This window comes from Canis lupus, chromosome 7, assembly GCF_003254725.2.
Source record: "Canis lupus dingo isolate Sandy chromosome 7, ASM325472v2, whole genome shotgun sequence".
Classification (NCBI taxonomy): domain Eukaryota; kingdom Metazoa; phylum Chordata; class Mammalia; order Carnivora; family Canidae; genus Canis; species Canis lupus.
In genome coordinates, this window is record NC_064249.1 from 80,803,171 (window position 1) to 80,947,349 (window position 144,179).

At 43.2% G+C, this 144,179-nt stretch overlaps 3 long non-coding RNA genes and 1 pseudogene across 8 annotated transcripts; 2 read left to right on the top strand and 2 right to left on the bottom strand.

Annotated features, from left to right (window-relative positions):
- Window positions 1–25,029: 25,029 nt before the first annotated feature.
- LOC112648664 (olfactory receptor 6C74-like) lies at window positions 25,030–26,573 on the bottom strand (annotated as a pseudogene).
- Window positions 26,574–27,481: 908 nt separating this feature from the next.
- LOC125755361 (uncharacterized) lies at window positions 27,482–34,390 on the bottom strand. The gene is made up of 3 exons (XR_007411699.1): window positions 34,026–34,390; window positions 28,667–28,818; window positions 27,482–27,539 (listed from the first exon to the last, which is right to left on the bottom strand). It is a non-coding gene; the product is annotated as an uncharacterized LOC125755361 (long non-coding RNA).
- Window positions 34,380–38,058, top strand: LOC112648149 (uncharacterized). Of its 2 annotated transcripts, XR_003128809.3 has the most exons (5): window positions 34,390–34,980; window positions 35,179–35,302; window positions 35,602–35,675; window positions 36,031–36,292; window positions 36,403–38,058. It is a non-coding gene; the product is annotated as an uncharacterized LOC112648149 (long non-coding RNA). The 2 variants fall into 2 exon arrangements; XR_007411698.1 differs by having other exon boundaries at window positions 34,380–34,980; window positions 35,179–35,675.
- Window positions 38,059–54,977: 16,919 nt separating this feature from the next.
- LOC125755491 (uncharacterized) lies at window positions 54,978–81,415 on the top strand. 5 transcript variants are annotated; one of them, XR_007412211.1, is made up of 6 exons: window positions 54,978–55,797; window positions 64,728–64,895; window positions 65,492–65,712; window positions 69,288–69,395; window positions 70,503–70,995; window positions 81,301–81,415. It is a non-coding gene; the product is annotated as an uncharacterized LOC125755491 (long non-coding RNA). The 5 variants fall into 5 exon arrangements; XR_007412209.1 differs by lacking the exon at window positions 54,978–55,797 and adding an exon at window positions 55,859–56,407; XR_007412208.1 differs by lacking the exon at window positions 54,978–55,797 and having other exon boundaries at window positions 61,395–64,895.
- Window positions 81,416–144,179: the final 62,764 nt, after the last annotated feature.

Consider the following 144,179-nt stretch of genomic DNA (forward strand, 5'->3'; position numbering starts at 1 on the left):
CCTAACCCCTAATCCTGAAGCTTCACCCTAACCCTAACCCTCAGGCCAAACCCTAATCCTAACCCTGGGCCCCTGCCCTAACCCTAACCCTGAAGCCTAAGTCTTACCCTAATCCTAACCCTAACCCTAACCCAGAACCTGATCCTAACCCAGACCTGACCCTAACACTGACCCTAACCCTAAGCCTGACCCTCACCATGACCATGACCCTAACCCTGACCCTGACTCTAACCTTTACCCTGACACTAACCCTATACCTAATCCAACCTGAACCCTAATTCTGACCCTGACCCTAACCCTAACCCTAACCCAAAGCTCACCCTAACCCTAGCCCTGAGGCCTAACCCTGAGGCCTAAACCTAACCCCTAACCCTGAGGCCTAACCCTAACCTTAACCCCTAACACTGAGGCCTAAACACTAGGCCTAAGCCTGAGGCCTAAACCTAAGCCCTCACCCAGAAGCCTAAACCTAACCCTAACACTGAGGCCTAACCCTAACCCTAAGGCCTAAACCTAAAGCCTAACCCTGAGGCCTAACCCTTACCCTAACCCTGAGTCTTAAACCTAACCCTAACCCTTCACACTGAGACCTAACTTCTAGGCCTAACCCTCAGGCCTAAACCGAAGCCCTAACACTGAAGCCTAACCCTAACCCTAACCCTGAGGCCTAAACCTAACCCTAAGGCCTAACCCTGTGGCCTAACCATGAGGACTTACCCTGAGGCCTAACCCTAACCCTAACCCTGTGGCTTAAACCTGAGGCCTAACCCTGAGGCCTAATCCAAAACCCTAACCCTTAGGCTTAACCCTAACACTGACCCCAGGCCTAACCATCACTCTAAACCTAAAACCTAACCCTAACCCTCACCCCTAAGCTTAACCTCTAACCCTAATCCCTTAGCCTAACCCCTAACCGTAACCCTGAGGCCTAAACCTCACCCCTAACCCTAAGGCCTAACGCTAACGCTAACCCTGAGAACTAACCCTAACCCTAACCCTAAGCCTAACCCCTTACCCTAACCCTAACCCTGAAGCCTAACGATAACCCTCACCCTAACCTGAACCCTACCTCTAACCCTGACCCCTAACCCTAACTATAACCCTGAAGCCTAACCCTAACCCTGATCCTGAGGCCTAACCCTAACCTGAAACATAGATCAGTTTGGAAATTAGATGTGACATGCCATTGAGTTGGATGTATTGTGTTGGTCAGGAACCAGTCATGAGGCACCTCGAGGTGACACAGGGATATTTATGCCACAAGTCATTGTCGCTGGGAGCCATGGTGAAGGCTGCGACCCCCAGAGCCCAGAAGGAGGCACCTCTGTCTCATTCAAAATAGAACTGGAAAAATTGGACGGTTTGACTACAGAAGATCACCATGTCTGCACCTTAGAGCATTCCCACCCCATCATGGTGCCCCCATTGAAATGAGGCCGGAGGTCAAGTGAAAACTGTGGAACCTAGTGCACATTCAACTGGTAATCAGTTGGTACCACTCAACCGGTACTCCACTCCATCTTACCTCTTCATGTCAAACCACCATCCTTAAAATTTGCATCTCAGATACACAGAGCACCAGCTCACGTGCATTGCAGATATCATTCATACACCACTGATGATGTCCCTAGGAAGAAGATTCTGACTCTTCTGTCACTGTGCAGGTTGGTAACCTGTGGACTATATGAGAGACACGGTGGGTTAGATAGGTCACAGATCTGGGAAGGCAAGCACAGAAAGAAAGGTCTGAAATCAGCTCCGTCTCAAGAAAAGTAGTACCTTCCTTGCATTTTCAGAGAGTTCTGGCTATGGCATTTTTGACTCCTGATGTACAGTTAAGGAGATGGCATGCGGTAAGCAGTCATCTGCCAAGAAGGGGGTCTGGATAGGTCTGACTGAAGGGAGGGGCCCAAGGGCTGGAATCTTGAAAAAGTGATGTCACTTCCTTGGAGACAAGAGTGTAGTGGATTTAGAACTCTGGTAACCAGGAAGCTGCGTTGAACAATGTCCCTCTTTCCAACTCACTTAACTGGAGCCGGTCAAGAGAACAAGATGTTCTTTTGCGGTTGACCTAATTTCAGTGGCTCTGAGCTTAAGAGAGTCCAGACAGAGAGATGTTCATGTCGCTATGGACGTCAACTCGGTCCCCTTCGCTGAAGCTTCTGGTTATGTGCAGGAGACCTCAACAGGTACCACAAGGCACCTGGGGGAAGCCACTGGAGAGCAGGCCACACTGTAATCTCAGCTGAGGGGGCTCGAACCTCTTTCACCCCACTGGGTGTGTGTCCGTTTGTGTATGTGTAAGAGGGTGTGTTAGTGTGAGACTGTGTGTGTGAGTGTGTGTGTGTGTGTGTGTGTGTGTGTGTAGAGGGGACAGAGGAGAGGAACATGCCCTTCCTGGGCAGAAACCAGCTGCCACGGTTTGGAAGCCTGTCACATCTTTGGTGTTCAGACTCCAGGTCATAGTAGGCAAGATGAGAAGGTGAGTGCTGAGGGCCAAGTTCAACTTCAAGTATGTAAGTCATGAGCGCAAGAGTGTCTTTCGTGTGGCTTCTCATTTCCAGATGTCCCTTCAGCTGCCCCTGTGATGTGAAGCAGAGAACGCGGTTTCTAAAGGGGATGTCTCCTTGTTGTGTTGTGCAGGGAGTACCCTAATGTCTCTAGGCCCTGTTACATACGGGGCACTGTATTTGCAGAGCTGCACCCAGGAGATCTTGGAGGAGATGTTCTGGGGCTTCAACTCTTCTAACTCCCTAGACAATGATCGGGTGCTTCAGGCAAACAAGGAGCAGTGCTGTTCTGAGGTGAGAATGGGAAGAGGGTTCTCCACAGAGAGATGGCCCCCACGCAAACATGGAGAGAAACCTGGGGCCCTCCCTTAGTGTTTCCACACGAGTGCCGCACAGGCCCAAACACAAAGAGAACATGAACCTCCCCTCCTAACCTTCGGCTATGTCTTAGGTGATCAGACACTGTTCCCCTAGGTTGGAATGGTGCAGAATAGATTTCCTGTTTTTGAAGAGTGGGGGTGGTTGGTTTTTTTCACTCAGAGCAATGAGTGTCTTTCCGTTTCACTACCATTTTCCTGATTTCACCCACGTGCCCCAGGGATCCTGTGTAGAACGCAGCTCTACTGTCCTAGCACAACTTCTGCAGGCCTCACAAAAGATCACAATGAAGACGGTGATTTAAGACAAAAGGAAGGGTGGGATGAAGCCATTGTCTATGTTTATCTCTAAGGTGTCATGTGCCAGAACACATCAGATCTTTGTTGGTCCAACGGGTCATGAGCTGTGTCCGTAGAGGTCCTCATAGTACTCTATCAATGGGGCCGTCTGCCACAGTGATTCAGCCATTCAACGCCATTGGCACTTGACATGATGCCATTCTCTTACCAGGACTGCCATGCTGCAAGCAGCACCTTGTGTGTCTCCACAGACTGTTTACGTTGCTTGATCTGCCATAACCTAGAAGCCCAATTTGGGTGAAAGTCCTCTGATGCCTCCTGACCCAAGTAGCTGGCTCTGCCTTTTGTGTAGAGATCCACACAGGAAATCTTGGATGAGTTGTTCCAAGGGTTCAATTACTCCATCTCCCCCTGTGAAGCACAGGTGCATCAGCCCACTGACCACAAGCATGGCCGGTCTGGACTGAGAACAAGTCCCATTCATGGGGAAAGTCAGGACCCACAGATGATCAGGGCAAGCCAAGAAAACAGACTAGGAAGAACAGGCCCTAGGTTCCCTGGGGCCTGCCGAAGAAGGTGCTCTCCCTGATCCTTCCTCCCTAGGTCAGGAACAGACCAAGGTACATCAGCTTAGGGGAAATGCCACGGAGTCCATGCTTTGGTCTCTTCTCAGGCCCAATCTGTGGGATCTTGAGCAGCATTTGAGGTGCTAACCCTCTGTGTTCTATCTGCAGTGGGATGTTTACGGATGACTCCATGGAATACTGGTCTTCATAAAAGCTCTGAGTTGAGAGAAATGCGGGTGATGCTCAGCTACTGGAATGTGTTGAAGTTGCCAATGCTCTGTCCTGCGTCCCAACCAACTAATGGTATTTTGAAGCATAGAACCCTTTTCTGTGTGGGCCCTAAAGTCCTTTTTTCCTGCACAACTTCCCGAGGGGATGGGTGTCTCTGGGCTGAGCGCCAGACCCTGTTCTTCCCAGTGGCCCGTGGTTTGGAAGCTGACTACAGTGCTCCTCCTTGTGTCTCTGGGGTGGAAAGGAACCATCCACCCTGACTCCGGGTGAGGCCTGGACCATGCGGACACTCCGCGAAGGCAGAATGGATACTTTTGTACAGTCCCTTCTGCGATCCGGCAGGAAAGGAGTCTCTCAGAAAATGAAGTCATTTTCCGTGTCTACCAGGTGTTCAGCACAGCCCAAAGGGTCCTGGGCCAGCAACTCTACAGGTGACTGACCACCCCATACACAGCACAGGGCCTGAGGCTCGCCTCTACTACCGGCATGTTTTGGGAATGTCACTGCACCTCTCTGAGCTTCCTTTTCCTCCTCTGAGAAGGGCTGTGAAGAGGATGAACATCATGGGGCTACTGTGGGCAATCCTGACAGAAAACATGGCCTAGACTTCTCTGCTGTGTGGCCCTGTTCAAAGGGCTGCTGGGCATCTTCCTGTGGAGCAGCTGTCTCTCGCCAGCGAAGAAGCTCTCCACATCAAGCCTGTGGCAACCTCGGTGTACAGAAGCACGTGGAAAGCAGGCCGTTTTCCTCTTTGCAAAAGACTTCTGGGATTCCATCTAACTGGCCCTGCTCCTTGTCCTTCATGTGTCCAGAGCAGCGGTCAGTGGGGAAGACAGAGCAGTTCATGGTCCACTCAGTAGATGGAAAGTGCTGGTTGGGATTCCTTTCTCCAAGAATAGAGAGAAAGCGCCTAGGATTGCAGCCACATTTCGAAGCACTAACATCATTGAAAGAATACAGTAGATACACTGTCTCGGTCTCAAGTCTAGTCAGAGAGTCAGACAGTCAATCACTCGACCTGTCGTAGGCACGCATGTCCACAGTTGGTTAGATGTGACATCTTCATGGCCGCCGCATGGGATGAATGGATCCACCCACATTTTGACCACGCGGACGGATGATAAGATCAAGGAAGGGCACTGGGTGGCTCAGTCAGTGAGGCCCCTGCTCTCAGGTCAGGCCATGATCCCAGGGACCTGGTTTTTTTGCCCTCTCCCCCTGCAGCTCACCCTGCTTATTCTCTTTCCCTCTCTCCAAGAATTTAAAAAACTTCCTTAAAAGTGTTTGTAAAATATCAAGTAAACCTCGGATGGTCTGAATCCAGTGCGAGAAATTTGATGCATCAAAGGGTTTCCACCCATTCTGGGTTTCCAGGTGATGGCAGATCAAGCAACTTAAATAGTCTCTGGGGTCACACAAGTTGCTCCTTGCAGCTCGGCAGACATGCAAGAGAATGGCATCATGTCAAGTGCCCAGGGCCTTGAAAATCTGAATCACTGTGACAACGGCCCCATTGATGGAGTACTGCAAGGCCCTCTAAGGACACAGCTCATGACCTATTTGGCCTACAACGATCTGATGTATTCTGGCACATGACACCTTAGAGATAAGCATGGAGAATGGCTTCATCTCACCCTTCCTTTTGTCTAAGTCACCGTCTTCAGTGTGATGTTTTGTGTGGTCTGCAGACCTTGTTTAACGACAGAGGTGCTGGGTTCTACACAGGATATTTGGGGCGCGTGGGTGAAATAAGGAAAATGGTAGTGAAACGCAAAGACACTCATTGCTCTGAGTGAAACAAGCAAACTGCCCCCGCTCCTCAAAAACATTAAATCTATTCTGCACCATTCCAACCTAGGGGAACAGTGTCTTATCACCTCAGACATCGCTGGAGGTTAGGAGTGGAGGTTCAGGGATCCCTGGGTGGCGCAGCGGTTTGGCGCCTGCCTTTGGCCCAGGGCGCGATCCTGGAGATCCGGGATCGAATCCCACGTCGGGCTCCCAGTGCATGGAGCCTGCTTCTCCCTCTGCCTGTGTCTCTGCCTCTCTCTCTCTCTCTCTGTGTGACTATCATAAATAATAAATAGAAAAATTAAAAAAAAAAAAAAAGGAGTGGAGGTTCAGGTCTCTTTGCGGTTTGGCCTATGAGGCAGTCATGTGGAAACACTAAGGGAGGGCCCCAGGTTTCTCTCCATGTTTGTGTGGGGACCATCTCTCTGTGGAGAACCCTCTTCCCATTCTCACCTCAGAACAGCACTGCTCCTTGTTTGCCTTGTGCACCCGATCATTGTCTAGGGAGTTTGATATGCTGAAGCCCCAGAACATCTCCCCCAAGATATTCTGGGTGCAGCTCTGCAAATACAGTGCCCCGTATGTGCAGGGCCAGGAGACATTAGGGTACCTCCTGCACAACACCCAATGGGACATCCCCTTTTTAAATCATGTTCTCCGCTTCACATCACAGGGGCACCTGAAGAGACATCTGCCAAGGAGAAGTCAGATGAAAGAGACTCTTGCGCTCATGACTTACATACTCGTAGTTGAGCTTGGCCCTCAGCGCTCACCTTCTCATCTTGCCTGCTATGGCCTGGGGTCTGAACACCAAAGATGTGACAGGCTTCCAAACCATGGCAGCTGGTTTCTGCCCAGGAAGGGCATGTTCCTTTCTGCTGTCCCATCTCCACACAGACAAGCACACAAACACACACACACACACACACACATAGTCTCACACAAACACACTCTTACATACACAAACAGGCACACACACAATGAGCCTGAAGGAGGTTCGAGCCCCCTCAGCTGAGATTACAGTGTGACCTGCTCTCCAGTGTCTTCCCCAGGTGCCTTGTAGTACCTGTTGAGGTTTCCCGCATATAACCAGAAGCTTCGGTGAAGAGGGCCGAGCTGACGTCCATAGCGACATGAACATCTCTCTGTCTGGACTCTCTTTTGCCCAGAGCCACTGAAAGTAGGGCAACAGCAACAGAACATCTTGTTCTCTAGTTAAGTGCGCTGGAAAGAAGGACATTCTTCAATGCAGCATCCTGGTTACCAGAGTTCTAAATCCACTACACTCTTGTCTCCAAGGAAGTGACATCACTTTTTCAAGATTCCAGCCCTTGGGCCCCTCCCTTCAGTCAGACCTATCCAGACCCCCTTCTTGGCAGATGACTGCTTACCCCATGCCATCTCCTTAACTGTACATCAGGAGTCAAAAATGCCATAGCCACAACTCTCTGAAAATGTAAGGAAGGTCTTACTTTTCTGGAGACGGAGCTGAATTCAGACCTTTCTTTCTGTGCTTGCTTTCCCAGATCTGTGACCTATCTAACCCACCATGTCTCTCACATAGTCCCCAGGTTCCCACCCTGCACGGTGATAGAAGAGGCAGAATCTCCTACCTTGGGACATCATCAGGGGTCTATTGATGATCTTTGTAATGCACGTGAGCTGGTGCCCTGTGTATCTGAGGCGCAATTTTAAGGATGGTGCATTGACATGTGGAGGTGAGTTTTGGGGTGGAGTACCACTTGAAAGTGGTCTCGGTTCCAGCAACAGAATATTACAATGATCACTTTACCTCCGGCCTCATTTCAATGGGGGCACCATGATGGGGTGGGAATGCTCCAAAATGCATACATGGTCATCTTCTGTTGTCAAACCCTCCAAATGTGTCCTGTTCTATTTTGAATGAGTCTGAGGTGCCTCCTTCTGGGCTCTGGGGGTCATAGCCTTCACCATGGCTCCCAGCAATAATGACCTGTGGCATAAATATTCCTGTGTCACCCCGAGGTGTTTTGTGACTGGGATCTGAACAACAGGATACATCCAACACAATGGCATGTCACATCTAAGTTCCAAATTGAACTATGCTTAGGGTTAGGGCTAGCATTTGGATTGGGGTTAGGGTTAGTTTTACGGTGTAGGGTTAGGTTTATGTTTAGGGTTAGGGTTAGTGTTTAGGGTGAGTGTAAGAGTTACTGTTTAGCTTAGAGATTAGGGTTATGGTTTTTGGGTAGAGTTAGGTTTCAATTTTGGCTTCAGGTCCAAGTTCTGGAAGGTTAGCGTTGGGTGAGTGTTCGTGTTCTGGTTGGGGTTAGAATTCCGATTAGCATTCGGGTTAGGGTTAGCGTTAGGTTTAGGGTTAGGGTTCTTGTCCTAGATCGGGTTAGCATTTGGTTTCGATATCAGGATAAGGTTTGTTTAAGGTTAGGGTTCGGGTCTAGGTAACGTAACCCACAAGTGGCTCCCTTTGACTCATTTGTCTCTTCACAGGAACACTCCGACATGAAGCCCTCCTAATGGAATTCAAGAGATCTATGTGATCCTGGGCTGAGAGTCGCTCTCCAGCGACAACTCTTGTAGTCTCCCAACCTGCTCTGTGGAGGCATCAAGGTTCTCCTTGTGGATCCAAAGACCAATCCGAGGTTTACTTGATATTTTACAAACACTTTTAAGGAAGTTTTTAAATTCTTGGAGAGAGGTAAAGAGAATAAGCAGGGTGAGCTGCAGGGGGAGAGGGCGAAGCAGGCTCCCCAGTGTGCTGGGAGTCCAATGGAGGTCTCAAAGCAAGGTCCAAGGAATCATGGCCTAACCAGAAAGCAGGAGCCTCACTGACTGAGCCACCCAGTGCCCTTCCTTGATCTTATCTTCCATCCGAGTGGTCGAAATGTGGGTGGATCCATTCATCCCATGCGGCGGCCATGAGTTCCTTCAATAATTTGGCTTTTGTGGACATTGCTGCTATAAACATCGGAGTGCATGTGTCCTAGCATTTCCCTGCATCTGTATCTTGGGAAAATCCCCAGCAGTGCAATTGCTGGGTCATAGGGCAGATCTACTTTTACTCTTTGTGGAACCTTCATACTGTTTTCCAGAGTGGCTACACCAATTCACATTCCCACCAACAGTGCAGGAGGGTTCCCCTTTCTCCACATCCTCTCCAAAATTTGTATTTTCCTGCTTTGTTAATTTTCCCAATTCTCACTGGTGTGAGGTGGGATCTCATTGTGGTTTTGATTTGTAGTTCCCTGATGGCAAGTGATCGGGAGCATTTCCTCATGTGCTTGTTGGCCATGTCTATGTCTCCCTCTGTGAGACTTCTGTTCATGTCTTTGGGCTGTTTCATGATTGGATTGTTTGTTTCTTTGGTTTTTTTTTTTAATTTAATTTTATTTTTTAAAAGATTTATTTATTTATTTATTTATTTATTTATTTATTTATTTATTTATTATAGACAGAGAGAGAGAGAGAGAGAGAGGCAGAGACACAGGCAGAGGGAGAAGCAGGCTCCATGCCGGGAGCCCGATGCGGGACTTGATCCCGGGACTCCAGGATCATGGCCTGGGCCAAAGGCAGGCGCTAAACCGCTGAGCCACCCAGGGATCCCCTGTTTGTTTCTTTGCTGCTGAGTTTAATAATTTCTTTGTAGATCTTGGAAATTAGCCCTTTATCTGATACATCATCTGCAAATATTTTCTCCCATAATGTCCGTTGTCTTTTAGTTTTGTTGACTCTTTCTTCTCCTGTGCAAAACCTTCTTTTTTTATGATGTCCCAATAGTTCTTTTTGCTTTTGTTTCTCTTGCCTCCATGGATGAATCTTGCAAGAAATTACTGGGGCCAAGTTCAAAAACTGTTTTGCCTGTGTTCTCCTCTAGGATTTTGATGGAATCTTGTCCCACATTAAGAGCTTTCATCCATTTTGATTTTAACTTTTTTATGGTACAAGTGAGTTGTCTAGTTTCATGCTTCAGCATGTGGAAGTCCAATTTTCCCAACAACATTTATTAAGTAGACTGTCTTTTTTCCACTGGATAGTCTTTCCTCCTTTGTTGAATACTAGTTGACCATAAAGTTGAGGGTCCACTTCTGGATTCTCTCTTATGTTCCATTGATCTATGTGTCTATTTTTGTGCCAGTACCACACTGTCTTGTTGACCATAGCTTTGTGGTACAACGTGAAATCTGGCATTGTGATGCCCCCAGCTATGGTTTTGTTTTTTAAAATTCCCCTGGCTATTCGGGGTCTTTTCTGATTCCACACAAATCTTAAGATGATTTGTTCCAACTCTCTGAAGAAAGTCTATGGTATTTTATAAGGATTGCTTTAAATGTGTAAATTGCTCTGGGTTACATTGACATTTTCCAATATTATTTCTTCCAATCCATGAGCCTGGAATATTTTTTTCACCTCTTTGTGTCTTTTTCAATTTCTTTCAGAAGTGTTCTGTAGTTTTTAGGGTATAGATCCTTTACCTCTTTGGTTAGGTTTATTCCGAGGTATGTTATGTTTTGGGGTGCAATTGTAAATGGGATTGACTCCTTAATTTCTCTTTCTTCAGTCTCATTGTTAGTGTATAGAAATGCCACTGACTTCTCGGCATTGATTTTGTATCCTGCCATGCTGCCCAATTGCTGTATGAGTTCTAGCAACCTTGGGGTTGAGTCTTTTGGGTTTTCTATGTAGAGTATCATGTCATCAGTGAAGAGGGAGAGTTTGACTTCTTTGCCAATTTGAATGCCTTTTATGTCTTTTTGTTGTCTGATTGCTGAGGCTAGGACTTCGAGTACTATATTGAATAGCAGTGGTGAGAGTGGACATCCCTGTCTCTCTCTCTCTTTTTTTTTTTTTTTTTGACATCCCTGTCTTGTTCCTGATCTTAGGGGAAAGGCTCCCAGTGCTTCCCCATTGAGAATATTGGCTGTGGACTTTTCATAGATGGCTTTTAAGATGTTGAGGAATATTCCGCCTATCCTTACACTCTGCAGAGTTTTGATCAGAAACGAATGCTGTATTTTGTCAAATGCTTTCTCTGCATAGATTGAAAGGATCATATTTTCTTGTTTTTTTTCTATTCTTGATATGATCAATCACATTGATTGCTTTATGAGTGTTGAACCAGCCTTGCATCCTGGGGATAAATCCTACTTGGTCATGGTGAATAATCTTCTTAAGGTATTGTTGGATCCGATTGGCTAGTATCTTGTTGAGAATTTTTGCATCCATGTTCATCAGGGATATTGGTCTGTAATTCTCCTTTTTGGTGAGGTCCTTGTCTGGTTTTGGAATTAAGGTGATGCTGGCCTCATAGAATGAATTTGGAAGTACTCCATCTTTTTCTATCTTTCCAAACAGCTTTAGTAGAATAGGTATGGTTTCTTCTTTAAACGTTTGATAGAATTCCCCTGGGAAGCCATCTGGCCCTGGACTTTTGAGTCTTGGGAGGTGTTTGATGACTGCTTCAATATCCTCCCTGGATATTGTCCTGTTCAAGTTTTCTATTTCTTCCTGTTCCAGTTTTGGAAATTTGTGGCTTTCTAGGAATGCGTACATTTCTTCTAGATTGCCTAATTTATTGGCGTATAGCTGTTCAAATATGTTTTTAAAATCGTTTGTATTGGGGATCCCTGGGTGGCGCAGCGGTTTAGCGCCTGCCTTTGGCCCAAGGCGCAATCCTGGAGACCCGGGATCGAATCCCACGTCGGGCTCCCAGTGCATGGAGCCTGCTTCTCCCTCTGCCTGTGTCTCTGCCTCTCTCTCTCTCTGTGTGACTGTCAAAAATAAATAAAAATAAAAAAAATCGTTTGTATTTCCTTGGTGTTGGTAGTGATCTCTCCTTTCTCATTCATGATTTTATTAATTTGAGTCTTCTCTCTCTTCTTTTTAATAAGGCTGGCTAATGGTTTATCTGTCTTATTGATTCTTTCAAAGAACCAACTCCTGGTTTTGTTGATCTGTTCCACAGTTCTTCTGGTCTCGATTTCATTGAGTTCTGCTCGAATCTTTATTAACTTTCTTTTTCTTCTGGGCGTAGGATCTATTTGCTGTTTTTTTTCTCTAGCTCCTTTAGGTCTAAGGTTAGCTTTTGTATTTGAGTTCTTTCCAATTTTTGGATGGATGTTTGTATTGCAATGCATTTTCTCCCTCGGGACTGCTTTTGCTGCATCCCAATGATTTTGAACGGTTGTATCTTCATTCTCATTAGTTTTCATGAAACTTTTTAATTCTTCCTTAATATCCTGGTTGACCCTTTCATCTTTTAGCACGATGGTCCTTAACCTCCACGTGTTTGAAGTCCTTCCAAGCTTCTTGTTGTGATTTACTTCTAATTTCAAGGCATTGTGGTCTGAGAATATGCAGGGGACAATCCCAATCTTTTGTTATCAGTTCAGACCCAATTTGTGACCCTGTATGTCTTCTATTCTGGAGAAAGTTCCATATGCACTTGAGAAGAATGTGTATTCGGTTGAGTTCGGATGTAAAGTTCTGTAGATATCTGTGAAATCCATCTGGTCCAGTGTATCATTTAAAGCTCTCATTTCTTTGGAGATGTTGGTTTAGAAGACCTATCGAGTGTAGAAAGCGCTAGATTGAAGTCACCAAGTATAACTATATTATTATCTAAGTATGTCTTAATTTTGGTTATTAATTGATATATTTGGGAGCTCCCACATTCGGGGCATATATATTGATGAATGTTAAGTCCACTTGTTGGATAGATCCTTTAAGTATGATATAGTGTCCCTCTTCATCTCTCACTACAGTCTTCAGGGTAAATTTTAGTTTATCTGATATAAGGATGGCTACCCCTGCTTTCTTTTGAGAACCATTTGAATGGTAAATGGTTCTCCAACCATTTTTTTTTCAGGCTGTAGGTGTCCTTCTGTCTAAAATGAGTCTCTTGTAGACAGCAAATACATGGGTCCTGCTTTTTTATCCAGTCTGACACCCTGCGCCTTTTGATGGGGTCATTAAGCCCGTTCACGTTCAGAGTTACGATCGAAAGATATGAGTTTACTATCATCATGATACCTATTCAGTCCCTGTTTATGTGGATTGTTCCATTGGACTTCCTCTTAAAGAGGAATTTAAAGAGTCCCCCTTAAAATTTCTTGCAGAGATCGTTTGGAGGTCACATATTCTTTCAGTTCCTGCCTATCTTGGAAGCTCTTTATCTCTCCTTCTATTCTGAATGAAAGCCTTGCTGGATAAACTATTCTTTGCTGCATGTTCTTCTCATTTAGGACTCTGAATATATCCTGCCATCCCCTTCTGGCCTGCCAGATCTCTCTGGAAAGGTCAGCTGTTAATCTAATATTTCTCCCCATAAAATTTAGAGATGTCTCTTGCTGTTTTAAGGATCTTCTCTTTATCTTTGGAATTTGCAAGTTTCACTATTAAATGCAGAAGATTTAACCGGTTTTTATTGATTTTGGGGTGTGTGTGTGTGTGTGTGAATCTATTTCCTGGATGTGAATGCCTGTTTCCCTTCCCATGTTAGGAAAGTTTTCAGCTATGATTTGTTCAAATACATATTCTGGACTTCTGTCTCTTTCGGCGCCCTCAGGAACCCCATTTAAATGTACATTTTTCTTCCTCAGGCTGTCATTTATTTCCCTTAATCTATCCTCGTGATTTTTTAGTTGTTTGTCTCTTTTTTCCTCCGTTTCCCTCTTTGTCATCAACTTGTCTTCTATGTCACTCACTCATTCTTCCACTTCGTTAACCCTCATCGTTAGGACTTCTAGTTTGGAATGCATCTCATGTATTGATTTTTAAATTCTGTCTGATTAGATCTAAATTCTGCAGTCATGAAGTTTTTTAAGTCCTTTATGCTTTCTTCTAGAGCCACGAGTAGCTTTAAAATAGTGCTTCTGAATTGGCTTTCTGACATTGAATTTTAATCCAAATTTTGTAACTCTGTGAGTGATGACTGTTTCTGGTTCTTTTTTTGAGGTGAGGTTTTCCTTCTCGTCATTTTGCTCAGTGCAGAGTGGCCAAAAACAAGTTGTATTGGGAAAAGCAGAAAAAGAGAGAAGAGAAAGAAGAAAAGAAAAAGAAAAAAACAAAAGAGAAGGAAAGAAGAAAGGGGGAAGCAAACAGAAAACAAAAAACAAGGGAGAGTGTCCTCTGATTTTATATACTGTAAATCCCTTGACTTCCCCCAGAACTTTCTAGTGCCTCTTGGTCAATAACTTGCTTTTCCTCTGACCTTCTAGCTGGTTTTCTGGGGGAGGGGCCTGCTGTGACGATTCTTAGGTGTTAGCACTTGGGGGAGCTGCTCAGCCTCGTGCCTTGTGCAGGGCTCAGTGAAAGTTGTTTACCTGTTTATCCCGTGAGGCCACCGTGAAGCTCAGTGGGGGTTGTTTATCCTGTGAAGCCTCAGGAGGTAAAACAACAGTAGCAGCGACCAGCTTTCCAGCCCCAGAGTCACCCCCTAAAGGAAATATGGAGCTCTCAGTCCACTGGGGCCTAGATGCTCCGGGGGCGGGGCCGCTGATCTGCTCAGCTTGGGACAGAAGCGTCCTTGCTGTCTTGTACCCTCCCGATCTCTGCCTATCCCGTGGGGTGTGCCGGATCTTGGGTTGTGTCCCCAGCCCCCTGTGCTTCCGGGCCTGTGCTGTTGGAATCGCGGTCCTGGCTGCACAGCTCCCTCTGCCCAGAGCCTCTGCCCAAGCTGCCCCCGAGCTGCTCCCGGGTCCAGCCGTGCACGCACTACAGCTCTTTCGGGAGCTCGGCTGCGGGGTTTGGCGTGCTCTCCCTGGGACACAGGTCCTCTGTTAGTGTCCCAGGGAGCCTGAGGGCATCCCCGCCCCTCCTGGGATCCTGCTCCAACTCCCTGCGAGCGCACCTTTCCATCCAGGAGGATTGTTTGAAGCTCCTGCTTCTCCGGGACAGGGCTTTCCTGTCCTGGGTGCACTCGCTGCGGCCTTACCCTGGCTCCTCGCAGGGCCCCTCCCCCTTGGATGCCTTTTGTTTCTTTATTTCTTTTTTCCCATCTTCCTACCTTGATAGAAGCGTGAACTCTTTTCACTGTAGCATTCCAGCTGTTCTCTCTTTAAATCTCAGGCCGAATTCATAGGTTTTCAGGATGATTTGAAGGCTATCTAGGTAATTTGGTGGGGACAGGTGACTTGGGGACCCTACTCTTCTGCCATCTTTCCGCCTCTATAATGTCTTCCTGACCTTTCTTTTGGGGCAAATTCCTCCATCGTGTCAACTTGGCTAAGTTTTTATCTTTCATATGTTATTAAGGGTTGTTCTGTTTCTTGCACCTCGGAATAGTACTAAATTTAAAAAAGTCATACAGTGTCCAGAGCCTGGCACTTAAGGAAGTGTTTTTGGTGTATGCTGTGTGAATTCTGCTGTTGTGTTTTGACAGCTCTTTCCCACACGTCCATCCTCTGTAGAGTTCCTCCTTCCTGGCAGTGTGGAGTTTTGGGGACTTTATTGAGGTGTGGTTTGATTTGTTCATTAAAAAATGCCTGAAATAAAAGGAAAGAAAGAAGAAGAAAAAAAGGGAGTGGGTGGGAGAAGCCTACTCCAAAAAGAAAGGGAAAGGGAACCAACACAACACAAAAACAATAAAAAAACTATAGTCTGATTTCAAAGAAAAAGAAAAAAAGATTCCTGAGTCAAAAAATAAAAATAATAAAAGAGAAGAGAGAAAAGGAAATGTAAAAACAAAGAGAAAACCGTAAGCCCCATTCCAAAGGAAAAAGAATAAAAAGAATAAGACAAATGAAAAAAAAAATGCCACCAGGTCCTATTTCTTTCAGAACTGAAGGGGAGAATATGGGGCACTGTATTCTCAGTAAACTTGTTTCAGGTAGAGTCCTGTCTGTGTGCTCTTCTGGGAGAAAGGATAGCTGAGTTGGCTCTGAGTCACCTGTCCCAGTAAAGAAAAACAGTTGCCTAGCACCAGGGTGCAGGATGTGATGTCAATGGCTTCCACCCCTATTGGGGGGCACTGTGTTGCCCTCTGATGTCCAACAGTGTTTTCAGCCTGGGTAAAATGGTGACACCCCTCTCTGTTCAGGAAGTCCTCAATGAAGCCAAGGCCATCAGGGAGCCAGTGCCAGGTATCTTGCATTTATCTCTGGTGAGGCTGGGATTCAAAGCTCCAATTCATAAAGGAGCCACCACCACATGGATGTGCTTCCTCCTCTGCATTAGAGGCTCCATACACTCTGACTATGTTCTTTGTCACAGAAAACCAGTCTTCTGCCCTTGAAGTGGGCACGTTCTATGCTGTGGCACCTCAAATAGTAGTAACCAGGCTATCCCCTCTCTGCACAGGCCTCTGTCCCTTGCAGATTAAAGCCCATTTGTTGATGCCTACAGTGTCTTTTGTCCTTGGAGACAGTATATATCCTCTTCCCTATGTAATCCAGAAAGGGGAACAATCTCTCCCAGTGTGACCCATGAGAACCCTACACCACTTTGTGCCTGCTCCCCATCCAAAGTCTTCCTTCTCACCAGTAGCACTCACTACAGCTCCATTCTGGAGAAAGTATCACACTTCCCAAAGCTCAGAGTTTGAGCTATGATCACTGTAAAAAACCTGTGCCACTCAGCTCCCCCAACTCCCCAGTCTGTGGTCCAATAGGTTTTCTTCTTTTTTTTTTTTGTGAACCTACATCTCCTCTCTCAACCTCTCTTTCTCTTAACTTTCCCTATACAAAGAGTTCCCTCCCCTGTGCAGCAGGGTAGCTCTCTCCCTTAACTCACTTCCACAGACCTCCACCTGCCACATTGTCTCCCAATAACTATGGAAATCCTTCTTCCAATACTCAGATCCATTTCCTGGGTATTTCAAGTGATCAATACAGCTGTGTTCCAGGGATGAGGAAAGCCCAGGTCCCCCTCCTTCTCTGCTCCAAACCACCCCAGGTGTTTTTCAAACCGCTGCTTCTCTGCAGGGCTGATTGTTGTGCTTTTTTTAAGGACAGGGGTTCAGCTTTCTATTGCCTTCCAGGTCCACCAATGAGCCACTGATTTTTAAAATTCCAGGCTTTGAGTCCCTCTGTTTGTAAGAAATCATGCAATTCAGCCTCTCTGGTTTTCTGACATCTTTTTTTAAATAAAAAAAATCCCAGAGAAAGCTTTTGTTTGTTTTGTTTTGTTTTGTTTTTCTTGCACTCATTTTCAATCAAGAAGGCAAGTGTCCACATTTATCTTTCTTTTGTGAAGATTTATATTTCTTATTCAAGTTTTGAGAGAGATGGTTTATCCTGGTTTAGGCTCAATATATCTACAAGCAACACAAATTATCCACTGTGTATGAACACTGAACTGCTTTGTTACTTAATTGTATAACGTCCAGAAAAATCCAAAACATGGGCCGACACTTCCACTTACCTATGATGATCTGTTTCAGAATTTGTTCACTATTTTTGCCTTTGTAGACATTGTAGATTTTACTTACTTTTCCACCAGTTCAACCACTCATCCTTTCATTTTCTTTTAAAAAATTTTTCAGAACTTTTAGAATTCTTTTACCAGAAGGATCTTTGAAGGATCTGAGTGCCATCTATTAGGAAATGAAGGCTCTTCTTTATGTTCCCAAGGCTTGATTTTTATTACTGTTTTTTTTTACTATAACTGTATATATTGCCATTTATTTTACTGGACAATGTATTAATTTCCTGTGGATACTGTAATAAATTATGACAAAATAAATTTTTGTTTCTTTCTTCTTCATTCACTTTTTCTTCTATATTTTTCTTTTTTTCTTTTTTCTTTTTCTCTTTCTTTCCTTCTTTCTCACCTCTTTTTCCCCTTTTCCCAATACAACTTATTTTTCACCACTCTGCACTGAGCAAAATGACTAGAAGGAAACCTCACCTCAAAAGAAAGAATCAGAAACAGTCCTCTCTCCCACAGAGTTACAAAATTTGATTACACTTCAATGTTAGAAAGCCAGTTCAGAAACACTATTATAAAGCGACTGGTGGCTCTAGAAAAAAGCACAAAGGACTCAATAGACATCATGACTGCAGAATTTAGATCTAATCAGGCAGATATTAAAAATCAATTGAATGAGATGCAATCCAAACTTGTTAGAAGTCCTAACGATGAGGGTTAACGAGGTGGAAGAACGAGGGAGTGACATAGAAGACAAGTTGATGGCAAAGAGGGAATATGAGGAAAAAAGAGACAAACAATTAAAAGACCATGAGGATAGGTTAAGGGAAATAAGTGATAGTCTGAGGAAGAAAAATCTACGTTTATTTGGGGTTCTTGAGGACGTCAAAAGGGACAGAGGTCCAGAATATGTATTTGAACAAATCATAGCTGAAAACTTTCCTTTTTTATTTATTTTTATTTTTTTATTTTTGAAAACTTTCCTAATCTGGGAAGGGAAACAGGCATTCAGATCCAAGAAATAGAGATATCTCCCCCTAAAATCAATAAAAACCATTCAACACCTCGATATTTAATACTTAAACTTGCAAATTCGAAAGATAAAGAGAAGATCCTTAAAGCAGCAAGAGACAAGAAATCCCTGACTTTTATCGGAAGGAGTATTAGGTTAACAGCAGACCTCTCCACAGACCTGGCAGGCCAGAAAGGGCTGGCAGGATATATTCAGGGTCCTAAATGAGAAGAACATGCAACCAAGAATACTGTATGCAGCAAGGCTCTCATTCAGAATGGAAGGAGAGATAAAGAGCTTCCAAGACAGGCAGGAACTGAAAGAATATGTGACCTCCAAAGCAGCTCTGCAAGAAATTTTAGGGGGGACTCTTAAAATTCCCCTTTAAGAAGAAGTCCAGTGGAGGGATCCCTGGGTGGCGCAGCGGTTTGGCGCCTGCCTTTGGCCCAGGGCGCGATCCTGGAGACCCGGGATCGAATCCCACATCAGGCTCCCGGTGCATGGAGCCTGCTTCTCCCTCTGCCTGTGTCTCTGCCTCTCTCTCTCTCTCTCTCTCTATCATAAATAAATAAAAAAAAATTAAAAAAATAAAATCTTAAAAAAAAAGAAGAAGTCCAGTGGAACAATCCACAAAAACAAAGACTGAATAGATATCATGATGACACTAAACTCATATCTTTCAATAGTAACTCTGAACGTGAACGGGCTGAATGACCCCATCAAAAGGCGCAGGGTTTCAGACTGGATAAAAAAGCATGACCCATCTATTTGGTGTCTACAAGAGACTCATTTTAGACAGAAGGACACCTACAGCCTGAAAATAAAAGGTTGGAGAACCATTTACCATTCAAAGGGTCCTCAAAAGAAAGCCGGGGTAGCCATCCTTATATCAGATAAACTAAAATTTACCCCGAAGACTGTAGTGAGAGATGAAGAGGGACACTATATCATACTTAAAGGATCTATCCAACAAGAGGACTTAACAAACCTCAATACATATATGCCCCAAATGTGGGAGCTGCCAAATATATCAATGAATTAATAACCAAAGTTAATATACTTAGAAAATAATACACTTATACTTGGTGACTTCAATCTAGCGCTTCCTACCCTCGATAGGTCTTCTAAACACAACATCTCAAAAGAAACGAGAGCTTTAAATGATACACCGGACCAGATGGATTTCACAGATATCTACGGAACTTTACATCCAAACTCAAATGAATATACATTCTTCTCAAGTGCACATGGAACTTTCTCCAGAATAGACCACAAACGGGGTCACAAATCAGGTCTGAACCGATACCAAAAGTTTGGGATCGTCCCCTGCATATTCTCCGAAAATAATGCCTTGAAATTAGAACTAAATCATAGCAAGAAGTTTGGATGGACTTCAAACACGTGGAGGTTAAGGACCTTCCTGCTAAAAGATGAAAGGGTCAACCAGGAAATTAAGGAAGAATTAAAAAGATTCATGGAAACTAATGAGAATGAAGATACAACCGTTCAAAATCTTTGGGATGCAGCAAAAGCAGTCCTAAGTGGGAAATACGTCACAATACAAGCATCCATTCAAAAACTGGAAAGAACTCAAATACAAAAGCTAACCTTACACCTAAAGGAGCTAGAGATAAAACAGCAGATAGGCCTACACCCAGCAGAAGAAGAGAGTTAATAAAGATTCGAGCAGAACTCAACGAAATCGAGACCAGAAGAACAGTGGAACAGATCAACAAAACCAGGAGTTGGTTCTTTGAAAGAATTAATAAGATAGATAAACCATTAGCCAGCCTTATTAAAAAGAAGAGAAAGAAGACTCAAATTAATAAAATCATGAATGAGAAAGGAGAGATCACTACCAACACCAAGGAAATACAAACGATTTTTAAAACATACTATGAACAGCTATAGGCCAATAAATTAGGCAATCTAGAAGAAATGGACGTATTCCTGGAAAGCCACAAACTACCAAACTGGAACAGGAAGAAATAGAAAACCTGAACAGGCCAATAACCAGGGAGGAAATTGAAGCAGTCATCAAAAACCTCCCAAGACACAAAAGTCCAGGGCCAGATGGCTTCCCAGGGGAATTCTATCAAACGTTTAAAGAAGAAACCATACCTATTCTACTAAAGCTGTTTGGAAAGATAGAAAGAGATGGAATACTTCCAAATTCGTTCTGAGGCCAGCATCCCCTTATTTCCAAAACCAGACAAAGACCCCAGCAAAAAGGAGAATTACAGACCAATATCCCTGATGAACATGGATGCAAAAATTCTCAACAAGATACTAGGCAATAGGATCCAACAGTACATTAAGAAAATTATTCACTATGTATGACCAAGTAAGATTTATTCCCGGGACACAAGGCTGGTTCAATACTCGTCAAACAATGTGATTCCTCATATCAGCAAGAGAAAAACCGAGAACCATATGATGCTCTCATTAGATACAGAGAAAGCATTTGACAAAATACAGCATCCATTCCTGATCAAAACTCTTCAGAGTGTAGGGATAGAGGGAACATTCCTCAACATCTTAAAAGCCATCTATGAAAAGCCCACAGCAAATATAATTCTCAATGGGTAAGCACTGGGAGCCTTTCCCCTAAGATCAGGAACAAGACAGGGATGTCCACTCTCACCACTGCTATTCAACTTAGTACTGGAAGTCCTAGCCTCAGCAATAAGACAACAAAAAGACATTAAAGGCATTCAAATTGGCAAAGAAGTAGTCAAATTCTCCCTCTTCGCCGATGACATGGTACTCTAATTTTTTTTTAATTTTTTTTTTAATTTTTATTTATTTATGATAGTCACAGAGAGAGAGAGAGAGGCAGAGACATAGGCAGAGGGAGAAGCAGGCTCCATGCACCGGGAGCCTGATGTGGGACTCGATCCTGGGTCTCCAGGATCGCGCCCTGGGCCAAAGGCAGGCGCCAAACCGCTGCGCCACCCAGGGATCCCGACATGGTACTCTACATAGAAAACCCAAAAGCCTCCACCCCAAGATTGCTAGAACTCATACAGCACTTTGGTAGTGTGGCAGGATACAAAATCAATGCCCAGAAATCAGTGGCATTTCTATACACTAACTGAGACTGAAGAAAGAGAAATTAAGGAGTCAATCCTATTTACAATTGCACCCAAAAGCATAAGATACCTAGGAATAAACCTAACCAAAGAGGTAAAGTTTCTATACCCTAAAAACTATTGAACACTTCTGAAAGAAATTGAGGAAGACACTAAGAGTTGGAAAAATATTCCATGCTCATGGATTGGCAGAATTAATATTGTGAAAATGTCAATGTTACCCAGGGCTATTTACAGGTTTAATGCAACCCCTAGCAAAATACCATGGACTTTCTTCAGAGAGTTAGAACAAATTATTTTAAGATTTGTGTGGAATCAGAAAAGACCCCAAATAGCCAGGGGAATTTTAAAAAAGAAAATCATATCTGGGGGCATCACAATGCCAGATTTCAGGTTGGACTACAAAGCTGTGGTCATCAAGACAGTGTGGTTCTGGCAGAAAAACCGACACATAGATCAATGGAACAGAATAGGGAACCCAGAAGTGGACCCTCAACACTATGGTCAACTAATATTTGATAAAGGAGGAAAGACTATCCATTGGAAGAAAGACAGTCTCTTCAATACATGGTGCTGGGAAAATTGGAATCTGCATGCAGAAGAATGAAAATAGACCACTCTCTTGCACGAGACACAAAGATAAACTCAAAATGGATGGAAGATCTTAATGTGAGAAAAGATTCCATCAAAATCCTAGAGGAGAACACAGGCAACACTCTTTTCAACACAGCCACACTAACTTCTTGCAGGATACATCCACGAAGGCCAAAGAAACAAACAAACAAAAAATGAACTATTGGGACTTCATCAAGATAAGAAGCTTTTGCACAGCAAAGGATACAGTCAACAAAACTCAAAGACAACCTACAGAATGGGTGAAGATATTTGCAAATGATGTATCAGATAAAGGGCTAGTTTCCAAGATCTATAAAGAACTTATTAAACTCAACACCAAAGAAACAAACCATCCAATCATGAAATGGGCAAAAGACATGAACAGAAATCTCACAGATGAAGACATAGACATGGCCAACATGCACATGAGAAAATGCTCTGCATCACTTGCCATCAGGGAAATACAAATCAAAACCACAATGAGATCCCACCTCACACCAGTGAGAATGGGGAAAATTAATAAGGCAGGAAACCACAAATGTTGGAGAGCATGCAGAGAAAATGGAACCCTCTTACACTGTTGGTGGCAATGTGAACTGGTGTTGCCACTCTGGAAAACTGTGTGGAGATTCCTCAAAGAGTTAAAAATAGACCTGCCCTAGGACCCAGCAATTGCACTGCTGGGGATTTACCCCAACGATAAAGATGGAGTGAAATGCCGGGACACCTGCACCCTGATGTTTATAGCAGCAATGTCCACAATAGCCAAACTGTTGAAGGAGCCTCGGTGTCCATCGAAAGATGAATGGATAATGAAGATGTGGTTTATGTATTCAATGGAATATTACTGAGCCATTAGAAATGACAAATACCCACCATTTGCTTCAACGTGGATGGAACTGGAGGGTATAATGCTGAGTGAAATAAGTCAATCGGAGAATGACAAACAGTATATGGTCTCATTCATTTGGGGAATATAAATAATAGTGATGGGAATAGAAGGGAAGGGAGAAGAAATGCGTAGGAAACATCAGAAAGGGAGACAGAACATGAAGACTCCTAAGTGTGGGAAACGAACTAGGGGTGGTGGAAGGGGAGGAGGGCGGGGGGTGGGGGTGAATTTGTGATGGGCACTGAGGGGGGCAGTTGATGGAATGAGCACTGGGTGTTATTCTGTATGTTGGCAAGTTGAACACCAATAAAAAACAAATTTACTATTAAAAATAATATATTATCTGTAGCTATTACTAACATTACATAGTGTAATATGAAAATATGTCAGTTGTTAAAATGAAAATAATTTTATGGTTTTTTTAAGTAGAGAAAAGCAAGATAAAAAGATATCCTTAATATCTCTGTGTCTGATGATGAAAAATATTAAAAGAAAAATTTAAGGGGCTTATGCATAGCTTATTTGGAAATTTTATTTGCATAAAAACCACAGCATTTATTAAAATAGAGGTATCAATCTAAAAAATGTCAAAAAAATTTCACATTAAATTTTTACCAAATCTGTACAATTTTCTGGCCTCTGTATAAAATATATAGAGAAATAAGACCTTATTCTAAGGGATAACTCATTTATGTGAAATTGGACAGATAAAATGTACATACTTGATATAACTGGAAAACAGTTTGACTTTATTAAGAAGTGTTATGCTGTGGTCAAGTTTAATAAAGAAGAAGAGACAAAATTATTGGTGATTGTGATTATTAGATACAATTTATGAAAAGCTGAGCTTGAGCTGACATTGAAGGAACTATAATTTGTTGATGGGACCTGCGTTCAGCCAGAAAGACCATCAATTATATTTTGAATTTTGCCAAGTACTGACCAATCCACTCATGTATCTATATTAAATGGCGATAGTGTTTATTGAGCCCTTGCCATGAGCCAGGAAAGGTAAGTAGTATGATTCCTAACATTTTATTAACAATTTCGGGGCTGAAGGGCGGGGGCTGGGGGGCTGTAGTGAACACCACAGCCCATGTAGTCCCCAGGCCGGAGGTCTGGCCGCAGGTTTAGTCCCCAGCCCGGGGCCCGGCCGCAGGTGCAGCCCCCAGCCCGAGGCACAGACACAAGTGCAGCCCCCAGCCCGAGGCCCGGCCATAGGTGGAGTCCACAGCCCACACCACCTCCTCCACGACCATGCTGCTATTTTTCAACCTCATCCTCTGGGAGCAGCTGGTATTTATGCTGTGTGGGCGCCTATGTCCGTGTCACTTGAGATGCCTGTGGCCATTTCCTTGAGGACGTGCCTGCCGTCTGCACACTGAGCTCAGCTATGAGGAGGCTGCTTTCGCCCTCAGCCTGGCTGGCGCTGCCCCCCTGTCTCAGAGAGCTGCCTGCATCTGCACACCTGCCGCCCCCCTCCCCGGGGTGTCTGTACTGCAGCTGCAGTGGCTTTGGGACTGGCTTCCCAGCTCGGCCGGGGGGTGGGGTAGCCGTGCAGCCACTCTCAGGTGAACAGATGGCAGCACCTGCCCCCCACCCCGCCGAGGGCTGCAGGGATGGGGGCCGAGGGCCCGGGCCCTTTCAGCCCCGCCTGGGTGGAGAACTCGGCCCAAAGGCTCTCGCAGGAGGAGGAAAGGAGCTGCAGTTGAAGTGGACATCAGATGGTGCCCTCCTCAGCATCATATCTATCTATGTGATAGATGTAGAATTTAAGGAACACAGTTAGTTCCAAGATGAATAAGGAATAGCTGATAAAGCATCAAATGTGATCTCTCTCTCCAGGATGCATTTTATTCTTAATCAAAGTTACTTGATTTAGTACACATACATGAGTCAGTATTTATTTACTTATTTACTTATATGGCATAAAATGTAAAATAAAAATAATATACCATATAATATTTTATTACACTAGCATAGTGGGGTTTTTTCAATTCTCAAGACAAAGGATGATATTGATATTTTTTTTAAAGATTTTATTTATTTATTCATGATAGACACAGAGAGAGAGAGGCAGAGACACAGGCAGAGAGAGAAGCAGGCTCCATGCACCGGGAGCCTGACGTGGGATTCGATCCCGGGTCTCCAGGATCGCGCCCTGGGTCAAAGGCAGGCGCCAAACCGCTGCGCCACCCAGGGATCCCTGATATTGATATTTTAATCTCAACTTCCAACTTTTAAAGATATTTATTTAAAACAGTAGAGAATGTGTATCAGGACATAAAAGCCAAGGAAAAGTAAAATCCCAAGGAAGATATATAATTGTTTCGAACTTATCAAGATTTTGCAGAAAATCAAATATAAGAATAAAATATACCACACAGATATAAAAATAATTAAGTCTCCATGAACTAATATATAAAGTTGACTAAAATAATCTTTCAAGTATTTGCTACATTTAAATGGAAGAAGCAGAGAAGAAATTAGTCAAATTTGAGAATGTTGGGATGCCTGGGTGTCTCAGTGGTTGGGCGTCCGCTTTCAGCTCAGGGCATGATCCCGGGGTCCTGGGATCTAGTCCCAAATCAGACTCCCAAAGGGGAGCCTGCTTCTCTCTCTTCCTGTGTCTCTGCCCCTCTCTCTGTGTCTCTCATGAATAAATAAGAAAAATATTTTTTAAAATGTTTTTAAAAATTGAGAATGCTTACAATGGAACAGAAAAATAAAATGCTTGCTTCACCTGCTGTTTCCTTAAAGTATAAATAAAGGGATTCAAAAGTGGAGCAACAGAAGTATTGAGAACTGCCACTCCCTTCATCAAGGATATCCTCTGTTTGACTGAGGGTTTAAGGTACATAAAGATGCAGCTGCCATATGAGAGGGAGATGACAATCATGTGAGAAGAACAGGTGGAGAAAGATTTTTTCTCTGGTTGGCAGAAGGAATTTTTAAAATTGTCAGGGCAATATATGTGTATGATAGAATTACGAATGCCAAAGTGACCAGCAGAGTCACCAAAGCTAAGATGAAACTCATCATTTCCAGCACGTGTCTGTCCGTGCAGGAGATCTGCAGGAGGGGAGCAGTGTCACAGTAGAAATGATCAATGACACTGGAATCACAGAAGTCCAGGCTTAAGCCTAAAATGAGTCCTGGAAAGATGATGAGGAAGCCAGTGATCCAAGAGCTAAGGACTAGCTGGATACAGATTTTGCTGCTCATAATGGTTGTGTAATGCAGGGGCTTGCAGATGGCGACATAACGATCGTAGGACATGACAGCCAGGAGGTAACATTCAGATGCTCCAAGAAGGAAGGCAAAGCAACTGAGTTGCACAACAGTTATAGGAAATGGTTTTGGGGAACCCTGGGTGGCGCAGCGGTTTGGCGCCTGCCTTTGGCCCAGTGCATGATCCTGCAGACCCGGGATCGAATCCCACATCCGGCATGGAGCCTGCTTCTCCCTCTGCCTGTGTCTCTGCCTCTCTCTCTCTCTCTGTGTGACTATCATAAATAAATAAAAATTAAAAAAAAAGGAAATGGTTTTGTCACCAGTTGCCTTGCTTACAAGCAATTTGAGGATGCAGACTGTCGTATAAGAAATTTCTAAGAAAGAAAAATTTCGAAGAAAGAAATACATAGGGGTCTTGAGATGTGAGTCCAGCAAAGTGAGGGTAATAACTAAGTTGCCTGAGATGCTTAGCAAGTAGGTGAGGAGCAGGAAGACAAATAGCACAATCTTCAGTTTTGGGTCCTCCGTCAATGCTGCTAAGATAAATACTGTCACAGTTGTATGGTTTTCCATCTTGACCTCTTTATATGCTTCTGCTCTGGTAAAAATATTGAGAAAACAATATGCACAGGAACCAATAGTAAATTATGAAGATAATTATGTCAGAATATTAGTAGTTGCTATTGATTATACATACTAATAGGGCACATTTTTGAAATGACTAATGTAAGATAAAGTAACAAAAACTAGTACTTATATTTTTTATTATTTTTATTACTTTATTTTTGAGGAAAGACAAATATTTTCTACAAATCTGATGAATAAAACACTATCTTATAAATCATCTTTGTAGTCTGGCTTAGATTTATGGTAATGAGGTAAAGAAATTAACAAGCATGTGAAAAAATTATTTCTACTTTTCTCAGTATGTAAGCGCTAAGATGTCACAGTACTACTCAGCCTGATGACTGTATAAATATCATTGCCTCATGGAACTGACCATGAGTGCAACAGAGAAACAAGGTGATATATAAATACTTGTGATGGTTGAAAATAGAAATCAAGCTTAGATTTAAGTTTAATTCTGGAAGTAATTCCGGGTAACAACTGTAACTCTTCCCTGGTTTGGCCTGCGCTGCCTCTACTTAGATAATGAATACTCTATCTTGGTCCTGATTTTTTTATTCCTATAAATCAGTGTTTTGTCCCTATTCCATCTCTTCATTTCTTCACTTTTACTGCCTCCTATGCCAATATTAAACTTATCTGATTGCATACTAAAACTGACTTGAACAGAATTAAACAAATTCAGTGTTTCTTCTGGTTATAGTTCTGAAAACGGGAAGAGAATAAGAATAATGAAGTGAAATGCAAAATAAAGTAAATAAGTGTTCAAAGAGAAGGGAAATAGAGAAGAAAAAGTAAAAAAGAAGGAAGACAAAAGAAGTAGAAAAGCGGTAAGACAGTAAGGGAAGACGATAAAGAGAAAAACTTACCATTAAGATTGGATTTTTCTTCAGATGTGACAGTGACTGGTATTTAGCTCTGGGCCTCTTACCTGATAGATAGAAATGAGTTACATCAAAGCTGTAATTTACCTCCACCAAGGGGAATACAGAGAAAAAACTCTGGCAAATTTTACTCAGATGATCAGTCACTTGGCAAGTGTTTTTAGACACTTGCAAGTAATGCTGACTGCCCCCAAATAATGTGGTAAGTCCACAGATAAGCCCGTGCAAATGGAGTTGACTATGTGGTTGAATATTACATAAGCTCTCAATAAGCTAAATGTCATGAAAACTCCTAGCTATAAACATTTCATCCCTTGGCAATTTTCTTGTTTGATGACTTCATTATCAGTTACCCTTCTCGAAGGAGTTCATCATCAATATGAATCACTTATTAAACAATTTTTTTAGTTTCATTGGTAGAATTTAGTGTATTAATGTGCTGCATACAGCACCTGATGCTCATTAACATCAAGGGCTGTCCTTAGTGCCCATCCCTGCACCCATCTTCCCTCCAGAAATCCTCAGTTTGCTCCCTGTAGTTAAGTTTCTTATAGTTTGCCCCTCTCTAATTTTTTATCTTATTTTATTTTTCCCTCTACTCCCCTATGTTCATTTGTTTTGTTTCTTAAATTCCACATGAGTGAAATCATATGATAATTGTCTTTCTCTGACAGATTTATTTCGCTTAGCATAATACCCTCTAGTTCCATCCACATCATTGCAAATGGCAAGATTTCATTATTACTGTTATTGTTTTTAATAAATTTATTTTTTATTGGTCTTCAATTTGCAACACCAACCCAAAGCCTAACACTAACATTAAGCATAGTTCCATTTGGAACTTAGGTGTGACATGCCATCGTGTTGGATGTATCGTGTTGTTCAAAACCCATCACGAAACACCTCGCGGTGACACAGGGATATTTAAGCCACAGGTCATTATCGCTGGGAGCCATTGTGAAGGCTGCGACCCCCAGGCCCAGAAGGAGGCACCTCTGTCTCATTCAAAATAGAACAGGACACAATTGGACGGTTTGACTACAGAAGATCACCATGTCTGCATCTTAGAGCATTCCCACCCCATCATGGTGTCCCCATTGAAATGAGGCCGGAGGTCAAGTGAAAACTGTCGAATCCAGGCCACTTTCACCTGGTACTCCATGCCACATCTCACCTCTTCATGTCAGTCCACCATCCTTAAAATTTGCGCCTCAGACACACAGGACACCAGCTCACGTGCATTGCAGATATTCATAGACCCCTGATGATGTCCCTAGGAAGAGGATTCTGACTGTTCGATCACTGTGCAGGTTGGGAACCTGTGGACTATATGAGAGACATGGTGGGTTAGATAGGTCACAGATCTGCGAAGCCAAGCACAGAAAGAAAGGTCTGAATTCAGCTCCATCTCCAGAAATGTAGGACCTTCCTTGCATTTTCAGAGAGTTGTGGCTATGGCATTTTTGGCTGCGGATGTAAAGTTAACGAGATAACGTGGGGCAAGCAGTCATATGTCAAGAAGGGGCTCTGGATAGGTCTGACTGAAGGGAGGGGCCCAAGGGCTGGAATCTTGAAAAAGTGACGTCACTACCTTGGGGACAAGCGTGTAACGGATTTAGAACTCTGGTAACCAGGAAGCTGCATTGAACAATGTCCCTTTTTCCAGTGCACTTAACTGGAGCTGGTCAGGAGAACAAGACCTTCTGTTGCTGTTGCCCTACTTTCAGTGGCTCTGGGCTTAGGAGAGTCCAGAAAGAGAGATGTTCATGCCACTATGGACGTCAGTTCGGCCCTCTTTCCGAAGCTTCTGGTGATGTGCGGGAGTCTTCAACAGGTACCACAAGGCACCTTGTGGGAGGCTAATGGAGAGCAGACCACACTGTAATCTCAGCTGAGGGGGATCGCACCTCTTTCACCCTCATTGGTGTGTGTCCGTTTGCGTATGTGTAAAAGGGTGTGTTAGTGTGAGATTGTGTGTGTGTGTGTGTGTGTGTGTGTGTAGAGGGGACAGAAGAGAGGAACATGCCCTTCCTGGGCAGAATTCAGCTGCCATGGTTTGGAAGTCTGACACATCTTTGGTGTTCAGACTCCAGGTCATAGCAGGCAAGATGAGAAGGTGAGTGCTGAGGGCCAAGCTCAACTTCAAGTATGTTAAGTCATGAGCGCAAGAGTCTCTTTCATCTGGCTTCTCCTTGCCAGATGTCCCTTCAGCTGCCTCTGTGCTGTGAAGCAGAGAACACGATTTCTAAAGGGGTGTTCCCTTGTTGTGATGTGGAGGGAGTACCCTAATGTCTCTAGGCCCTGTACATACGGGGCACTGTATTTGCAGAGCTGCACCCAGGAGATCTTGGAGGAGATGTTCTGTGGCTTCAACTCTTCTAACTCCCTAGACAATGATCGGGTGCACCAGGCAAACAAGGAGCAGTGCTGTTCTGAAGTGAGAATGGGAAGAGGGTTCTCCACAGAGAGATGGCCACCACGCACACATGGAGAGAAACCTGGGACCCTCCCATAGTGGTTACACACCAGTGCCGCACAGGCCCAAATGCAAAGAGACCTGAACCTCCACCCCTAACCTCCGGCTACATCTGAGGTGATAAGACTCTATTCCGCTAGGTTGGAGAGGTGCAGAATAGATTTCATGCTTTTGAGGAGTGGGGGTGGTTTGTTTTTTTTCACTCAGAGCACTGAGTGTCTTTGCGTTCAGTATCATTTTCCTTATTGCACCCATGCGCCCCAGGTATCCTGTGTAGAACGCAGCTTCACTGTCGTTGCACAACGTCTGCTGGCCTCAGAAAAGATCACACTGAAGACGGTGATTTAAGACAAAAGGAAGGGTGGGATGAAGCCATTCTCTTTCTTTATCTCTAAGGTGTCATGTGCCAGAACACATCTGATCATTGTAGGCCAAATGGGTCATGAGCTGTGTCCTTAGAGGTCCTCGTAGTACTCTATCAATGATACCGTCTGCCACAGTGATTCAGCCATTCAAGGCCCTTGGCATTGACATGATGCCTTTCTCTTGCCATTTCTCCTGTGCTGCAAGGAGCACCTTGTGTGTCCCCACAAATTGTTTCAGTTGCTTGATCTGCGATAACCTGGAAGCCCAGTTTGGGTGGAAGCCCTCTGATGCCTCCTGACCCAAGTCTTTTTTGTAGAGATCCACACAGGAAATCTAGGATGAGGCTTAACCCTGACCCTGACCCTAATCCTGACCCCTAAAACTGAGGCCTTACCTGACCCTTTCACTGAGGCCTAACCCTGAGGCCTAACCCTGACACTGACACTAACCCTAACCCTGACCCTATACCTGAGGCCGAACCCTGACCCTATCCCTGAGGTCTAACCCTGAGGCTTAAACCTGACCATAACACTGACCATAACCCTAATCCTGAGGCCTAACCCTGAGGCCTAACGCTCACCTTAACCCTGAGGCCTAACCCCTAACCCTGATGCTAAACCTGAGGCCTAACACTAACCCTATCCCTGAGGCCTAACCCTGACCCTAACCCTAACCCCAAACCTGATGCTAACCCTGAGGCCTAACCCTGAGGCCTAACCCTGACCCTATCCCTGACTCTAACTCTTTCCCTTAGGCCTAACTCTGAAGCCTCACCTTAACCCTAACCCTGAGGCCTAACCCCTAACCTTGAGGCCTAACTTGGATGCCTACCGCTTACCGTAACACTGAGCACTAACCCCTAAACCTGTGGCCTAACCCTGTCCCTAACCCATAACCCTAACCCTGGGGCCTAAATCCTAACCCTAACCCTGAGGCCTAAACCCTAAACCTAACCCTAATGCCTACCCTAACCCTAACTCTGAGGCATAACCCCTAACCCTAACCCTGAGGCCTAAACCTAACCCGTAACCCAGAGGCCTAATCTTAACCACTAACCCTGAGGCCTAACACTAACCCCTAACTCTGAGACCTAACCCTAACCCTAACCCTGACCCTAAACCTAACCCTAAACCTAACCCTAACCCTGACCCTGACACTAACCCTATCCCTAACCCTAATCCTGAAGCCTAACACTGAGGCCGCACCCTGAGGCCTAACACTGAAGCCTAACCATGATCGTAACCCTAACTCCTAACCCTGAGGCCTAACACCTAGACCTAACCCTGAGGCCTAAACCTAAATCCTAACCTTGAAGCCTAACCCTAACCCTAACCCTGAGGCCTAAACTTAAACCTGAGGCCAAACCCCGAGGCTTAACCTAAACCCTAACCCTTAGGGCTAACCTTAACACTGACCACAGGCCTAACCCTAACCCCTAGGCCTAACATCTAAACCTAAACCTAAACCTAACCCTAACCCTAACAATAACCCTGAAGCCTAACACTAAGCCCTAACTATGAGGCCTAACACTGACCTCAAACCCTGAGGCCTAACCCTAACCCTAACCCTGATGCCTAATGCTAACCTAAGCCTAACTCTAACCCTGGCCCTATCCCTGAGGCCTAACACTGAGGCCGAACCCTAACCCTAACCCTGACCCTAACCCTAACCCTAACCTTAACCCTGACCCTGACCCTAACGCTGACCCTGACCCTGACCCTAACCCTAAACCTAACCCTGACCCTGACCCTGATGCTAACTTTAAACCTAACCCTAACCCTAACCCTGAGGCCTAACCCCTAGTCCTAACCCTGAGGCCTAAACCTAAACACTAAACCTGATGCCTTACCCTAACTGCTAACCCTGAGGCCTAAACCTAACCCTAGGGCCTTACCCTGAGGCCTAACTCTGAGGCCTAACCTTGAGGCCTAAACCTAAGCCAAACCCTGAGGCCTAACCATGAGGCCTAACCGTGAGGCCTAAACCTAACCCTAACCCTTAGGCCTAACCCTAAAACTGACCCCAGGCCTAACCTTAAACCTAACCCCTAAACCCTAACCCTAACTCTAACCCCTAGGCCTAAACCCTCAACATAACCCCTCGGCCTAAACCCTAACAATAATGCTGAGGCCTAACCCTAACCCCTAACCCTGAGGCCTAACCGTAACCACTAACTCTGAGGCTTCGCCCTAACTCTAACTCTGACCCTAACCCTAACCCTCACCTTAACCCTGACCCTGACCCTAAATTTAACCCTGTCCCTATACCTAATCCTAACTCAAACCCTGACCCTAACCCTAACCCTGACCCTGACCCTAACCCTAACCTTAACATTAACCCTAACCCTAACCTTGAGAACTAACACTGAGGCCTAACCCTGAGGCCTATACTTAATCTTAACCCTAACTCCTAACCCTGAGACCTAACCTGTAGACCTAACACTGAGGCCTAAACCTAAACACTAACCCTGCGGCCTAACCCTAACCCTAACCCTGAGGCCTAAACCTAACCCCTACCCCTAAGGCCTAACCCTAACCCCTTACACTAACCCTAACCCTGAAGCCTAACTCTAACCCTAACCCTAATGCTAAATGTGACCCTGACCCTAACCCTAACCTTAACCCTTACCCTAATCCTAACCCTAACACACTGAGGCCTAACCCTGAGGCCGAACCCTAACGCTAACCCTAACCTCTAACCCTAAGGCCAAACCTCTAGGCTTAACCCTGAGGCCTAAACCTAAACCCTAAACCTGAAGCCTAACCCTGAGGCCTAACCGTGAGGCCGAAACCTAAACCTGAACCCTTAGGCCTAACCCTAACAATGAACCCAGGTCTAACCCTAACCCTCAGCATAAACCCTAACTCTAACCCTATTCCTTAGGCCTAACCCCTAACCCTAACCACTCAGCATAACTCATAACACTAACCCTGAGGATTAACCCAAACCCCTAACCCTGTGGCCTAACCCTCACCCCTAACCTTGAGGCCAAATTCTAACCCTAACCCTGAGGCCTAAACATAATCCTAACCCTAACCCCTTACCTTAAACCTAACCCTGACCCTAAGGCCTAACCCATAACCCTAACCCCTCGGCCTAACCGCTAAGCCTAATGCAGAGGTCTAACACTAACCCCTAACCCTGAGGCCTAAACCTCACCCCTAAACCTGAGGCCTAACCCTAACCCTAAACCTGAGGACTAACCCTAACCTTAACCCTGAAGCCTAACTTTAAATATAACTCTAACCCCTAACCCTAACCCTCACCCTGAAGCCTAACCCTAACCCTAATCCTGAAGCCTAACCCTAACCCTAACCCTGAGGCCTAACCCTAACCTGAAACATAGATCAATTTGGAAATTAGATGTGACATGCCATTGAGTTGGATGTATTGTGTTGCTCAGGAACCGTCACCAAGCACCTCGGGTGACACAGGGATATTTATGCCACAGGTCATTATCGCTAGGAGCCATGGTGAAGGCTGTGACCCCCAGAGCACAGAAGGAGGCACCTCTGTCTCATTCAAAATAGAACAGGATACAATTGGACGGTTTGACTACAGAAGATCACCATGTCTGCATCTTAGAGCATTCCCACCTCATCATGGTGCCCCCATTGAAATGAGGCCGGAGGTCAAGTGAAAACTGTGGAACCCAGGCCACTTTCAACTGGTACTCCATGCCACATCTCACCTCTTCATGTCAATCCACCATCCTGAAAATTTGTGCCTCAGATACACAGGGCACCAGCTCGCGTGCGTTGCAGATATCATTCATAGACCCCCGATGATGTCCCTAGGAAGAAGATTCTGACTCTTCTATCACTGTGCAGGTTGGGAACCTGTGGACTATATGAGAGACACGGTGGGATAGATAGGTCACAGATCTGGGAAGCCAAGCACAGAAAGAAAGTTCTGAATTCAGCTCCGTGTCTAGAAAAGTAGGATCTTCCTTGCATTTTCAGAGAGTTGTGGCTATGGCATTTTTGGCTGCGGATGTAAAGTTAACGAGATAACATGGGGCAAGCAGTCATCTGCCAAGAAGGGGCTCTGGATAGATGTGACTGAGGGGAGGGGCCCACAGGCTGGAATCTTGAGAAAGTGACGTCACTTCCTTGGGGACAAGCGTGTAATGGATTTAGAACTCTGGTAACCAGGAAGCTGCGTTGAACAATGTCCCTCTTTCCAGCACACTTAACTGGAGCCGGTCAGGAGAACAAGACCTTCTGTTGCTGTTGCCCTACTTTCAGTGGCTCTTGGCTTAGGAGAGTCCAGAAAGAGAGATGTTCATGCCGCTATGGACGTCAGTTTGGCCCTCTTTCCGAAGCTTCTGGTTGTGTGGGGGAGAACTCAACAGGTACCTCAAGGAAGGTACCTTGGGGGAGGCCAATGGAGAGCAGGCCACACTGTAATCTCAGCTGAACGGGGTCGCACCTGTTTCACTGTCATTGAGTGTGTGTACATTTGTGTATGTGCAAGAGGATGTGTGTTTGAGACTACTGTGTTTGTGTGTGTGTGTGTGTGTGTGTGTGTATAGGAGACAGAGGAGAGGAACATGCCCTTCCTGGGTATAAACCAGCTGCTACGGATTGGAAGCCTGACACATCTTTGCTGTTCAGACGCCAGGTCATAGCAGGCAAGATGAGAAGGTGAGTGCTGAGGGCCAAGCTCAACTTCAAGTATGTTAAGTCATGAGCGCAAGAGTGTCTTTCATCTGGGTTCTCGTTTCCAGATGTCCCTTCAGCTGCCCCTGTGCTGTGAAGCAGAGAACACGATTTCTAAAGGGGATGTCCCCTTGTTGTGATGTGGAGGGAGTACTCTAATGTCTCTTGGCCCTGTACATACAGGGCACTGTATTTGCAGAGCTGCACCCAGGAGATCTTGGAGGAGATGTTCTGTGGCTTCAACTCTTCTAACTCCCTTGACAATGATTGGGTGCTCCAGGCAAACAAGGAGCAGTGCTGTTCTGAGGTGAGAATGGGAAGAGGGTACTCCACAGAGAGATGGCTCCCAACAAATATAGAGAGAAACCTGGAGCCCTCCCGTAGTGGTTACACACGAGTGCTGCACAGGCCCAACCGCAAAGAGACCTGGACCTCCACCCCTAACCTCCGGCTACATCTGAGGTATAAAACACTGTTCTCCTAGGTTAGAATGGTGCAGAATAGATTTCATGCTTTTGAGGAGGGGGTGTGGTTTTTTTTTTCACTCAGAACAATGAGTATTTTGAGATTCACTACCATTTTCCTTATTTCACCCATGCGCCCCAGGGATCCTGTGTAGAACGCAGCTCCACTGTCATTGCACAACGTCTGCAGGCTCACGAGAGATCATACTAAAGAAGGTGATTTAAGACAAAAGCAAGGGTGGGATGAAGCCATTCTCTATGTTTATCTCTAAGCTGTCATGTGTCAGTACACATCGGCCCATTGCCTGCCCAATGGGTCATGATCTGTGTCCTTAGAGGTCCTCGTAATACACCATCAATGGGACCTTCTGCCACAGTGATTCAGGCATTCAAGGCCTTTGGAACTTGACATGATGCCATTCTCTTGCCATGTCTGTCATGCTGTAAAGAGCACCTTGGGTGTCCCCACAGACTGTTTAATTTGCTAGATCTGCCATTACCTCGAATCCCAGTTTGGCTGGAAGCCCTCAATGCCTCCTGACCTAAGATACTGACTTTGCCTTTTTTTTAGAGATCCACACAGGAAATCTTGCATGAGTTGCTCCAAGGGTTCAATTCTCCATCTACCCCCAAGAAGCACAGGTGCATCAGGCCACCGACTACAAGCATGGCCGGTCTGGGCTGAGAACCAGTCCCATTCATGGGGAAAGTCAGGACCCACAGATGATCAAGGCAATCCAAGGAACGGGACTAATAACAACTGGCTCCCCTGGGGCCTGCTGGAGAAAGTGCTCTCCCCTGATCCTTCCTCCATAGGTCAGGAACAGACCAAGGTACATCAGCTTAGGGGACATGCCAGGGAGCCCATGCTTTGGTCTCTTCTCAGGCCCAATCTGTGGGATTTTGAGCAGCATTTGAGGTGCTCTCTGTGTTCTATGTGCAGTGGGATGCTTACAGATGACTCCATGGAATACTGGTCTTCGTAAAAGCTCTGAGTTGAGAGAAATGTGAGTGTTGCGCAGCTATTCGTGTGTGTTGAAGTTTCCAATGCTGTGCCCTACGTCTGAACCAACCAATGGTACTTTGAAGCCTAAAACCTTTTTCTGTGTGGGCCCTGAACTCCTTTGTCCTGTACAACTTCCTGAGGGGATTGGTGTCTCTGGGCTGAGTGCCAGACCCTGATCTTCCCAGTGGCTTGTGGTTTGGAAGCTGACAACAGTGCCCCTCCTTGTGTCTCTGGTGTGGAAAGGAATCATCCACCCTGACAACAGATGAGTCCTGGGCCATGGGGACGCTCTGGGAGGCCAGAATGGATACTTTTGTACAGTCCCTGCCACGATCCATCCAGGAGAGAAGCCTCTCAGAAAACGCAGTCGTTTCCCACCTCTATCACGTGTTCAGCACAGCTCAAAGGGTCCTGGGCCAGCAGCTCCTCAAGTGAGTGACCACCCCATACACAGCACAGGGCCTGAGGCTCGCCTCTACTACTGGCATGTTTTGGGAATGTCACTGCACCTCTCTGAGCTTCTTTTTCTTCCTCTGAGAAGGGTTGTGGAAGAGGATGAACCTCATGGGGCTACTGTGGGCAATCCTGGCAGAACACATGGCCTAGAATTCTCTGCTGCCTGCCTCTGTTGAAAGGGCTGCTGGGCATCTTCCTGTGGAGCAGCTGTCTCTCGCCAGCGAAGAAGCTCTCCACATCAAGCGTCATGGGCCTGTGGCACCCTGGGTGTACAGAACACTGGAAAGCAGACCGTTTTCCTGTTTGCAAAAGACTTCTGGGATTCCATCTAACTGGCACTGCTCCTTGTCCTTCATGTGTCCAGAGCAGCGGTCAGTGGGGAAGACAGAGCAGCTCATGGTCCACTCAGTAGACGGAAAGTGCTGGCTGGGATTCCTTTCTCCAAGAATAGAGATAAAGCGCCTAGGATTGCAGCCACATTTCGAAGCACTAACATCATTGGAAGAATACAGTAGATACACGGTCTCAGTCTCAAGTCTAATCAGAGTGTCAGACAGTCAATCTACCTGTTGTAGGCACGCATGTCCACAGTTGGTTAGATGTGAAATCTTCACGGCCGCCGCATGGGATGAATGATCCCGCCACATTTAGACCACTGGGATGGATGATTAGATCAGGTAAGGGCACTGGGTGACTCAGTCAGTGAGGCCCCTGATTTCAGATCAGGCCATGATCCCAGGGACCTGGCTTTGAGACCTCCATTGGGCTCCCTGCTCAGTGGGGAGCCTGCATTGCCCTCTCCCACTGCAGCTCACCCTGCTTATTCTCTCTTTTTATTAATTTTAATTTTAATTTTTATTATTTTTCACATTACACATACATAATTTAGTTATTTATTTTGTTTTATTTTATTATTATTTTTAATAATAAATTTATTTTTTATTTGCCAAGATACAGAATAACACCGAGTTCTCATGTCTTCAAGTGCCCCCCTCAGTGCCCGTCACCCATTCACCCCCACACCCCCTCCCCTTCCACCACCCCTAGTTCTTTTCCAGAGTTAGTACTCTCATGTTCTGTCACCCTTTCTGATATTTCCTACCCATTTCTTCTCCCTTCCCTTCTATTCCCTTTCATAATTATATTCCCCAAATGAATGAGAACATATAATGTTTGTCCTTCTCCAATTGACTTACACCACTCAGCATAATACCCTCCAGTTCCATTCACGTTGAAGAAAATGGTGGGTATTTGTCATTTCTAATGGCTGAGTAATATTCCATTGTATACATAAGCCACATCTTCTTTATCCATTCAATTTTCGATGGACACCGAGGTTCCTTCCACAGTTTGGTTATTGTGGACATCGCTGCTATAAACATTGGGGTGCAGGTGTCCCGGTGTTTCATTGCATCTGCATCTTTGGGGTAAATCCCCCTCAGTGCAATTGCTGGGTCGTAGGGCACGTCTATTTTTAACTCTTTGAGGAACCTCAACACAGTTATCCAGAGTGGCTGCACCAGTTCACATTCCCACCAACAGTGTAAGAGGGTTCCCTTTTCTCCGCATGCTCTCCAACATTTGTGGTTTCCTGCCTTGTTAATTCTCCCCATTCTCACTGGCGTGAGGTGGGATCTCATTGTGGTTTTGATTTGTATTTCCCTGATGGCAAGTGATGCAGAGCATTTTCTCATGTGCATGTTGGTCATGTTTATGTCTTCCTCTGTGAGATTTCTGTTCATGTCTTTTGTCCATTTCATGATTGGATTGTTTGTTTCTTTGCTGTTGAGTTTAATAAGTTCTTTATAGATCTTGGACTAGCCCTTTATCTGATACGTCATTTGCAAATATCTTCTCCCATTCTGTAGGTTGTCTTTGAGTTTTGTTGACTGTGTCTTTTGCTGTGCAAAAGCTTCTTATCTTGATGAAGTCCCAATAGTTCATTTTTGCTTTTGTTTATTTTGTCTTGTGGATGTATCTTGCAAGAAATTACTGTGGCTGAGTTCAAAAAGGGTGTTGCCTGTGTTCTCCTCTAGGATTTTGATGGAATCTTGTCTCACATTTAGCCATTTTGAGTTTGTCTTTGTGTATGGTGAGAGGGGTCTAGTTTCATTCTTCTGCATGTGGATGTCCACTTTTCCCAGCACCATGTATTGAAGAGACTGTCTTTCTTCCAATGGATAGTCTTTCCTCCTTTATCAAATATTAGTTGACCATAGTGTTGAGGGTCCACTTCTGGGTTCCCTATTCTGTTCCATTGATCTATGTGTCGGTTTTTCTGCCAGAACCACACTGTCTTGATGACCACAGCTTTGTAGTCCAACCTGAAATCTGGCATTGTGATGCCCCCAGATATGGTTTTCTTTTTTAAAATTCCCCTGGCTATTTGGGGTCTTTTCTGATTCCACACAAATCTTAAAATAATTTGTTCTCTCTGAAGAAAGTCCATGATATTTTGATAGGGATTGCATTAAATGTGTAATTTCCCTGGGTAACATTGATATTTTCACAATATTAATTCTGCCAATCCATGAGCATGGAATATTTTTCCATCTCTTTGTGTCTTCCTCAATTTCCTTCAGAAGTGCTCAATAGTTTTTAGGGTGGAGAACCTTTACCTCTTTGGTTAGGTTTATTCCTAGGTATCTTATGGTTTTGGGTGCAATTGTAAATGAGATTGACTCCTTAATTTCTTTTTCTTCATTCTCATTGTTAGTGTATAGAAATGCCACTGATTTCTGGGCATTGATTTTGTATCCTGCCACGCTACAAAATTGCTGTATGAGTTCTAGCAATCTTGGGGTGGAGGCTTTTGGGTTTTCTATGTAGAGTGTTATGTCATCGAAGAAGAGGGAGAGTTTGACTTCTTCTTTGCCAATTCGAATGCTTTAATGTCTTTTGGTTGTCTTATTGCTGAGGCTAGGACTTCCAGTACTATGTTGAATAGCAGTGGTGAGAGTGGACATCCCTGTCTTGTTCCTGATCTTAGGGGAAAGGCTCCCAGTGCTTCCCCATTGAGAATGATATTTGTTCTGGGCTTTTCATTGATGGCTTTAAAGATGTCGAGGAATGTTCCCTCTATCCCTACGCTCTGAAGAATTTTGATCAGGAATGGATGCTGTATTTTGTCAAATGCTTTCTCCGCATCTAATGAGAGGATCATATATTTCTTGGTTGTTCTCTGGCTGATATGATGAATCACATTGATTGTTTTACGAGTGTTCAACCAGCCTTGTGTCCCAGAAATAAATCTTAGTTGGTCATGGTGAATAATATTCTTAATGTACTGCTGGATCATATTGGCTAGTATCTTCTTGAGAATATTTGCATCCATGTTTATCAAGGATATTGGTCTGTAATTCTCCTTTTTGGTGGGGTCTTTGTCTGTTTTTTTTTTAATTTTTTAAAATTTATTTATGATACTCACACAGAGAAAGAGAGAGAGAGAGAGGCAGAGACACAGGCAGAGGGAGAAGCAGGCTCCATGCACCGGGAGCCCGACGTGGGACTCGATCCCGGGTCTCCAGGATCGCGCCCTGGGCCAAAGGTAGGCGCCAAACCACTGCGCCACCCAGGGATCCCTGGTTTTGGATATAAGGTGATGCTGGCCTCATAGAACGAATTTGGAAGTATTCCATCTCTTTCTATCTTTCCCAACAGCTTTAGTAGAATAGGTATGGTTTCTTCTTTAAACTTTTGATAGAATTATCCTGGGAAGCCATCTGGCCCTGGTCTTTTGTGTCTTGGGAGGTTTTGGATGACTGCTTCGATTTCCTCCCTGGTTATTGGCCTGTTCAGGTTTTCTATTTCTTCCTGTTCCAGTTTGGTAGTTTGTGGCTTTCCAGAAATGCGTACATTTCTTCTAGATTGCCTAATTTATTGGTGTATAGCTGTTCATAATATGTTTTAAAATCCTTTGTATTTCCTTGGTGTTGGTAGTGATCTCTCCTTTCTCATTCATGATTTTATTAATTTGAGTCTTCTCTCTCTTCTTTTTAATAAGGCTGGCTAATGGTTTATCTATCTTATTAATTCTTTCAAAGAACCAACTCCAGGTTTTGTTGATCTGTTCCACAGTTCTGGTTTCTGAGTTCTGCTCGAATCTTTATTAACTCTCTTCTTCTGCTGGGTGTAGGATCTATTTGCTCTATTTTCTCTAGCTCCTTTAGGTATAAGGTTAGCTTTTGTATTTGAGTTCTTTCCAGTTTTTGAATGGATGCTTGTATTGTGACGTATTTCCCCCTCAGGACTGCTTTTGCTGCATCCCAAAAATTTTGAACGGTTGTATCTTCATTCTCATTAGTTTCCATGAATCTTTTTAATTCTTCCTTAATTTTCTGGTTGACCCTTTCATCTTTTAGCAGGATGGTCCTTAACCTCCACGTGTTTGAAGTCCATCCAAACTTCTTGCTATGATTTAGTTCTAATTTCAAGGCATTATGGTCTGAGAATATGCAGGGGACGATCCCAAACTTTTGGTGTCAGTTCAGACACGATTTGGGACCCAGTATGTGGTCTATTCTGGAGAAAGTTCCATGTGCACTTGAGAAGAATGTGTATTCAGGTGAGTTTGGAAGTAAAGTTCTGTAGATATCTGTGAAATCCATCTGGTCCAGTGTATCATTTAAAGCTCTCGTTTCTTTGGAGATGTTTTATTTAGAAGACCTGTCGAGTATAGGAAGATCTAGATTGAAGTCACCAAGGATAAGTGTATTATTATTATTTTTTTTTAATTTTTTTTATTTATTTATGATAGTCACAGAGAGAGAGAGAGAGGCAGAGATACAGGCAGAGGGAGAAGCAGGCTCCATGCCCCGGGAGCCCGACGTGGGACTCGATCCCGGGTCTCCAGGATTGCGCCCTGGGCCAAAGGCAGGCGCTAAACCGCTGCGCCACCCAGGGATCCCCGGATAAGTGCATTATTATCTAAGTATTTCTTCACTTTGGTTATTAATTGATTGATATATTTGGCAGCTCCCACATTCGGGGCATATATATTGAGGATTGTTAAGTCCTCTTGTTGGATAGATCCTTTAAGTATGATATAGTGTCCCTCTTCATCTCTCACTACAGTCTTTGGGTTAAATTTTAGTTGATCTGATATTCGGATGGCTACACCTGCTTTCTTTTGAAGAGCATTTGAAAGGTAAATGGTTCTCCAACCTTTTATTTTCAGGCTGAAAATACAGAAGGCTGTATTTTCCTTCTGTCTAAAATGAGTCTCTTGTAGACAGCAAATAGATGGGTCCTGCTTTTTTATCCAGTCTGACTCCCTGCACCTTTGATGGGGTCATTAAGGCTGTTCACGTTCAGAGTTACTATTGAAACATGAGTTTAGTATCATCATGATATCTATTCAGTCCTTGTTTTTGTGGATTGTTCCACTGGACTTCTTCTTAAAGGGGAATTTTGAGAGTCCCCCTTAAAATTTCTTGCAGTGCTCGTTTTCAGGTCACATATTCCTTCAGTTCCTGTCTGCCTTGGAAGCTCTGTATCTCTCCTTCCATTCTGAATGAGAGCCTTGTTGGATAAAGTATTCTTGGTTGCATGTTCTTCTCATTTAGGACCCTGAATATATCCTGCCAGCCCTTTTTGGCTTGTCTGGTCTCTGTGGAGATGTCTGCTGTTACCCTCATACTCCTCCTCATAAAAGTCAGGGATTTCTTGTCTCTTGCTGCTTTAAGGATCTTCTCTTTATCTTTGGAATTTGCAAGCTTAACTATTAGATGTCTCGTGTAGAACGGTTTTTATTGATTTTTTTTGGGGGGGGATCTCTCTATTTCCTGGATCTGAATGCCTGTTTCCCTTCCCAGATTAGGAACGTTTTCAGGTATGATTTGTTCAAATACATATTTTGGACCTCTGTCTCTTTCAGGGCCCTCAGGAAACCCAATTAAATGTAGGTTTTTCTTCATCAGGCTGTTGTTTATTTCCCTTAATCTAGCCTCATGGTCTTTTAATTGTTTGTCTCTTTTTTCCTCAGTTTCCCTCTTTGCCATCTACTTGTCTTCTATGTCACTCACTGATTCTTCCACCTCGTTAACCCTTGTCGTTAGGACTTCCTGTTTGGATTGCATCTCATTCAATTGATTTTTAATTTCTGCCTGATTAGATCTAAATTCTCCTTTATGCTTTTTCTAGAGCCACCAGTAGCTGTATAATAGTGCTTCTGAATTGGCTTTCTGACATTGAATTGTAATCCCGATTTTGTAACTCTGTGGGAGAGAGGACTGTTTCTGATTCTTTCTTTTGAGGTGATTTTTTTCTTCTAGTTATTTTGCTAAGTGCAGAGTGGCCAAAAACTAGTTGTATTGGGAGAAGGAGAAAAAGAGAGGAGAGAAAGAAGGAAACTAAAGAGAAAAAGAAAAAAGAAGAAGAAAAATAGAGAATAAAAAGAGAAAGAAAAAGAAAGAAAGGAAAAAAAGGGTGGGGGAAAGCAAACAGAAATCAAAAAGCAAACCAAACCAAACAAAACAAAACATGGGGAAGTATCTTTTGATTCTGTATACTTTAAGTCCCTTCACTTCCCCTGAACTTCTCCGTCTAGTTGGTCTTCTGGGGAAGGGGACTGTTGTGCTGATTCTCAGGTGTTACCACTTGGGGGGGCTGCTCAGCCCCCTGCCTGGTGCAGGGCTCAGTGGGCGTTGTTTACCCCGTGAGGCCCCAGGAGGAACAACCACAGTGGCGCTGGCCAGCTCTGGAGCCCTGGATTCAGCTCCCGCAGTAACTACGGAGCTCTCTGTCTGCAGGGGCCTGGATGCTCCAGGGGCGCGGCCGCTGATCTGCTCAGCTCGGGGCAGGAGCGTCTTTGCTGTCCTGGGCCCTCCTGGCTTCTGCCTGTCCCGGGGGGAGACTGGATCCTGGGCTGTGTCCCCAGTGCCCTGTGCTCCAGGGCCTGCGCTGTTGGATTCACACTCTCGGTCACGCAGCCCCCTCTCCGCGTAGCTGCCGACGAGCCCCTCTGAGCTGCTCCCAGAGCCGCGCAGCCCCCTCTCTGAAGAGCCGCCCCCCGAGGCCCTCCGAGCTGCTCCCAGGTCATTGGGTGCATGCGCTGCAGTCCTTTGGGAGCTCGGTGCACTCTCCCTGGTGCGCAGGTGCTCTGTTAGTGTCCCAGGGAGCCTGAGGGCATTCCCGCCCTTCCTGGGGTCATGCTCTAACTCCCTGCAAGTGCCTTTCCACCCGGGAAGATTGGTGTAGCTCCTGCTTCTCTGGGACGGAACTTTCTTGTCCTAGGGGCACTCGCCCTGGCCTTAGCTCCTCGAAGGGCGCCTCCCCCTCGGATGCCTTTTGTTTCTTTAATTCTTTTTTCCCCTCTCTTCCTACCTTGATAGAAGCGTGAACTCTTCTCACTGTAGCATTCCAGCTGTTCTCTCTTTAAATCTCAGGCTGAATTCGTAGATTTTCAGGATGATTTGAAGGTTACCTAGGTAACTTGGTGGGGACAGGTGATTTGGGGACCCTACTCTTCTGCCATCTTGTTCCTCCCCCTCTCCCTTAATTTGCAATTTTAAAGCTAAGGCATTTTTCATGTAATCACTACATTAGAAATTTATACGTCATCTAATTTATAAAATTCAAATCAAACTGCCATATTATGATGCAAGCATAAGATGTTTGTTATATAAGACAGAATTATTAATTTCTATGATAGCTTCACATCTAAGTTAATCACTTCAACCTATCCTATTCAAGGTTGAACCTAGTTAAAATCCAAAAATCTCATCCTAGTTCTAGGTCTCAAAATTCAACCCTCTAAAAAATTATTATAATACCACTAGCTTGTGTGCCTTCTTAAAAGACTGTAGCATGAAGGAATAAAAACATTTGCATCTACAGGAGTCTCAAAAAAAAAAAACCTCTTTGTATAGTTTTTTTTTTTCTGAATGATCAAAATAACTTCTCCAAATGGAATATCTAGCAATTTATACTGCCAATCTAGTTCAACGAGGCTGTGTAAAAGCACAGTAGCAATAATTATATTTGTCAATTTTTTTGGTCAACTATCTCCTCAACAACAGTTGATTAGCACGTATCTGTCAAAATATACTTTGAATCAACATCTTTCCTTTACTTAAAAACCTGAATCTATACTGGAATAATCAGAATGACAGATTGTTTTTTTTAAACATTAATATAAAAGTTGTATCTGCTATTTTCCTAGAGTTGCCCAATGCCCTGTCCTTTATTTTGAAATCCTATTAGTGGGACAGCAGCCAAATATTACCTCAATTCTTATGTTGAAGGTAAAGACAGGGGAAAGACAACTAATGCCTTGTTATAATCAAAAACAACCAAAACTGTCAGGTGACATGAGGATAAAGGGAAAACAGTTCAAACATTTGGAGAGCTGACCTCCTAAATATTTTTAACACTTCCTGTCTATGCATGCTAAAAGGAAGATAAAATCCTCAAAAGATCTGGGTTAAAATGACATAAGATTGGGTCAGGTAGGGAGGGGATGGATTTAGCTTTTCTGACATACTCTTTTCAACTGAGCACAATGCCACAAACTTTAATAAAAGAAGGAATATATAAAACTACTCAATGTATCAGTGAATAAGGAACAACTGACTGATTACTTCAGCTTTAAAACTCTCTTTTACCAGCATTCTCTAGAGCCAGGTAAATACCTGGAAAATACAGTTAGTACAGTTGTTAAAATCTGTGACTGAACTTAGGTACAGAAAACAATTAAGTTACTGTTTAAATCACCATAATTTGCTACTCAATTGGCCTGTGAAATACGTGCGTTTATAGATAGACTATATTGAGAACGATTTGGCAAAGAAAAGTTGAGGATAAAATCCATCTACTACTTATTCTCAATAAGAACTCCAGTTTCCAGTTTGGAACTGTTATTTGTAGTTATTCCACTTTCTTTATCTTTTGGGCGTTTTTGAGACAAAGTGTCTTACCCAATGAGATGCTTTGAAAATTTCAACTGATAAAAATCTGTACAAGGAAACGATTTAAAAATCACCAAAAAGCCAAAGGACAAGATGTTCAAGACTTTAGACAGTATCTAAGAGAGAATATAGTCAGAGAATGGTTACAATCAGGTGGGCAGAGGTCAGAATGGCAGAATTCCTTCCCTGTTGTAATGAATATATGAAAACCATCAACGGTTTGGTGACTATCACTTTCCACTACTGTTTTACATTTTACATTTACAGTAGTAAAACAGAAGGGGAAAGCCTGGTACAGAAAGCTGACTGGCTCAGAGAAAACCTAAGTGGTGATAAGAGCCTAAAGGTACATACAGGTACGCATCTTTTATACTGGATGTGATCCATTTACATGGCCCCTGTTGAATCTCTTGGGGACCAACAGTAAAGTAAGTTTAGAACTTCATATCTTGAGACATCTCTAGCAAGATGCTGATCCAATGTGGTTCCAAATATCTTGTGTTTTCCTGGCTCACCTGAAGAGGAAAAAACACTACTGAGGATGTGGGAACTGAATTTCTTGATGTAGTTTCTTCTAGAGAAACTGTCTGAAAGTTTTGGCCCAATCCTTTATGAAGACTGGAGATGAGGCACTTGAGTGACTATTGGAAAACAAAATTCAAATGAAAAGGCGGAGTGAGGCATCTAAATGGGGAATACAAGAGCAAAAGATAACCGACTGCCGTAGGTAAATCAGCATTTCTAATCTGTAAGTGGGAGGAGGCAGAGAAAGGAGAGAAAAAATAAGCACAGATGTTTCTCCCTCCACTCCCTCACCCCAATTGCTACTAAAAATTCCCAAAGTACCTAAACTTTTGGACCACAACTAGGGAGTGAATAAGCAAGGTTAATTGGAAAGGTAAACATTTTGTCAAGTCTCCCTCCCCTGGCTATGTGACATTATTAAGCTGCAGGGAGGCCTCTCAGATAATAATTTTTTTCTAAGAACAGATTCTGGTGTAATACAGCTTGAAGCAATAAGAAAGAGAAATATAAACTCAATTTATGCAAAAAGAAGTCACAGGACAATATACCATATTGACAAAGTTTATTTAATTCTGTTTTTCAAAAGGGGAGGGACAGCTTTCATATAATAAGAAATCAGAACAAAAGTAGTTTTTATGTAATAGAAAATATTTTTAAACTAAGCAAAACAAACTGCATGCTTCATCCCCTTAGGAAATATTATCCTCTGGAAAGATAATCTTAAAAAAAAACTAATATTAGCAAAAGCAAATCTGATGTACATTACCACACAAAAGCATAAAAATGTAGTCCATAATATTTAGATTCAATCTAGTAACTTTTTTCTTAAAATATTTTACCTAAATATTATATTACAGTTATTCTCCAGCGTTCATGTAATAGCCTAGAACATAAAACAATTTTCTTTCCAAATATCTTCCATTTTAACCAGTTTACTTGAACTATATCTGGTAAAAAATGGCAGAATTTTCTGACAAATAGGATTGGAGAACCAATTAGATCTTTACCTGACGTGGCTGCTCATTCATTTGTTGTGGGTCTGATTTCACTTTATTACTAGGGTGAGTTGTGACTTTGGTTACTGGTTGTTTGAAAATTGATATGGTTTGTCTGATTGACAATGTTGTATTCAAGTCTGGTTTACCCGGTGGATCTAAGCATGTTTTCATTAATAAATAATATGTATAAATATAATTTGGTCCATTTTTTATTAATTCATTATCCATTACTTTTAAGTTTTTATTTAAATTCCAGTTAGTTTACATACAGTGTAGTATTAGTTTCAGGTGTGCAACACAGTGATTCAACACTTCCATAAATTACCCACTGCTCATCACTAGTGCACTGCTTCATCCCCATCATGTATTTAACCCACGCCCGAACCCCCTCCCCTCTGGTGTCCATTAGTTCTCTATAACTAAAGAGTCTGTTTCTTGGTTTGCCTCGTTTTTCCCCTTTGATTTTTAAGTTTACCTATTTAAATAATTTCTACATCCAATGTGGGGCTCGAACTCACGACCATGAGATCAAGAGTCACATGCTCCTCTGAGCCAGGCAAGCACCTCTGTTTTGTTTCTTAAATTCCACGTATGAGCAAAATCACATAGATGGAGCTAGAGATTATTGTGCTAAGTGAAATAAGTCAGAGAAATACCATTATCCATTACTTTAAATCATATTATACCAAACTTCTCAATCTCAAGCATTATAAATACTTGAAAGGACACTTTTAGCACTTCATTATACAAGACATACATGAAGTTTTCCTATCATAAAAAGCTTTACTTTTTATAAAAAGTTTTCTGTGTATTTTAAAATGTAAGGAAATTATTTATATGTAATGCATGATTAATTTGATTAGCCAGATATTCAGGATTTTTAAATGAATAAATTGTGCTTATGGGTAACACAAAAAGGAGCATTTTCAGAACAATCATCAGGATAGCAATCATCTCAACACTTGAGAATGGAGGAAAATATTGGTATACTTGGCCTTTAAAATGTGAACAACCTGGTCAGCTATTAGGAGGCCAGGTTTACATAAAACCATGTAAGTTAAACTTCACTCTCAAATTAAAAGATAACTAGAGATGGAAGTTCTAACAAATAGAACTCAATTTAGCAACAAACATATCTTTTAATCACCAGTAAATAAAATCTAAGATGTGTTCTAGTAAAGTCAAAATGTGGCAGAGTTACCATTAAATTCATTTGTGATGGAGATGCAGAGGGGCAAGGAAGGAGAAGAAGGACAAAAAGAACAAAATGTGATTTAATCATTGTATATTCTGATGCTGGCAAAAATCTATATATACATAAACAGTCATCTGTATCTGCAACAATATACATCTGGTATTTTTGATACACGCACTTGATAAATCTACAGGAGGGTATTCAATGAACTTTTGTCTTTATAACTATCCCCAGATAAAAATAGTGCTATCAACTTCCAGGCTCCAGAATAATGGTTCTCAACTTCAGCACACATCAGTACCACCCAGGGGATTTATTAAACATGATTCTTGGGCCTCAGCCCTAGAGATTCAGATTCAGGAGAGATGAAGTGAGGCCTGGGAACTTGCATTTCTATTAAGGATGCACGTGATGCTGATGCTACTGATCCAGGGACAACCTGGAGAACCACTGCTCTATAACAAAGATTGCAAACTTGTTGCAGAAGAACCAAGTTTAACCCATAGGTGTAATTTGTTCAGTTTTTAGTGTATTAAAATGAGCAAACATCTACAAGATCTGGAGATTTCACATAAAATCCATATTCTAGCTTAAAAATTCAAATATCTAGAAACACTGGACTTGATATGGCCACAACAGGCCATAATTAATTAGTAACGGCTGCTCACAAGGGTTTCACCCACCCGACCCTAACTTTCCCGAACCTGAACCCTAAACTGAACCCTAACCAACCCCTAAACCATAACCCTAATCCGTAAGCTTAAGAGTAACCCTTACACTCACACTAAACCCAAACCCTAACCCTAACCCTAACCTTAACCCTAACCCTAACCCTAACCCTAACGCTACACCGCAAATGTAACCCTACCCCAACCCGAAGCCTAACACTAACATTAAGCATAGTTCCATTTGGAACTTAGGTGTGACATAACATTGTGTTGGATGTATCGTGTTGGTCAAAACCCATGACGAAACACCTCGCAGTGACACAGGGATATTTATGCCACAGGTCATTATTGCTGGGAGTCATTGTGAAGGCTGCAACCCCCAGAGCCCAGAAGGAGGCATCTCTGTCTCATTCAAAATAGAACAGGTCACAATTGGACGGTTTGACTACAGAAGATGACCATGGCTGCATCTTGTAGCATTCTCACCCCATCATGCTGCCCCCATTGAAATGAGGCCAGAGGTAAAGTGACCATTGTGATATTACATTGCTGGTACCCAGGCCAATTTCAAGTAGTACCCCATGCCACATCTTACCCATTCATGTCAATGCACCATCCTTAAAATTGCGCCTCAGATACACAGGGCACCAGCTCACGTGCATTACACATATCATCCAGAGACCCCTGATGATATCCCTAGGAAGGAGATTCTGCCTCTTCTATCACCATGTAAGGTGGGAATCTGCGGACTATGTGAGAGACACGGTGGGTTAGGTAGGTCACAAATCTGGGAAAGCAAGCACAGAAAGAAAGTCTGAAATCAGCTCCGTCTCCAGAAAAGTAGACCTTCCTTGCATTTTCAGAGATTTGTGGCTATGGCATTTTTGGCTCCTGATGTACAGTTAAGGAGATGGCATGGGGTCAGCAGTCATCTGCCAAGAAGGGGTTCTGGATAGGTCTGACTGAAGGCAGGGGCCCAAGGGCTGGAATCTTGAAAAAGTGACGTCACTTCCTTGGGGACAAGCATGTAACGGATTTAGAACTCTGGTAACCAGGAAGCTGCGTTGAACAATGTCCCTCTTCCAGCTCACTTAACTGGAGCCGGTCAAGAGAACAAGACCTTTTGTTGCTGTTGCCCTACTTTCAGTGGCTCTGGGCTTAAGAGAATCCAGACAGAGAGATGTTCATGTTGCCATGGACGTCAACTCGGCCCTCTTTGCCGAAGTCTGGTTATGTGCGGGAGACCTCAACAGGTACCGCAAGGCACCTGGGGGAAGCCACTGGAGAGGAGGCCACACTGTAATCTCAGCTGTGGGGGCTCGCACCTCTTTCACCCTCATTGAGTGTGTGTCCACATGTGTATGTGTAAGAGGGTGTGTTAGTGGGAGACTGTGTGTGTGTGTGTGTGTGTGTGTGTGTGTGTAGAGGGGACAGAGGAGAGGAACATGCCTTTCCTGGGCAGAAACCACCAGCCCCTAACCCTGACCCTAACCCTCACGCTAACCCTGACACTGACTGTAAACCTATACCTGACTCTAACCCTAACCCTAACCCTGACCCAAAACCTAAATCTGACCCTGACCCTAACCCTAAGCCAAACTCTAACCCTAACCCTGAGGCCTAACTCTAACCCTAACCCCACTCCCTGAGGCCTAACCCTAACCTTAAACCCTAACCCAGAGACTTAACCCCTAGTCATAACCCTGAGGCCTAAACCTAAACCCTAAACCTGATGCCTTCCCTAACCCTAAAATGAGGCCTGAACTATAAACCTAACCCTAAACCTAACCCCTTACCCTAACACTAACCCCGAAGCCACTCAAACTCTAACTCTAACCCTAACCCTAACTCTGACCATGACCCTAACCCTGACCGTGACCCTAACCCTAACCCTCACCCTGATGCTACCCCTAACCCTGACCCTGACCCTCACCCTAACCCTGACCCTGACTCTAACCCTAACCATGACTCTAACCCTAACCCTAAACCTAACCCTGACCCTAATCCTAAATCTGACCATGCCCTAAACCTAACCCTCACTCTAATCCTAACACTAAGGCCTAACCCTAACCCTAACCCACTCCCTGAGGCCTAACCCTAACCCTTAACCCTAACCCAGAGGCTTAACCCCTAGTCATAACCCTGAGGCCTAAACCTAAACCCTAAACCTGAGGCCTTCCCTAACCCTAACCCTGAGGCCTAACCCTAAACCCTAACCCTGGGGCCTAACCCTAACCCTTAACCTGGAGGGCCTAACCCAGAGTCCTCACCCTGAGGCCAAGACCTAAACCCTAATGCTTAGACCTAATACTAACACTGACCCCAGGCCTAACTCTAACCCTAACACTAAATCCTTATCCTAACCCTAACCCCTAGGCCTCACCCCTAACCCTAACTGATGGGCTAACCACTAACCCTAAACATGAGGCCTAACCCTAACCCCTAAACCCTCAGCCCAACCCTAACCCATAACCCCGAGTCCTAATCCTAACTCTAACCTAGAGGCCTAACCCTAACCCTAACCCTAAACCTGACCCTGACCCTAACCCTGACCATGAGCCTAACCCTAACCCTAACACTGAGGCCTGAACCTAACCCTAACCCTAACCCTGAGGCGGAACACTGAGTCCTAATCCTGAGGCCTAATCCTGAGGCCTAACCCTGAGACCTAAACCTAACCCTAAACCTGAGGTCTACCCTAACCCTAACCCTGAGGCCTAACTCGTAACCCTAACCCTGAGTCTTAAACCTGAGGCCTAACCCTGAGGTCTAACCCATAAGACAAACCATGAGGACTAACCCCTAACCCTAACCCTGAGGCCTGAACCATAAAGCTAACCCTAATCCTAACCCCTAACCCTAACACTAACCCCAAAGCCACTCAAAATCTAACTCTAACCCTAACCCTAACTCAGACCATGACCCTAACCCTGACCGTGACCCTAACCCTAACCCTCACCCTGACGCTACACCTGACCCTGACCCTAACCCTCACCCTAACCCTGACCCTGACTCTAACCCTAACCATGACTCTAACCCTAACCCTAAACATAACCCTGACCCTAATCCTAAATCTGACCATACCCTAAACCTAACCCTAACTCTAATCCTAACCCTAAGGCCTAACCCTAACCCTAACCCCAAACCCTGAGGCCTAACCCTAACCCTAACCCTAATCCTAACGCTAAACCTAAACCCTATCGTTGAGGACTAACCCTAACCCTAGCCCTGAGGCCTAAAGCTAACCCTGAGGCCTAACCTTGAGGACTAACCCTGAGGCCTAACCCTGAGGCCTAACCCTAAGCCTGAAGCCTAACACTGAGGCCCTACCCTGAGGCCTAACCCTAATCCCTAACCCTGAGGCCTAACCCTAACCCTAACCCTAACCCTGACCCTAAACCTAAATCTGACCCTGACCCTACACCTAACCCAAACTCTTACCCAAACCTTGAGGCCTAACCATAACCCTAACCCTGAGGCCTAAACCTAACCCTGAGACCTCATCCTCAGGCCTAACCCTGAGACCTCAGCGTAACCCTAACCAGAAGGCCTAACCGTGACCCTAACCCTGAGGCCTGACCGTGACACTGACCCTAACCCTCAACCCTAACCCTGAAGCCTAACCCTACCCTAACCCTAACCATAACCCTAAAGCTGACCCTGACCCTAAACCTAACCGTGACCCAAACCCTAACCCTGACGCTAACCCTGACACTGACCCTAACCCTGACCCTGAAACTAACCATAACCCTGACCCTAACCCTAACCCTGACCTTAAACCTAAATCTGACCCTGACCCTAAACCGAACCCTACTCTTACCTGAACCCTGAGGACTAACTGTAACCCTAACCCTAAAACCTGAGGCCTAAACCTAAACCCTATCCTTGAGGCCTAACCCTAACCCTAACCCTGAGGCCTAACCCTGAAGCCTAAGCCTAACCTTAACCAAAAGGCCTAACCGTGACCCTAAACCTGAGGCCTGACCATGACAATGACCCTAACCCTAACCCCTAACCTTGAAGTCTAAACCTAACCTAACCCTAACCCTAACGTTGACCCTGACCGTAAACCTGACCCTGACCCTAAACCTAACCGTGACCCAAACCCTAACCCTGATGCTAACCCTGACACTGACCCTAACCCTGACCCTGACCCTAACCATAACCCTGAACCTAACCCTAACCCTAAACCAACCACTGACCCTAACTCTGACCTGAACCTAATCCTAATGTTAACCCTAACCCTAACCCTGAGTCCTAACCCTGAGTCCTAACCCTGAGGCCTATCTCCTAGTCCTAACCCTGAGGCCTAAACCAAAACCTTAACCCTGATGCCTTACTGCAACCCCTAACCCTGAGGCCTAAAACTAACCCTGAGGCCTAAACCTGAGGCCTAAACCTAAAACCTAACCCTGAGGCCTAACCCTTTCCCTAACCCAGAGTCGGAAACTTAACCCTGAGACCTAAACCTGAGGCCTCACCCTGAGGCCTAACCCTGCGGCCTAAGCCTGAGGCCTAACTCTAACATAACCGTGAGGCCTAAACCTAACCCCTAACTTTGAGGCCTAACACTATGGCCTAAGCTTGAGGCCTAACCCTAGACCTAACCCTGAGGCCTAACGCTAAACTCTAACCCTTAGTTCGAATTCTAATACTGACCCCAGGGCTGATCCTAACCCTAACACTAAACCCAAATCCTAACCCTAACCCCTAGGCCTAACCCCTAACCCTAACGCCTCGAGCTAATGGCTAACCCTAACCATGACGCCTAACCCTAACCCTTAACCCTGAGGCATAACCCTAACCCCTAACCCTGAGGCCTAACCCTAATCCTAACTGTAACCCCTTACCCTAACTTTAAAACTGAAGCCTAACTCTAACCCTAACCCTAACCCTAACCCTAACCCTGACCCTGATCCTAACCCTGACTCTGACCCTAACCCAAAACCTGACCCTAATCCTGACACTGACCCTAACCTTGAACGTGACCCTAACCCTGACCCTGAGCCTAACCCTAACCCTGACCCTGACCCTAACCCTGACCCTGACCCTGAACCTAAACCTAACCCTAAACCTACCCGAACCCAAACCCTAACCCCTACGCTGAACCCTGAGGCCTAACCCTAACCCGTAACCCTGAGGCCTAACCCTAACACTAAACCTAACCCCTAACCCTGAAGCCTAACCCCTAGGCCTAACCCTGAGGCCTAAACCTGAAGCCTAACCCTGAGCCTAACCCTAACCCTAACCCCTTGGTCTAAACCTAACCCTAAGGCCTAACCCTGAGGCCAAACACTGAGGCCTAATCCTGAGGCCTAATGCTGAGGCCTAACTCTAACACTAACCCTGAGGCCTAACCCTGAGGCTTACCTCTGAGGCCTAAACCTAAACCCTAACCCTTAGGCTTAACCTTAACACTGACCTCAGGCCTAACCCTCACCCTAACCCTAAAGCCTAACCCTAACCCTAACCCTGAAGCCTAATCTAACCTTCACCTAAATCCCTAACCCTAACCCTAACCCTGAAGCCTAACCCTAACCGTAACCGTGAGGCCTAACCCTAACCTTAAACAATTGGAAATTAGATGTGATATGCCATTGAGTTGGATGTATTGTGTTGGTCAGGAACCGTCACCAAGCACCTCGGGGTGACACAGGGATATTTATGCCACAGGTGATTATCGCTGGGAGCCATGGTAAAGGCTGTGACCCCCAGAGCCCAGAAAGAGGCACCTCTGTCTCATTCAAAATAGAACAGGACACAATTGGACGGTTTGACTACAGAAGATAACCATGTCTGATCTTAGAGCATTCCCACCCCATCATGGTGCCCCCATTGAAATGAGGCCGGAGGTCAAGTGAAAACTGTGGAACCCAGGCCACTTTCAACTGGTACTCCATGCCACATCTCACCTCTTCATGTCAATCCACCATCCTGAAAATTTGCGCCTCAGATACACAGGGCACCAGCTCACGTGCGTTGCAGATATCATTCATAGACCCCCGATGATGTCCCTAAGAAGAAGATTCTGATTCTTCTATCATTGTGCAAGTTGGGAACCTGTGGACTATATGAGACACGGTGGGTTAGATAGGTCACAGATCTGAGAGGCAAGCACAGAAAGAAAGTTCTGAATTCAGCTCCGTGTCCAGAAAAGTAGGACCTTCCTTGCATTTTCAGAGAGTTGTGGCTATGGCATTTTTGGCTGCGGATGTAAAGTTAACGAGATAACGTGGGGCAAGCAGTCATATGTCAAGAAGGGGCTCTGGATAGGTCTGACTGAAGGGAGGGGCCCAAGGGCTGGAATCTTGAAAAAGATTGACGTCACGAGACGTCACTTCCTTGGGGACAAGCGTGTAACAGATTTAGAACTCTGGTAACCAGGAAGCTGCGTTGAACAATGTCCCTCTTTCCAGCGCACTTAACTGGAGTCGGTCAGGAGAACAAGACCTTCTGTTGCTGTTGCCCTACTTTCAGTGGCTCTTGGCTTAGGAGAGTCCAGAAAGAGAGATGTTTATGCCGCTATGGACGTCAGTTCGGCCCTCTTTCCAAAGCTTCTGGTTATGTGTGGGAGTCTTCAACAGGTACCACAAGGCACCTTGTGGGAGGCTAATGGAGTGCAGACCACACTGTAATCTCAGCTGAGCGGGCTCGCACCTCTTTCACCCTCATTGGGTGTGTGTCCATTTGTGTATGTGTAAAAGGGTGTGTTAATGTGAGATTGTGCATGTGTGTGTGTGTGTGTGTGTGTGTGTGTAGAGGGGATAGAGGAGAGGAACATGCCCTTCCTGGGTATAAACCAGCTGCCACGGTTTGGAAGCCTGACACATCTTTGGTGTTCAGACTCCAGGTCATAGCAGGCAAGATGAGAAGATGAGTGCTGAGGGCCAAGCTCAACTACAAGTATGTTAAGTCATGAGCGCAAGAGTGTCTTTCAACTGGCTTCTCCTTGCCAGATGTCCCTCAGCTGCCCTTGTGATGTGAAGCCGAGAACACGATTTCTAAAGGGGATGTTCCCTTGTTGTGTTGTGGAAGGAGTACCTTAATATCTCTTGGCCCTGTACATATGGGGCACTGTATTTGCAGAGCTGCACCCAGGAGATCTTGGAGGAGATGTTCTGTGGCTTCAACTCTTCTAACTCCCTAGACAATGATAGGGTGCTCCAGGCAAACAAGGAGCAGTGCTGTTCTGAGGTGAGAATGGGAAGAGGGTTCTCCACAGAGAGATGGCCACCAACGAACATGGAGATAAACCTGGGGCCCTCCCGTAGTGTTTCCACACGAGTGCCACACAGGCCCAAACGCAAAGAGACCTGAGCATCCACCCCTAACCTCCGGCTGTGTCTGAGGTGATAAGACACTGTTCCCCTAGATTGGAAAGGTGCAGAATAGATTTCATGCTTTTGAGGAGTGCGAGTGGTTTGTTTTTTTTTCACTCAGAGCACTGAGTGTCTTTGCGTTTCACTACCATTTTCCTTATTTCACACACGTGCCCCAGGTGTCCTGTGTAGAATGCAGCACCACTGTCGTTGCACAATGTCTGCAGGCCTCACAAAAGATCACACTGAAGACGGTGATTTAAGACAAAAGGAAAAGTGGGATGAAGCCATTCTCTATGTTTATCTGTAAGGTGTCATGTGCCTGAATACATCAGATCATTATAGGTCCAACGGGTCATGAGCTATGTCCTTAGTGGTCCTCGTAGTACTCCATCAATGGGGCCGTCTGCCACAGTGATTCAGCCATTCAAGGCCCTTGGCACTTGACATGATGCCATTCTCTTGCCATGTCTCCTGTGCTGCAAGGAGAACCTTGTGTGTCCCCACAGGCTGTTTAAGTTGCTTGATCTGTCATACCTGGAAGCCCAGTTTGGGTGGGAGCCCTCTGAATCCTGACCCAAGTAGCTGGCTCTGTCTTTTTTTGTAGAGATCCGCACAGAAAATCTAGGATGAGGCTAACTACGACCCTGACCCTAACCCTGACACCTAACCCTTAGGCCTAACCATAACACAAACCCCAGGCCTAACCCTAACACTGACGCTAAACCCTAACCCTTACCCCAACCCCTAGGCCTACTCCCTAACCCTAAACCCTTGGCCTAACCCCTAACCCTAACCCTGAGACCTAACCCTAACCCCTAACCCTGAGGCCTAAACCTAACCCCTAACCCTGAGGCCTAACCCTAACTGCTAACACTGAGGCATAACCCTAACCCTAACCTTGAGGCCTGAAACCTAACCCTAATCCTAACCCCTTACCCTAACAGTAACCCTAACCCTAAGCCTAAACATAACCCTCACCCTAACCCTAACTCTGACTTTGACCCTAACCCTAACCTTAACTCTAACCCTAACACTGAGGCCTAACCCTAACCCTAACCCCAAACCCTGAGGCCTAACCCTAACACTAATCACTAACCCTGAGGCCTAACCCCAAAGCCTAACACTGAGGCCTAAACTTAAAACCTATCCCTGAGCCCTAACACTAACCCTAACCCTGAGGCCTGAACCCTATCCCTGAGGCCTAGCCCTAAGCCAACCCTGAGGCTTAAACCTAACCCTGAGGCCTAACCCTACCTTAACCCCAGACCCTGAGGCCTACCCTAACCCTAACCCCTAACCCTGAGTCTGAACACCTAGGCCTAACACTGAGGCCTAAACCTAAACCCTATCCCTGAGGCCTAACACTAACCCTAACCCTGAGGCCTAAACCTAACCGTGAGACCTAACCCTGAGGCCTTACCCTGAGGCCTAACCCTGACCCTGACACTAACACTAACCCCTAACCCTGAAGCCTAAGCCTAACCCTAACCTTAACCTTAACCCTATCGCTGACCCCGACCCTAACCCAGACCCTTATACTAAACCTAACCATGACCCTAACACTAACCTTGACCCTAACCCTGACCCTGACCCTAACCCTGACCCTGACCCTAACCCTAACCATGACCCTAACCCTAACCCTGACGCTACCCTGACCCTGACCCTTATCTCGACCCTGACCCAAACCCTGACCCTGACCCGGACCCTAACCCTTTGGCCTTACCGTGAGCCCTAACCCTGAGGCCTAACCCTAATCGCTAACCTGAGGCCTACCCTAACACCTAAACCTGAGGCCTAACACCTAGGCCTAACCTTGAGGGCTAAACCTAAATCCTAACTCTGAGGCCTAAACCTAACCATAACCCTGAAGCCTAAACCTCACCCTGAGGTCTAACCCTGAAGCCTAAACCTGAGGCCTAATCCTGAGGCCTAACCCTAACCCTAACACTGGTCCTAACCCTGACACTTACCCTGAGGCTTAACCCTGACCCTAACGCTAACCCAGACCCCTAACCCTGAGGCCTAACCCTAACCCTGATCCTGAGCCTAACCTTAACCGTGACCCTACACCTAACCCTGACCCTAACCCTGACCCTGACCCTTAACCTAACCCTGACCCTGACCCTAACCCTGACCCTAACCCTAACCCTACCCTAAACCTTACACTGACTCTGATCCTAACCCTAAACCTAATCCTAACCATTACCCTAAAACTGAGGCCTAACCCTGAGGCCTAACCCTAACCCATAACCCTGAGGCCTAACCTAACCCATAACCCTGAGGCCTAACCCTAACACTAACCCTAACCCCTAACCCTGAGGCCTAACGCCTAGGCCTCCCCTGAGGCCTAAACCTAAACCCTAACCCTGAGGCCTAACCCTGAGGTGTAACCCAAAACCTAAACCCTAACGGTTCGTCCTAATCCTAACACTGACCCCAGGCCTAACCCTAAACCTAACCCTAAACCCTAATCCTACCGTAACCCCCAGGCCTAACCCCTAACCCTAATCCATCGGGCTAACACCTCACCCTAACCATGAGGCCTAAACCTAACCCTAACACTGAGGCCTAACACCTAACCCTGAGGCTTTACCCTGACCCTAACCCATAACCTGAACCCTGTGGCCTAACCCTTAACCCAAACGCTGAGGCCTAACACATAACCCTAATACTGAGGCCTACCCTAACCCTAACCCTGAGAACTAACCCTGAGGCCTAATCCTGAGGCCTAACCCTCACCTTAACCCTGAGGCCTAACCCTAACCCTAACCCTAAACCCTAACCCTGACGCCTAACTCCTAGCCCTAACCCTGAGCCTTACCCTAACCCCTAAACCTGAGGCCTAAACCTAACCCTGAGGTTTCACCCTGAGGCCTACCCCTAGGCCTAACCATTAGCCCTAAACCTAAACCCTAACCCTGAGGCCTAACCGTTACATTAACTTTGGGTCTTAAACCTAACCCTGAGGCCTAAACCTGAGGACTTACCCTGAGGCCTAACCCTAAACCCTAACCCTGAGGCCTAACTCTTAGTCCTAACCCTAAGGCCTAAACCTAAACACTAACCCTGAGTCCTAAACCTGAGTCTTAACCCTGAGGCCTAACCCCCAACCCAAACCCTGAGGCTTAAGCATTAACCCTAATACTGAGGCCTAACCTAACCCTAACCCTGAGGACTAACCCTGAGTCCTAAGCCTGAGGCCTAACCCTCACCTTAACCCTGAGGCCTAACCCTAACCCTAATTCTAAACCCTAACCCTGACGCCTAACTCCTAGTCTTAACCCTGAGGCCGAAACATAAACCCTAACCCTGAAGCCTTACCCTAACCCCTAACCCTGAGGCCTAAACTTAACCCCGAGGCCTAACACCTCAGCCTAACCCTAAAGCTAACCCTGAGGCCTAATCCTAACCCTAACCCTAACCATGACCCTGAGCCTAAACCTAAACCTGACCCTCACCCAAACCCTAACCCTAACCCTAAACCTAACCCTGATCCTATCCCTAACCTTGACTCTGACCCTAAACCTAACCCTAACCCTAAACCGAACCCGAACCCTAAACCTGAGGCCTAACCCCGAGGCCTAAACCTAATCCCCAATCCTGAGGCCTAACCCTAACCCTAACTGTAATCCCAAACACTGAGGCCTAACCCTGAGGCCTAACCCTGAGGCCTAAACCTAAAACCTAACCCTGAATCCCAACCCTAACCCTAACTCTGAGGCCTAAATCTAACCCTAAGGCCTAAATCTAAGGGCTAACACTGAGGCCTAATCCTGAGGCCTAACCCTGAATCCTAACCCTGAGGTCTAAACCTAAACCCTAAACCTTAGGCTTAACCCTAACACTGAACGCAGGCCTAACCCTCACCCTTACCCTAAACCCTAACCCTAATCCTAACCCCTAGGCCTCACCCCTAACACTAAGCCCTCGGCCTTAACCCTAACCCTAACCCTGAGGCCTAACCCTGAGTCCTAACCCTGAGGCCTAAACCTGAGACCTAACCCTGAGGTCTAATTCTTAACGCAAACCATGAGGCCTAACCCCAAATCCTAACCCTGAGGCCTAACTCTCACCGCTAACACTGAGGCCTGACCCTAACCCTAAACCTGAAGCCTGAACCCTAAACGTAACCTAACCTTTTATGCTAACCTTAACCCCGAAGCCTAACTCAAACCCTTGCCCTAACACTAAACCTAACCCTGACCCTAACCCTAACCCTGACCATGACCCTAACCCTAACCCTGACCCTGACCCTACCCCTAATCCTGACCCTAACCCTCACCCTAACCCTGAACCTGACTCTAACTCTAACCCTGACCCTAACCCACCCTAAACCTAACCCTGACCCTAAACTGAAATCTGACCCTGACCCTAAACCTAACCCTAATAATAACCCTAACCCTGAGGCCTAACCCTAACCCTAATCCCAAACTCTGAGGCCTAACCCTAACCCTAACCCCTAACCCTGAGGCTTAAGCCCTAGGCTTAACAATGAGGCCTAAAAATAAAACCCTATCCCTGAGGCCTAACCCTAACCCTAAGGCCTAAACCTAACCCTGAAGTCTAACTCTGAGGCCTAACGCTAAGGCCTAACCCTAAACCTGAGGCCTAACCCCTAGGCCTAACACTGAGGCCTAAATCTAAACCCTATCCCTGAGGCCAAACCATACACCTAACCCTGACCCTGACCCTGGCCTTGACCCCGATCCTGACCCGAACACTAACCTTAACCCTAACCCTAACCCCTAACCCTGAGGCCTAACCCTGGGGCCTAACAATAACCCCTAAGCCCCAGACCTAACACTAACCCTAACACTAAACCCTAACCATGAGGCCTAACCCCACTCCTGACCCTGAGGCTTAAACCTAAACCCTAACCCTGAGGCCTAAAACTAACCATGAGACCCAACCCTGGGGCCTAAACCCTAGGCTTAACCCTGAGTCCTAAATCTAACCCTGAGGCCTAAAACTGAGGCCTAATGCTGAGGCTTAAACCTGAGGCCTAAACCTAACCCTAACCCTTAACCCTAATCCTAACTCTAACCCCTAGGCCTAACCCCTAACCCTAACCATGAGGACTAACCCTAACCCTTAACCCAGAGGGCTAAACCTAATCCCTAAACCTGAGGCAGAACACTAACCCTAACCCTGAGGCCTAACCCTAACCACTAACCCTGAGGCCTAACCCTAACCTTAACAATAACACTGACCCTGATCCTAAACCTGAACCTGAACCTGACCCTAACCCTAAAACTGACCCTAACCCTAAACTTGACCCTAACTCTGACCCTGAACCTAACCCTGGCCCTAACCCTAACCCTAACACTGCCATAACCCTAACCCTAACCCTGACCCTGAACCTAAATCTAACCCTAACCCTAACCCTAAACCTAACCCTAACCGTGAGACCTAACCCTGAGGCCTAACCTAAACCCCTAACCCTGAAGCCTAACCCTAACCCTAACCCCTAACATTGAGGCCAAAAAACTTGGCCTAACCCTGAGGCCTAAACCTAAACCCTAACCCTGAAGCCTAACCCTAACCATCACCCTGAGGCCTAAATCTAACCCTAAGGCCTATCCCTGAGGCCTATCCCTGAGGCCTAACCCTGAGGCCTTACCGTGAGGCTTAACACTAACCCTAAACCCTCGGCCTAACTCAGGCTTAACCCTGAGGCCTAACCCTGACCCTAACCCAGACCCTAACCGTAACTCTGAGGACTAACCCTAAGGCCTAACCCTAACTCTAACCCTGAGGCTTAACCCCTAACCCTGAGGCCTAACCCTATCCCTAACACTGAGTCCTAACCCATCACCCTGAGGCCTAACACTGACCCTAACCCGAAACCGTAACTCCGAGGCCTAAACATAAATCCTAACCCTGAGGCTGACTCTTACCCTAACCCTGAGTCCTAAACCTAACCCTGAGGCCTAAACCTAAGGCCTAATCCTGGGGCCTAGGCCTGAGGCCCCTCCCTAACCCAAAACCTAAGGCCTAACACTGAGGCCTAACCCTGAGGCCTAAACCTCAACCCTAACCCTTAGTCCTAATCCTAACACTAACCCCAGTGGTAACCCTAACCCTAACCCTAACCCTAAACCCTAAACATAACCATAACCCCTAGGACTAATCCATAACCCTAACCCCTCTGGTTAACCCCTAAACCTAACCATGTTGCCTAACCCTAAACCCTAACCCTGAGGCCTAAACCTAACCCCTAACCCTGAGGCCTAACCATAACCCTAACTGTGAGGCCACACCCTAACATTAACCTTAATACCTTACTTAATCCTAACCTTGACCCCAAGGTCTAAACCCAACCCTAACCCGTCGGCCTAACCCTAAACCCTAACCCTGAGGCATAACTCTTACCCAAACCCTGAGGCCTAACCCTAACCCTAACACTGAGTCTTAACCCCTAACCCTGAGGCCTTACACTGACCCTAACCCAAACCATAACCCTGAGGTCTAAACCTAAATATTAACCCGGAGGCCTAACTCTTACCCTAACCCTGAGTCTTAAACCATATCCTGAGACATAAACCTGAGACCTAACCCAAAGGTGTAACCATGGGGCCTAAACCTAACCCCTAACCCTGAGGCCTAAACATAACCCTAACCGTGAGGCCTAACCCTAACACTAACCTTAACACCTTACCTTAATCCGAACCCTGACCCAAGGCCTAACACCAACACTAACGCCTTGACCTAACCCTAAATCCTAACCCTGAGGCATAAACCTAACCCTAACCCTGAGCCATAACCCTAACCCTAACCCTAACCCCTTACCCTAACCCTAACCCTGGTGCATAACTCTAACCCTAACCCTGACCCTGACCCTAACCTTGACCCTGAGACTAACCCTAACCCTAACCCTAACCCTGACCCTAACTCTAAACCTAACCCTAAAATGAACCCCAACCCTGAGCCTAACCCTGAGGCCTAACCCCTAGGTCTAACCCTGAGGCCTAACCCTAAACCATAACCCTGAAGCCTAACCCTAACCCTGACCCTAGGCCTAAAACTAACCCTTAGGACTAACCCTGAAGCCTAACACTGAGGCCTAATCCTGAGGCCTAACCTTGAGGCATAACCCTAACCCTAACCCTGAGGCCTAACCCGAAGGCCTAAACCTAAACCCTAACCCTTAGGCTTAACCCTAAAACTGACCCCCAGCCTCACACTAATCCTAAACCTAAACCCTAACCCTAAACCTAACCCCTAGGTGTAACCCCTAACCCTAACCCCTCAGCCTAGCCCCTAACCCTAACCCTGAGGCCTAACCCTCATCCTTAAACCTGAGGCCTAACCCTCACCCTAAACTTGAGGCCTAACCCTAACCTTAAACATACATCAATTTGGAAATTAGATGTGACATGCCATTGAGTTGGATGTATTGTGTTGCTCAGGAACCAGTCATGAAGCACCTCAGGGTGACACAGGGATATTTATGCCACAGGTCATTATCGCTGGGAGCCATGGTGAAGGCTGTGACCCCCAGAGCCCAGAAAGAGGCACCTCTGTCTCATTCAAAATAGAACAGGAAAAATTGGATGGTTTGACTACAGAAGATCACCATGTCTGCATCTTAGAGCATTCCCACCCCATCATGGTGTCCCCATTGAAATGAGGCCGGAGGTCAAGTGAAAACAGTGGAACCCAGGCCACTTTAACTGGTACTCCATGTCACATCTCACCTCTTCATGTCAATCCACCATCCTGAAAATTTGCACCTCAGATACGCAGGGCACCAGCTCACGTGCATTGCAGATATCATTCATAGACCCCCGATGATGTCCCTAGGAAGAAGATTCTGATTCTTCTATCACTGTGCAAGTTGGGAACCTATGAACTATATGAGAGACACGGTGGGTTAGATAGGTCACAGATCTGGGAAGGCAAGCACAGAAAGAAAGGTCTGAATTCAGCTCCGTGTCCAGAAAAATAGGACCTTCTTTGCATTTTCAGAGAGTTGTGGCTATGATATTTTTGGCTGAGGATGTAAAGTTAACGAGATAACGTGGGGCAAGCAGTCATATGCCAAGAAGGGGCTCTGGATAGGTCTGACTGAAGGGAGGGGCCCACGGGCTGGAATCTTGAAAAAGTGACGTCACTTCCTTGGGGACAAGCGTGTTACGGATTTAGAACTCTGGTAACCAGGAAGCTGCATTGAACAATGTCCCTCTTTCCAGCACACTTAACTGGAGCCGGTCAGGAGAACAAGACCTTCTGTTGCTGTTGCCCTACTTTCAGTGGCTCTTGGCTTAGGAGAGTCCAGAAAGAGAGATGTTCATGCCGCTATGGACGTCAGTTCGGCCCTCTTTCCAAAGCTTCTGGTTATGTGCAGGAGACTTCAACAGGTACCACAAGGCACCTTGGGGGAGGCCAATGGAGAGCAGACCACACTGTAATCTCAGCTGAGGGGGCTCGCACCTGTTTAGCCCTCATTGAGTGTGTATCAGTTTGTGTATGTGTAAGAGGTGTGTGTGTTGGAGACTGTGTGTGTGTGTGTGTGTGTGTGTGTGTGTATAGAGGGGATAGAGGAGAGGAACATGCCCTTCCTGGGCAGAAACCAGCTGCCACGGTTTGGAAGCCTGACACATCTTTGGTGTTCAGACGCCAGGTCATAGCAGGCAAGATGAGAAGGTGAGTGCTGAGGGTCAAGCTCAACTTCAAGTATGTAAGTCATGAGCGCAGGAGTGTCTTTCATCTGGCTTCTCCTTGCCAGATGTCCCTCAGCTGCCCCTGTGATGTGAAGCAGAGAATACGATTTCTAAAGGGGATGTCCCCTTGTGTTGTGGAGAGAGTACCCTAATGTCTCTTGGCCTTGTACATACAGGGCACTGTATTTGCAGAGCTGCACCCTTGGAGGAGATGCCTTGCATCTTGGAGGAGATGTTCTGTGGCTTCAACTCTTCTTTTTTTTTTAATTTTTATTTATTTATGATAATCACAGAGAGAGAGAGAGAGAAAGGAAGAGACATAGGCAGAGGGAGAAGCAGGCTCCATGCACCGGGAGCCCGACATGGGATTCGATCCCAGGTCTCCAGGATCCCGCCCTGGGCCAAAGGCAGGCGCTAAACCGCTGCACCAGCCAGGGATCCCAGCTTCAACTCTTCTAACTCCCTAGACAATGATCAGGTGCACCAAGCAAACAAGGAGCACTGCTGATCTGAGGTGAGAATGGGAAGAGGGTTCTCCACAGAGGGATGGCCCCCACACAAACATGTAGAGAAACCTGGGGCCCTCGCGTAGTGTTTCCACACTAGTGCCCCACAGGCCCAAATGCAAAGAGACCTGAACCTCCACCCCTAACCTCCAGCTACATCTGAGGTGATAAGACACTGTTCTCTTAAGTTGGAAAGGTGCAGAATAGATTTCTTGCTCTTGAGGAGTGGGGGTGGTTTGTTTTTTTCACTCAGAGCAATGAGTGTCTTTGCGTTTCACTACCATTTTCCTTATTTCACCCACGCACCCCAGGTATCCTGTGTAGAACGCAGCTCAACTGTCGTTGCACAACGTCTGCAGGCCTCACAAAAGATCACACTAAAGTGGGTGATGTAAGACAAAAAGAAGGGTGGGATGAAGCCATTCTCTATGTTTATCTCTAAAGTGTCATGACCAGAACACATCAGATCATTGTAGGCCCAACGGGTCATGAGCTGTGTCCATAGAGGTCCTCGTAGTACTCCATCAATGGGGCCATCTGACACAGTGATTCAGCCATTGAAGCCCCTTGGCACTTGACATGATGGCATTCTCTTGCCATGTCTGCTGTGCTGCAAGGAGCACCTTGGGTGTCCCCACAGACTGTTTAAGTTTCTAGATCTGCCATATACTGGAAGTCCAGTTTGGGTGGAAGCCCTCTGATGCCTCCTGACCCAAGCAGCTGGTTCTGTCATTTTTGTAGAGATCCGCACAGGGAATGTAGGATAAGGCCTAAGCATGACATTTCCTAACCCTGATCCCTAACCCTGAGGCCTAATCCTGACCCTATCCCTGAGGCTAACCCTGAGGCCTAACCCTGACCCTAACCCTTACTCTAACCCTGACCCTAACACTGAGGCTTAACCCTTACCCTATCCCTGAGGCTTAACCCTGAGGATTATCCCTAACCCTAACCCTAACCCTGAGGCCTATCCCTGACCCTAACCCAGACCCTAACCCTAAATCTGAGGCCTAACTCTAAGGGCAAACCCTAACTCTAACCCTGAGTCCTAACCCTTCAACCTGAGGCCTAACCCTAACCCTAACACTGAGTCCTAACCCCTAACCCTGAGGCCTAACACTGACCCTAACCCATAACTGTAACCCTGTAGCCTAAACTTAAATCCTAATCCTGAGGCCTAAGTCTTACCCTAACCCTGAGTCCTAAACCTAATCCTGAGGCCTAAATCTGAGGCCGAACCCTAAGGCCTAACCCTGGGGCCTAAGCCAGAGGCCTAACCCTAAACCTAAGGCCTAACCCTGAAGCCTAACCCTGAGGCCTCAACCTAAACCCTAACCCTTAGTCCTAATGCTAACACGGACCCCAGTGCTAACCTTAACCCTAACCCTAAACCCTAATCATAACCATAACCCCTAGGACTAACCCCTAACACTAACGCCTCCGGCTAACCCCTAAACCTAAACATGAGGGCTAACCCTAAACCCTAACCCTGAGGCCTAACCCTGAGACCTAACCCCTAGGCCTAACCCCGAGGCCTAACCCCTAGGCCTAACCCCTAGGCCTAACCCTGAGGCCTAACCCTGTGGCCTAAGCCTATACCGTAACACTAAGGCCTAACTCTAACCCTGACCCTAGGCCAAAAACTAACCCTAAGGCCTAACCATGAGGACTAACACTAGGCCTAATCCTGAGGCCTAACCCTAACCTAACCCTGAGGCCTAACCCTGAGGCCTAAACCTGAACCCTAACCCTTAGGCTTAACCCTAACACTGACCCCAGGCCTAAACCTCACCCTAACCCTAAACACTAAACCTAGCCCTAATCCCTAGGTCTAACCCCTAACCCTAACCCCTCAGCCTAACCCCTAACTCTAACCCTGAGGCCTAACTCTCACCCCTAAACCTGAGGCCTAACCCTCACCCTAACCTGAGGCCTAACCCTAATCCAACTCCTTACCCTAACCCTAAACCTGAAACCTAACCCTAACTCTCACCCTAACCCCTAATCCTAAACCTAACCCTGAAGCTTAACGCAACCCTAACCCTGAGGCCTAACCCTAACCTTAAACATAGATCAATTTGGAAATTAGATATGACATGCCATTGAGTTGGATGTATTGTGTTGGTCAGGAACCAGTCATGAAGCACCTCGGAGTGACACAGGGATATTTATGCCACAGGTCATTATCGCTGGGAGCCATGGTGAAGGCTGTGACCCCCAGAGCCCAGAAAGAGGCACCTCTGTCTCATTCAAAATAGAACAGGAAAAATTGGATGGTTTGACTACAGAAGATCACCATGTCTGCATCTTAGAGCATTCCCACCCCATCATGGTGCCCCCATTGAAATGAGGCCGGAGGTCAAGTGAAAACAGTGGAACCCAGGCCACTTTCACTGGTACTCCATGCCACATCTCACCTATTCATGTCAATCCACCATCCTGAAAATTTGCGCCTCAGATACACAGGGCACCAGCTCACGTGCATTGCAGATATCATTCATAGACCCCCAATGATGTCCCTAGGAAGATGATTCTGACTATCCGATCACTGTGCAGGTTGGGATCCTGTCGATATGAGAGACACGGTGGGTTAGATAGGTCACAGATCTGGAAAGGCAAGCACAGAAAATGAGGTCTGAATTCAGCTCCGTGTCCAGAAAAGTAGGACCTTCCTTGCATTTTCAGAGAGTTCTAGCTATGGCATTTTTGGCTGCGGATGTAAAGTTTACAAGATAACGAGGGGCAAGCAGTCATCTGCCAAGAAGGGGCTCTGGATAGGTCTGACTGAAGGGAGGGGCCCACGGGCTGGAATCTTGAAAATGTGACATCACTTCCTTGGGGACAAGCGTGTAACAGATTTAGAACTCTGGTAACCAGGAAGCTGCATTGAACAATGTCCCTCTTTCCAGCTCACTTAACTAGAGAAAAATTTGTTCTGTTGCTGTTGCCCTACTTTCAGTGGCTCTTGGCTTAGGAGAGTCCAGAAAGAGAGATGTTCATGCCACTATGGACGTCAGTTCGGCCCTCTTTCAAAAGCTTCTGGTTATGTGCGGGAGACTTCAACAGGTACCACAAGGCACCTTGGGGGAGGCCAATGGAGAGCAGGCCACACTGTAATCTCAGCTGAGGGGGCTCGCACCTCTTTAACCCTCATTGAGTGTGTTTCCGTTTTCATGCATGTAAGACGGTGTGTTGTTTGAGACTGTGTGTGTATGTGTGTGTGTGTATGTGTGTGTGTGTGTTTGTGTGTGTGAGGAGGGGACAGAGGAGAGGAACATGCCCTTCCTGGGCAGAAACCAGGTGTCACGGTTTGTAAGCCTGACACATCTTTGGTGTTCAGACACCAGGTCATAGTAGGCAAGATGAGAAGGTGAGTGCTGAGGGCTAAGCTCAACTTCAAGTATGTAAGCCATGAGCACAAGAGTGTCTTTCATCTGGGTTCTCATTTCCAGATGTCCCTTCAGATGCCCCTGTGATGTGAAGCAGAGAACACGATTTCTAAAGGGGATGTCCCCTTGTTGTGATGTGGAGGGAGTACCCTAATGTCTCTTGGCCCTGTACATACGGGGCACTGTATTTGCAGAGCTGCACCCAGGAGATCTTGGAGGAGATGTTCTGTGGCTTCAACTCTTCTAACTCCCTAGACAATGATCAGGTGTACCAGGCAAACAAGGCACAGTGCTGTTCTGAGGTGAGAATGGGAAGAGGGTTCTCCACAGCAAGATGGCCACCACACCAACATGGAGATAAACCTGGGGCCCTCCCGTAGTGTTTCCACACGAGTGTCGCACAGGCCCAATGCAAAGAGACCTGAACCTCCACTGCTAACCTCCGGCTACATCTGAGGTGATAAGGCACTGTTCCCCTAGGTTGGAATGGTGCAGAATAGATTTCATGCTTTTGAGGAGTGGGGGTGGTTTGTTTTTCACTCAGAGCACTGAGTGTCTTTGCGTTTCACTACCATTTTCCTTATTTCACCCACGCGCCCCAGGTATCCTGTGTAGAACGCAGCTCCACTGTCGTTGCACAACGTCTGCAGGCCTCACAAAAAATCACACTAAAGTGGGTGTTTTCAGACAAAAAAAAGGGTGGGATGAAGCCATTTCATATATTTATCCCTAAGGTGTCATGTGCCAGAACACATCAGATAATTACAGGCCCAACGGGTCATGAACTGTGTCCGTAGAGGTACTCGTAGTACTCCATCAATGGGGCCGTCTGCCACAGTGATTCAGCCATTGAAGGCCCTTGGCACTTGACATGATGGCATTCTCTTGCCATGTCTGCCGTGCTGCAAGGAGCACCGTGGGTGTCCCCACAGACTGTTTAAGTTGCTAGATCTGCCATATCCTGGATGTCCAGTTTGGGTGGATGCCCTCTGATGCCGCCTGACCCAAGTGGCTGGCTCTGTCTTTTTTGTGGAGATCCACACAGGAAATCTTGGATGAGTTGCTCCAAGGGTTCAATTACTCCATCTACCCCCGAGAAGCACAGGTGCATCAGGCCACCGACTACAAGAATGGCCAGTCTGGGCTGAGAACAAGTCCCATTCATGGTGAAAGTCAGGACCCAGAGATGATCAGGGTAAGCCAAGCACCCAGACTAGAAAAAACTGGCTCCCCTGGGGCCTGCCGAAAGAGGTGTTCTCCCCTGCTCCTTCCTCCCTATGTCAGGTACAGATTAAGGTACATCAGCTTAGGGGAAATGCCATGCAGCCCATGCTGTGGTCTCTTTTCAGGCCCCATTTATGGGATGTTGAGCAAAATTGAGGTGCTAACCCTCTGTGTTCTATCTGCAGTTGGATGTTTATGGATGACTCCATGGAATACTCGTCTTCATAAAAGCTCTGAGTTGAGAGAATGCGAGTGTTGCTCAGCTATTCATGTGTGTGGAAGTTTCCATTGCTCTACCCTGCGTCCCAACCAACCAATGGTACTTTGAAGCCTAAAACCTTTTTCTCTGTGGGTCCTGAAATTCTTTTTCCTGTACAACTTCCTGAGGGGATGGGTGTCTCTGGGCTGAGCGCCAGACTCTGATCTTCCCAGTGGCTTGTGGCTTGGAAGCTGACTACAGTGCCCCTCCTTGTGCCTCTGGTGTGGAAAGGAATCATCCACCCTGACCACAGATGAGGCCTGGAGCATGAGGACTCACCGCAAAGGCAGAATGGATACTTTTGTACAGTCCCTGCTGCGATCCTTCCAGAAGAGGAGCCTCTCAGAAAACGCAGTCGTTTTCCCTGTCTACCAGGTGTTCAGCGAAGCCCAAAGGGTCCTGGGCCAGCAGCTCCACAGGTGAGTGACCACCCCATACATAGCACAGGGCCTGAGGCTTGCCTCTACTACTGGCATGTTTTGGGAATGTCACTGCTCCTCTCTGAGCTTCCTTTTCCTCCTCTGAGAAGGGCTGTGGAAGAGGATGAACCTCATGGAGCTACTGTGGGCAATCACAGCAGAAAACATGGCCTAGAATTCTCTGCTGCCTAACCTTGTCGATAGGGCTGCTGGGCATCTTCCTGTGGAGCAGCTGTCTCTCGCCAGCGAAGAAGCTCTCCACATCAAGCCTCATGGGCCTGTGGCACCCTGGGTGCACAGAAGCACGTGGAAAGCAGGCCGTTTTCCTGTTTGCAAAAGACTTCTGGGATTCCATCTAACTGGCCCTGTTCCTTGTCCTTCATGTGCCCAGATCAGAGGTCACTGGAGGAAGGCAGAGCAGCTCAAGTTCCACTCAGTAGATGGAAAGTTCTGGTTGGGATTCCTTTCTCCAAGAATAGAGATAAAGCGCCTAGGATTGCAGACACATTTCTAAGCACTAAGATCATTGGAAGAATACAGTAGATACACTGTCTCAGTCTCAATTCTAATCAGAGTGTTAGACAGTCAATCTACCTGTCCTAGGCACGCCATGTCCACAGTTGGTTAGATGTGACATGTTCATGGCCGCCGCATGGGATGAATGGATCCACCCACATTTCGACCACTCGGATGAACGATAAGATCAAGGTAGGGCACTGGGTGGCTCAGTCAGTGAGGCCCCTACTTTCAGGTCAGGCCATGTTCCCAGGGGCCTTGCTTTGAGACCTCCACTGGTCTCCCTGCTCTGTGGGGAGCCTGCTTCGCCCTCTCCCTCTGCAGCTCACCCTGCTTATTCCTTTTTTTAATTTTAATTTTAATTTTTTTCACATTACACATACATTATTTATTTTGTTTTTTCTTCTTCTTCTTTTTTTAATAATAAATTTGTTATTGATGTTCAATTTGCCAACATACATTATAACACCCCATGCTCATCCCGTCAACTGCTCTCCTCAGTGCCTGTCACACATTCACCCCCACCCCCCGCCCTCCTTCCCTTCCACCACCCCTAGTTCGTTTCCCAGAGATAGGAGTCTTTTTTTTTTTCAGAGTTAAGAGTCTTCATGTTCTGTCTCACTTTCTGATATTTCCCACACATTTCTTCTCCCTTCCCTTGTATTATCTTTCACTATTATTTATATTCCACAAATGAATGAGAACATATAATGTTTGTCCTTCTCCGACTGACTTACTTCACTCAGCATAATACCCTCCAGTTCCATCGACGTTGAAGCAAATGGTGGGTATTTGTCGTTTCTAATGACTGAGTAATATTCCATTGTATACATAAGCCACATCTTCTTTATCCATTCATCTTTCGATGGACACCGAGGCTCCTTCCACAGTGTGGCTATTGTGGACATGGCTGCTATAAAATCGGGGTGCAGGTGTCCCGGTGTTTCATTGCATCTGCATCTTTGGGGTAAATCCCCAACAGTGAAATTGCTAGGTCGTAGGGCACGTCTATTTTTAACTCTTTGAGGAACCTCCACACAGTTTTCCAGAGTGGCTGCACCAGTTCACATTCCTACCAACAGTGTAAGAGGGTTCCCTTTTCTCCACATCCTCTCCAATATTTGTTGTTTCCTGCCTTGTTACTTTTCCCCAACCTCACTGGTGTGAGGTGGTATCTCATTGTGATTTTGATTTGTTTTTCCTTGATGGCAAGTGATGCAGAGCTTTTTCTCATGTGCATGTTGCCCATGTCTATGTCTTCCTCTGTGAGATTTCTGTTCATGTCTTTTGCCCATTTCATGATTGGATGGTTTGTTTCTTTGGAGTTGAGTTTAAGAAGTTCTTTATAGATCTTGGAAACTAGCCCCTTATCTGATACATCATTTGCAAATATCTTCTCCCATTCTGTAAGTTGTCTTTGAATTTTGTTGACTGTATCCTTTGCTGTGCAAAAGCTTCTTATCTTGATGAAGTCCCAATAGTAAATTTTTGCTTTTGTTTCTTTTGCCTTCGTGGATGTATCTTGCAAGAAGTTACTGTGGCTGAGTTCAAAAAGGGTGTTGCCTGTGTCCTCTAGGATTTTGATGGAATCCTGTCTCACATTTAGATCTTTCATCCATTTTGAGTTCATCTTTGTGTCTGGTGCAAGACAGTGGACTAGTTTCATTCTTCTGCATGTGGATGTCCAATTTTCCCAGCACCATATGTTGAAGAGGCTGTCTTTCTTCCAATGGATAGTCTTTCCTCTTTTATCGAATATTCGTTGACCATAAAGTTCAGGGTCCACTTCTGGGTTCTCTATTCTGTTCCATTGATCTATGGGTCTGTTTTTGTGCCAGTACCACACTGTCTTGATGACCACAGCTTTGTAGTACATCCTGAAATCTGGCATTGTGATGCCCCCAGACATGGTTTTCTTTTTTAAAATTCCCCTGGCTATTCGGGGTCTTTTCTGATTCCACACAAATCTTAAATTAATTTGTTCCAACTCTCTGAAGAAAGTCCATGGTATTTTGATAGGGATTGCTTTAAACGTATAAATTTCCCTGGTAACATTGACATTTTCACAATGTTAATTCTGCCAATCCATGAGCATGGAATATTTTTCCATCTCTTTGTGTCTTCCATAATTTCTTTCAGAAGTGTTCTATGGTTTTTAGGGTATAGATCGTTTACCTCTTTAGTTAGGTTTATTCCTAGGTATCTTATGCTTTTGGGTGCAATTGTAAATGGGATTGACTCCTTAATTTCTCTTTCTTCAGTCTCATTGTTAGTGTATAGAAATGCCACTGATATCTGGGCATTGATTTTGTATCCTGCCACGCTACCAAATTGCTGTATGAGTTCCAGGAATCTTGGGGTGTAGACTTTTGGCGTTTCTAGTAGAGTATCGTGTCTTCGGCAAAGAGGGAGAGTTTGACTTGTTCTTTGCCAATTTGAATGCCTTTAATGTCTTTTTGTTGTCTGATTGCTGAGGCTAGGACTTTCAGTACTATGTTGAATAGCAGTGGTGAGAGTGGACATCCCTGTCTTGTTCCTGATCTTAGGGGAAAGGCTCCCAGTGCTTCCCCATTGAGAATGATATTTGCTCTGGGCTTCTTGTAGATGGCTTTTAAGATGTTGAGGAATGTTCCTTCTATCCCTACACTCTGAAGAGTTTTGATCAGGAATGGATGCTGTTCTCTGCATGTAATGAGAGGATCCTATGTTTCTTGGTTTTTCTCTTGCTGATATGATGAATCACATTGATTGTTTTACGAGTGTTCAACCAGCCTTGTGTCCCGGGGATAAATCCTACTTGGTCATGATGAATAATTTTCTTAATGTACTGTTGGATCCTATTGGCTAGTATCTTGTTGAGAATTTTTGCATCCATGTTCATCAGGGATATTGGTCTGTAATTCTTTTTGGTGGGGTCTGTGTCTGGTTTTGGAATTAAGGTGATGCTGGCCTCATAGAACGAATTTGGAAGTACTCCATCTCTTTCTATCTTTCCAAACAGCTTTAGTAGAATAGGCATGGTTTCTTCTTTAAACTTTTGATAGAATTCCCCTGGGAAGCCATCTGGTCCTAGACTCCTGTGTCTTGGGAGGTTTTTGATGACTGCTTCAATTTCCTCCATGGTTATTGGCCTGTTCAGGTTTTCTATTTCTTCCTGTTCCAGTTTGGTAGTTTGTGGCTTTCCAGGAATGCGCCCATTTCTTTTAGATTGCCTAATTTTGGCGAATAGCTGTTCATAATATGTTTTCAAAATCGTTTGTATTTCCTTGGTGTTGTTAGTGATCTCTCCTTTCTCATTCATGATTTTATTAATTTGAGTCTTCTCTCTCTTCTTGTTAATAAGGCTGGCTAATGGTTTATCTGTCTTATTGATTCTATCAAAGAACCAACTCCTGGTTTTGTTGATCTGTTTCTTTTTTTATTTTTTCAATTTTTATTTATTTATGATAGTCACAGAGAGAGAGAGAGAGGCAGAGACACAGGCAGAGGGAGAAGCAGGCTCCATGCACTGGGAGCCCGATGTGGGATTCGATCCCGGGTCTCCAGGATCGCACCCTGGGCCAAAGGCAGGCGCCAAACCTCTGCGCCACCCAGGGATCCCTGTTGATCTGTTTCACAGTTCTTCTGGTCTCGATTTCATTGAATTCTGCTTGAATCTTTATTTATTCTCTTCTTCTGCTGGGTGTAGGATCTATTTGCTGTTTTTTTCTCTCGCACCTTTCGGTGTAAGGTTAGCTTTTGTATTTGAGTTCTTTCCAGGTTTTGAATGGATGCTTGTATTGCGATGTATTTCTCCCTTAGGACTGCTTTTGCTGCATCCCAAAGATTTTGAACGGTTGTTTCTTCATTCTCATTAGTTTCCATGAATCTTTTTAATTCTTCCTTAATTTCGTGGTTGACCCTTTCATCTTTTACAGGATGGTCCTTAACCTCCACGTGTTTGAAGTCCTTCCAAACTCCTTGTTGTGATTTAGTTCTAATTTCAAGGTTTATGGTCTGAGAATATGCAGGGGATGATCCCAATCTTTTGGTATCAGTTCAGACCCGATTTCTGTCCCAGCATGTGGTCTATTCTGGAGAAAGTTCCAGGTGCACTTGAGAAAAATGTGTATTCAGTTGAGTTTGGAAGTAAAGTTCTGTAGAAATCTGTGAAATCCATCTGGTCCCATATATCATTTATAGCTCTCGTTTCTTTGGAGATGTTGTGCTTAGAAGACCTATCGAGTATAGGAAGAGCTAGATTGAAGTCACTAAGGATAAGTGTATTATTGTCTAAGTATTTCTTCACTTTGGTTATTAATTGATTGATATATTTGGCAGCTCCCACATTCGGGGCATATATATATTGCGGATTGTTAAGTCCTCTTGTTGGATAGATCCTTTAAGTATGATATATTGGGCCTCTTCAAGTCTCAGTATAGTCTTCGGGGTAAATTTTAGTTGATCTGATATAAGGATGGCTACCCCTGCTTTCTTTTGAGGATCAATTTGAATATTTCAATTTTAATGGTAAATGGTTCTCCAACATTTTATTTTCAGACTGTAGGTGTTCTTCTGTCTAAAATGTGTCTCTTGTAGACAGCAAATAGATGAGTCCTGCTTTTTTATCCAGTCTGACACCCTGCGCCTTTTGATGGGGTCATTAAGCCCGTTCACGTTCAGAGTTACTATTGAAAGATATGAGTTTAGGGATCCCTGGGTGGCGCAGCGGTTTAGCGCCTGCCTTTGGCCCGGGGCGCGATCCTGGAGACCCGGGATCGAATCCCACGTCGGGCTCCCGGTGCATGGAGCCTGCTTCTCCCTCTGCCTGTGTCTCTGCCTCTCTCTCTCTCTCTCTCTCTCTCTCTCTGTGTGTGACTATCATAAATAAATAAAGAAAAAAATATTAAAAAAAAGAAATATATGAGTTTAGTGTCATCATGATATCTATTCAGTCCTTGTTTTTGTGGATTGTTCCACTGGACTTCTTCTTAAAGGGGAATTTTAAGATTTTAAAATTTAAAATTTCTTGCAGAGCTGGTTTGGAGTTCACGTATTCTTTCAGCTCTTGCCTGTCTTGGAAGCTCTTTATCTCTCCTTCCATTCTGAATGAGAGCCTTGCTGGATAAAGTATTCTTGGTTGCATGTTCTTCTCATTTAGGACCCTGAATATATCCCGCCAGCCCTTTCTGGCCTGCCAGGTCGCTGTGGACAGGTCTGCTGTTACCCTAATACTCCTCCCCATAAAATTCAGGGATTTCTTGTCTCTTGCTGCTTTAAGGATCTTCTCTTTATATTTGGAATTTGCAAGCTTAATTATTAGATGTCGAGGTGTTGAATAGTTTTTATTGATTTTATGGGGGGATCTCTCTATTTCCTGGATCTGCATGCCTGTTTTCCTTCCCAGATTAGGAACGTTTTCAGCTATGATTTGTTCAAATACATATTCTGGCCCTCTGGCCCTTTCGTCGCCCTCGGGAACACCAGTTAAACATAGGTTTTTCTTCCTCAGGCTGTCGTTTATTTCCCTTAATCTAACCTCATGGTCTTTTAATTGTCTCTTTTTTCCTCCGTTTCCCTCTTTGCCATCAACTTGCCTTCTATGTCACTCACTCTTTCTTCCTCCTCATTAACCGTCGTCGTTAGGACTTCTGGTTTGGATTGCATCTCATTCAATTGATTTTTAATTTCTGCCTGATTGTATTTAAATTCTGCAGTCATGAAGTCTCTTGAGTCCTTTATGCTTTTTTCTAGAGCCACCAGTAGCTGTATAATAGTGCTTCTGAATTGGCTTTCTGACATTGAATTCTAATCCAGATTTTGTAACTCTGTGGGAGAGAGGACTGTTTCTGATTCTTTCTTTTGAGGTGAGGTTTTCCTTCTAGTCATTTCTCTCACTGTGTAGTGGCCAAAAACAAGTTGTATTGGGAAAAGGAGAAAAAGAGAAGAGAGATAGAAGGAAAGAAAAGAGAAAAAGAAAAAGGAAAAAAGGAAGAAAGAAAGAAAAAAGAGAAGAAAAAGAGACAGAAAAAGAAAGAACGGAAAAAAACGGTGGGGGAAGCAAACAGAAATCAACAAGCAAAAAAGCAAAAAAAAAAAAAAGAAAAAGAAAAAAGAAAAAGAAAGAAAAGAAAACACTGGGGAGTATCTTCTGATTCTGTATACTTTAATTCCCTTGACTTTCCCTGGAACTTGTCCGTCTAATGGTCTTTTGGGGGAGGGGCCTGTTTTGCTGATTTTCAGGTGTTAGCACTTGGGGGAGCTTCTCTGCCCCCTGCCTGGTGCAACGGTCAGTGGGGGTTGTTTACCCCTTGAGGCCCCAGGAGGAGCAACCACCGTGGCGGCAGCCAGCTCTGGAGCCCTGGATTCAGCTCCTGCAGTAACTCAGGAGCTCTCAGTCTGCAGGGCCTGGATGCTCTGGGGGCGGGGCCCCTGATCTACTCAGCTCCGGGCAGGAGCGTCCTTGCTGTCCTGGGCCCTCCCAGCCTCTGCCTGTCTCCGGGGGAGGCCGGATCCTGGGCTGTGTCCCCGGCGCCCAGTGCTCCGGGGCCAGCGCTGTCGGATTCGCCCTCCCGGCTGCGCAGACGCCTCTCCGCCAAGCCGCTGCCCGACACCCTCCGAGTTGCTCCTGGAGCCGCGCATCCCCCTCCGCACAGAGCCTCCTCGTCTGCCGGAGCCGCCTCCGAGCTGCGCCCGGGACACGCAGCCCCCTCTCCCCGGATCCGCCATCCGAGCCCCTCCGAGCTACTCCCGGGTCAATGTGTGCGTACGCTGCAGCCCTTTAGGGAACTTGGCACACTCTCCGTGTTGTGCAGTTGCTCTGTTAGAACTCTACTTTCCTAAATTGTACTATCATAAGAATCTGGAAAGTATGCAGAAATGATCAAACAAAAATTTTTACTTCAATGTCTGTGTCTGTTGTCCCTCTCCACCTCTCTCTTAATCTTTCTCCATTGACACCCAAACTAATACATTGAAGATCTTCCATTTTGTGTAAACATGTCATATATAGGATCTGAGTTTGTATTTTTAATGGATTTTTTAAAATCTGGAAATATTCGGGATCCCTGGGTGGCGTAGCTGTTTGGCGCCTGCCTTTGGCCCATGGCGCGATCCTGGAGACCCGAGATCGAATCCCACATCGGGCTTCCGGTGCATGGAGCCTGCTTCTCCCTCTGCCTATGTCTCTGCCTCTCTCTCTTTCTCTCTCTGTGACTATCATAAATAAATAAAAATAAAAAAAAATTAAAAAAAATTAAAAAATCTGGAAAAATTCAAACCACTCAGTCGTAGAACAATTTGAAAATCTCTTTTAATTTTTAATAGGTAATATTTGGACCTCTTCTGATACTATGTGCATAAGAATGAGATTCCAGTTTTTTAAAATTCCCTTATTTACTACTTAAATATTTTAGTATGCTGAATTAATATGCATTAGTAGTATGGATTAATATGCATCAGTAGTCTATGATTATAAATATGAGTGTCTTGTTTTATTCAACTGTAACGATTAAAGCATAATCAAATTTCCTTTACTATTAATCAGTATTTAAGTTAATCAGTTTTGAAATCAGAAACTGAATTGTTTATATGGTAGCAATAAAGATATTTAAGTTTGCAGTGAGAACAAAGACACAGCCTTTGTTTTAGGGTGTAAAACAATGTGATATGTAACATGTAACTTTTAAAAAGATATTTATAAGCACTGTTTTATGACTAATTTTTTCACTAGAGATTGGAGGTAACATACACTGTACATACACTGTACATACCTCACTCTGTTTCCTTTCTAAGCACTGTTCACATTCAAGCAAAGGAAGGGGAGAGTTCATTCCATGGCTTTAAGTTAAGCATCTAATATATCCTTCCTAAATAAAATCTCCTATGTATTATTCCACAAGGATTTACAGTTTAATGCAAACTTTTATTTGAAGTTTTGAAAAACAGAATGAATGAGAAGAATTTTACTTCATCTGAGAAATATTGCATAGTAGAAGATGGAAGGATAGCAGACTAGTTGGGCTTAATAATTAACACCCTCAGTTTACCAGATGGGTAGCCACATCATGGTCATAGGAATTAGAATCAATACTTACAGATTTTTAGGTGAAATTCTATAGAACAAAGAAGTTGAGCTTTGCTAGTCTTAACATACCACTTTATTCAAATCCATTTGAACATACGATTATGATTATGTATTTGCTACTAGTTTTGGAGGAAATATATCAGTTTTTAAGATTGAACGAGGAGATACATGGAGTAAGATTATTGAGTTATGAAAGAGATTTAGAGAATTTATTGATTTCTTACCATCCTGAAATGTTTCAGAACACAGCTGTAACTCATCACTTGATTGTTAGATGAAGTGCAGTAGCTACTCAAGTGATGTGTAATGTAAGACCCTATGCCTGAGCCTCATGATTCTAACCATACTAATATATACTAGAAAAAGAATCAAGAATGTAACACAAATTTGACTAAATTCATACAATATCAGTTTTTAAAATTTAGTAGCTTTTCATTGTTAGAAACACTCATCCTGTAATTCCTTTAATGGCTGATGTTTTTTAAGGCATTAAACTGTTGTTGCTACTATCTTTAATGAATTGCAAGTCATTTTATCTGTAAATTGCCCTTTTGTCTTATATTTCCCTGAATTACTGGACTTAACTGCTCTAGCGAGTTTTCAAATTTCAGTTTTCTAAGGAAGTTTCTATTTTTCTTTCTACTCCTAGTTTTTCTTTTATATCTACTTCACCTGTTTCTTTTAATAATACAGATTGGTTGGTCTACCTTTCCTTATGAACACAAAAGAATGCAAAATAAATATGTATATCTGGTTATAATAAAAATTAACCAATTAAATATAATCTTGTATGGGAAAGGAATTTAAAAATCCTTTTTTAAGGTATGCATTGTACTTTTGTAGTTAGTATATCACAGCATGTAATTCTATGCAATTCCAAGTAATAAACTCCTTCCTTGATAATTAAATATGATAAAGATTAAGATAGGGATCCCTGGGTGGCGCAGCGGTTTGGCGCCTGCCTTTGGCCCAGGGCGCGATCCTGGAGATCCAGGATCGAATCCCACGTCGGGCTCCCAGTGCGTGGAGCCTGCTTCTCTCTCTGCCTGTGTCTCTGCCTCTCTCTCTCTCTCTCTGTGACTATCATAAATAAATAAAGAAAAAATATTAAAAAAAAAAGATTAAGATAGCTTGAATAAATCATTACATACAGTAATTAAGTTTACAAAGACTGATAGTCTTATGAAATCTGTATAAACAATTCACAGTTTCATTATCATATGATTTGGTTTATTGGCTACATACCTTGACTTAGGTTACAAACCAGAAAATCCCATGGTTATGTTTCTACATAACATAGTTTTACCACATTATAGGCAGAGTTAAACTTTGTTAGATTCCACAGTAAAATTGATTTTTCTTTATTCTTTTGATGTGAAATTCTGCTTCTTCTGTTTCTTTCCAAAGTGTAAGCAGCAAACTCATAGTTTTCATTGATCATAACTTGTTTCCAGAAGGACCAGAAAAGCTGTTGTAACTAAATGACTTGACAGAGAAACCTTTACTACAAAGCTGTAGAGTATTTTATTTGCATTTGTACCTGAACTAACAAAGAAAAGTCTTAAAGCATTAATATGTACATATTTTATATGTTTTTCCTCAAGTGGTATATCTCAAAATATAGACGTAGTGTCAATGACTCTTTAAGTATTTGTAAATGTTAGTGAACCTCTTTTTCTTTAGAAAAATTAGCCCAGCTAATTTGACAAATATGTTTATTTCAGGAAAAGAAGAGAAAGATACTGGAACGCTTTGGACTCCTTTGATATTCTACATTAACATTTCCTCTCCAAGTTTTATATATTAAGTAAAAATAATTGCCAAATTAAAATATTTCAGTGCTCTTTCTTATCACCAATACATTCATATCTTCACTGACATTGAATACGTAATTGTCTCATAATATCACTGTTATATCTTATAATATTTAAAAGTATTTATCCAAGTGTATTAAATTACTAGAATGGAGTTATTTTACTCGAGATATTTTTAAGAAGGATTCCATTTATTTATTCATGAGAGATAGAGACAAAGACACAGGCAGAGGGAGAAGCAGGCTCCCTGCAGGGACCCCGATGCAGGACTCAATCCCGGGACTCTGGGGTCATGCCCTGAACCAAAGAGAGACGCCCAACCACTGAGCCACCCGGGCACCCCTACTCGAGATATTTTAAGTTGATTGTAGTATATTATGCTTTAAGAACAAACAAAAAGGTCAAAACTATATAGTTACATTTACATGCTATTCACAAATTATGGTTACTTTGACTTCCTTTAGGTGAGTTATTATTGAAGATTTATCATAAAAATATTGAATTTCCTTATGGTGACCTTGGATTAAATACATACAGCTACAGATTAGCTGAAAACTTGTCAAAATAAATTATAAGCTCAAGCGTCATTATCATTTGTAGTTTGAACATAACAAATCTGATACAGTGTTACATCATAATTCTGATGCTCTTTGCAGTAAATTTGATATAGAACAGTTGCTAAAGAAACCATGTTCAAATGTGTGAGCATTTTTATGGAAAACATCTGGGGTAATTATAATTAGTTCAGGATGTGTACTGTTTAAAAATAACCTTGAATTCATGGAGAAATAAGTGTATCTTTTCTTCAATGAGTAGAATAATCCAAGTTAGTATAAAAAATTCTTCAAGTTATTGGTAGCTGTGCTTAGAGTATAATTTTAGAGTATTCCAAAAGTAAATGAGGAGTAACTTTTACATAAAATGCCAAATTAGCACTTTACACCTGTTAGTGTGTTTAGTTTATTTTTTATTTTTTTTTAAAGATTTTATTTATTTATTCATGATAGTCACAGAGAGAGAGAGAGAGGCAGAGACACAGGCAGAGGGAGAAGCAGGCTCCATGCACCGGGAGCCCGACGTGGGATTCGATCCCGGGTCTCCAGGATCGCGCCCTGGGCCAAAGGCAGGCGCCAAACCGCTGCGCCACCCAGGGATCCCTGTTTAGTTTAGAACAGCTGTGTCTTTTATTATTAGTAATCAGATGCAGAAAGTAATAGAATGTTTTTTTTTATTTTTATTTATTTATGATAGTCACACAGAGAGAGAGAGAGAGAGAGAGAGAGGCAGAGACACAGGCAGAGGGAGAAGCAGGCTCCATGCACCGGGAGCCCGACGTGGGATTCGATCCCGGGTCTCCAGGATCGCGCCCTGGGCCAAAGGCAGGCGCCAGACCGCTGCGCCACCCAGGGATCCCCCAGTAATAGAATGTTTTAAAGCAATATGTTAATCTTGTCTTCCACTACTGAACTGTCTCACAATATAGTGATTAAATATTGACTATGCAATAGAGGGAGAGTTTGACTTCTTTTTTGCCAATTTGAATGCCTTTAATGTCTTTTTGTTGTCTGATTGCTGAGGCTAGGACTTCTAGTACTGTGTTGGATAGCAATGGTGAGAGGGGACATCCCTGTCTTGTTCCTGATCTTAGGGGAAAGGCTCCCAGTGCTTCCCCATTGAGAACGATATTGTGGTTTTCCAGAAATGCGTCCATTTCTTCGAGATTGCCTAATTTATTGGCGAATAGCTGTTCATAATATGTTTTTAGAATCGTTTGTATTTCCTTGGTGTTGGTAGTGATCTCTCCTTTGTCATTCATGATTTTATAAATTTGCGTCTCCTCTCCTTTTTAATAAGGCTGACTAATGGTTTATCTGTCTTATTAATTCTTTCAAAGAACCAACTCCTGGTTTTGTTGATCTGTTCCACAGTTCTTCTGTTCTCTATATCATTGAGTTTTGCTCGAATCTTTATTAACTCTCTTCTTCTGCTGGGTGTAGGATCTATTTGCTGTTTTGTCTCCTGCTCCTTTAGGTGCAAGGTTAGCTTTTGTATTTGAGTTCTTTCCAGTTTTTGGATGGATGCATGTATTGCGATGTATTTCCCCCTGAGGACTGATTTTTCTGAATCCCAAAGATTTTGAACAGTTCTATCTTCATTCTCATTAGTTTCCTTGAATCTTTTAAAGTTCTTCTCTAATTTCCTGGTTGACCCTTTCATCTTTGAGCCGGATGGTCCTTACCATCCATGTGTTTGAAATCCTTCCAAACTTCCTCTTGTGATTTAGTTCTAATTTCAAAGCCTTATGGTCTCAAACTACACAGGGGACAATCCCAATCTTTTGGTATTGGTGAAGACCTGATTTGTGACCCAATATGTTGTTTATTCTGGTGAAAGTTCCATGTGCACTTGAGAAGAATGGTACTAAAGTTTTATATTTTACGCTTAAGTTCATGATTGATTCTGAATTAATTTTTGTATAATATGGGAAACTTTGATTCGTTTTTAAAATTTATTTCATTTATTTATTCATGTGTGTGTGTGTGTGAGAGAGAGAGAGAGAAAGAGAGAGAGAGACAGAGAGAGAGAAAGAGAGGCAGAGACACTGGCAGAGGGAGAAGCAGTCTCCATGCAGGGAGCCCGATGTGGGACTCGATCCCAGGACCCTGGGGTCATGCTCTCAGTCAAAGGCTCAACCGCTGAGCCCCCCAGGTGTCCCTTGGCAGATTCTTTTTGGTGAGAGTCAGGGGGAGATAATGGACACCAAAATGAAGCAGTATCATTTGGTGAAATAAACACCTTTGTTTCATTGAATTGCTTTTGCACTTTAGTAAAAAATCAGTTGGCCACTTTTGCCTAAGTGTGTTTTTAGGTTCTTATTTGTGTTCCATTGATCTCCATGTGTATTCCTCCACTAATACAAAGTCTTGATTACTATTCTATGTCATGCCTTGAAAATGGGCATTCTATTCCTCTCACTTTGTTTTTTTCAAAATTGTTTTAGCTTTTCTAGCTTCTTTACCTTCATATAAATTTTTGAATCTCACCTATATCTACAAAAATTCTTGCTGGGATTTTGATAGGAATTAAATGAAGTTTGAATATCAATTTGGAAACTGTTGAAATCTTAACTCTATTGTTTTCTAATCCATAAATACATTATATTCTCCATTTTTAAGGGTTTCTATCTCTTTTATCACTATTTTGTATTTTCAGCATCCAAGTACTGTATGTCGTCTTAGATTTATACCTAAGTAATTCATTTTTCTTGAATGTTTATAAACGGTATTGTATATTCACATTTTATGTCTACATGGTCATTACACATCTATGTTTATCATGTATCCTTGCAACCTTGCTGAACTCATTAGTTCTATCTTTTTAATGGATTCCTTGAGTTTTCCTACACAGACAATCATGTTATCTGCAAATATGGACATCTTTCTTTCACTTTATATACATCTTTTTTTCTACCATTCCCCTGGCTATAACTCTCAGCCCTATATTAAGTAGGAGTAGTTTAGAGAGGATATCCCTTTACTTTTTCCCTATCTTGGGATTTCTCACTAAGTTCTCCATTCAGTGTTACCATTAACAATAATGTTGGCTATAGGTTTTGTAGATAAAATGTCAAGTTGAAGAAGTCCCCTCTAATTTTTCTTTCTTTCTTTTTTTTTTTGACAAAGCTTCTAGGTGTTTGAAGATATTCCCATTATCATTCTGATACTTGATTTCTAGTTAGACTCCTTGGTGGTCAGAGAACATGCTCTATTATATTTCAATTCTTTTAAGTTTTTTTAAGGTCTATTTTACAACCCAAGATATCACCTATCTTGGTACATGTTCTGTGGGAATTTGAATGGATGTGTATTCTGTTGTTAGGAGTGGAGTTTTCTATAAATACTTATTAGATCCTGTTTGTTGATTGTCTTGTTCAGATCTTATATCTTTCCTGATTCTCTGTCTAGTCCAGTCAATTGTTGAGAGAGTGGGTGTTGAAGTACTCCAGCTGTAATTGTGGGTTGTCTATTTCCTCATTTTTTAGTTCTACCAGTTTTTACTCAAATATTTCAGCTCTGCTGTTTGTTGTGTGCACATTTCAGATTGCTGTATTGTCTTAATGGATTGACTTTTTATCATCATATAACATCACTGTATTTTGTAATTTTCTGAAGTCTACTGGAGTCACACCTGCTTTTTGTTGATTTGTGTTTGCATGATACATCTTTTTCTATCCTTTTATTTTCACCCTGATTATGTTATTTTTTTGAAGTTGAATTTCTTGTAGGCAGCATACACTCGGATCATGGGTTTTCATCCACTCTGCCAATCTCCATCTTTTAATTAGTGTAGTAAGGCCATTTACCTTTAATGTAGTTATGAATAGATTGGACTTAAGTCTGCCTCTTTTTTCCTGTTTAATGTGGTTTTCATTTTTGTTTTACATCTTCCAATTTTCTATGGGCTACCTGAACATTTTTTTAGAATTTTGATTTAATATTAGTGTTTTTGAATATCTCTGTATAGCTTTTTTAGAGTTTGCACAGGTGTTACTATTTATATATGTGCATACACACACACACTTTATTGTCTATTGCTGTTGTCATTTTACCAGATGAAGTATAGAAACCTTACTTCCATTAATAATCTTTTATCTTTTCCTGTTTATAACATAATTGTGTTAAGTATTGCTTTACATACATTTAGAGACATAGTAGTTAATATTTTAATTTGTACTTCGACCATCAAATATAATTTATAAAACTCAATAAGTAAAGTGTACTGTGTTTACCTATATGTTTTCTTGTTTTATTATTCCCTTTCTGTTTAGAGGATTTCCTATCGTTTTTTGTTTGTTTGTTTTTTAAGATTTTATTTATGTATTCATGACAGACACAGAGAGATAGAGAGGCAAAGAGAGAAGCAGGCTCCATGCAGGGAGCCCAATATGGGACTCGATACCAGGACTCCAGGATCATGTCCTGGGCCAAAGCCAGGCACTAAACCGCTGAGCCACCCAGGGATCCCCTCCTATAGATTTTTTATACACTAGATCTGCTGGAGACAAATTCTGTTGGTTTTTCTTCATCTAAGAATGTCTTGATTAATTTGCCATTTCTGATGGAATTTTAAGGGATATAGGATTCTGGGTTAACAGCTCTTTTCTTTCAGGTCTTGAAAAATATTATCCCACTTCTAGCTTTCATGGTTTCTTTTTTTTTAAGATTTATTTATTCATTCATTCAGAGAGAGTGAAGAGAGAGGCAGAGACACAGGCGGAGGGAGAAGCAGGCTCCATGCAGGGAGCCCAATGTGGGACTCGATCCCGGGTCTCCAGGACCACACCCCAGGCTGCAGGCGACGCTAAACCGCTGCGCCACCGGGGCTGCCCAGCTTTCATGGTTTCTGATGAAAAATCTACTGTCATCTAGATGGTTTCTTGCTGCTTTCAAGATTTTTTCTTTGACATTAGTTTCAGAAGTTTGACTAAAATATGTATTGGTACAAATTTATTTGGGTTTATGTTTTGGGGACTTATTCATCTTGAATCTGTAAGTTTAGGTTTTTCCAAAATTGGAAAGTTTTTGGTCTTTATTCATTTGAGTACTTTTTTAGCCCCTTTCTCCTCTTCCTTTGGGACTCTGATGACATGAGTATTAGTTTTTTTGTTCTTTGTATCTCTTATTTCTTTGCTGAGTTTTCTAATTTGTGTTGTTTAAAGTGTATTCTTAATTGCTCCCTGAAGCATAGATGGCCACTTTAAAATCTTTGTCAGAGAATTCTAACATCTCTATTATCTGGGCTTTGGTATCTGTTGAATGTCTTTTTCATTTGGTTTAAGATCTTCCTGGTTCTTCCTATGATGAGCAACTTTCTGTCAAAACTTTTTTTTTGTCCAGAATTAGAGCATGAGACTCCAAATATTATTTAACCTATTACTTCAGTTGGTTTTCTCGAACACCTGTCCAGCAGGAGAAGGAGCCTCATTACTGCCATGTGGGGCTAGAAGTGTTAGGTTTCCCAATTGTCCTCTGTTAAATCCCAAGGGAGATTGTGGGAAGGAGCTTCCCATGACAACTGGGTAGGTATACAATTTTCATCTCCACACAAGTCCTCCACTGACATCCCAGGAGTAGGGCATTTTATCAGCCAGCGGGGATGAACGTCCTGGCTCCCTATTGGTCTTCTTTGACTCCAGCTCTGCAGAGTTCAGAATTGCCTTGTTATAACATGTCATAGTGGAGGGATCCCTGGGTCGCTCAGTGGTTAGCGCCTGCTTTTGGCTCAGGGCGTTGTCCTGGGGTCCCGGATCAAGTCCTGCATCAGGCTCCCTGCTTGGAGCCTGCTTCTCCCTCTGCCTATGTCTTTGCCTCTCTCTGAGTCTCTATGTCTCTCAAGAATAAATAAAATCTTAAAAAAAAACACATGTCAGAGTAGAAATCTGTCAGGCTTTAGGGTGAGGGTATGGCCACAGCTTTTCTGTTATGTTAGACTGGAGTAGGGCAGTTATATAAAGCTCAGGCCTGTAATCTTAAGGAATAGAATACTTAGAATACTGTGTTCAGATGTGAATCCAGCCCTAACCAACAACATGTTGATTGTAGCCTTGTAGGGGACACACCTAAGCAATGTTTGGACTCTTTGTTATCAGAAACTATGAGATAATAAATGTGCATTGTTTTGAGCTGCTAAATCTGTGGTGATTATTATACCACAAAAGATAATTAAAAGACAATACAGATAGACATAACCACTTCCCACATATATAAAACATCACCTAGCTCCTCCTCTCTCCCCAGTTCTGTTTGTTAGGAGGAATCTTTTTATTCATTGTCTTCTGTGATCCTAGGCTTTTCTATTAGAAGATTCTTTTTTGTAGCCACATTTAAAGTGTACATTAAAGAATATGCTCTCTTGTGGGATGTGCAACCACTTAGAGCCACTTTCTGCTGTTGGATTTTTGGGAACCCAATATTTTCTTTAGGGGTCAAGATACTTTTATAAGTGTTGTATGTGACTTTTTTAAAAAATTAAACTAGATATGTTCATTAGTCCATTTGTGGTCATGAACCTCTGGAATGACTTAGGATGGTACACTCTTGGATTCATTCCCATATGTGTAGTATATGGTTTTCTAAGCCAAGAATATAGAATGAAATTACTCAGGAACAGTGTGTATAAATGAGAAGAGGTGATGGTCTAGAACAGAATCTGGAGAAATATCAATAGTTAAGAAATGAGCAAAGGATATTGGAAGCAGGATGTAGAGAGATAAGAACATCAGGAAAATATACATCATTAAAATCAGGAGAAAATGTTTCAAGAAAAAAAGACAGTCTGTATTATCAAAAATTATCCAGATATTAAGAACCAAGAATTATTCATTGGATTTAGTGAAAAATACATAAATGATCATACTGAGAATAGTTTTAGAGAAATATATAGAGATACAAGATTTGATTATACTGGATTTGCATATTTTTAAAAAAGAAATCTTATTTTAAGTAGACACCTTTTCTTCCTTATTTTCCAGATTTTGTGTCCAGCAACTTTTGCATTATTGGTCCTTGACATATAATTGATCACATACAGGTGAAACATAGAGATATTTTTTCTTGATTATCTTCTCAAGGATGAACCCACTAAATCTTACTTTGCAGGCCTCTTCATTTTACTCTGTAGGGATGGACTATATATATCCCACATCCTCAGAAAGATGCTCAAAATGTTATTTGTGCTCTCCTGAATGACATCAACTTTTAAATATCCTTGCTGCTTTTAACATTCAGTACTCGGGTCATAATCTGAGCTTTATCTTCTTTTCTTCTCTGCTAACTACTCAAGTTTGAAATAACTAAATACACACACTTTAGATCAAGAGTGAATATTTTGTTTTAGAGAGTTAGAAGAGTAGTTTTTTATGAAAATCAAATTAACTGAATACTTAAACTTTAAAAACTAAGTAGAAAACCAAGTGAAACTAAGTAAATACAGAGATAAATGGGATCTTAATAATTTTATATTTACAAATAAGCTCTGATTAGAATAACATTAGCTTTATGCAGCTATTTATTCTTTTCTCTTTTTTAACTTTTGAAGTAATGTTAGACTTACAAGAAAGTTACAAAAATTGTACAATGAATGCTATGCCCTTTACCCAAATACTCCAAATATTAACATTTTGCCACATTTGATTTAGGTTCCTCTCACCTTTCTCTGAGACGTTTTGAAGTACTTAAGCTGCACACATAATGCCCTTTAACCTCTAAAAATTTCTCTCTATATTTTCTAAAGCCAAGGACAGCCTGATGAACTCAATACAATTATCAAAATCAGTAAATTAACATTGATATAGTATCATTATCTAATCTATATAGCTGTGCTGTCCAATACAATAACCACTAGCTACACGTGGCTACTTAAATTAATTAGAAATTTGTTTCTTTGGTCACACTACTTAACATTTCAATCAGTTAGCAGTTTAGTGGCTGCCATATTGGAAATCATAGCTATAGATCATTTTCATCATTGCATAAAGTTCTATTATACAGTTAATGGTCTAGAGATCTTAATCATGCCACTTGTTTCACTGATGTCTTTTATAGCAAAAGAAAAGGAGTTTTTCCAGATTTTGCTAAATATCTTATTGTTCTTACTTTGGTCCAGGATCCCTTTCTTATTGCATTTAGTTATTATTTCTCTGTTAGTCTCCTCCACTCTGAGGTAATTCCTCAGTCTTTCTCTTTATTTCATGACAAGTTGTGATTTTTTTTCTAATTCTATAAAATTACCACATTTAAAAAAAGATTTTATTTATTTATTGGAGAGAATGATAGAGCACAAGTAGGGAGAGGGAGAAGCAGGCACCCTGCTGAGCAGGGAGCCCAATGCAGGACTGGATCCTAGGACCCTGGGGTCATGACCCACACTGAAGGCAGACACTCATAGACTGAGCCACCCAGGCGGCACACATATCTACCATATTTATTAATTGCAATTCAATTTTAAGAAGGAGCTCTCTCTTCTTATTTATTTCTACTAGTAGGGACTCATAGATTCTTTCATTCTGTGGTTAAAATCTATTGCCATCATTAGTTATTTGATGCTCAAATCATCCTGGGTTTGAAAAGTGAGAGAGAGCCCTTCAGGCTGGTTTATATTTATACTGAATATGTCAGCTAATAAAAAGGAGATTGTTTTGCAGTATTGATAAAAGTCATATGGATTATGGTATTCTTTATCTGCTGAATATCTTTAACCTATTTAAAATATCTGACTTATTAAACTATTAAAAGTCAAATATTATTCATCATATAATTGTCTGTATCTCATATCTAGATTATCCTATATCTCACACTAATTATTGAGAGCAGGGTGTTTTCACTAGGATCCTTTGTTACTGTTTAACTTGGGCAAATATTCACTGATTTATTCACTCTTCAGTTTTGAGAAGAGTTTTCATATAATTATTTCCTTTTTTAACAGTTCTTTTTTTCTTTCAGTTTTATTAAGATAGAACTGACATACAGCACTGTTTAAGGTGTGCAGGATAATGACTTCTACATATTGTGAAATTATTACCACAAGAAGTTTAGTTAACATCTATCATCTCAGATAGATACAAAAAAAGGAAAAGAAAAAAAATTTCTTGTAATGAGAACTCTTAGAATCTACTCTCAGTACCTTTCAAATATGCCATGCAGCAGTGGTAACTATATTAAAGTTGTACATCCCCAGTACTTACTTATCTTATAAGTGGAAGTTTGTACCTTTTAACTTCCACCTGCATCTACTTCCCCTACTTCCATACCCTTCTAACCAGAAATTTGAACTCCTGAGTTTGCGTTTTGAGGGGCTTTTATTTGTTTAGATTCTACATAAGTGAAATCATGCAGCATTAGTCTTTCTCTGACTTATTTCACTTAAATAATGCCCTCAAATTCCACTCATGTTATCAAAAATGGCAGGAATTCCCTTTTTTAATGACTGGATAGTATTCTGTTATACACACCTGCAAAAAGCCCAGGGCAGCAAGAGATAAATTTTATATTAGTGAAGGTTTAAGTTCTGGTAGGATTAAGAAGTGCCAGCATCAGAACTCGCATAGTGGGTGTCAGTGGTTGGGGAAATCCCAGAATCAATAGTTGAGCATTAACCAAAGCAGCATGAGAATCCATCTAGGTGACACAAAGGATAATGTTTGGAAAAACCTGCTGCAGCAAGAACCAGGCTATGAAAATGGGTAGCTCCCAAGAAGAGTATTTCCCTGACTTCTCTTTATCTGCTATCATGGGGAATAATAGAAGAAACTCCCAGAGAGCAAAGACAGGCCGCTGGAGCATAGTGGATTTGGGAATTCTCCTCATCAGCAAAATCTGGGCAGTCTACTCAAGGAATTTAATCTACTGTTAGAGGCTTGGGATTACCTGCTAAATGGACTTAACAACTAATATGGATTGGTGACTGTTAGTTTTCTAATTCTTTTAGTTTAGTTATAGTTATCCTATTCACATGTCACCATTGGATATTGAGTAGGGAGGGAACAGATAATTTGTCTGTCTGTAGGTATATATAGACCTGGAGGGGGCACAGTCACTAAATTTTATTCTCCCTTCTTCCATAACAGTAAAACCGCAGCTGAGATATGGTTCCCTTGCAGCAAAGTCATAGTTCTGCGACACAAAGATTTCACCAATGGAATGTGAGCAGAAGTCATATAACTTTAGATTCTTTTGCTTAAAAGGAATGCCCTGGCCCTGGGACTTTATTATTATTATTCAATTTATTTAAACTCAAGCAAAAAAGGCATTCCTCCCACCACCCCTCCCCCAGACTCCACCACCACCAGTCTGTTCTCTGTGTATATTGGATGCCATATATAGGAGAGGTCATATAGTATTTGTCTTTGTTGGGCTTGTTTCACTTAGCATAATGCCCTTGAGGCCCATCTGTATTGTCACCAATGGCAAGATTCCATTCTCTTTCGTGGCTGAATAATATTCTGCTGTGTGTGTACACATATACCTAAACACACAGAAACACACGTACATACACACATACATACCATGATTTCCTTATCCATTCATCCATCAGTATATACCTAGGTTGCTTCCATACTTTGGCTATTATAAATAATGATGTAGTGAACATATCTTTTCCAATTAGTGTTTTCATTTCCTTTGATAAATACCCAGAAGTAGAATTGCTGGATCACATGGTAGTTATATTTTAATTTTTTGAGGAGTTTTCATACCCAAAAATTGTACCAATTTACATTCCCATCAACAGTGCACAAAAGTTCCCTTTTTTCCACATCATCTCCAATACTTGTTATTTCTTGTCTTTTTGGTGTGAGGTGATATCTCATTGTGGTTTTGATTTGCATTTCTCTGATGATTAATGATGTTGAGTATCTTTCTATGTATATGTGAGCATCTGCATGTCTTCTTTGAAAAAATATCTATTCATATGCTCTGTCCATTTTTTTAATAAAATAATTTTTATTGGTGTTCAATTTACCAACATATAGAATAACACCCAGTGCTCATCCCGTCAAGTGTCCCCCTCAGTGCCCGACACCCACTCACCCCCAACCCCCGCCCTCCTCCCCTTCCACCACCCCTAGTTCGTTTCCCAGAGTTAGGAGTCTTTATGTTCTGTCTCCCTTTCTGATATTTCCCACACATTTCTTCTCCCTTCCCTTCTATTCCCTTTCACTATTATTTATATTCCCCAAATGAATGAGAACATACACTGTTTGTCCTTCTCCGATTGACTTACTTCACTCAGCGTAATACCCTCCAGTTCCATCCACGTTGAAGCAAATGGTGGGTATTTGTCATTTCTTTTTTTTTAATTTTTATTTATTTATGATAGTCACACACAGAGAGAGAGAGAGAGAGAGGCAGAGACATAGGCAGAGGGAGAAGCAGGCTCCATGCACCGGGAGCCCAACGTGGGATTCAATCCCGGGTCTCCAGGATCGCGCCCTGGGCCAAAGGCAGGCGCCAAACTGCTGCACCACCCAGGGATCCCATATTTGTCATTTCTAATGGCTGAGTAATATTACATTGTACACATAAACCACATCTTCTTTATCCATTCATCTTTCGATGGACAACGAGGCTCCTTCCACAGTTTGGCTATTGTGGACATGACTGCTATAAACATCAGGGTGCAGGTGTCCCAGCGTTTCATTGTATCTGAATCTTTGGGGTAAATCTCCAACAGTGAAATTGCTGGGTCATAGGGCAGGTCTATTTTTAACTCTTTAAGGAACCTCCACACAGTTTTCCAGAGTGGCTGCACCAGTTCACATTCCCACCAACAGTGTAAGAGGGTTCCCTTTTCTCCTCATCCTCTCCAACATTTGTTGTTTCCTGCCCTGTTACTTTTCCCCAACCTCACTGGTGAGAGGTGGTATCTCATTGTGGTTTTGATTTGTATTTCCCTGATGGCAAGTGATGCAGAGCATTTTCTCATGTGCATGTTGACCATGTCTATATCTTCCTCTGTGAGATTTCTCTTCATGTCTTTTCCCATTTCATGATTGGATTGTTTGTTTCTTTGGTGTTGAGTTTAAGAAGTTCTTTATAGATCTTGGAAACTAGCCCTTTATCTGATACGTCATTTACAAATATCTTCTCCCATTCTGTAGGTTGTCTTTAGTTTTGTTGACTGTATCCTTTGCTGTGCAAAAGCTTCTTATCTTGATGAAGTCCCAATAGTTCATTTTCGCTTTTGTTTCTTTTGCCTTCGTGGATGTATCTTGCAAGAAGTCACTGTGGCCAAGTTCAAAAAGGGTGTTGCCTGTGTTCTCCTCTAGGATTTTGATGGAATCTTGTCTCATATTTAGATCTTTCATCCATTTTGAGTTTATCTTTGTGTATGGTGTAAGAGAATGGTCTAGTTTAATTCTTCTGCATGTGGATGTCCAATTTTCCCAGCACCATTTATTGAAGAGACTGTCTTTCTTCCAATGGATAGTCTTTCCTCCTTTATCGAATATTAGTTGACCATAAAGTTCAGGGTCCACTTCTGGGTTCTCTATTCTGTTCCATTGATCTATGGGTCTGTGTTTCTGCCAGTACCACACTGACTTGATGACCACAGCTTTGTAGTACACCCTGAAATCTGGCACTGTGATGCCCCCAGACATGGTTTTCTTTTTTAAAATTCCCCTGGCTATTCGGGGTCTTTTCTGATTCCACACAAATCTTAAAATAATTCGTTCTAACTCTCTGAAGAAAGTCCATGGTATTTTGATAGGGATTGCATTAAACTTGTAAATTGCCCTGGGTAACATTGACATTTTCACAATATTAATTCTGCCAATCCATGGGCATGGAATATTTTTCCATCTCTTTGTGTCTTCCTCAATTTCTTTCAGAAGTGTTCTATAGTTTTTAGGGTATAGAAACTTTACCTCTTTGGTTAGGTTTATTCCTAGGTATCTTATGCTTTTGGGTGCAATTGTAACTGGGATTGACTCCTTAATTTCTCTTTCTTCAGTCTCATTGTTAGTGTATATAAATGCCACTGATTTCTGGGCATTGATTTTGTATCCTGCCACGCTACCAAATTGCTGTATGAGTTCTAGCAATCTTGGGGTGGAGGCTTTTGAGTTTTCTATGTAGAGTATCATGTCATCGGCAAAGAGGGAGAGTTTGACTTCTTCTTTGCCAATTTGAATGCCTTTAATGTCCTTTTGTTGTCTGATTGCTGAGGCTAGGACTTCCAATACTATGTTGAATAGCAGTGATGAGAGTGGACATTCCTGTCTTGTTCCTGATCTTAGGGCAAAGGCTCCCAGTGCTTCCCCATTGAGAATGATATTTGCTCTGGGCTTCTCGTAGATGGCTTTTAAGATGTTGAGGAATGTTCCCTCTATCCCTACACTCTGAAGAGTTTTGATCAGGAATGGATGCTGTATTTTGTCAAATGCTTTCTCCGCATCTAATGAGAGGATCATATGGTTCTTGGTTTTTCTCTTGCTGATATGATGAATCACATTGATTGTTTTACGGGTGTTGAACCAGCCTTGTGTCCCAGGGATAAATCCTACTTGGTCATGGTGAATAATTTTCTTAATGTGCTGTTGGATCCTATTGGCTAGTATCTTGAGAATTTTTGCATCCATGTTCATCAGGGATATTGGTCTGTAATTCTCCTTTTTGGTGGGGTCTTTGTCTGGTTTTGGAATTAAGGTGATGCTGGCCTCATAGAACGAATTTGGAAGTACTCCATCTCTTTCTATCTTTCCAAACAGCTTCAGTAGAATAGGTATGATTTCTTCCTTAAACGTTTGATAGAATTCCCCTGGGAAGCCATCTGGCCCTGGACTTTTGAGTCTTGGGAGGTTTTTGATGACTGCTTCAATTTTCTTCATGGTTACTGGTCTGTTCAGGTTTTCAATGTCTTCCTGTTCCAGTTTTGGTAGTTTGTGGCTTTCCAGGAATACGTCCATTTCTTCTAGATTGCCTAATTTATTGGCCTATAGCTGTTCATAATATGTTTTCAAAATCGTTTGTATTTCCTTGGTGTTGTTAGTGATCTCTCCTTTCTCATTCATGATTTTATTAATTTGAGTCTTCTCTCTCTTCTTTTTAATAAGGCTGGCTAATGGTTTATCTATCTTATTAATTCTTTCAAAGAACCAACTCCTGGTTCTGTTGATCTGTTCCACAGTTCTTCTGGTCTCCATTTCGTTGAGTTCTGCTCGAATCTTTATTAACTCTCTTCTTCTGCTGGGCATGGGGTCCATCTGCTGTTTTTTCTCTAGCTACTTTATGTGTAAGATTAGCTTTTGTATTTGAGTTCTTTCCAGGTTTTGAATGGATGCTTGTATTGCGATGTATTTCCCCTTTAGGACTGCTTTTGCTGCATCCCAAAGATTTTGAATGGTTGTATCTTCATTCTCATTAGTTTCCATGAATCTTTTTATTTATTTATTTTTTCTTTATTTATGATAGTCACACAGAGAGAGAGAGAGGCAGAGACACAGGCAGAGGGAGAAGCAGGCTCCATGCACTGGGAGCCCGACGTGGGATTCGATCCCGGGTCTCCAGGATCACGCCCTGGGCCAAAGGCAGGCGCTAAACCGCTGCGCCACCCAGGGATCCCTCCATGAATCTTTTTAATTTTTCCTTAATTTCCTGGTTGACCCTTTCATCTTTTAGCAGGATGGTCCTTAACCTCCACGTGTTTGAGGTCCTTCCAAACTTCTTGTTGTGATTTAGTTCTAATTTCAAGGCATTATGGTTTGAGAATATGCAGGGGACGATCCCAATCTTTTGGTATCAGTTCAGACCCGATTTGTGACCCAGTATGTGGTCTATTCTGGAGAAAGTTCCATATTCACTCGAGAAGAATATGTATTCAGGTGAGTTTGGATGTAAAGTTGTGTAGATATCTGTGAAATCCATCTGGTCCCATGAATCATTTAAAGCTCTCGTTTCTGGGATCCCTGGGTGGCGTAGCGGTTTAGGGCCTGCCTTTGGCCCAGGGCGTGATCCTGAAGACCCAGGATCGAGTCCCACATCGGGCTCCCGGTGCATGGAGCCTGCTTCTCCCTCTGCCTGTGTCTCTGCCTTTCTCTCTCTCTCTCTGTGACTATCATAAATAAATAAAAAAAAATAAAGCTCTCATTTCTTTGGAGATATTGTGCTTAGAAGACCTATTGAGGGTAGAAAGAGCTAGATTGAAGTCACCAAGTATAAGTGTATTATTATCTAAGTATTTCTTCACTTTGGTTATTAATGGCTTTAAATATTTGGCAGCTCCCACATTCGGGGCATATATATTGAGGATTGTTAAGTCCTCTTGCTGGATAGATCCTTTAAGTATGGTATAGTGTCCCTCTTCATCTCTCACTACAGTCTTCGGGGTAAATTTTAGTTTATCTGATATAAGGATGGCTACCCCGGCTTTTTTTGAGGACCTTTTGAATGGTAAATAGTTCTCCAACCTTTTATTTTCAGGCTGTAGGTGTCCTTCTGTCTAAAATGAGTCTCTTGTAGACAGCAAATACATGGGTCCTGCTTTTTTATCCAGTCTGACACCCTGCGCCTTTTGATGGGGTCATTAAGCCCGTTCACGTTCAGAGTTACTATTGACAGATATGAGTTTAGTGTCATCATGATATCTATTCAGTCCTTGTTTTTGTGGATTTTTGCACTGAACTTCTTCTTAAAGGGGAATTTTAAGAGTCCCCCTTAAAATTTCTTGCAGAGCTGGTTTGGAGGTCACATATTCTTTCAGTTCCTGCCTGTCTTGGAAGCTCTTTATCTCTCTTTCCATTCTGACAGAGAGCGTTGCTGGATAAAGTATTCTTGGTTGCATGTTTTTCTCATTTAGGACCCTGAATATATCCTGCCAGCCCTTTCTGGCCTGCCAGGTCTCTGTGGAGAGGTCTGCTGTACCCTAATATTCCTTCCCATAAAATTCAGAGATTTCTTATCTCTTGATGCTTTAAGGATCTTCTCTTTATCTTTGGAATTTGCAACCTTCACTATTAAATGTCGAGGTGTTGAACGGTTTTTATTGATTTTAGGGGAGGATCTCTCTATTTCCTGGATCTGAATGCCTGTTTCCCTTCACAGATTAGGAACGTTTTCAGCTATGATTTGTTCAAATACATATTCTGGCCCTCTGGCCCTTTAGGCGCCCTCGGGAACCCCAATTAAATGTAGGTTTTTCTTCCTCAGGCCATCGTTTATTTCCCTTAATCTGTCTTCATGGTTTGTAATTGTCTGTCTCTTTTTTCCTCAGTTTCCCTCTTTGCCATCAACTTGTCTTCTATGTCACTCACTCATTCTTCCACCTTGTTAACCCTCGTCGTTAGGACTTCTAGTTTGGATTGCATCTCATTCAATTGATTTTTAATTTCTGCCTGATTGGATCTAAATTCTGGAGTCATGAAGTCTCTTGAGTCCTTTATGCTTTTTTCTCGAGCCACCAGTACCTGTATAATAGTGCTTCTGAATTGGCTTTCTGACATTGAATTGTAACCCAGATTGTAACTCTGTGGGAGTGAGGACTGTGTCTGATTCTTTCTTTTGAGTTGAGGTTTTCCTTCTAGTCATTTTGCTCAGTGCAGAGTGGCCAAAAGCAAGTTGTAATGGGTAAAGGAGAAAAAGAGAGAGTGAGAAGGAAAGAAAAGGGAAAAAGAAAAAAGAAAAAAGGAAGAAAAAAGGAAAAAAGAGAATAAAAATAGAAAAAGAAAGAAATGTGACAACAAGGGTGGGGGAAGCAATCAGAAATCAAAAAGAAAAAAAAAACACGGGGGAATATCTTCTGATTCTGTATACTTTAAGTCCCTTGACCTCCCCTGGAACTTGTCCGTCTAGCTGGTCTTGTGGGGGAGGGGCCTGTTGTGCTGATTTTCAGGTGTTAGCACTTGGGGGAGCTGCTCTGCCCCCTGCCTGGTGCAGGGTTCAGTGGGGGTTGTTTACCCCGTGAGGCCGCAGGAGGAACACTCCAGTGGCTGTGGCAGCTCTGGAAACCTGGATTCAGCTCCCGCAGGAACTACTTCGTCTGCAGTGGCCTGGATGCTCCGGGGGCGCGGCCGCTGATCTGCTCAGCTCGGGGCAGGAGCGTCCTTGCTGTCCTGGGCCCTCCCGGACTCTGCCTGTCCCGGGGGAGGCCGGATCTTGGGCTGTGTCCTGGCGCCCTGTGCTCCGGGGCCTGCGCTGTTGGTTCACACTCCGGCCGAGCAGCCCCCTCCGTGGAGCCGCTACCCGAGCCCCTCCCAGCTGCTCCCAGAGCCATGCAGCCCCCTCTGCACGGAGCCTCTTCCTCTGCTGGAGCCCCTCCGAGTTGCTCCCGCTCCGCAGCCCCCTCCGCACGGAGCCTCTTCCTCCGCCGGAGCCCCTCCGAGCTGCTCCCGCCCCGTAGCTCCCGCCGCATGGATCCTCTTCCTCCGCCCGAGCCCCTCCGAGCTGCTCCCAGGCCGGCAGCCCCCTCCGCGGAGCCGCCGCCCGAGCTCCTCCGAGCTGCTCTGGGTCCCGCTGTGCCAGCTGCAGCCCTTAGGGAGCTCGGCGCACTCTCCCCGGGGCGCAGTTCCTCTGTTACTGTCCCAGGGAGCCTGAGGGCATCCCCGCCCTCCCGGGGTCCTGCTCTAACTCCCTGCGGGCCCCTTTCCACCCGGGAAGGTTGGTGCAGCTCCTGCTTCTCCAGGACGGGGCTCTCCTGTCCTGGGGACACTCGCTCCGGCCTTAGCCCGGGTCCTCGCGGGCCCCTCCCTCTTGGAAGCCTTTTGTTTCTTTATTTCTTTTTCCCCGTCTTCCTACCTTGATAGAAGCACGAACTCTTCTCACTGTAGCGTTTCAGCTGTTCTCTCTTTAAATCTCAGGCCGAATTCGTAGATTTTCAGGGTGATTTGAAGGTTATCTAGGTAATTTGGTGGGGACAGGTGATTTGGGGACCCTACTCTTCCGCCATCTTGCCCCTCCCATCTCTCTGTCCATTTTTTAATTGGATTGTTTCTTGCCACTGAGTTATGTAAGTTCTTTATTTTGGATTTAATCTTTTATCAGATATATGATTTGAAAATGTTATCCCCATTGTTTTGATGGTTTCTTTTCCTGTGCAGAAGGTTTTTTAGTCTGTAGTAGTCCCACTTGTTTACTTTTGCATTTGTTCCTAGGATTTGGTTATTACCTTAGTAATATAAGTCCTTGTGAAACAGGGTTATCATTACTTTAGAGTTGAAATTAGCAGTTTATTCAGGTATCTCTCAAAAAGATACCTAGTGTTTTTGGGGAAATATGAAGGTGAGGTCAGAGCAATTTCTTAGAGAACCAAAACTATACCCAGTGCCAAGCATTATGTTTGGCACTTAAGTTAGTGATCAATAAATATTTGTTGAATGAATGAATAATGACTGTAAGAAGGACTTAACTCTCTACTGTTTGTCTTTTTTATCTTAAATTCCTTCAGATCATGGTTTAACTTAATAATTTTTCATATGTGGGCCACTTTTACTTTTAACATTTTCTGCCTACACATCTATAATTATCTATTAAAACATTCTCAAATTGTCTTCTGTGGAAAAATATGTGTGTTGCAATTTTCAAAAAGGGATGGTAATTTCATGCACAAAAGTCAGGCTAATATTTTATCCAGCACTTTCCTCACAGACACTTTTATATACTATTATTGTACACTGTGAATTTCTTGGAGGAAGGAGAATATTCAGTATCTTTGAAGCTTATTTAATGATAAAATCCATTTTCTCAGTTTGTTAGAGACCATAGTGTCATAGAACACACTTCAGGAAATGTTTATCTGATCTCTAAAGTTCTGCTTAACTTTCTTTAGGCTAATTCCCTTGTTTTCTTTGTTTGTTTGTTTCATATTGTCATTTTTGGTTTACTTGATATACCCCAAGTGACTTTTCTTTCTTATTAATCCAGACAGCCTCTTTTCAGCTAAATGATGTCTTACAAAGTCCACCGATTTTCCAAAAAGCTGAGCCCATGTATGACAGATGACTTTAGGAAGATTATTCATCTAAACATTTGTCACATTTAAAAAAAAAATAAACATTTGTCACATTTTCATCAGACAATTTAATGCATAACTTTAAAGTCATTTAGATTCTTTGTAAACCATTCTATACACCTTGGTGGGGATGTTTTGTGTTTTAGTAGAAAAAGTAGTAAAATTTTTCAACATTCATGGAATGTTGAGTCAGTCTCTTAATGGCAAAATTGTACAGAGTAAGAAAAAAGTCCCTAGATATAGAACCAAGAGGCATCTATATAAATAGTAATGTGAAGAAGAGTGAATTCCTTTTTAGCTGTAACACTACATTTTTCGCATGTTGCACAAATTCTTTAGCCGTTTCTAAACACATTTCCATTTACGTTATTTATAAAAACTGACTAGCTTTATATTCTGGAAAATTGACAAAGTTATAATGAACAGATGCAGATTCCATAATTGTAATTGGCGTTTACTCTAATGTTCTGACTCATGCATCATTAATGATTTCTATTTTTCTCCATATATTACCTTACAAATATGAAAGCGTATCTTTCAGAATGAAAAACTTGATTGTTAAAAATCAGGGCTTATTACATTATAACCTATGTATTCTCCAAACACCTATATTTAAACCTAGAATTTCAACTTAGCTACCCTTTTATATATTTTTGCTTATATTTCTCTTTTCATTATCTTTCTCATTTTTTTTATTCCTCAGAGGAGCACACAGTTTTAAATGTAATCCTTTTTATTATATTTTTCTTATCAATGATAAGTTCTTATTTCTAAATTAGATATTATACTATATAATTTATCTATTTTATGTTTTTTTTCACAAATTCAACTTTATCTGGAGAATGAGAAATAAATATGAGTAGAATGCCAAACAGAAACAAAAAGATGTACTCTCATGTTAACTTGTTTTCTGATAAGATTTCAACAATAATATGGAAAGGACTTTTACTTTCCAAAGTGGAACTAACTTAAGTAAAGAACTGAAGGACTTAAAGGGACCAAAAAATCTTGTTTTAAGCATAATACACATACAATTTAAAATTAGATTAAATAAACCCTCCAAACTCCTAGACTTTGAATAATTCTTTTGACAGTTTCTGACTATTGCTGAATTTTGTTATATGAGTAGAGAACACTATATTAATGAAGGAATGGTTTTATAATTACTTTTTTGGGGGAATCATAAGTTCTTTTGTGAAAGTACCAAAATACAGAGCAAGTGTTTTGGCATATTGTTGCTTGTTGTAAGGAAGATCTAATAGCTTGTTATGGACTATTAATATGAATAGAAGTCATTTAGAGTTCAGATATATATTTAGAACTAACATGTGGACAGAAAGATACAAAGTGAATCAAGAAATTCTAGAAAAGATTGTTTGAAAAGGAGAAATAGCTATTTTTCTGGTTAGCACTAATGAAATAAAGAAATTTAAAGTTTTCTTTATTTTGAAGAATTTTGAGTCTCAAATAGTAACTTAGAATTGATAGAATTAAATCAGTGAAAGTATGAAACTCTTTAGCTGAAAAAGTAGTTACATAAATATAGTTTCATTGACTAGGAAACCCAAAAGTTACAGCTGTTTGTTATATGAGATGATTACCAACTGAACATCTGAGTTTAGTAATAAAATGTCATTTGTTAAGGCTTATAGCAAATTTAAAACAATTACATATAAATTAGTTTTCTCTGGTTTTGAAAATATCGTTACCATGCTATTTTGCATAAAGAAGAGAAAAATCTTCACATTCTAGACCTATTGAAGAAATGTTAATAGGAATGTAAGTGAATGATTTGTTCTCTAAGTTCTAATTTGTTGATTAAAAAGTATGTATAATGAAAGCACATGCCAAGTAGGTTTGCAGCATGAATTTTGCAACGTATGGTAAACTAAAACCCCGTTGACCTTTTGGTCTTGTTGATCACATGCATGAAGATAATCATCTGTTAATCTCTACTAATCACTGGTACATTCTTGTACAGAAGACAGAACGGTTTTTATTTGTGCTACATTTGCTCTTTTGGAAATTGCTTTAACAAGGAATTTTTAAAAATTATTTTATATCTTAAGATTCTAAGATAATGAACATTGTTTTTTTTTTGTTTTTTTTTGTTTTTTTTTTTAAGATTTTATTTATTTATTCATGATAGAGAGAGAGGCAGAGACACAGGCAGAGGGAGAAGCAGGCTCCATGCACTGGGAGCCCGATGTGGGATTCGATCCCGGGACTCCAGGATCACGCCCTGGGCCAAAGGCAGGCGCCAAACCGCTGCGCCACCCAGGGATCCCGATAATGAACATTGTATATCTAAAAGAGAATTTTAAAATAAGACTTAGAATTCTCAACCTGCATATATCTCAATATTGTGTTTTTTATGAGTTTTAGATACCACTAATAATTTTATGAAAGACATGGATATATATATATATTTTTTTTTGTAAGAAAAGGAAAACAACAGGGCTTCTCGGGCTTTGATATGAATTATCTAGGGATTTTGGTAAAATCCAATTTCTGATTCAATAGTTATAGGGTGTTGTTTGTTATTCTGAATTTCTAGCATGCTTTCCACTCATAACTGTTCAGCTAGTTTGAAGTCTGCAAACTTTTTCTTTAAGGGTCTTGGTAGCAAATATTTTAGACTTTGTACAATAAGGATATCACATAGGTGTTTACATAAGACAAAAATGTATGGAAATGCTTTATTGGTGAAATTCAGAGTATACTGATAGTTATTTTTTGTGGTATTTCCATATAACAAAACATTATTCAGCAATAGAAAGGAATGATCTATCAATACACACAACAGGACCCAGTCTCAAAAGCATGCCGAGTAAAGAGGCCTTACACAAAAGTTATATTCTCTGAGATTCCATTTACATGAAGTTCTAGAAAATACAAAGTAATCCACAGTAATAGAAAGCCAAGTTTCTCCTTTGCAGAAGGAGAAAGATACCGTGTTGTAGATCACAAGAAGGAAGAAGAGTTCCTCACTAGTGGGCTTTCCATAAAATTGATGCATTTGGAATAGAAGAAAGCCAAACCATAGCAGCATCTTGAACAGGAGCAGGAACTCCAGGTCAACAAAGTGATGAAGAAAAATTTTAAAACTGGAGAATGATACCATTTCTTAGAAGGTTACATTAGATCAAGTTTGTTGGAAAGATTAACCTTCCATCCAGCCTCTCCTCACATGCATATGGAAGGTCTTTCCTGCCTCGGATGTACAGTTATTCAAATATGTACTACGTAGGGCACCTGGGTGGCTCAGTTGGTTGAGTGTCTGCCTTCAGCTCAGGTCAGGATTCCAGGGTCTAAGGATGGAGCCTGCCAGGGAGCCCGCTTCTCCTCCTCCTCCAGCCAATCCCCCTGCTTGTTCTTTCTCTCTCTCTTTCTGTCAAATAAATAAATAAAAATATGAATTGCACAGCAAGAAATAAGTTTATGTAGTAACCCAGTATATGGATATTTTTGTAGCTGTGTCTGTGACTGCAATGGATTTCATGAAGTAATGCAAAACAAACCCAAACACACTTCTAGGGGCAGAAGGGCAGCGAGTCCCTGAGAGCCATTTGGATGAAAGAAACATTCTGTATCTTGATTGTAAGTGTAACGTTGTGCAGATGTATTATGTTTTTCAGAATTCCTTGAACTTGGGGAATCCACCTGACATTTTGTGAGGATATTCAAGCAGCCCAGTGGAAAGGTCTGTGGGTGAGAGGAACTAAGGCCTATTTCCAAGAGCCAAGTGAGTGAGCCGCCCTCCAAGCATATCTGCTAGCCTCACTCAAACATTCAGGTTACCCTATACCATAGCTCACAGCTTACTGCAACTTTACAAGAGTGTTGGAGCCAGAAGCATCCAACTAAGCCCTCCCAAATTCCTATTCATAGAAACTGTTAGTAAATTCTTGTTGTCTTAAGCCAAAAAGCACAGCAAAAAAAAAAAAAAAAAACCTCAAACCATGCATTTTAAAAGAGTTTTGCTCTAGTTTATGGTATTTAAGTTATACTTCAATAAGACAAATTTTTAAAAATAAACTTAGGTGAGAGTCTTTGGCTAATATAATAAGTGAAATGACATTGTAATTGTGAATCAGTATCCAAATATGTTATTACTGTTTTGAGTACTCCCTAAGGGTACTTTACATTGTAGGTGGGTCCACCTTTTATCAGGAGGTTGCTTATTCTGACCAGTATATATTTAGGATAAATATAAAGACTAAAATATTAAGACCAAAAATATGTCTAACCTCCTCAACAGAAGAGTAGGGACTTCTGAAATGTTTGCTTCAAGGATTTAAACATGCTATAGTTACTACTCGACTATCCAAAATAGAAATAGAGGTAGTATGGTGGTATAGTGTAATAAGCTTTGGACTCTTTATCAGAAAATCTGGGGTTAATTTGCCACTCAGGCACTAATTCACAAAACAGTCATGGAGAAATCAGTCAGATTTCTCTGGATCTCAATTTCCTCCTTTTAAAAAACGAAGTTATTGGACTAGGTGGTTTTAAATAGCTTAAAAATCTATGATTTATGAAGTAGGAACTTTAAAGGATGATGAGAATATAGTATGTATCATAAAAGCAGCACAAATGTTCATTAAAAATGTTTCTACTTCTGATTTTATATGAAATGGTTTTAGGTGCTATGGATCTTCCATGATAGTTCACTGTGATACTTTTCTAAATTCCTACTTTTTAAAAGAAGCATTTAAAAGAGAAGATTTTAACAACCTGGAAGTGTTGCCTTGTTGGAGTATTGTATGTTGTGATGCAAAAAAGTAGAAACTAAAATGTCTATTTTCAGATATTTATCTTAAACACAATGTTTTTCCTTTTAACCTATAAAATGTTTTCAGTCCAAAATTCTGGAAAAATCTGAATTTATCTTCTATTACTAGATTTTTAGTCATGAAAAATGAGTGCATATATTATGATCAAAGAGTTATTTCTTTCTTAAATCTTCAAATAGAGATTTTATTTTTTAAAAATATTTATTTATTCATTCATGATAGAGAGAGAGAGAGAGAGAGGCAGAGACAGGCAGAGGGAGAAGCAGGCTCCATGCCAGGAGCCTGATGTGGAACTCGATCCCGGGACTCCAGGATCACACCCTGGGCCAAAGGCAGACGCCAAACCTCTGAGCCATCCAGGGATCCCCCAAATAGAGATTTTAAAGCAAATGATTTTACACTTTTGCAAATGTTTTCATGACTAAATCTTGCATTTCATACAAGAAAGCTAGTTTCCTCTGTAACTTAGATAAGTGTAGTAATCTGTGGTCAGCACACATAAACATTTTGAGCACATATAAACATTATTTTAAAGTACAGTTCATTATTTTCCTAATTGTGCTTTCCTACATTGACATTAGCCTATGTCTAGTGCAACTTTGGGGTCATTTGGGCCTAGAAGCAAGTAACTTTGTTGTTTATCAGTTAGATATGAGTTGCTCAGACTTTCTGAACCCCATTCTCTTTCTTTCTTTTTTTTAAATGGAAGAATACCTATCTCATGAAACGGCTGATTAGTTATGGATTAAGTGATCAAGCATAACAAAAGTACCTATGAATAAGTAACTATTTTCTTTTGTTCCCCAAAGTTAACAAGTTTAACAATTCATCAGTTATTAGATCTAACAGTTGAACTTTTGTTTTGCCATATATGAAGAACTAGTAATGGAGAAAAGATGAATTTGATCCTTTAGGTTTCATCCTATTCATCTGCATATGCTTTGGCTTGATGTGTTGACCATTTTCTGTATATTTTTGCATTGAATAGTTTTCAAGTATGGATTTTTAAGTATTCACATATTTTTATAAGTATATGATTTTAAACTATTTTACTAGTGCTTAAGTCATTTTCATTAGTCTATTATTGCTTAGTAGCTAAATGTATAAAATGTTTAATGAAGATGCAATGTGGCACTTTGTAGCCAGACAGCAGAGTTGGAATCCCCATACAAGCTATGTGACCTGGAGCAAGTTGCATAGTCTCTGAACCTAAATTTTTCAAGAAGTTAAATAGTGATAATGATTAAGTGCTTAGGTTGGTACCTGGAAAGTGTTGAACACTGAAAAATGTTAGTTGTATAGTGTCATCAGTACTAAATGACAATTAACAGATTTAATCCTATATAGATTTAAGTTAGCTCATTGTTGGTGATTTCTGATTGTAACCAGAGTTTTCAAATTTCTGTGAAGAATAAATTTTTTACCATTATGCAAAAGTGCACACTTTGTTGATGGTGGGCCAATAGTATTATCTCTATTGAAGATGGCATGTTACATGAAAATATGAAACAATGAGTTTATGTTGCTGAGATTCTTGACTTGGGAAGTTACCAAATCATCATTGTTTGTTGAGTCATGCCAGACTGACTTGGTAGAAAGTTTGGATTATTGAATATTTAACATATAATAAATACTTTTGTTTACTTCCTTGGAACTTACCACAGTGGTAAATACATTGTACATAGTATATAAATATTTATCCATTAATATTATTTGCTATAAGTTGGGAAATTTTAAGACATTTAGCGTTCTCAACTTCACTATATACCAGCAAATTAAATCCAGAAAGTTAACAGAGGAAGAAATGAATTCACAATTTATAAAATATTTTTTCCCAAGTCTCAGTTTTCACACATTCAGAAAATGAGATTCCTATCAGAAGAATTATTACTTTGTCTCTGCCTCAGCTAAGAGGACGCAGGACTTTCTGAACATCTTGTTTTCCTTTGAAGTTTAATTTTATAAGTTTAACTCTTTAAAGTGAGTTTTTTTCTTATTGCTATAGTAACATGCACTCACCACTCACCAAAAAGAAACTTTAATACAAAGAACAAAATAAAAAGTACATGTAGTTCTACTCCCCAGCAATATGTGTCTGTAATTTTATGGGCTCTACTTATTTTTTATGTATTTACATATATATTTATAAATGCATATAAATTCATACACATATACCCACCCCAAGAAACCTGCTAGAAACACTAGAAACATGTCTTTCCAAGTTAATATATTAAATCTATAGTGTCACTTAAATTATCAGTTGCCTTATATTGCCCTTTGACTTTTTCTATTAAGGTCTTTATTTTTTAGTTTAAGTGTTCTTCCATATAAAACATATATAACATGTTAACATATATATAGCATATGCATAGCAAAGTACTGCAACAATTTTAATTTATGATTTTTACTGTCATATAAATTTTAAATTTTTATTCAGTGAAAGCGTTAAAATTTTTTTCTTTTAGTATACTTTCAGTGTTAAGCTTAGAAACATCTTTTCACCCCAAGATTATTTAAGTATTTCTTTATATTTTTGCTAGTTCTTTCATGGTTTCATAAAATTCTTTAATCCTTTGGTAAATGCTTACATTGAAAGGCAAAACCACGCAGTAGGGAAGTGCATCTGTAGGTAGGCCAACAAGCTATGACCTACATTTCACTGTCCTAAAATATTTTCCCAAATGCCCTTCCAAATCCTGAAAGTCTAAAGTTAGAGAATCATCGTACCTTAGTTTTTTTTTAATTCTTTTTAAACTTTTATTTATTTATGATAGGCACACAGTGAGAGAGAGAGAGAGGTAGAGACACAGGCAGAGGGAGAAGCAGGCTCCATGCACTGGGAGCCCGACGTGGGACTCGATCCCGGGTCTCCAGGACCGCGCTCTGGGCCAAAGGCAGGCGCCAAACCGCTGCACCACCCAGGGATCCCCGTACCTTAGTTTTTCATGTAACATTTGCTTAAAACAAGAAAGGGGCTTAAGTTGGTCTCTCTTTCTCCCTCTGCCCTAAGGTGGTCAGTGATACATCCTCAGAGCTTGAGCTCCTTTTTGATCAGCTTCCAAGTCAGATGCCATTGGGAATTGAAAGAAAGCAATTTTTCTCCTTGAGTGAGTGCCTAGATTAGAAATAAAAGAAGATTCTATTTAGAATTCTAAGGCAAGAAGTTAGCTTTTCCTTTTTATCTGCTCCATTCCCTGAGGGCAACATTTATAAATGAGAAGAAATGGGTAAAAGAAAGTTAACAGGGGATCCCTGGGTGGCGCAGCGGTTTGGCGCCTGCCTTTGGCCCAGGGCATGATCCTGGAGACCCGGGATCGAATCCCACATCAGGCTCCTGGTGCATGGAGCCTGCTTCTCCCTCTGCCTGTGTCTTTGCCTCCCCCCCCCCCTGTGACTATCATAAATAAATAAAAAAAAGAAAGTTAACAATAAGGAATGAGAAGAGCAACCTTTCAATATCTAAAACCAACCCATTACAGTTATTTTATGATCATTTTGAAGCAGGATATTTCCATTTACTTAGGATATACAACAGTAGGATGATTAATTACAGGCATGTATCTTTTAAAGAACTTTTGCCTTGAAAACAGTAGGCTATTGTAATGGAAAGGAGGAAAATGTGGACTAAGATTAATGTCAAAACAGAGGACAATAATGTAATACTAGCAACAGAAATGAGAAATAAGTGGTCAAGTGTCTTTGTTATCTGTGCCAGTCCTAGGAACTGTATCCTTTCTTGATGGCTTCACATTTTGGTGCCTACTAATGTGATAGCATCCCTAGCCAAAGACTTTCTGTCCTGGGTTCACTTATGACTCTGAGATAGGAAATGGCAGACAGTTTGGAGCTAAAAAGACATTCCCAAGGGTCTTGTCTATCTAGTTTACCAATATTTTCTGGATATGTAATAGAATGCTTGACACATAAATGCTCAAATAACAACAATAATGTTAATAAAAGCAAAATTTTAAAACATTTAAAAACATTTTTAAAACATATTGACGTATCAAAGAATTTAAATCTGGAAGAGACCTTAGAGATCCTTTTGAGGAAGTTCTTTTGATATTATAAAATGGGAGATCTAAGCCTCAGAGAAGCCCAGTGACTTGCCAAGGTCCCACAACTCGTTAGAAGCAGAATTGAGACTGGGACTTGGTTCTCCTTTAGTATAAACAAAGTTCCACAAGACACCACGGGCAATCTGTGTTGAAAACTGTGCTCTTGGGATCCCTGGGTGGCGCAGCGGTTTGGCGCCTGCCTTTGGCCCAGGGCGCGATCCTGGAGATCCGGGATCGAATCCCATGTCAGGCTCCCGGTGCATGGAGCCTGCTTCTCCCTCTGCCTGTGTCTCTGCCTCTCTCTCTCTCTCACTGTGTGCCTATCATGAATAAATAAAAAATTAAAAAAAAAAGAAAACTGTGCTCTTAACTGTAAAAGGTCAGATTCTGATTTTCTTTTCCAGCAACTTCTGATAACATGTTCTTAATGACTCTTTCTCAGAAAGATTATTTTTGGGAAACTGTACCATGGTGGATATGAGGTGATTTACAAGACAGGACAACTCTAGACCTTAGCTTACCTCCATGGACTTTCAGGGTTTGGGAGGCATAAGCAGAACCGACTTGCAGACATTTTCAGGATGATATTTTATTAAGCCCATTTTTTCTGAACCAGACTCTGGTTCTCATATTATCTCTTATTTTTTTGTCTTTGTGAGAATGGTTGCTTGCTCTTGTAATATTAAACAGCATTTAGCCAATAAATTGCATTTAGCCAATAATAGTTTAAGAAATATAGTCCAGGTTGCCAAAACCTCAGAGTGTCACTCTTCAGGGTTCTGGTGGCACAAGCTACGTTTGGGTTTCTGATGGCAAAGGTGCTTGCTTCTGTGTTCGCTTCACAACATCCCCTGTGATTTGCTCTAAGGTTCTGGCAGACTGCTTGAGCATGTCACCAGCTGTCACCACCCCTCCTTCCCATCCATATTTGGCAGTATCTAAGAACAGGCATGCCAGTAGAAATAATAGTAGCTGTGATAGCAACCTCAGTCCCCAGAGACAAGATCAAAATTTGGCACCATTTCTCTCAACATGGAACTAAAAATGGTGCTGAACTTGCTACTTGGTGGTATATAATTTTCTTTAATGACACGTTTTAGTTTTAAGTGTTCCCCATGCTGGCTTTTAAGTATCAAACCAGCGTACATTGGTTAAAAAGAATGGCATGCCTTTTTTTGCCATGGAGAAGATGTGGAATTGCTCTAATATCATGGATTCCTTTCATCTCCGTCAGCCTTGAAAGGTAAAAAGAATGTGCACTATAATTTCTTTCACTGGAATGGTCATTGAGTCAGAAAGAAAATGTCTTCATAAGATTTCACTAGCCTATTGTCTCAAAATTATTTCAGTGAGGGTTTTCTGCTTCTCATTAACTAGAAAAGCCTACAGGGGAAAAAAACCAAGAAGGTTATAAAATGAATTTTTAACTATATAAGAAATATTTCATTTTAAACATCTTCAGATCTGTTGAATCCAAGAATACCACGAGACAACCTAAAAAGATAAAGTCTGTAAAGTGGACCATTTGGCTGTTAGTAAGACAGTTTGCAGTAATAACGGAAGGTTTAACATCCATATCCATTACTTCTTGAGTTGATAGGACAATTTTTATCATCAATTTGGGTGATAGTATTGAAAGTGTGCTCATTAAGTTTGTAGATGAAAAATGTTAGCTATTATAACTAATCTAGAAGGGTTCTGACTGCGAATCATCTTGGAAGTCTATGTTTTCCTACCCTGAGAAAAGTGGAGGAATTATACGAGGTGCCCCCCAAGGCTTCTCCTTACTATTAATGGTTTCAGGGGCTTTGTTAGTCACCCCTGTTTCTCATGAGCCAGTTCAGCTATCCAGGCCTCTAAGATCAACTTTCAGCAAAGTATTGAAAAAGTTGAATTAGGGATCCCTGGGTGGCGCAGCGGTTTAGCGCCTGCCTTTGGTCCAGGGCGTGATCCTGGAGACCCGGGATCGAATCCCACATCGGGCTCCCGGTGCATGGAGCCTGCTTCTCCCTCTGCCTGTGTCTCTGCCTCTCTCTCTCTCTCACTGTGTGCCTATCATAAATAAATTTAAAAAAAAGTTGAATTATATATTAAATAGCTAAAATCCTCATTTATTCCCTTTCTTCTCAAGCTCCTCTTTTTTTCCCTCCATGTGTCTGTTTTACCCTTAATTTCAAAGATCCATTTCTGCTTCTCTGACAACTCCCCTCACTCCTCACAACTGCAGAAAGTAAAAAATTTATTCAGACAAAAAGTGGGATGTTTTAGATAAAATACTACAAAGTGCTATGGTAGTTTTTAATTGTAGAGGGCCTCTCATGAAGACATTTCAACTAGATTTCAAGGTACTGGTGAGATGTCATCAGAAAGAACTTGGAAACGGTATCCCAGAAGCCAGGAATGACAGGAACAAAGCCATGGAAACCAAGAAGTTACGGGCAGAATTTCAGTGGTAGACAAGCACATCTGGCCAGTTCAGGGTCCTTGTGATACATTCACATGGTTGCACAACAGATTTCCAGAACTGTTCCAACTTACAAAACTGAAACTCTCCACCTTTTAGACAAATTCCCATTTCCCCTTACCCTGTCGCCAAGTAACCATCGTTCTTTCTGCCTCTTTGAGCTTGAACTACTTTAGATAGCCCATATTAGTAGAATCAAAACAGTATTTATCTTTTTGCAACTAACTTATTTTATGTGATCTAATGTCCTCAAGATTCATCCATGTGACAGCCTGTGGCAAGGCTTCCTTCCTTTTTAAGACTAATATTCCCTTGTGTGTTTATACCACATATTCTTTCTCCATTCTTCTGTTGATGGCCATTTGGGTTGCTTTTGCCTCTTGACTGTTATGAATAGTGCTTCTATGAACATGGATGTGCAAATATCTCTTCGAGACCCTGCTTTCAGTTCTTTCTTGAGTGTATATCCAGAAAGGAGATTCTAGATCATATGGTAGTTCCAGTTTCAATGGTTTATTTTTGGAGATTTTTTTGAGGAACTTCCATAGTGTTTTCCATAGCATTTTATGGTCTCATCAGCAGTGCACCAGGGTTCCAGTTTCTGCACACCATCACCAAGACAAGTCACAATGTTTTGTTTATTGTTTTAAAGATTTTATTTATTTATTTATTTATTTATTCATGAGAGACACAGAGGGAGAAAGAGAGGCAGAGACAGAGGCAGAGGGAGAACCAGGCTCCATATGGGGAGCCCGACATGGGGCTCGATCCCCGTTCTCCAGGATCATGCCCTGGGCTGAAGGCAGCACTAACCTGCTGATCCACCCAGGCTGCCCAAGTCACAATGTTTTTAAACTACAAATCAATCTGGTTAAGGTCCTGAGTTGACAGTCATTAACCTAGTACATGCATTTGTTTAACCAGATTGTTTTCCTTCAAACACCTGAGATTTGCACCAAGGATGCCTTTTCTCACTCTTCGCTCTACCTTCTATCTGATGGAGTCACTTACCTTTCAACCTTCATATCTTTCCTAGAGGAGCACCTAAGAGCCTTGCAGAGATGGGCGGCTGCAGGGAAGTTTTAGGGAAGATGAAAATAGATGTTCTTTAGTTCTGCTAGACAGTTGGTGGACTACTTTTTAATAAACATTTAAATTTAAATGTACACATTTAGAAAACTGTACAGATCATAAGTGAACACATCAGTGGAACCGCCACCTGCATAGAAAAGTAAAATATTACTTGCATTCCAGAAGTCCCCTACGGCCTCTCCCAGTCATTCCCTAGGCCCCCTTCCCTAGAGGTAATTACTCTGGTGACTTTTATAAAAGATATTTTATTATTTTAATTTATTCATGAGAGACACACAAAGAGAGAGAGAGAGGCAGAGACATAGAGGGAGAAGCAGGTTCCTTGCAAGGAGCCCCATGTGGAGCTCAATCCTGGACCTTGGGATCACACCCTGAGCTAAAGGCAGATGCTCAACCACTGAGCCACCCAGGCATCCCCTCTGGTGACTTGTTCCTACCAGTTAATTTTACCTGCTTTTGAGCTTTATATATATTAGCTTATGCAATATTCTTGGGAGTTGTTTTTGGGAATAGGTTTTCTTGCTCAATACTGTGTTTGTGAGATATAGCCATGTCATTACACCTGGCAGTGTCTTACTCATTACATCGGTCTATAGAATTCCTTGTATGGGAGGAGGGGCAAGATGGCGGAAGAGTAGTGTTCCCAAATCACCTGTCCCCACAAAATTACCTAGGTAGCCTTCAAATCATCCTGAAAATCTATGAATTCAGCCTGAGATTTAAAGAGAGAACAGCTGGAATGCTACAGTGAGAAGAGTTCACGCTGCTATCAAGGTAAGAAGACAGAGAAAAAAGAATTAAAGAAACAAAAGACATCCAAAGGGGAGGGGCCGTGCCAGGAGCCAGGCTAAGGCCGGGGCGAGTGCCCCCAGGACAGGAGAGCTCCGTCCCAGAGAAGCAGGAGCTTCACCAATCATTCCCGGAGGAAAGGCACTCGAAGGGAGTTAGAGCAGGACCCCAGGAAGGGCGGGGATGTCCTCAGGCTCCCTGGGACACTAACAGAGCAACTGTGCACGAGGGAGAGTGCGCAGAGCTCCCTAAAGGACTGCAGCGCACACACATTGACCCGGGAACAGCTCGGAGGGGCTCGGGCTTCGACTCTGTGTGGAGGGGGCTGTGCGGCTCCAGGAGCAGCTCGGAGGGGCTCGGGCAGTGGCTCGCAGAGAGGGGGCTGCACAGCCAGGAGCACGAATTAACAGTGCAGGCCAGGGAGCACAGGGCGCTGGGGACACAGCCCAGGATGCGTTCTCCCCCAAGACAGGCAGAGGCCAGGAGGGCCCAGGACAGCAAGGACCCTCCTGCCCTGAGCTGAGAAGATCAGTGGCCCTGCCACCAGAGCATCCAGGCCCTTGCAGGCTGAGAGCTCTGTATTTACTGCGGGAGCTGAATCCAGGGCTCCAGAGCTGGCCGCTGCCACTGTGGTTGTTCCTCCTGGGGCCTCACAGGGTAAACAACCCCCACTGAGCTCTGCACGAGGCACGGGGCTGATCAGCTCCCCCAAGTGCTAACACCTGAAAATCAGCACAACAGGCCCCTCCCCCAGAAGACCAGGTAGATGGACAAGTTCCAGGGGAAGTCAAGGGACTTAAAGTATACAGAATCAGAAGATACTCCCCCGTGTTTCTTTCTTTCTTTTTTTTTTTTTTTTTTGCTTTTTGATTTCTGTTTGCTTCCCCCATCCTTTTTTACCTTTCTTTCTTTTTCGTCTCTTTTTTTCTTCCTTTTTTCCTTTTTCTTTTTCTCTTTTCTTTCCTTCTTTCTCTCCTCTCTTTTTCTCCTTTTCCCAATACAATTTGTTTTTGGCCACTCTGCACTGAGCAAAATGACTAGAAGTAAAACCTCACCTCAAAAGAAAGAATCAGAAACAGTCCTCTCTCCCACAGAGTTACAAAATCTGGATTACAACTCAATGTCAGAAAGCCAATTAAGAAGCACTATTATACAGCTACTGGTGGCTCGAGAAAAAAGCATAAAGGACTCAAGAGACTTCATGACTGCAGAATTTAGATCTAATCAGGCAGAAATTAAAAATCAATTGAGGGCAGCCCCGGTGGCGCAGCGGTTTAGTGCTGCCTGCAGCCCGGGGCGTGATCCTGGAGACCCTGGATCAAGTCCCACGTCAGGCTCTCTGCATGGAGCCTGCTTCTCCCTCTGCCTGTGTCTCTGCCTCTCATTCTCTCTCTGTGTCTCTATGAATAAATAAATAAAATCTTTAAAAAAAATAAAAAATAAAAAATAAAAATCAATTGAATGAGATGCAATCCAAACTAGAAGTCCTAATGACGAGGGTTAACGAGGTGGAAGAACAAGTGAGTGACATAGAAGACAAGATGATGGCAAAGAGGGAAACTGAGGAAAAAAGACACAAACAATTAAAAGACCATGAGGATAGATTAAGGGAAATAAACAACAGCCTGAGGAAGGAAAACCTACGTTTCATTGGTGTTCCCGAAGGCGACGAAGGGCCAGAGGGCCAGAATATGTATTTTAACAAATCATAACTGAAAACATTGCTAATCTGGGAAGGGAAACAGGCATGCAGATCCAGGAAATAGAGAGATCCTTGCCTAAAATCAAGATACTAGCCATTAGAATCCAACAGTATATTAAGAAAATTATTCACCATGACCAAGTAGGATTTATTCCCGGGACACAAGGCTTGTTCAACACTCGTAAAACAATCAATGTGATTCATCATATCAGCAAGAGAAAAACCAAGAAACAATCCAATCATGAAATGGGCAAAAGACATGAACAGAAATCTCACAGAGGAAGACATAAACATAGCCAACAAGCACATCAGAAAATGCTCAGCATTAGTTGCCATCAGGGAAATACAAATCAAATCCACATGAGATACCACCTCACACCAGTGAGAATGGGGAAAATTAGCAAAGCAGGAAACCACAAATGTTGGAGAGGATGTGGAGAAAGGGGAACCCTCCTGCACTGTTGGTGGGAATGTGAACTGGTGCAGCCACTCTGGAAAACTGTGGAGAATCCTCAAAGAGTTAAAAATAGATCTGCCCTGCAAGCCAGCAATTGCACTGCTGGGGATTTACCCCAAAGATACAGATGCAATGAAATGCCGGGACACCTGCACCCCAATGTTTATAGCAGCAATGTCCACAATAGCCAAACTGTGGAAGGAGCCTCAGTGTCCATCGAAAGATGAATGGATAAAGAAGATGTGGTTTATGTATATAATGGAATATTACTCAGCCATTAGATACAACAAATGCCCTCCATTTGCTTTGACGTGGATGGAACTGGAGGGTATCATGCTGAGTGAAATAAGTCAATCGGAGAATGACAAACATTATATGGTCTCATCCATTTGGGAACTATAAAAAATAGTGAAGGGGAATAAAGGGGCAATGAGAAAAAAATGAGTGGGAAATATGAAAGGCAGAACATGAAAGCTCCTAACTCTGGGAAACGAACTAAGCATGGTGGAAGGGGAGGTGGGCGGGTTTGGGGGTGACTGGGTGACGGGCACAGAGATGGGGAATTGACGGGATGAGCACTAGGTGTTATGCTATATGTTGGCAAATTGAACACCAATAAAAATAAATTTATAAAAGTCAAAAATGAACCACTAGGATAGTTTTATCAAGTCTAACGTTTGTTTCATGATTACTGCCCCAAAGTGCTACGACTGAATGTTATTCTAAAAATAGCCTAAGATCCTAATACTTCCCCCACACACACACACACAAATCCATTTCTCCATCTTATGAATGGGTATTAATTTCAAAGTAAAGCCAGTAAACCAATTCTGTCCAATAATTCATTGCTTTATACTTTACACTTTGAGAACAAAATTATTAAGTATTTTTGTTCCATATGATTTGTTCGCTTTTTGTAGAGATTGGTTTAGAGTTAAGTAGAGGACTTTTCTTTAGGTGTTTGAATAACCCTCCTGAAGGCATGTGTGTTATGCCACTACAGAGGACCCTAAGCAGATTCTCAACAACTGTGGCCTCCCACCCACCACCAGCACCATACCCACCACTCCAGCCTCATTTTATTGTTCATGGTGTGATGCAAATACACTCCTACAATGAAGGTAGTGACTATGAGTATGAGCTTGAAAGACCAGTTAAAACTCAAAATTTCCTCCCTTTCAGTTTTGCCGTTACTGTGCTTAATGTCAGAGGAGAAAAATTTTATATGCAAAGGAAACATAAAAAGGAATTTTCCCTGCCTCTTTGCCATGCTAATATAAATATTTAAATCTGATGAGAAAATGAATGGCTTATTTGAGATACAGGCATCTTTCAAAAGTGCTGAATTCATTTTCCTCTGATAATTTTGGAGGACAATTCCAGTGAAAATTTTGCAAGCTAAATATACACACCAGTGATTATTTTCATCCTTGTAAGGTAGAAATGAAAAAAGTTATTAAATGCTAACCAAGTTATAGCTTTTTGTGTGTATTTCTCACAGCTGCATGATGCCTTAAGGTAGTTTCAATACACGCACAGAAAAATAACAAAAAATATTTTTACATTTAAATAAAAATTTTAGTACATTGGAAACTGAATGAGATATTCTAGATTTTGCACAGTAGTTACATTAGAGTTCTTTGATCTGTACAGTGGTGGCACATTTAATGAATCTCAGAATCCCAACAGCTAATTTTATTCCAATTTGATTTTATTAAGGGATTCATATAATAAACTTCTCTTTTTTTTAATATTTTATTTATTTATTCATGATAGTCACAGAGAGAGAGAGGCAGAGACACAGGCAGAGGGAGAAGCAGGCTCCATGCACCGGGAGCCCGACGTGGGATTCGATCCCGGGTCTCCAGGATCGTGCCCTGGGCCAAAGGCAGGCGCCAAACCGCTGCGCCACCCAGGGATCCCAATAAACTTCTCTTTAAACAGTCCCTGGATGAAATTCCATTTCAAGAATCTATCAGAATAGAATATTGGCAATTTGCATAGATAGTACTGTAACATTATATATATTGCACTGTAGTGTATTTTTCACTATAAACACAGCCCTCAGGAATCAAGTGAAACTCGGGAAGAATCTATAGAAACTGAATCACCCTACTTGTAAGGAGGTTTTATCTGACAAGTTTATTAAACCTATGTTGGAAAGTCTTTGCCATGTCTTCCAAACTCACTGTGTTATCCCTGATTACCAAGCTTTACTACTGTCACTCACCTTCCATATTTTTAATTATCTTTAAATCCTCCAGTTGAATTCTGCTAGCAACACATTATTGATGAATCTTACTAAACCAAAAATGAAGTTAACTGACGTTTACTTCCTAATAATTACTGGGCATATTTTCTGTTACTGTCATCTCTTTGGAACTCCCTCCCCATTGTTTAATTTTTTTAGACTTTTGGGCAGAGATGTATAGGCATCTTGATATAGGATTTTAGTTTAATTATTACGGAGTACAAAGTCATGGGTTTCCTTCCCCAGGTTCCTGGGATGGTTGCATGAGGGTCACAGAGAGGAGTACTGTGGGTGGTAGGAAAGACCTGAGCTTTCTCACAAACCAACGCCCCTGCTTACCAGGGACCTACCCCTACTCAAGGGCCTGAAGGCTTGGTTTCCTTCATCTTCACAGTGGAAATACCGACGCCTTCCTAGAAGGGTTGTCACTATGATTGAGTATAATGCTGACACAGAGTGCGTATCGATGGCAGTTGTTGCCACATAGTGTTAAGTAGGAGAAGACCTTACAAGATTAACAAATGGTCTAGGGATCCCTGGGTGGCGCAGCGGTTTGGCGCCTGCCTTTGGCCCAGGGCGCAATCCTGGAGACCCGGGATCGAATCCCATGTCGGGCTCCCGGTGCATGGAGCCTGCTTCTCCCTCTGCCTATGTCTCTGCCTCTCTCTCTCTCTCTCTCTCTCTCTCTCTGTGACTATCATAAATAAATAAAAAATTAAAAAAAAACAAATGGTCTAAAATTAGGTTACAGGTTCAAGGTCGTACCCACCACCTGAACACATCAAACATCTTATCAGTTGCAAGAGTCCGATCTGATTCCAGAAACCGAGTGCACACTAAGGGGAAAATGATTTGTTCAGTTTCTGTAGAATTACAGTCTGCGGTGGTTAGTTCCCTTTCATGATCCCTGTAGGTGCTTTGCATAGAAGGACCTGTCCATTAGGGACCTTTTCCTGACATTGTCTTTAGTAGAGCTGAGGGGAAACAGTGGGTAAAAAAAAAAAAGGGGGGGGAAAGAGAGAGAGAGAAGCAGGACAACGGAAATGTTTCTGACCACTAACCAGCTGTACTCGTCCCCACCCTCAGTACGACTTTGTCAAGTTCCTGGACAGCAGCAGGTTGATTGCACGAGAGCAGCAGAACCTGCTGGAGCCCAAAAGAGCAAGGCAGCAGGCGAGATCCGCCAACCTGCACGAGGCTGGCTTCATCCAGTACTTGGACTCTGGGATCTGGCATCTGGCTTTTTACAATGACAGGGAAAATGCAGAGCAGGTGTCCTTTAGTACCATCATTATAGGTTAGCACGGCCCTTGAAGCCTCTTTTTCCAGGCTGCGGTCTAAACAGTGTGTTGAATAGAAACTCAGTTGTCTTCCCCGATTTGGAGTGATCCCTGGGGTGATGAAGCCTGAGGTCTAATGTGATGAAGTCTAATGTGAGAACTAGTTTAAATTTTTTATTTACAAATATGTGACATGCCACGAAGCACTAGAAGAACCTATGACTTGGAAGTGTCTTGGTATCTTGAAAACACTTAAAAAACATCTGCCTTTGAAATGGCCATGCTTTGCTTTCCTATTGGAATAATCAGGTGGCTTGCTTCACTTAGCTATTGGCATCACGTGGTGGAAGAGAATCCTTGGCCCAGTCGAGGAGCAGGCCATCCGTGATTCCCTCAACGTGGAGCTAGGATGACCAAAGTGGCGCAGTCTACCTCGTGCAAGCGGCAGGCTGGGAAATGAGTATTCCTTTTCTTTCTTTTCTTCAGAGTCCATGGTGGAGTGCCCCCGAAATTGCCATGGAAATGGAGAGTCTTTCTGGCACTTGCCATTGTTTCTTGGGATTTTTAGCTCCGGATTGTTCCAGAGGTATGCAAGTCACAGTCCTTTCATAAGCCCATGCAAATAAGCTGTAGAAACAGGAGTAATTCAGACCCAGGGCAGGGCGAGAACAGCTGGGGAAGGGAAGGTGGCATAGCCCCCAGCAGCCCTGCGCCTTTACCCCCAGATGTCACCCCTGAGGGTGTCTGCCAACTGCTCTGTCGTGGTCTATTTTGCAGCAGCCTGTCCAGTGCTGTGCAGCAGCAACGGGCAGTACTCCAAGGGTGGCTGCCTGTGCTTCAGTGGCTGGAAGGGCACCGAGTGCGACGTGCCCACTACGCAGTGCGTTGACCCGCAGTGTGGGGACAGTGGCATCTGCATCATGGGCTCCTGCGCCTGCAACTCCAGATACAAAGGAGAAAATTGTGAAGAGGGTAAACATGCCAATATTTAGGGAAGTCTCTTGTTCGCAGAAAGGAAGAGATTATCTTTATGATCTTCCGTGTGGCAGGTGCATCTCTTTGTGTGACTCCCCATAAAACTACTGTTCATTTCCACACTGACCCATGTGACTGATAAAAAAAGCACAAGTGCCCAAGGGAGCTCCTTTGCTCTCAGTAGTGTGATTCCCCCCCAACTATGAGGAAGCAAGCGAACACCTGTGTCTTGAAACCAGTGATAGTTGTTTTGTTTTGTTGGTTTTTTTTTTATCTTTGCTTTTTCGTTGGTGGTGGGTTTGTGTTGTTTTGTTTTGTGGTTTCCCACTTGGATGCCAGCTTTTAAGTCCAGTGTTGTGGCATCTCTAGGAAGACAGGCTATATTGCCCTGATATAGCAGTGAAAAAAATACATCGTGGCCTTGCTCTATAACTGTATGTAATGATGATAGTCAAGATGCTGTACTGTAAATTGCAGTTGAATTAAAAAAAAAGCAGAAAAGCACCATTTCTGTTCTTCAATCAAATTGATTTTATTGATCTGCACACAGAAAGTAATGCAATTAAGCCTCTGGAATTAAATTTTCAGGCCATTGACCCTACAAGTGTAAAGTTTTGTTGAGTCAAATTGCTAAGTTAAATCTCGTCATCTAAACCACATTAAAGTGAATTAAGAAGGATAGAGAGTATGCAACTCATTTATTTCTCAAACAGTTTGAGGGCCCATACAGCTGTCAGTACTAAATGTTGTGGACTAGGTCAGCTGATGCTATTTTGTTACAGAGAAGCCAATACTTATTACTAAAATCTGATTAAGCAGAACAGAGAGCAGTAGCCTGAAATCTCAGGAGCATCTATGTGTGTAATTTGTAAAAATTACAAATCCTTGCAAGAGTCTCAATTACCTAATTGGCATGATTCTCAATGCCGTCTTATATGATTCTTTACATTTTCAGAAATCAGTTCTCAAAAATGGTAAAGAAGGAGTTGAGTATCCAAAATCGTCATATACATTGGTTTGGAATTCAGTTCTTTATCCTGCTTGTACTATGTATGTGTGACATCTTCTAGATTTAATTGTGAAACTATTCTCTTTTTCTCTACTGCAGCTGACTGTCTTGACCCTGGTGGTTCCAATCACGGTGTTTGTATCCATGAGGAATGTCACTGCAATCCCGGGTGGGGTGGCAGCAATTGAGAACTGGTGAAGACCATGTGTACAGACCAGTGCTCTGGTCATGGAACGTATCTTCAAGAGAGCGGCTCCTGCACCTGTGACCCTAACTGGACTGGCCCAGACTGCTCAAATGGTAAGGTGCATCAGTGCAGTGTGATCGAGTACTTAATATTGTGTAGCTGAAGATTAAGAGATCTTAATTTTTAAAAACACACTTATTGAATTTAGTGTAGATTGTATTGAAGTTATGATTTATAGAAATGAGTGTTAAAAGTAATGAAATTCCATTGCCTGATAAGAAGAAATAGGCTTTGTCAATTTGTCATTAACATTTCTCCATTAGTCGCATGGTAAAAAAAAAAAAAAACTATTTCATTTGTGTAAAGAACTCCATCTTCTTACCACTCAAGGCCTGTGTAGAGCTTGGGGATTTAAGCACATTATCTCATAAAGAGAAGCTCAATTAAAAAATAATTTGACAACATAAGGCTAAACATGATCACAGCAAAGAGTATACATATATAGATATTATGATGTGCATAATGGTCCAACACTGAGTTTTTAATTATAACAATATTATTGTCATAAAAATGGCAGGTAGTAATTTTTTTTCAATCATTCACTCTATTATTGAGCAAAAGCTATGTGCATGCATGGCATGGTGATGAGTCCTGGAGGGATAAAGAATAATGAATTCTTCTTACCCTCTAGGATAGTGGCTTTCAAATTTTTGACCATAACCCACAGCCTCAAACAGTTTTACACTGTGACCCTACTGTATATAATATACTCGCATAACTGAAACAAAGATTTACAAATTGGTACACACGGATGCTTTTCTCCAAGGATGTCCTATTTTTTTTGTTAGTGCTGGTTGCATCCCATGAATTTATTCCATGACCACATTAGTGCCACAGTGTGAAAAGGTACTGTTCTAATCTGGATGATTGCAGTTTAATTGGGGAGATGAAGTCAAATGCACATGAAATGCTTGGAAAACAACACATCCCAGTTTATTTTTTTATTTTTATTTTTTAATTTATGATAGTGAAAGAGAGAGAGAGAGAGAGAGAGGCAGAGACATAGGCAGAGGGAGAAGCAGGCTCCATGCACTGGGAGCCCGACGTGGGACTCGATCCCGGGGTCTCCAGGATCACGCCCTGGGCCAAAGGCAGGTGCTAAACTGCTGCGCCACCCAGGGATCCCCACATCCCAGTTTAATATTTTATTGGATATAACATGGAATAATATACTAAATACAGTCAACATTCAGAGGAATGCTCCTTCCTTGATGCACATTGGAAGTTTTCAAGTGGATTTTGGTTAACATTTGTCACCTTCTTTCAAGATGGTAGTTAGTATGGGGATGGGAGGAGGTATTTTTCAACTAGGAACAGTATGAGAAAGTACTTCATAGCACTTCAGCACATCTGAGATCAGATGCTTGGGTTCACACCCGACCTCCACTACTTAATAGCTGTGTAAACTTAGGCAGACTACGGTATGCTTTAGTTTACCCATCTGTTAAATGGATTTAACCGAGACATGCTTTACAGAGATAGTTTGGCAAGTGCTTGAATTAATGTTTATAACGTACAAGGCTTAGTCCAGAATCCATTCAAAATAGTGCTGCCACCTCCACTCCTGTGACTGTTACTACTACTATGACAACTACCACTAGCAAAGATCCAACTATGAGATTATTGTTCTACACGTGGGAGAGTAAAGGAAAGGTATTCGGAGGTAAAGGCTGGGTTGGGCCCCGTTACGAGGGACGCAGCTTAGAAATGACGGTTCAGACAATGGAGAATCCACTTGACCTGACAATGTGCGCCCACCAGTGTGATGAGAGAAGTATGTGAGAACTGCCCAATTGGTTATGTGTCAGAGAGCACGACTAGTTGGAATTTGACGGCCAGAAGGCAAGTTTGAGAGCTTTCCCAGAGTGTGAAGTGCTGAGAGAATGAATTCATTAGGAGTTTGTAGAAATGAAGAGGATAAATCGGAGGGCCATTTTAAAGGAGAACTAGATGGAGCCTGCAGAAGAGACAGTACAGAGTTGGTACAGAGAACTGAACATCTGCAAGCAGGGTGGGCTGGGACAGTGGTCGTGTCTTTGGGAAGGGGTGAGGAGTGAGGCAGGATGCAGGGAGGTGATGGGGAGAGAAGGGGGAAGGCAAAGGGACAGGTCTTGTTGTTAACACTGTTGAGTCAATAAAAACAAAGGCTTGGCTGAAGGGAAGCCCACACTGATTGCCTTCTTCTCTGAAGACCTGTTTATAACTGAGTGGTTAAGAGCAGGCAATCTGGAGATGAAGGGACTGGGTTTGGGTCTAGCGCTGGCTGCTCCCTACATCTGTAATGTCAAATCAGCTCTTTAAAATGCTTCTCTGTACCTCATTTTCTTTCCCTGTAACATGTGGATGATAAGAGCAGTACCCTATACAATCGTCAGAAAGTGGAAATGAGTTAATAAGTGAAAAGCACTTAGAACAGTACCTGATACTGGCAGGTACTTGGTAAGTGGTACCTGTTAATAGAAGTGGTGATGGTCATAGTCATGGTGGTCGCGTTCCAAAGGTGATCTTAGCCTTTAGAGCTTGTCATCTTTATTCTTCATTGATTCAGGGGAGCTTCCCCAGGAAAGTACTGCCTAACTACAGTTCCCCAATTGTGAAATGTATGAAATGCAAATTATCTCATCTGTTAGTATAACCTAATGGCATTAACCTAAGAGAAATCCCACTAAGGCGGTGAATTCACATGCTTATTTTAAGGAGAGAAAAAGACTAGTAATTTTTACAAATCTATCTTTCCTGGCACTTTGAGAAACTTGGGTGACATGAATTACCAGCAGCACTACCGTTTTCTGTGCCATTCTTCACCGACTACAGACAATCCTCAAAACTCACACTAAAGATAGTTTTGTACAGGATAAATTGTGATATTGATGAAAAACTTCTGTTGACACCTCAAGTAGATATCCTTGGTAAAGGGACAAAAGGACAATGATGCACTCTCTTCCCAACATTTTCTCATTTCCCCCCCTTTTTCTCCTTCCTCCCTCCTCCCTCCCTCCCTACTACTACTTTCCTCCTACTCCCTTGGCTCCCTTCCCTCCTCCTTCATCCTCAACCTCCTACCTTCTCTTCCTTCCTTTTCCTCTGCCTCCCTCATCTTTTGGCCATACATTTTTGGGAGCAGACAGGTTGATGCTCCTTACAGCTTCATATAAACATGAGTTGAGGGGATCCCTGGGTGGCTTAGCGGTTTGGTGCCTGCCTTCAGCCCAGGGCGTGATCCTGGAGTTCCCGGATCAAGTCCCGTGTTGGGCTCCCTGCATGGAGTCTGCTTCTGTCTCTGCCTGTGTCTCTGCCTCTCTCTCTATCTGTGTCTCTCATGAATAAATAAAAATTAAAAAAAGAAACATGAGTTGATTCACATAGCTTGGAGGACCAGAAACTTGTAAAAAAAGTCATGATCACAAGAGCAATTAACATGTACAGGACAAATGAGAGTAAAAACATAAACTGCGGGTGGGATTATAGAGGACCTTGAATAGCCCCACGAAAGAGTTCTAGGAAATCATCACCCAACATTATCAAGCATAGGTGTGAGACATTATTTAAATAACACATTAGCTTGTTTTGTCCTCTGTTCTTAAAAATGTATTTTATAATCACAAGAATCAAAATAGGCATTTAATTATTTCTGTTGAGTTTTTATTTCCCTTTCTGGCTTCTGTACTAAAAAAAAATGCATCCCACCAAAAAAAAAATCCAATTAAAGTTTATAGATGTAATTATTTTTACAGTAAAGCTACTTGGTTCAGGTCTCTTATGCCATCATCAGTAAAATAAGCAAAATAATACTAGCTATAAAATAATACTGGTTTGAAATATTGCCATTCTAATTTGTCTCCCACAATTATCAGAGTAGGAAAGAAATAATGAAATAATTTTTTGTTTCATATAATGTTATTTAATAATCATCTGAGTCATTTTATAAAGGATCCTTTGTAATTGATACTGTAGCTCAAAAGATAATTCAGTCCTGGGGCATCTGGCTGGTGCAGTCAGGGTAGCATGCAACTCTTGATCTCAGGGTTCTGAGTTCAAGCCCCCTGATGGATGTAAAGATTACTTTTAAATACTTAAAAATAAAATAAAATTTAAAAAGATGATTCAGTAGTCTTCGTAAAATGATACTGCCATGAATGACAGAAAAGATAAAAAAGGATAGATGTTAATTAAAAGATTAAACTGGCTGCCAAAATCACCTATCATTATTTTACATATTTAGACTGATTTTCTACATGCTAATATAATTATTTTGCCAGCTGAAAATCTAATTTTACCTGTATACAAAATGACTGCTTAGACGTAGTGAGTGAAGATCTTAATCCTATTCATCTTTCTACCCCCAATGCAAAGCAGAAAACCATATATTAAACTCTCAATATATAGAGTTGAATAATTAACACAATACTTTTTTTGGGAGGAAGAGACTAACCACAGGAAACAAAGACTTTATTAAACTTTGCAATTAGCTACAAAAAGACAGAAAACTTACTTAGAATTATTAGTAAGGAGATCAAATATGCATATATTCATCCTCTGAAAATATCCTGGTTCTCATGCCTGAAATGTATCTGCATGTTGCACGGCTGTCCTTGGAAGTTTACAAAAATATTGTTGGTAACTTACATCTGTGGTTGAAGAAACTTTCAGCATTATTGGGAATTCCTAACTAGGGATCCCTGGGTGGCGCAGCGGTTTAGCGCCTGCCTTTGGCCCAGGGCGCGATCCTGGAGACCTGGGATCGAATCCCACACCGGGCTCCCAGTGCATGGAGCCTGCTTCTCCTTCTGCCTATGTCTCTGCTTCTCTCTCTGTGTGTGTGACTATCATAAATAAATAAAAATTTTAAAAAAAGGAATTCCTAACTAACTAAATCCTAAAGCAAAACACTCTACAAAGCTACTTCTTTTGTTGTTGTAGAAATGACCTTCAAATATCTAAATTCAACAAGAGTAGACTCTATACCTGCAGAAACATTTGGTTAAGCTGCTAAAAGAGAAGAAATGAATTCTTTCCATCAGAAAGTTTATAGGTTTGAAAGCAACAGAGCTTTCCTCTATCTTCATCAGCAGTTTGTCCATTAATTAGCCCTTCAATTCCACTTCAATTAAATTAACTCTAATTAATAAGTTCATTACAAAGATTGACGCACCTTGCTCAAAACTAGTGTGCTCAATGCTGATAAACACCTTCACACGAATGAAAATTTATTAGATTGAATAACCTCAGAAAGAAAGCTCTCTCTTCTGGAGCTGAGTTGACGTTCTGTTCATCTGAAGTTAATCACCATCTTAGATCTCTTAATCAAAACTTTAATTCAAATGAGATGGAAAATGTAGCATGAAAAACCATATACCACTCTCTTCCAGTTAATAGTCCTGGCTGTTGTTTATAAGAAATGTTATAACTCTCAGAGTTGCCTCCATTGGGTGTTTAGAATTCTGTAGGACTTTGAGAGAGAATTATGGTGTCTGAGAAATGTAACTTGAGCAATAAGTAGGAAAAACGGGGGCATGTGACTATATCAACAGTTACTTTTTTTCATTTAAAAATAAGGCTATAGTTCATTTTCTACTTGTTAGAAATGATTTCTGATTTTATTCGGCATTTTTATTTTTGCAAGAAAACCGAAACAAAGTTCTGGTCCTACAATCATAGAAAAAAGAGGTAGTTGATTTTATTTAATAACTTTGTATGTAGGGATCCCTGGGTGGCGCAGCGGTTTGGCGCCTGCCTTTGGCCCAGGGCGCGATCCTGGAGACCCGGGATCGAATCCCACGTCGGGCTCCCGGTGCATGGAGCCTGCTTCTCCCTCTGCCTGTGCCTCTGTCTCTCTCTCTCACTGTGTGCCTATCATAAATAAAAATTAAAAAAAAATAACTTTATATGTAAAAATAAACTACAAAATATCCTTCAGAGTTTTCTTTGTGTGTGTCAATCTTAACGAAGGTTTTAAAGAAAACAATTATTTTAGACACTTAAATTCTTAAAAATCGAACCTATTAGGGTTTTGAAATCCTTTGGCCACTTGGTCTCCCTTTAGTTTACTCTAGTACCTGAAAAATCTACTTTTTAATGACAGTGGCCATAGTTACATATGTTTTCAAACTGGTTTTCTACTATTGTTAATCTGTCCATAGTACAAATTTACTGAATAGGAAAAAAAATAGTTTATTTTCTTTAACCAGCATGTGTGTGTGTCAGAAGCGAGCCCAAGTGCATACTACAAAAGATTCTTTTATTTTATTATATTTTTTGTAATAATTTTTTTTGATGTTCAATTTGCCAATATACAGAATAACACCCATTGCTCATCCCGTCAAGTGCCCCCCTCAGTGCCCGTCACACATTCACCCCCACCCCCTGACCTCCTCCCCTTCCACCACCCCTAGTTCGTTTCCCAGAGTTAGGAGTCTTTATGTTCTGTCTCCCTATCTGATATTTCCCACACACTTCTTCTCCCTTCACTTATATTCCCTTTCACTATTATTTATATTCTCCAAATGAATGAGAACATATGTTTGTCCTTCTCCGATTGACTTACTTCACTCAGCATAATACCCTCCAGTTCCATTCACGTTGAAGCAAATGGTGGGTATTTGTCTTTTCTAATGGCTGAGTAATATTCCATTGTATACATAAACCACATCTTCTTTATCCATTCATCTTTTTTTTTTATCCATTCATCTTTTGATGGACACCGAGGCTACTTCAACAGTTTGGCTATTGTGGACATCACTGCTATAAACATCGGGGTGCAGGTGTCCCGGTGTTTCATTGCATCTGTATCTTTGGGGTAAATCCCCAAGAGTGAAATTGCTGGGTCGTAGGGCAGATCTATTTTTAGCTCTTTGAGGAACCTCCACAGAGTTTCCCAGAGTGGCTGCACCAGTTCACATTCCCACCAACGGTGTAAGAGGGTTCCCTTTTCTCCATATCCTCTCCAACATTTGGGGTTTCCTGCCTTGTTAATTTTCCCCATTCTCACGGGTGTGAGGTGGTATCTCATTGTTGTTTTGATTTGTATTTCCCTGATGGCAAGTGATGCAGAGCATTTTCTCATGTGCATGTTAGCCATGTCTATGTCTTCCTCTGTGAGATTTCTGTTCATGTCTTTTGCCCATTTCATGATTGGATTGTTTCTTTGCTGTTGAGTTGAATAAGTTCTTTATAGATCTTGGAACCGAGCCCTTTATCTGATACGTCATTTGCAAATATCCTCTCCCATTCTGTAGGTTGTCTTTGAGTTTTGTTGACTGTATACTTTGCTGTGCAAAAGCTTCTTATCTTGATGAAGTCCCAATAGTTCATTTTTGCTTTTGTTTCTTTGCCTTCGTGGATGTATCTTGCAAGAAGTTACTTTCCCCGAGTTCAAAAAGGGTGTTGCCTGTGTTTTCCTCTAGGGTTTTGATTGAATCTTGTCTCACATTTAGATCTTTCATCCATTTTGAGTTTGTCTTTGTGTATGGTGAAAGAGAGTGGTCTAGTTTCATTCTTCTGCATGTGGATGTCCAATTTTCCCAGCATCATTTATTGAAGAGACTGTCTTTCTTCCAATAGATAGTCTTTCCTCCTTCATCGAATATTAGTTGACCATAAAGTTCAGGGTCCACTTCTGGGTTCTCTATCCTGTTCCATTGATCTATGTGTCTGTTTTTGTGCCAGTACGACACTGTCTTGATGACCACAGCTTTGTAGTACAACCTGAAATCTGGCATTGTGAGGCCCCCAGCTATGGTTTTCTTTTTTAAAATTCCCTTGGTTACTCAGGGTCTTTTCTGATTCCACACAAATCTTAAAATAATTTGTTCCAACTCTCTGAAGAAAGCCCATGGTATTTTTTTTAATTTTTTTTTATTTATTTATGATAGTGAGAGAGAGAGAGAGAGAGGCAGAGACACAGGCAGAGGGAGAAGCAGGCTCCATGCAGGGAGCCCGACGTGGGATTCGATCCCGGGTCTCCAGGATCGCGCCCCGGGCCAAAGGCAGGCGCCAAACCACTGCGCCACCCAGGGATCCCAAGCCCATGGTATTTTGATAGGGATTGCATTAAACGTGTACATTGCCCTGGGTAACATTGACATTTTCACAGTATTAATTCTGCCAATCCATGAGCATGGAATATTTTTCCATCTCTTGGTGTCTTCCTCAATTTCTTTCAGAAGTGTTCTATAATTTTTAGGGTATAGATCGTTTACCTCTATGGTTGTGTTTATTCCTAGGTATCTTATGCTTTTGGGTGCAATTGTAACTGGGGTTGACTCCTTAATTTCTCTTTCTTCAGTCTCATTGTTAGTGTATAGAAATGCCACTGACTTCTGGGCATTGATTTTGTATCCTGCCATGCTACCAAATTGCTGTATGAGTTCTAGCAATCTTGGGGTGGAGGCTTTTTTTTTTAATTTTTTATTTATTTATGATAGTCACAGAGAGAGAGAGAGAGAGAGAGGCAGAGGCACAGGCAGAGGGAGAAGCAGGCTCCATGCACCGGGAGCCCGACGTGGGATTCGATCCCGGGTCTCCAGGATCGCGCCCTGGGCCAAAGGCAGGCGCCAAACCGCTGCGCCACCCAGGGATCCCGCTTTTGGGTTTTCTATGTAGAGTATCATGTCATCGGTGAAGAGGGAGAGTTTGACTTCTTCTTTGCCAATTTGAATGCCTTTAATCCCAAAAGATTCTTTTAAATAAAAGTTTCTGGGCAGCCCTGGTTGCGCAGCGGTTAGCGCCACCTTCAGCCCAGGGCTGATCCTGGAGACCCTGGATCGAGTCCCACGTCCGGCTCTCTGCATGGAGCCTGCTTCTCCCTCTGCGTGTGTCTCTGCCTCTCTCTGTGTGTGTGTCTCTATGAATAAATAAATAAAATCTTAAAACATAAATAAATAAACGTTTCTGAATATTTTACAATTTTAAACATCAAGATTAGAAATCACCCCCTATACAATTCTTGCTAGACGGGTGAAGCCCAACTCCTGTTAAATACCGGACATGCCAGTCAGAGAAAGACAAACATTATATGGTTTTATTCATTTGGGGAATATAAAAAATAGTGAAAGGGAATAAAGGAGAAAGGAGAGAAAACGAGTGGGAAATATCAGTGAGGGAGACAGAACATGAGAGACTCCTAACTCTGGGAAGTGAAAGGGGGTGGTGGAAGGGGAGGTGGGCGGGGGGATAGGGTGACTTTGTGACAGGCACTGAGGGGAGCACCTGACGGGATGAGCACAGGGTATTATGCTATATGTTGGCAAATCGAACTCCAATAAAAAATATACAAAAAAAAAAAAAACCCTGCATAGGGACAACTGGCTGGCTCAATAGGAAAAGCATGTAACACTTGTCCTTAGGGCCATGAGTTCAAGTCCCACATCGAGTGTAGAGGTTACTTAAATAAATAAAAACTTTTAAATATAATAGTAAATTAAATAAATGAATACATGCATACATACATACTGAACATGCTTAGGCACTGAAATATTTTATTGATTTTATATGCACTTGATGTATGTATCTGGAGGGTGCAGGTTTCCTGGCGTTTCACTCCATCTGTATATTTGAGGTAAATCCCCAGAAATGCAATTGCTGGTCATAGGGTAGCTCAATTTTTAACGCTTTGAGGAACCTCCACACAGTTTTCCAGAGTGGCTGCACCAGTTCACATTCCCACCAACAGTGCAGGAGGGTTCCCCTTTCTCCACATCCTCCCCAACATCTGTTGTTTCCTGTCTTATTAGTTTTCATCATTCTCCCTGGTGAGAGGTGGCATCTCATTGTGGTTTTGATTTGTATTTCCCTGAGGGCAAGAGATGCAGAGCATTTTCCCATGTACTTGTTGGCCATGTGTGGGTCTTATCTGGAGATATTTCTGTTCATGTCATCTGCCCATTTCTTGATTGGATTATTTGTTAATTGGGTGTTGAGTCTGATAAGTTCTTTATAGATCACGGGCTACTAGTCCTTTATCTGATATGTCATTTGCAAATATCTTCTCCCATTCTGTAGGTTGTCTTTTAGTTTTGTTGATTGTTTCTTTGCTGTGCAGAAGATTTTTATACTGATGAAGTCCCAATAGTTTCTTTTTGCTTTGCTTTCCCTTGCCTTTTGTGATGTGTCTTGCAAGAAGTTATGTACCAGCTTATGTACATATTAAGAAAATCCTTCTGACAAAATGTAAGGAGCAGATTCACAAATCGTCTCTAAAAAAGGGAGAAAATTATGGAATATTACAGAAATATTGATTCATCAATCAAGTCATCAAAAGTGAAGATGGGGATCCCTGGGTGGCGCAGCGGTTTGGCGCCTGCCTTTGGCCCAGGGCGCGATCCTGGAGACCCGGGATCGAATCCCACGTCGGGCTCCCGGTGCATGGAGCCTGCTTCTCCCTCTGCCTATGTCTCTGCCTCTCTCTCTCTCTCACTGTGTGCCTATCATAAATAAATAAAAAATTAAAAAAATTTTAAAAAAGTGAAGATGGAGATGATAGAGAAACTTAAAAGATATTCAGGCTATAGTTTCAATAGGAGATATTGAACAATTAATTTTAAGGCAAGGGAGAGAAAGAGGTCTCAGATAAGCCTCAATGTTTCACGTTGGGAAAAGGTTGTTATCTGCTGAACAAGGGGACACAGAAGGAGCAACATATTTGGGAGAAGGGTTATATGAGTTTGGGGCATGTGATGCTTGTGGTGCCCATGGATCACACAAGTAGATTCCCAGAAGGAAGATACATCCTTGATTTTAAAGTTCTAAAGAGCATTGTGGGCTCAAAGAAGACACATGGAAGTCATCTGCAGTTGGTGAAAAGGCATGAGTGAGATCCCCAGAGATAGAATAAAGTGAGAAGCAGGGATTGGAGGAACAGAGACCATCAAAGGAGAATAAACTCCTTAGTAGACAAAGAGGTCAGAAGAAAAGGAGATGAGTATCATGGAAGCCAGTAGAGGAGGAGTCTTCCAAAGGCGAGACAACCAAGAGTGAAGGAGAAGACCAAAGAAATCTACCATACTTCAATTTTCATTTTTTGACAGATTTAAATTTGCCTATTTATATATATGAACAAAAATGTTTGCTTATTTGTATTTTATTTATATTAGCTACTCAATATAAAAATTCATAGGTTTAAACAAATTCCACAAAATATATATAGTCATATTTTGTTAATACTGCAGCTAAGAATTATGACCGACAATATCAAGATCCATCTTCTCTCTTGTATTCTTCTGGAAATACCAGAAGCATTTTTTTCCTGTTGTGCTTGAAACATAGCCTAGAACTATATAAAGCAACTATTCCTAAGATTCCTTAGTGTGAAATTTTATTTTATAGAAATGAACTCTAATATATATGACTGAATAGGTTCTTTTGAGAGCTACTTTATAACGCCATAATATAACTACTTGCACTCACAGGTTCAGTCATTCAGGTTTTTATATTTGTCATAATGTCAGAAATTACCCCGAGGTGTCCAGAGAGTAAAAATACTTTGAATATGATGGAAACATATTCAGAGTTCTCAACACTGTCACATAAACATTGAACCTAAATAATTGAATGACAAAAAAACCCATTTAAAAAGGTTTATTCCATAAGTTAAGGTTACCACAGCTTATAATAACCTCAGAAAGGATGCTGAAGCTAAATCTGGGATACAGGTTTTTAAGGGTGAAAAGACAAGTTAGTTGAAACTCAGAAAATTACTTGTTAGATGTTGGGTTCACATATATGTGCATATGAGTGTGTTGGTTTTATGGGATGTCTACCCAATGACATAACTAGAGACTTAACTCTTAGCCTTGCCTCGCATATGCTGAAATGCTAAAGATGGAAGATCCTGTGTTAGTATGACATAGGAAATGAGCTAAGGAAAAATAATTATTGCAGGAAAAAGAAGAGATTACTAAGGAGCAAATTCCTTGAGAAGGGATGGGAGTCAGAAAACACGTGGAAGGATTAGACTTTGATTAGAAAGGAAGCATTCCCTCAGTTGATGAGGAAAGGGAAAGATAAACAACAGAATGGATGCAAGTAAGTTTGTAAATCTGATGGTGGAAAGTAAGGATGTAAGCATCTGATAGCTCTCGTTTTCTCAACCAAGTATAAGCTAAGGTGATGAAAGATTGGAGCGAGCACCTGGGAAGAGTAGAAGGTATAAGAGGAGAGAAAAAAAAATGTTTCTCCTGGAAACAGGGACAGTAATCTTACCAGTAATAAAAACACTGGGGGGATCCCGGGGTGGCGCAGCGGTTTAGCGCCTGTCTTTGGCCCAGGGCGCGATCCTGGAGACCCGGGATCGAATCCCACATCGGGCTCCCAGTGCATGGAGCCTGCTCCTCCCTCTGCCTGTGTCTCTGCCTCTCTCTCTCTCTGTGTGACTATCATAAATAAATAAAAAATTTTAAAAAAATAAAAAAATAAAAACACTGGGGTGGTACGTTATAAAGAGGGGTCATCTGGGCTGTGGGATCACGAATTGTAAAGCCGATTTGCCCTGTTGTGCATATCTGGCAAAGTTCAACATTTGGGTGCAGACTTGGGGCTGTGGGCATCCAGGTTCAGACAAGTGTGGTGGAGAGAGAGAGAGGTGCTAGATCATTACAGTGATGGACCATGGAGCCTAATGAGGAGGAGAAATGTGAACAAAGGAAAAGGCAGATGGAGAAGTCACCAATTTTATGTCATGATAAATGTGAAATATGGTGGAAGTGTCATAGAAGATGAGTTGGGGTTACTGTGTGTAATATTTTGAAGGTGATACAAGTTTTGGTGAGGTGTATACAAAATGGGAGAGGATGACAGAGTGGAAGTAAAGCCACAGGAACCCGAGGAAGCGAGGAGCCAGGGCATTCGGCGGGTCATCCATGTAGATATTGAAGCTGTCAAGAAAGATGATGAGGACCGAAGATAGGGGGGAAACACACGAGGGAAAGAGACCAGCTTTGCTAATGACAGCAAACAGTGGAGGAGAGAGTAATGCCAACAGCAGCCATGAGTCTCAGGGAAGGGACAGTGATGGTCTGGAGTGGCCTTAGTCCCCTTGTACATAGGAGCTCAAGGTCAGCTCAAGGTTCCACTGACAGCAGAAAATGGAGTGAGCCTGCAAGAGGCTTAAGATGGAGGGAGAGTTTTGTTTATACAGAATGGGGGTTCCAGAGAGCTCAATGCCTCATCCACAAGTAATACATTAGTTTCATATCATTAATAATGTTTTCACTAATTAAAATGAAATAAATTCTCATGAAAGAAAAAATTTAAATATACAAAAATATAAAAAACATAGTAAAAATCATGGAGAAAGAGGAGAGTGCGTGTGGGAGAGGACATGCGTGGGGCACTCCACAAGAGAAACACTCTCCAAAGCCATCGAGGGGAGAAAGTGAAAGGGGCTGATTATAGAAAGTTCTTGGAAGCAGTGGAGCTCAGAGTCTGGAGTCTCAGAACTCCATGTCGTCCCCATGAGTGGATCCTGGCCAGCTCTGAAGTGCTCCTGGTGGAGTGGAGGTAGAGGTCCAGCAGCAGACAGCATGTCTAAGCATACCCTGCGGCCCACTGCACTGCATCGGGGAGAGGTGGCACTGCCGCTCAGGGACAAAACAGGCAGCAGACAGCACTGAAATGCCCCACGCATTACCATAGGAGCAGAGGCAGCTGCTGAGGACAGCTAACCTGGACACTGATTTTTTCGCTGAGCTTCACCATAAACTGCAAGCCCCGGTGTGTTCACGTGACTGCCCTTTACGGGCATAGTGGCACCGGCTACAATGGGCCAGACCCTTCCCCAGAGTATTAATGTGGCTCCAACCCACACTGGGTCCCTAAAATTTGGAGTTTTAAAACCCAGCCTGCATGCATGAGCTAAAACAGGAGCACTGAGCCACTGGGGGTCAGACAGCTCAGACACAGACAGGGGGAAGGCAGGAATCTGAGGGAAGCCTGGGGTCAATGAGGGGACATGGTTCCGTCTTCTATGATGGCTTCCTGAATAGCTGTGGGTGTGAACACTGCATGCATGATGCCATTTTTTTCTGCTCCTAGTCAACACTGAGGACTTCAGGCAGCAGTATAGAGAACAAAGTGGAAGCTTGAGAAACTTACAACAATCCTCATCCCCTTATGCTCTGCAGGTGCTTTCTTATGAGGGCATGTGTACCTGAGACCCAGAATGGCAGCTGGGTCTCTCCCCTCCAGACAACCAGCCCCCACTCCCCACACCTAAGTCTACAGACCATGGAGTGATAGAACACTAGCTCTAGAAGATACTAGATCTAGCCTTTCTACCCAGATGACCACAGCACACCTAGGTAAAACTCACCACACACTGGACAAGGGCCTCACTGCAGGCAGGCAGAAACACTGCACAGGTGACCTGAGGGAAAGAGCTGCCAAAACACAGCAGCAGAGTACACAGCATACTCCAGACACTTCCTGAAGCCCAGGTCCTGCCTGGTTAGCATATAACCTCTTCTTAATACAGTCATCACCACCATGACAAGGAAACATAAAGGATTTCCTAACACCTAGAAGACAGAGACTTGGGCAAAATGCCAAGAGGGAAGACCATCCCAAAAGAAAGAACAAAAAAAGGTCATAGCCAGGGATCTATATCTAACAGATATAAGTGATATGCCTCACCCAGAATTTAAAACAGAATCTAAGGATACTCTCTGGGCTTAAGAAAAGCATAGAGACACCAGAGAGTCCCTTACCACAGAGATAAAAGATCTAAACACTTGTCAGTCTGAACAAAAATCCTGTAATCGAGATGCAAACTCCACCAGATACAATGAGCACAATGATAGAAGCAGAAGAATGAATAAGTGATTTAAAAAATTACATTATGGGGAATAATGAAGCTGAAAAGTCAAAGGAAAGAAAAAATCACAAATATAGACTTAAAGAACTGGTGACCTCATAAAGCATAATAACAGGAAGAGCATAGGGGTCCCAGGGAAGTGGGGCAGACAGCTTTCCCTAGGAAGTTATAGTGAAGACCTCCTAATCTGATGAAGGAAACCGACATCCAAATCCAGGGGGCACAGAGAACTCTGGCCAGAATCAACAAAAGCAGGCCAACACCAAGACCTATTAGAGTAAAATTTGCAAAATATAGAGATGAGGAAAACATCTTGATAGCAGCAATGGAAAAGAAATCCCTAAATTAACTTACTGGGTCACAAATCAGGTCCTAACCAATACCAAAAGATTGGGATTGTCTCCTGCATAATTATAGTGGAAGAGAAATAAGGTTAGCAGCAGATCTCTCCACAGAAACCTAATATATCAGAGGGGAGAAGCATGATGTACTCAATGTGCTGAATGGGAGTAATATGCAGCCAAAGATCCTTTTCCAGCAAGGCTGTCATTCAGAATAGAAGGGGAGAAAAAGAGTTTCCCAGACAGACAAAAACAATAGGAGTTCATGACCACTACATTACCCCTGCAAGAAATATTAAAGGGAACTTTTCAAGAGGGAAAGAAGGATAGATCACAAGCCACAAAGACTACAAAGGAGGAGAGAAAATCTACAGGAACAGCAACCTCACAAGTAACACAATGGCACTAAATTCATATCTATCAACACTCACTCTGAAGGGAAACAGACTAACTGCTCCCACCAACAGACATAGGATATCAGAGTGGATGAAAAACAAGACCCATCTCTATGCTGCCTACAAGAAACTCATTTTAGACTTAAAGACACTTAGAGATTCAAAGTGAGCGGATGGAAAACCATGTACCATGCAAATGGACATCAAGAGAAAGTCAGCAGCCACACTTACATCAGACAAACTAGATTTTAAACTAAAGACTGTAAGAAGAGATGAAAAGGGGCACTATAATATAATAAAGGGATCTATCCAACAAGAACATCTAACAGTTGTACATATTTATGCCCCCCAAACCTAAAAAATCAACTAATAACAAACTTAAAGTCACTGAAATAAAACAATATTAGGAGACTTTAACACCCACTTAGAGCAACAGGCAGATCATCTACCAGAAAATCAACAAGGATAAAATGGTTTAAATAACAAACTGGACCAGATGGTCTTCACAAATATATTCAGAACATTTTGTCTGAAAGCACCAGAACACGTTCATTTTGAATGCACGTGGAATATTCTCCAGAATATATCACACACTGGGTCGCATATCGGGGCACAACAAATACAAAAAGACTGAGATCATATCATGCATAATGTCTCACCACAATGCTATGAAACCTAAAGTCAATCACAAGGAAAAAGTTGGAAAAACCACAAATGCATGGAGGTTAAAGAATACCATACTAAAGAATAAAAGGGTTAATCAGAAAATTAAAAATGAAATAAAAATACATGGAAGCAAATGAAAATGAAAACAGGACTGTGTCAAACTTTTGCTGACCTTGGAGGTACAGCTCTACTTGTCTCTAAGTGGTCCTAAGAGGAAAGTATACTGCAATACAGGCCTACCTCAAGATGCAAGAAGAGGGGCAAATACACAACTGAGCCTTACTGCTAAGGAAGCTAGGAAAGGAACAGTAATTAATGCCTAAAGGCAAAAGAAGGAGAGAAAGAATCATGATTGAGCAGAAATAAATGATAAAGAAACAAAAAAGCGTAGACCACTGGAAAAAAACACAGTCTATTCAATAATTAGCTTAGTCTAAGACCCCCAGGTGACTCCAGGGTTGAGCGTCCGCCTTCGGCTCCGGGCCTGATCCTGGGATCCAGGATCGAGTCCCCCATCAGGCTTCCAGCATGGAGCCTACTTCTCCCTCTGCCTATATCTCTGCCTCTCTCACTCTCTGTCACTCTCATGAAAAAAGAAATAAAAACATTTAAGTAAAAACAAACAAAACAAAATAATTCTCTTAGGCCTTTGCTGGAAGGTGCTGCTTGTTGCTCGACTTCTGTTCCATGGAATCCGTGAGGCAAGATCATACTTACATTCGAGGCTTGCCACTTTCTTTGTGTCACCAATCTGCTCCTGCTTCTTTATCCTTCTTTCTGCTTTTTGGTTTGATGAATTATTTTTCATGGTTCTATTTTAATTACTCCATTTTCTTCATTCAAGATTCAGCTGTATTTCTTTTTTTATTTAATTATCTTCAATGATGTTACTTCTCCTCTGCTAACTACCTAGTTCTGCATATGTGTCTACATTTACATCCGTTTCTCTGTTTCTCTGTCAGTGTGCATGGATACACAAAATGATTTCAGTTCAGTTGGTGGTCAAGCTGGAGATTCAGTGCCTACTGTCTACTTACAGTTCTGTGTCTGACAGCAGGTTTCCTAGAGCCCAGGTCAGGGCGACCCACTGGGTGCACCGCTGTCCACAGCTCACCCAGTGGAAATGAGGGAATGGCCCTTAACACACAACAGGCAGGGTTTCAGGATAAGGACAGCCTCACAACTTCTAGGCCAAGACTCTGACACATTCTGTAGGGTTTGCCTTATATTCAGGAGCCTAGGATTGTGGGCAGCTATTGCCCATCCCTGCCCCAGTGGGACTGTCATCTCCTGGGCCTCCAGAATGAGAGTACTGGTGCCCACTTTTTTGCACACAGGACCATGTGGGCCTGGATGCATGTACACGCCAAGGAAGAACATGTGGTTGGAGGTATTTCCTGCATGTGACACCCGCCTCCAATGTCATAGATATGATGCCACAGTGGCCTGGGGATGTCTGGAGGAAGCACCTGCTAGGAAAATCCCTATCCCACAGGCAAGATGCAGACCATCCCCAACGGGCACAATGGCTTCTCTGGGGTCAAAACCAGAGAAGAATGGAAAGTTGTGTCTGAACCCAGGTGTGTTTCCAGGTTGGGGCCCTGGCTGCACACAGTCCTTCCCTGGGGCCTGTGGGGAGGGGTGCGGTTGTGTCACTGTGTGCACAGGCCATTGCCTGCAAGGAGGGGGGAGCCGTTGGCAGCCCTGAGTGCTGCTCCTGAAGCTTCCTCCAGGAGTGGACTCAGGTACAGGGTCCCAGGCAGTGAGGTCACTTTCTTGACAGCAGAGCCCAACAGAACTTGGAACCCCTGTAACCAGGCACCCGCATTCTAGTGCAGCCCCACCTCAGGCTCACTTGGCTGGAGATAATCGCTACTGGAAGATGTTCTCTTGCTGCTTGCCCACCTCTGGGGACTCTGGCTTCCAGGAACCCCAGGGATGCCACTTGTTCAAATGCTGTAGGCTTTGGCTCCACCATAAAAGCCAACGCCTCAGGACATTTATCAGGAGGTGCCATAAGGTAAAAGCAGCACAGGCCAGGCCACCCCACCTGTGCCAGCCATCCTGGGCAGTCCCATCCCCTCCTCTTCAGGTTCAGGGAAACAGGGATGTGTGGGCAGGTCGCATCCAGGCTGGAGGACATTGTAGGGCAGCAGGTTCCCCGGTGACCCCTTCAGGGTCACGCTGATGTCATGGTGGTCAGGGTGGAAAGAGGATTCCTGAGGTGCCTCTTACCCGACCCAGAGTTAGCCCAAGGCCCTGCAGCTGCATCCCTTTTCTCTCCTTGGGGGAAGTGTGTGCCAACTGTGCTGTGGTGTGTCTGGAATTGAGTCAGCTGGGTATGTGGCCCAGCCAAGGCAGCCAGAACGGGCACTGATGCCTCCTGCCTGGTTTCTGAGCACTGTCTTCACAGAGCTCCACACAGGACTGGGGGTGGGAGCGGAAGGAAGAGGTCATCTGCCCCACTGCCTCAAGGAACTGGGAAATGCCCTGCACGGCTAACAGAGGCCAGCGCAGGGTCAAGGTGAGTGCAGGGGCTGGGGCCACCTGAAACCCAGGACCCCGTGCGGTACGAAGGGCTCCGGGGCCCAGAAGCCAGCCTGCTACTCCCCTGGGCTCCCCCCTAGACACCGGCTCCCACATGAGTCTGGATTCCCCTTCTCCCCAAACTTGCCCCCATGGCCCTGCCCCTGCCTGGGCCAGATGCAGAGTCCCTGTGCACAGATTTGTGGGAATATCAGAATAGAGCCTTCAGGGGATGCCTGGTCACCCAGTGGTTTAGCGCCTGCCTTCTGCCCAGGCCCTGATCTTGGAGTCCCAAGATCAAGTCCTGCCTCGGGCTCTCTGCATGGGGGCTGCTTCTACCTCTGTCTGTGTGTCTGCCTCTCTCTGTCTCTGTCTCTCTGTGTCTCTCATGAATAATGAAAACTTTTTAAAAAAGAGACACAACATGTCTCATCGCACACGGTCTCCAGTAGTTTGCACTGTGCTATGCTTTCTCCTAACTGGTGCTCCCTGGAGACCCCATTGGCCTGAGGTCCTTCTCCACCTTCTGCAAGGCTTGAGCATAGTCTTGGTGAATTGGGAGACTTTTTCCCAAAGGGACATGGGGCTCACTGTACTATGTCTATTGCTGTGTAGTTAGGTTGTGAAGGAGCACATTCCTGCCCCCCCGTTCTGGGGTCAGGCACAAGGGCCTCGTGTGCTGCACAACATGTCAGAAGGCCAGTTGGTTCACACAGCCACTGAGCCCTTCACTGATGCAGGACTTCAATACAATTCCCTTCTGTTGCCAAATCACAGGGCGGCACTGAACATCCTACAGCCTTCACACCCTGAGCCCTCTCACCCAAGGAAAGGTCTCCAAGTTGGCACCTTGAGAGAGGGATGTGTGGTGAAATTCAAGGGGTGAAGCCATTATCACAGGGGGGTGCTGTCAAAACTCAGCTGACAATCGGACCTGGGATACTAACCTCTCCCACTTGAGGTCCTTGTATTGATCCAATTTTTTTTAACATTTATCCTCTAAGATCATTTCTTTATTGGATAGTTTGTCTTGTTTGTTTAAGAGACAGGCAGAGAGCAGGGAGTAGGAGAGGGAGACACAGGCTCCTCAAGCTGACTCTGCCCCAAGCTCAGAGCCTGCCATGGAAGGGATCTCAGGATACTGAGGCCATGACCTGAGCCATAACCAAGAGTCAGATGCTAAGTGACTGAGCCACAGGCTTCAAGCCCTGTGTTCCTGCTATGGGGACTCTTGCACACACCCCGCAGCTGCTGAGAGGTCGGGCTTTGGTCTGCGCTCCAACTCCCAGGCCTCCTGGTGGCTACAGCACAGGCTGCACGTCCCCTCTGTCCCACCTCATGGTGAAAGGGCCTCGGCCATGAAGTGGAATCTGATCTCCCCGACGAAGCCCAGCTGGATGGAGCTGCTGGAGCACGAAGTACAACAACTGCTGCCCGCCTTGCTGCGCGGGGACATCATCTCTATTTTCAGTTTCTTAGAAAACTATAATGAATTTGCCAGCACTGAAGAGGTGCTGGACCTGCTGTTTACCAAGTGAGCACCCTGACTCTCCACAGCCCAGTGTGATGGGCCACCTACTGGTTGGGAGTCTGGGGAATGTTTCTGAGCTTCCTGGCACCTTGCGCTGCTCCTCTGACTGGAGTAGAGTCACAGAGGGCCTAGTGGGGTCCTGTAGGGAAGCCCCCAGGGTCTGTGTTGTGGCAGGTCGGCTAGAGGGGTTGTGCTTGTGCTCATCAGCCGTCGTTCTCTCCCCATGACGAAGCCTGTGCCTCCCCCACCACCACCAGGGTCTTAAGCTGGCCTGTTTTCCCACTGAAATGGAGGTTTGAGAGTCCATCAGGGGTCTGTGTCATGGGGCAACCAGACTGGGGGACCCCGGGGACCCTGGGGTGCCCTAGGCCCACTCAGATATTGGCCATGCGCCTGGCCAGAGCCCTTTCATTCCTCAAGCATTCTGGAAGCCCCAGCAGGTGTAGGCACTTCTCCGGGAGCTGCCGGTGGCTCCAAGCACAGAGCTGACAGCCTCCCAGGTCTCAGGACTAGTCAGGGGTCAGAGGGTGACAGCCCCCATGATGAGAGGTCACATCCACAGGACGATTCATGTGATGCCCCCCGCCCTTCTCTAGATATGGATGCATCGTAGCTGCCTATGGTGACAACCACACTGTCCTGCAGTGGTGGAAAATGTGACAGAGCTCTCGCTCTTCCAGGAGGGCCTTCCCTCTCCAGGAGGGCAGCGAGGGGGTTGTGGGTCGGAGGGGCTGCTGGACCCTCACCCCACACATCTGCAATTCCTGTGACAGGGTCAACTTCTAAGGACCCTTCAGGAGAAGAGCAAAGGAGAGCCATGGATGGGGTGCGGGCTTTATGGGAGAGCACTGGGACCCCTAAGGGAGACCTTCTCCATGCCCGCCCCCTCCCAACCCTTTGTCTACCCCACACCTGGGACCCAGAGCAGAGGGTGTGGAGAGCATCGCACTCACCAATATGGTGGCACCTGGACCTGGGTGGACAGCAGGTGCTCAGGAGGGCCAGTGAGAGCTCACGGACCAGATGGCACTCGCCCCGTGGGAGATGGGAGATTAGAGTCAGTGGAAGGACACCCCCTGGAGGCCCCTCGTGAGTGAGGCACCACAGAGCCACAGGAGGGAAGGTGGTGGTAACGGGTGGCTCCTGGCAAGGCCATGGTAAGACACAGAGCCCAAGCCCTCCTCACTTGGACATTCCCAGAGTGACAGTCTGTGCAGTGAGGGCAATGACAGGACAGACACCCTCCTCCCCGGACACCTGCCGGTGAATTCAAGGGGCAAGTGGGCAGGTAGCCAGGCTTAGGAGGGAGTCCTGCTTCCCCAGGAAAGACAGTGATAGTCACACCGCTGGTCGTGGGCTCCCACACACAGAGGCTTCATGGCAGCCCCTCCTCAGTGAGCAGGGCTTTGGCAGGCAGGACCACCAGGTGGCAGGTGGACAAAGAGCAGGACTGGCCTCCGACAGCCCCGAGCAGGAGGCCGGGTGCCCTGGTTCCTGCAGGGCTTCCCTGGAAAACCTGTGTGTGAGGGAGCCCTGTCTTCTGATGCCTGTGCCTGCTTGTCCCTCCCCAGGGCGATCTCCTGCATCCTGGACATTTGGCTGGAGTACTATCAGGAGGATTTTCATCAGCTCCCAGAATTTTCCTCCCTGACAAAGCTGCTGGAATTCAAGAGGCAGCGCATGCCAGGCTCAGACCGTGCCTGGCGTTACCTCAAACTATTCAGACACCTCCATGCAATAGAGCCAGAGGCTAGGGGTGAGGAGGACTGGGGGTGGCTGAGTTTGGGACCGGGTGGGCTCCACAGATCAAGCTTCCGTGCAGCTGTGCCAGGAGAAGTGGGTAGTCTTACTCCCCCATCCCCACGGGCTGCATTCTGGGGAGACCTCCCAGGGCTCTTGCACTC